Here is a 139,697-nt window from a genome sequence, read left to right on the forward strand (position 1 = left end):
TTGATTTGATTAACAAATATTTGAAAAATGTCATTGTTTAACTGATGATTTGACTAAATAAAGTAAAAATTAAAAATAAAATTGATGCGCTTTTTTGTAATTAAAATTCTGTTGAAGAGTTTAACATAATAGCGTCAATATGGCAGTTTATTATTTATTGTGGACATTTATATAAATTTTTATGGTTTTTCCATTGTTTTGTTGTATTCTTTAAATTTTACTTTTTAATAATTTAATACACTTGTTAAATTATATATTTTGTTTTAATTGAATTATTTACTATTGTAATTTTTAAAAATGTATTAAAAAGTTATTATTTAACACTCGCCCTGTGTGCATTAACAGGGCCCTTTTTTTAGCAAGCGAATTATAGATTCGGACAGGCCCTCAATGGGGGGTGAAAAGGGAATGAGGCTCTCACTTTTCGGGAAATTCTTGGAGTTTTTCGACTCGTTCGGACTTGATGCCGGATTCCTCAGATCAATGGGCCACCACCTTAATCACTCGGCCATCCCGCTGTCTATAAAAATTTAGAGTTAGAAAGCGTAAAACTTTCCTGAAAATCTCATAGAAAATCTGTTTTAGTTTTAAAAGAAAGAAAAAAAAAGTAATTTTCTAAACAAAATTTTAGTTTATAATTTACATTATTTTGCTTTTAACCTTATAATCCTGTTTCTCAAATTAGAAAAAAAAATTGTACTGTAGTACTGTATATACCTAAGTTATTTTTTTTAACTAGTTTTGTAATCATATTTTATTTGAGTTTTTAATTTATTTTTCTTTCCAATATAAGAATTGTAAACACAATTAGCTGTTGAGAGGGTTCCCAGAGGGAATAAAGGGAGAAGAAGCAGAATATAAAGAATATTTTACAGTTTTCCCTGTAAGAGATGTCGAGACCTCTCGTACAGATCATACTCTATTACTTAGGAAACTTAATTTTAAAATTTATTTCCGGATAACATTGAGATCTCTAAGTACACTAAAAGGAAGATTATCATTTTAAAAAAAGGAGGACAATATTAATGAAAAAAATTTTTTTTCTCTATTAACTACAAAATTTAGGAAACTGTGCGAATATTTCTGCTATTTTCTCTCTTTAGGGGGCCATTCATATTAATATTCGCTTTACATAATAAAAATTCTATAAAACATATTTAAAATTTTAAATATTTAAATTTTACCAATCGGATCAAAAGTTTATGTGACGCGTTTTTTTCGTTATGACGTCAAACGTTAACAGAATTTTGAAAATGGATGATAATCTACAGTTTTCTCATTTAAATTTTAATATATATATATATATTAAATAAAACTTAAACGTGATGCCAATTTAAAAGGCGAAATTAAGTACGCATAATAAATGATAATAATCACTACTAAAAATTATTATATTAAAATCTTTAAAATTATATTCTTTAAAAATTATATTCAATAGTAAAGAAGCGAATTTATTAAATTTTAGATGAAATTACTCGCTTTAAATCAAAAATTTAAATACTTTGTTTTTTATCGCTTAATATTTCAATTTTAATCTTTATTAAACTTGCTCTTGCAAGTATAAATAGTGTTTTCTGTTGAAAATTATATTTATTATTATTATTATTATTTTAAATTAATGCAAAATGTTAAGTTTTCTACTTAAATATTTTAAAATATATTTTGTTTTATTCTTTTAATTAAATAATAATTTTTTAAAAATTTTCTTGTTTGTACTTTCGCCACCAGATGTCGTTATATTCTTTTTTTCGTATTTCCCATTTGTGCTTATTCTTATTGTTTTCAAATGTTTTTTTTTTCGTAATTAAATACTTTATTATGTGTTTAAAAATGCTTTAAAAGTAATTAATGATCGATAATACTTAAAATTTAATTAGCGTTGTTTCTCTCCGCTAGCTTTTTACATCACGACGTAACGGAATAAATACGTCACACGCGTGTTTCACCTAATTGGCCGAATTTAAATATTTGAATTTTTAAATGCATTTTGTGAAAATTTTTCTGTGAAACGATGCGGATCTTGATACGAATGACCTCAAGTCTTTGTTTAGCCACTTGTCAACAATATTTTAAACCTTTTTTTTAGGGTCAACGAGGCTGTTATATCTCATTATTCACTGCTTTAAATCAAGGTTTTCGATTCGAACACGAACCCGGATCCTACGATAGTCAATTAACAGTGATCGATAGATTAAATTACGAAAATAACGAAAATTTTAAGAAATTTATTTTGATGTTTAATTAATTAATTCCCGTCTTAGATACTCATCATTAAGTATCTTCCTTTTCCTTGCTATGATTAAAGTAATTAAAGTTTAAATTTCATTAACGGAAAATGTTACGGAAAAAACATTGAAATATTTTTAAATTACTTATTTTTTTTCTTCTAAATTAGTCTGTTCGCTCGTTATCAAAATTCAAAAATTTAAACTGGCCAATAAGAAATATATATCGACGAGTGTGACAAACTATGCGTCACATTACTACACAATCTATTAATTAGTGTGTTTTAAAATGACGTATTTCCACGTCATTAAAATTTATTTAGTTAACCGAACTTCAGATATTTAGATGTAATTGTAGGTTAGAAAAACACGACGAAGGTTAATAATTGAGAATTGTTTTTATAGGACTTTTTCACATGTGTCCTTGTCAATCAATACTACATAAAGAAAGAATGCATCTGTTACATTCCTCAATCAATAATTTAGAAGGGGGAAGTAAAAATGTATATGACAGATGAATAATTTATACATGAAGGAACACAACAATATCTAATTTTTTTCTGTTTTCAGTCTTTTCTGTCATAAAAATGGAGCAAATAAGGCAAAATGTACCAAGAAACTCGATGGAAATTGTCTTGATTAAGAATAAAAATGTCCTTGCTTGTTAATAATCAATAGGAATTAGTTAAATTAATGCTTTTTGTACAATAGATATTTTAGTGTATTAATTTTTAAATGCGTACGAAGTACAATAAACTCAGTTTTATGTTTGGTAATAAATAAATATTTTGTATAGCAAATAATAAAACTTTTCAATATTGTCCAGATGTTTTAAATTGAAAAATCTCTCTTCCAGGATGCACTTTATATGGGTCAATGAAACGTTTTCAATGATAAGAATCTGATCATATCTGTGGTGACATCTAGTAAGAAAATATAGAACGATTTTTTTTCAAGTTAATAAAGGTAAATATTTCTTATATTTTCAGTTTTAACACTGGTTCCAAACCAATAAACGAGTTACTAATTACGTACACGAATATTTACATGTACAGTACACAATAACAGCTTCACGTACACACAAAATTTCAAAATGAGGATGTGAATCATTCTGTATTCATTATCAAACACTAACCTTTCTAGTTCCTATCAGAATAATTTGCTTGAAATATATCAGATACATAAAGAGATACAAGCTAGGCTATAAATTGATACTTCGATTCTATTGTTAGCTTCAATTAAGAAAAAAAATTGATAATGTTTGTATAAAAATAGCATGTTTCTTATCATAATTAACTATCCTTGTGTGTTTAATCTACATTATTTTTTGAGTTAATTCAATTCGTAAAACTGGAACACGGCTCCTGCGAGTTTTAAAGGGTGAGGCTGTTGTAAGATTATCAATAAATCATCTATTGATAAGAAAATGCTGAATTAAACAGTGTAAACCATTACATAACAGTTTGTAAGATTGTGAAACGTAGCTTAAATTGGCAATTATCTTGTTTACAAAAAATTCTAAATATAATTAATTTAATAAAATCCCTCATCTCATCATCACCATCATCATTACTATTGCTTCATCAGTTTTTTATCCCCCTTCCCTGTTACTGGCTGGCTTCCAGTTTTAATAAAGTATTTTTATGGGAAAATATGAAAATGTCCTCCAGTTTGGAATAATTATTCCAGGTTTTAATGAATATGATCTTTTTATAATGAGCTCGGAATTGCATAAATTAATACACTACTTCCTCCCGTAAAATAATTTTAAACGTTAAAATGGAAGAAAAAAACATTTATTATGTAATTTAAAATTATCATTTTATTAGTTATTAATGAATTGTCAGGTTTATGAATGCTTTAAAATGAGTTGTGCAAGATTCTTAAAGACCACAGTTTATTATTATTGTTGCCATAAATCTAAAGAAGTTAGGTCAAAGAATGGATGCTTTACTACGATTGAACGTTTGATATTAAACTTATTAAATTATAAATTAAAATTATATGATTATTAATTTAAAAACATGAGGTTCCTGTAGGGATTTTTATACGCTTCTACTGTAAAAAATAAGTAGAAACGATGCTTTTGGCTGAAACCACTTAGAGCAGACGGGAAGTTCAATCAAAGTTAGTTTTTCTCATGATGCAGCGGATTTTTGAAAATCACTTCCTGAAATAAATTTGGGTGAAGTTTTTTTTTCTTTTCTTGTAACTTTATTGAAGACGTTAAATTTTTTTCTTTAACTGGAAAGTTTTTTCGGTTCTTTCCCCCCCTCTAGGAAAGCCTCATGCAAACAGTAAGACTGAGCATATTGGGCGATAAATTTTAANCTAGGAATTGAATTCGTGAAGAAACACTGACGTTCAAATAAAATAGATTTTGCAATTTTACCAGAAATCGGTTGCAGTTTTCACTCTAGATTCATAGATATTGTGGAATTGTTCGATACAAACGGTTCTAACTAGAGAGAGGCCTTCAACAGTTGTGATAGCTGTGTAATGATGCTATTGTTAGGGACTATGATTAGAATTCAACCATCTCATGGATGGATTGATCCAGGGTCAGCTCAAATGCTGGTGAACTATGTCCATTGCACGGGGTAGCAAAAAACTTGTTTAATATACTGGTTTTTAAAATTTCAAACATTAATTTGAGGTTGGGCTGGAGATGCCAAGTAAGTATTGCACGGATAGGCAAAATTCCTTGGATTGACCCAGATTATGTTGAGCTTCCATTGTGGACCTGGCTGAAACCATAATACATACGATTAAAGGCTCTCCTTGTGCCAAAAAAGATATACAGTCGAAAGTCAACAAGGTTATTTGGCCCGTGTCCAGGATATAGAGAAATCCCAAAATTTAGTCTTTTGTGCAAAGAAAAGCGTAGTAAAATAATTTTTTTTAATTGTTGTTTTTATTCATACATTTTTTAAAAATAGATTTCAGAGAGGAGATTGGTAACTGGCCTCGATTCCCATTTCTCATTTCTTAATCCCTGATTATAAGTGTACCGGAATGAAATTATGTTCAAGTTATCGCGATACACAACAAACTGGCAGTTCCTTAATTTTTTTTATGCAAAAATTTAAAAATTTAAAACAAGTTGAACGAGGAATGCGGATCACATTTACATTTTACCAATTTTTGTATTATAAAAAGTTTTTTTCAGTTTTTAATAACTAAATAAATTTTGATAGCCTATTGTTCTATTTTTAATGAATAAATTGAGGTTGCTTACATTTAAAATAAGAACATCTTTACGTTTAATTACGTCTGAAAAAATTAATTAATATGTATTAAATTTTTTTACCATATTTAATCAAACAAGTTAATAAAAGATATAAAAACAAGTTATATGATAACATCATAAAAGCAGTTTATCACATTAAATAAGTTGTGTTTACAAAAAAAAATAGCTGCTGTAAAATAGTAAGATCTGTCTATAACGGAACCTGAATAAAATGGAAACTTGCCTAAACGACAAAAGTCTTCGGAACAAAGCGATTTTCTACGTTAAAAAAACTGCCTAACCGGAAAAATATTCGGTATGATGCGATTCTGGTTTACACAGGTTTTAGTATATTCAATAATTTTAACTAATTATTCTCTGATAAATTTTGTAAAGGATAAAATCTAAAAATGAATATTTTAATTTGCTTCATTTTTAAATATTTCTAAAAAAAATTAATGTTCCTGTCGATGAGTTAATCGAAAAATAAAATCATTTATTTAAAAAATTGTTCGACTGATTGGGAGATAAATTAACGAAGTTCTTTTGTTAATTTAACAAAAGGTTTTTGAAATCCTTTCTTTTCAATGCTTAAATAATAAACAGAATAATTAATTGGCAAAATCTCGCTTAAGATTTCTTGTAAAGTGTTGGAAAAAATAATATATTTTTATTATTATTATATCTTCGGTAGTCGAGATAATATTTGAAAAATGTCATTGTTTAACTGATGATTTGACTAAATAAAGTAAAAATTAAAAATAAAATTGATGCGCTTTTTTGTAATTAAAATTCTGTTGAAGAGTTTAACATAATAGCGTCAATATGGCAGTTTATTATTTATTGTGGACATTTATATAAATTTTTATGGTTTTTCCATTGTTTTGTTGTATTCTTTAAATTTTACTTTTTAATAATTTAATACACTTGTTAAATTATATATTTTGTTTTAATTGAATTATTTACTATTGTAATTTTTAAAAATGTATTAAAAAGTTATTATTTAACACTCGCCCTGTGTGCATTAACAGGGCCCTTTTTTTAGCAAGCGAATTATAGATTCGGACAGGCCCTCAATGGGGGGTGAAAAGGGAATGAGGCTCTCACTTTTCGGGAAATTCTTGGAGTTTTTCGACTCGTTCGGACTTGATGCCGGATTCCTCAGATCAATGGGCCACCACCTTAATCACTCGGCCATCCCGCTGTCTATAAAAATTTAGAGTTAGAAAGCGTAAAACTTTCCTGAAAATCTCATAGAAAATCTGTTTTAGTTTTAAAAGAAAGAAAAAAAAAGTAATTTTCTAAACAAAATTTTAGTTTATAATTTACATTATTTTGCTTTTAACCTTATAATCCTGTTTCTCAAATTAGAAAAAAAAATTGTACTGTATATACCTAAGTTATTTTTTTAACTAGTTTTGTAATCATATTTTATTTGAGTTTTTAATTTATTTTTCTTTCCAATATAAGAATTGTAAACACAATTAGCTGTTGAGAGGGTTCCCAGAGGGAATAAAGGGAGAAGAAGCAGAATATAAAGAATATTTTACAGTTTTCCCTGTAAGAGATGTCGAGACCTCTCGTACAGATCATACTCTATTACTTAGGAAACTTAATTTTAAAATTTATTTCCGGATAACATTGAGATCTCTAAGTACACTAAAAGGAAGATTATCATTTTAAAAAAAGGAGGACAATATTAATGAAAAAAATTTTTTTTCTCTATTAACTACAAAATTTAGGAAACTGTGCGAATATTTCTGCTATTTTCTCTCTTTAGGGGGCCATTCATATTAATATTCGCTTTACATAATAAAAATTCTATAAAACATATTTAAAATTTTAAATATTTAAATTTTACCAATCGGATCAAAAGTTTATGTGACGCGTTTTTTTCGTTATGACGTCAAACGTTAACAGAATTTTGAAAATGGATGATAATCTACAGTTTTCTCATTTAAATTTTAATATATATATATATATTAAATAAAACTTAAACGTGATGCCAATTTAAAAGGCGAAATTAAGTACGCATAATAAATGATAATAATCACTACTAAAAATTATTATATTAAAATCTTTAAAATTATATTCTTTAAAAATTATATTCAATAGTAAAGAAGCGAATTTATTAAATTTTAGATGAAATTACTCGCTTTAAATCAAAAATTTAAATACTTTGTTTTTTATCGCTTAATATTTCAATTTTAATCTTTATTAAACTTGCTCTTGCAAGTATAAATAGTGTTTTCTGTTGAAAATTATATTTATTATTATTATTATTATTTTAAATTAATGCAAAATGTTAAGTTTTCTACTTAAATATTTTAAAATATATTTTGTTTTATTCTTTTAATTAAATAATAATTTTTTAAAAATTTTCTTGTTTGTACTTTCGCCACCAGATGTCGTTATATTCTTTTTTTCGTATTTCCCATTTGTGCTTATTCTTATTGTTTTCAAATGTTTTTTTTTTCGTAATTAAATACTTTATTATGTGTTTAAAAATGCTTTAAAAGTAATTAATGATCGATAATACTTAAAATTTAATTAGCGTTGTTTCTCTCCGCTAGCTTTTTACATCACGACGTAACGGAATAAATACGTCACACGCGTGTTTCACCTAATTGGCCGAATTTAAATATTTGAATTTTTAAATGCATTTTGTGAAAATTTTTCTGTGAAACGATGCGGATCTTGATACGAATGACCTCAAGTCTTTGTTTAGCCACTTGTCAACAATATTTTAAACCTTTTTTTTAGGGTCAACGAGGCTGTTATATCTCATTATTCACTGCTTTAAATCAAGGTTTTCGATTCGAACACGAACCCGGATCCTACGATAGTCAATTAACAGTGATCGATAGATTAAATTACGAAAATAACGAAAATTTTAAGAAATTTATTTTGATGTTTAATTAATTAATTCCCGTCTTAGATACTCATCATTAAGTATCTTCCTTTTCCTTGCTATGATTAAAGTAATTAAAGTTTAAATTTCATTAACGGAAAATGTTACGGAAAAAACATTGAAATATTTTTAAATTACTTATTTTTTTTCTTCTAAATTAGTCTGTTCGCTCGTTATCAAAATTCAAAAATTTAAACTGGCCAATAAGAAATATATATCGACGAGTGTGACAAACTATGCGTCACATTACTACACAATCTATTAATTAGTGTGTTTTAAAATGACGTATTTCCACGTCATTAAAATTTATTTAGTTAACCGAACTTCAGATATTTAGATGTAATTGTAGGTTAGAAAAACACGACGAAGGTTAATAATTGAGAATTGTTTTTATAGGACTTTTTCACATGTGTCCTTGTCAATCAATACTACATAAAGAAAGAATGCATCTGTTACATTCCTCAATCAATAATTTAGAAGGGGGAAGTAAAAATGTATATGACAGATGAATAATTTATACATGAAGGAACACAACAATATCTAATTTTTTTCTGTTTTCAGTCTTTTCTGTCATAAAAATGGAGCAAATAAGGCAAAATGTACCAAGAAACTCGATGGAAATTGTCTTGATTAAGAATAAAAATGTCCTCGCTTGTTAATAATCAATAGGAATTAGTTAAATTAATGCTTTTTGTACAATAGATATTTTAGTGTATTAATTTTTAAATGCGTACGAAGTACAATAAACTCAGTTTTATGTTTGGTAATAAATAAATATTTTGTACAGCAAATAATAAAACTTTTCAATATTGTCCAGATGTTTTAAATTGAAAAATCTCTCTTCCAGGATGCACTTTATATGGGTCAATGAAACGTTTTCAATGATAAGAATCTGATCATATCTGTGGTGACATCTAGTAAGAAAATATAGAACGATTTTTTTTCAAGTTAATAAAGGTAAATATTTCTTATATTTTCAGTTTTAACACTGGTTCCAAACCAATAAACGAGTTACTAATTACGTACACGAATATTTACATGTACAGTACACAATAACAGCTTCACGTACACACAAAATTTCAAAATGAGGATGTGAATCATTCTGTATTCATTATCAAACACTAACCTTTCTAGTTCCTATCAGAATAATTTGCTTGAAATATATCAGATACATAAAGAGATACAAGCTAGGCTATAAATTGATACTTCGATTCTATTGTTAGCTTCAATTAAGAAAAAAAATTGATAATGTTTGTATAAAAATAGCATGTTTCTTATCATAATTAACTATCCTTGTGTGTTTAATCTACATTATTTTTTGAGTTAATTCAATTCGTAAAACTGGAACACGGCTCCTGCGAGTTTTAAAGGGTGAGGCTGTTGTAAGATTATCAATAAATCATCTATTGATAAGAAAATGCTGAATTAAACAGTGTAAACCATTACATAACAGTTTGTAAGATTGTGAAACGTAGCTTAAATTGGCAATTATCTTGTTTACAAAAAATTCTAAATATAATTAATTTAATAAAATCCCTCATCTCATCATCACCATCATCATTACTATTGCTTCATCAGTTTTTTATCCCCCTTCCCTGTTACTGGCTGGCTTCCAGTTTTAATAAAGTATTTTTATGGGAAAATATGAAAATGTCCTCCAGTTTGGAATAATTATTCCAGGTTTTAATGAATATGATCTTTTTATAATGAGCTCGGAATTGCATAAATTAATACACTACTTCCTCCCGTAAAATAATTTTAAACGTTAAAATGGAAGAAAAAAACATTTATTATGTAATTTAAAATTATCATTTTATTAGTTATTAATGAATTGTCAGGTTTATGAATGCTTTAAAATGAGTTGTGCAAGATTCTTAAAGACCACAGTTTATTATTATTGTTGCCATAAATCTAAAGAAGTTAGGTCAAAGAATGGATGCTTTACTACGATTGAACGTTTGATATTAAACTTATTAAATTATAAATTAAAATTATATGATTATTAATTTAAAAACATGAGGTTCCTGTAGGGATTTTTATACGCTTCTACTGTAAAAAATAAGTAGAAACGATGCTTTTGGCTGAAACCACTTAGAGCAGACGGGAAGTTCAATCAAAGTTAGTTTTTCTCATGATGCAGCGGATTTTTGAAAATCACTTCCTGAAATAAATTTGGGTGAAGTTTTTTTTTCTTTTCTTGTAACTTTATTGAAGACGTTAAATTTTTTTCTTTAACTGGAAAGTTTTTTCGGTTCTTTCCCCCCTCTAGGAAAGCCTCATGCAAACAGTAAGACAGCATATTGGGCGATAAATTTTAATGTTTTTGTATCATCTCCCACCAGTTTTATTGTATAGTTATTATATATATATATATAGTTTTTTTTAACTGAATATAACGCAGGATGCGGAAGTACTGTACATTCGAGGAAGTTACCCTCTATTGCGAACTATAGATACGATTTCCCGTTATAGCTTATTGCACCATTTAGAATAAGCGACATAACACGAAATTCCGAATTGGACCGTATTAAATAATCGAAATTTTAAAATATAACCGGCATTTTTAAAAAATAAGCAGGTTGAAAGTTTGCTTAATTTTGGAGATTTATTGTAATTTTCTTGGATATTTTTAACTGTTTGTAAACATTACGTTTCCTTTATGGTTTTAAACGTTTCCTTCCTTCTAGAGACTTCATATTTTAATAAACAAGCTTCATATTGGCTTCTAGAACTAGGACGCCCGTGTCTAGCACTACACACCCCTCGGGCATCTGTCACAATCTTTGCTTTCCTGTCATCTCCCATAGTAATATGGCTTAGAGGAGAAACAGATCAGTCAAATCTCTTAAGTGGTTAACGAAACAAAAGAAAAAAAAAAGGACGTATATATATGTTTTTTTTTTTTCTTCTATCAGTAATCTTCTCACGTGTAATTGAATAAAAATGTAATAAAGTAATACACAGATCTACTATTTATTTGTTTATTATAGGGTATATATTGAGGTCAATATAAAACTTATGACTGAAGGCGAATGTAGCATATTATTAAGTTCTAATTACTCGATACGTTATGCTTTATTTTCTCATCGGGTTATGATAAGCAGGTTAGGATGTTACGGCGGAAAAAAGGCGACGTTAATCCTTTTTAGAATTATAGAACAACGAACTTTATGTTTTCATCTTTCGCCCTCGTCTACTTTAACTCTACTTGATACTTCGTACGACCCAATATAAGCGTATCATCCGATATAAGGCAATTATCCAATTATGCAATTAGTATCTAACCGCCACTAACTAATAGAATTATTCCCTTTTAAATTGATGTATTCGTAATTTGAAGTTTTTGTCATACGTTAAGTTACTTTATCAACGGCGGTTATACATTAATATTACTTAACGTAAACGAGATTTTGTGCTTTAGCTTTCACAAAATGCGTAGGAGAACCCGTCCTTATGGGGTTTGACACGTTAACCTTTAGAAATCAGTGGAAAAAACCTACTCACTTTTGGTTTTTTTTCTGTAAAAAAAAAAATAGGCCTGTTAATAGAAGTTAACGGATTGCAGGTGTTAAATTGGGAAGTGTAAGGCACACGAATGGTGTAAGTCAGTGACTAACAGTTTTCGTTTTGTAATTAGATACAATAATGAAGTTAGTTTTTTTTTCTTCTTCTTTTTGGTCTAGTAGAGTGAAAGAGAAAGGGAGGTACCATCTAACCTCAATTTTTTTCGAGTAGTAAGAGTGTTGGTTATTAAAAGTTTTTTCTAAAAAGAAATAATTCTCTTATTTGCAACTACAATTGCCCATTGTTGGGAAGATTAAGCAAGAAAACGGAACACGAATAACGCTTTAACCTCCTTTGGAACGACAATTAAAATAGATTATTAATATACTTTTGTACAGCTTTTTCTTTTCTTTTTTTACACGGATTATGCCTTCTAATTAAGGTATAAATGACATTTAAAAATAAACTAAGCCCGTCACGGTTACTCAGAAGGAGAATTTACTATGCTTAAAAGGATGATGATGGTGTTTTGTTAGATGCTAAGGGGTCAAGGACCTTAACGAATATCGAATCAAGTTTAACGTAAAACTTCTAATCTTTCTGTCTGTCAAAGTAGTTTCGAGAAAATTTGGCACCAAGGTTATCGAGGTCAAGGATTTCTAGTCTAATTTCGGGTAGACAAACAGATTTTTCGTTATTTTTAAACTTTTATAAATATATTAGCGACTGGATTATGTTATTATTGTACACTTAATGAACGATCGAACGGAAATCTTAAGGGGCCCATCTCATAGATTCCATCAGTAATTCATTATTAAGAGCAACGAGAGCCATTGTTCGGATACAAAGACGTTAAAAATATCTTCAGGTCAACTAATGCCCTTCTTAATGAACTTAAATATAGACAAATAAAAGCCACAATAAAAATTCCCACAACCACAAGTCCTTTATTTTATTATTTTTTATTTTTTTAAATTTAATATTAAAAGAGTGCTTCGTCCTCTAATATATCCTTGACAAGTTTGCTCTGAGTCATAGGAAGTTAACAGGGTAGGCTGTACTTTTAACATAACAAAAGGCTTTCCATAACGTTCGACTTGACTCAGAATTATTGATTTTATATAAAAATTGAACGGCTGATAAATTAATTTTTTAATGTGGTATTGGAAATTTTGGAGAGTTTTTTCTTTCCTCCCGCTTCTCTACAAATTAAATTTAGTTTGTTATTGAAAAATACTGTGTATATTGCTTCCTTTCAATACCCTGCGTCCACATTTACGTGTTCCTTCCAACGCGGACACGTCAGTCAGGTATTTTCAATTGGGCTAGACACAATCATTAATAAGTTAAGTGTTGCTTACGATGACAAATCGAGCGTGTGGATTAGTTTAAAGTCAGTATTTGTAACTGTTAGGGTCGATAGTAATAAATCACACAACAGAAAGTCCAGACATTCCATTTTTCTTCTTAACAAAACAAAGTGCTGAGTAAGAGGCTCACAATTCTTACTACAAGAAAGTAACATTTACTTTTATACTCGATATAATCAACATTTATTAACTTTCGACAGTGAGTAGCTTTTCGTGTTAATCCTTATTTTATAACCCCTCATAGATTTGTGATAAGTGATGAAACATCAATGATTATATGTGTTTTTCTTAAAAATAAATCCAACCTTACTCTGTTCTTTTATAAATCCGTGTTAGAAATGAAACTTAGTCCCGAGTTTCATTATCAGAAGTCGGAATTATTAAGTTTGTGAGTCACTTTTCTGCTTAATTTTAGAATCGTTGAAGGGTTTTAAGTCTATTTTATAAAATATCTGTGCAGATTTTAGTGAGAATACTGCTTTACACAGTATTTTTATATTTAAAAAAAGTTTTGCAGCGTTGTTTTCTTGCAAACGAACTAAATTACTTCTATAAAAAAACGTTCTGTAAAAACAAACAAAAAATTAACAGATAAAGTTACTGTTATAAACACTGCAGTAGAAGTAACTTTAGATGCTAATTTTTTTGTTTATTTACTCTATAAACTTTGAAAGTTTAAGGTAGCCTGACTTAATTGATAAAGTAAACTTCCATTAACCGTTCTAAAAACGTTTACTTTTACGAAGAAAGACAGAACTGTAGCCGTTTTGTACACGTACATCGACGTTTGAAGGTAAAAATGTTTGTTTTTTTTAACGTTTTACAAATTGTTTTTATATTGTTTTAGTACATATTTCTATACAAAAAAAAACAATATATCGGTATGAGATTGTTCTTATGGAAGTATATACATCACTCTGGTTTTTAGTTACTGTCTTAAGATCAAAGTCAAAATACTTTTCTTTACTATTATATTTTAAACTAGAGCCATGTACAGGGAAACTTTCCTTCTCTACAGTCCCCTAAACTTCCTCTATACATACACATAAGACCCCCAAAATTTAATTTTTTATGTGAAAACAAAAAAAAAAAGATAAGAATGATATAAGTTACTTTCTTTTGATAAGTAATAAAAAGAAGTTTGTTTATTTTATTGATTTTATTATAGTTTTATGGCTTTCCGGGTGGTGGGACCACGTTTATTACTGGTCAGGAACTCACATCACCTCTTTAGGCTTATTTTTAATCTTCTTTTAGTTAATAACACTTTTTTGCTTACAGAAATGATTATTAAATTACTTTTATATATTTTAATGGTGATTATTAATTTATAAATTATTACACATTCATCATTTTAGGCTCTTAACTTCTATGAAAATTTAGTTTAATCCAAATTAACTTTTAAAATTCTGCTCTAAGTTAAATAATAAATAACAATTTTTTATGTTAAAAAATTGTATAAATATTAAACATTATTATTTATTTATTATTATTATTATTAAAGGTAAATTCTAAGAAAGATTTTACAGCATTAAGGATAATTTTCCCAATTTTTATCAAGTAAAATGTATAATAACTCAATTAAATTAATCTGCCTGATTTTAAATGCTAAATAAGGTAAACAAGGTTAAATAAACTTGAGACAAAAGTTATCTTTCTGTTTATGTCAGTTAAAAGTAAAAAATAAAGAAAATAAATGAAATGTTTAAACAAACAGTGTATAAATATTTATAAATTATTCTGTCTACTGATACAAAAATCTCCTTTTTTTTTTTTTTTTCTTTCTTTGCAAAGTAAAAGCTTTCATAAGTGAATTAATTCTGACTCTTTTTATTTTATTTTAAATATTCTTTCTTAAAATCTGGACCACGTACAGTCGTTTCAATGAGTCAGCATAAAGAGAATAAAGGAAAAGGAGAAAAAAATACAGTATTTTACTTTATCTCGATATCGTTTTTACTTGCACGATTTCTTGCGTTATTCTCGCATAATGCGATTCATTCAGTAAACGTTATTTGCTCTACTAATCCTCAATTAACCCTCCCTTTAAAAAAATATATATATATTGAAAAATGTGTGTACATATACATACCCCATAGAGAGGGGTACTTGCAGGATCATTTTATTTGGAGCTCGAACACGGAGACTCCAAAATTTAACTTTTTTTTTAATGTAAAAAAGGAGTGCTTTTGCTTGTTTTGTTGATTTTTATTCATCAATTTTTTATCTTTGTTTTAATGTTTGTTAATAAAATGTATATGGTTAATGTAATTTATTTGTTGGGCCCTTAATTCTTGGCTAGACCACTAGATGGGGAGCTAAATTTGTGAATGGCTCTTTCCATCCCACCTCTACCAAGCCTCGAATGGCTCTTTCCATCCCACTTCCACAAAGCCTTGAATGGCTCTTGCCCCGTCCCACCTCCATCGAGACCCTAACATATAAACGTATAGAAAATGGAAAGAACACGTAGAAAATTGCATTATTATAAACATTCACCAGATGTGTTGGCATCTTCGCGTATTGTCCTATTAAACAGGATGCATTCACATATTTTCCCTTTGTAATGTTTCTTTAAAACCTCTTCTTTCTTCGCCAAATAAAAGATGTCAAACACCTTTCGACGCGAAATTAAGTAATGCTCTAATTAAATATCAGGAAATGCTATAGTAATTACTAATTTATATACTTTCCTAATATTTTAAAGCACTCATTAAAATTAACTAGAAATACTTTCCTTTAATTAACGACGAATGCTTTTATTTATTTATTTTTTTATTTTTTTACCTCCTCGTCCAATTAAATTCGGAAAAAAAGGAACGAAACACCGAAAAATAATTTGCACTTACACCGTATAATAATAATTGAATATAAAGTGGACGTTAATATACCATTATTATAAACTCTAGCCCTAAGGGGTTAAAGCACAATTGAACTAGACCCGGTCTCCGAACGTTTTTGAACTTTGTTCTTCTAGTGTACTCCAGTGTGTTGACCCAGAGAACGAAGCACCCCGGTTGGTCACGTGACACGGGAAATGACACCAGATACACGCGCTTTTGTCCGGCGGTTTTTGAGGAGAATACAGAGTCCAACAGGTACCCCCCTTTTAAAAATTTTTAAATATCGTAAAAATCCGTTAGTAAAATCTGTAACCGTGACTAATGTTTAAACAATGACGTATCCGTGCATCACCCCCATAGAAAAAGCATTGGAGTGAGACTCGCTGGGGATTTTTTCTTTCTGGTGTTTCTAAGTATAGAGAGATTATACGTTAGGGTCTATTTTTGAGTTATAATTTGGAATTTTCGAGCATTTCCTTACGACAATTCGTCGTTTTCGTCGTTAGTAAGAAAGAAACCAATCAATTTCGACTTTTCTATTGTTCGATATAGACAAGAGGTGGAGCACGTGTTTTTTTTCTCTCTACATTGTTATTGTAACAGAGGAGTTTCTCTCCGTCATTTTTTCTTGTTATTTTAATTTATTTTAATAGGGTAGGTTGCGCCGTGGTGCAGGATATTTCCAAGGACGGATGGAGGGGAAAATCCCCCAGTGGCGCGAAACAGCCGTTAGAGGGCCGAACGTCGCCGTTGCTAGGAAACAGTGCCAGCTGGGAAGCCATGACAAGAAAGTTGGACGGTCGAACAACAGAGTGATGCCGACTCTGAAGGAAAAAGTCGTCGGTTTACTGAGACAGTTATCGACTGGGAACGAAACCAAGTGCGATGGGAAGGCACAGTGCATATCTGCACCCGTTCCACCGCCCAAATCCTTCATAGAAAAGTACCTTAATGGGTGAGTCTGCTTATCTTTTGTGTTTATTTTGATTTATTTACTTGTTCAGGAAGTCTAAATATGCTTGTGTGTGTGTATATGTGTACAGAACACTGATAGCTGGGATTTATCACTAGTTTAACTTTTAACCCCTTTCAATCGACACAGGCAAAACACATACACATATTATATATATATATATATAAACATAAAAAAACTGTATTAAAAAAATAAAGGTGTGAGTCCCATTCCGCTCTACCTGAGCTCGATACGCTGCAGCACCTGCTCCGTTGCACTCGGTTTCTGTCCGTAATTTGTGAAATGCAAATTTGATAATGACGTATTTTAAAATTTTGAAAAGTAATCAAGTTAAATCTAATTTTGTTTTTTCGGTAGTTGACCCGCTTAACTCACTATCTTGGTTACTAATTGCCTGAGGGTTGGGTAGTTTTTACCCCCCTCTAAAAATAGTCGCTGAGAAAAAAATAATGTTATTCTAACGGTCCGTGAGTCTGCAGATTCGAAAAGGGTTTAACGGTTTCCGTGCCGTGGATTCAAAAAAGGAATGTTGGACGCGCTGTCGATTTACTCCCGGCAGTTACGACTTGTGACCTTAATAGTAGTATACATACATTATGTTTAGTAGCATGTATGAGTGGAACTTAACAGTTTCCTAGTTCATACTAATGAGGTAGAAAGAAAAAAAGACACGACTGTGACTTATTGTAATACTAAAATAGATTGTCTCCTATTTTATTTTAAAAATATAATCAAAATTGTGCAGTTTTTAAGTCTTCCAGCAATCATTCATGTTTAAAAATTTAAATCTGCTGGCTTTCTTTAATTTCTTTTCTTTTTCTTTCTTCTTATTAAATTTTAAATGACTCTTTTGCACCTATACATGTAAGATTTTATTCTTTTTACATATATATTTATATCATTATTATTAAAATATAATTTCTTAATTCTTGTAATTTAGAAGATAATATTTTTTATGCCTGCTTAACAACATAGAATTTGAAAATACATATACAGTTATTAACACTTGTTATTGATGTTTATGAAAAAATTGCTTATCATCTACTGCAATATCTTATTGTAATCACTTGTGCAACGTATCATCGTTAGCCAGTCAAACTAGAAAATTGAACCGAAGAACATACAATTGACAAAATGAAAATTTTATGTCTTTCTTTCTTTTAATTTTATTCATTTACTTTGATCGGACGTGCCCGTAATTTATAAAATGTATTCTACGTACATTAATTACTCTTTTTTTAACAAGGACGTAGTATTCAACAGATGGAAGAAATTCTGGTTCCACACGTCTGAAAGAACAGTGTCCTTGATTTTTCTCTACCTGACCTGAAGCTCCTTGAAGTGAGAAGCTAACGTGTGACCTTGATGTTCAACTACCTCACAATAGCAGTATCAGTAAAATTACTTCAACTTTCTCCATTCAATGGACGGCCTATTACATATGTAACAGTTACTTGCTCACAAAAGAATTTTTCTGACTAATTTAGAAAGAAAAAATATACCTATGTGTTGTATATTTCCTGGGTTTGGCAGTTCAAATCAGCATTTATCCGTTATTCATTCATTACAAAACTTCTGTGAATAACAGTAAATACATTGCCAATTTTTACCTCAATTTATTAAACTATTGTTAAATTTTTGTTTGTTTTACAAGATTATTGTATTTTTATGGCCTTAGGAAATGACTTTCCTAGAAAAATAATGTTTAAAAATAAATTAAATAGTGTAATTTCAGGGGGGAAAAGTTTACTTTTCAAGTAGTTAATTGTAAAGTTTTAATTTATTTTGGATGTTGATCTGATAATCTATTAATTACAGCCATAAAGACATGAAAGAATAAGATAATACTTTAGTTAATGATTGTGGCATTACTCTCACAGGATTAAAAATCAAATTAGCTTGGTTATGGTGTGGATTCGCAAGAAACAGGAGACACGTAAATGTCTAAAGTTTGTCATAGTTCAGCAAAGATTACGCATTGGCGTATGGCTTGATATATCTAGACAATAACCCCTATTTATATACTAAAATAAGTAAACTTTCGACAGCGTTTGAACTTTTGGCATCGAAGCAAAATAAAAGATATCGTATTCATACTTAATGTCTTACAATTATGAAATACTATAAAATTTTATGAAACATAAACCAGATGTTGAAACTTCATTTATTGTTATATACAGATGTAAGTTTGGATTGCTAAGTTAGATAATTATTATTAAAACCTTTCGTTCTCTTAAAAATTGTTCTAATAAGATTAAAGTTGTCTGCATTTCATTTTTTCTTGGCAATACATACTTTAATTTTATACATTTTTTCAGCAATTTTTTCATTTAATTACATATAACATACCGGTAGTTAATCTAAGTTTAAAAAATAATACAGCAATATTTTCTGCTGTTTAAGAGTAGAAAATTTTGCTGTATTATTTTTAAAACTTTTTTTTTCTGCATTTCATTTTTTCTTGAATTTAAACTTTTTAATTTTATACATTTTTTCAGCAATTTTTTCATTTAATTACATATAACATACCGGTAGTTAATCTAAGGCACGTCATTCCAAACTGCGTCTTGTCCACTTTTATAAAATTCCTTCGGCTAATTATATCACATTTTATTAATTCTACATGCTGGTTTATGCAAGTAAATCAATATAAACTACGTCAAATTCCTAGGTTATAAAATATTTTATCGAATACTGAAAATTAAGCGAAAGTGGATAAAACGCACTTTGGAATGACGCGCCTCATATGCTATGATTATTAGAGTGGTATCTTATCGCTCTGGGAGACCCGTGTCGAAAAACTATATGACTTTTCGAGAAGTGATTCGTCCGGATATGTCGGTCCCCATCCTCACACCCGGCTGCCCTATATGGATCTGGCCGAACCCATAATGGACTTGCTATAAGAGACCCTCTTAGTGCCCACAGTGCGGAAAAAGCAAAAAGAGAATAACAAAAAAAAACCCGGTCGATCCCATTCAGAGCCTGGCCGAACTCATAATGGGCTTGCTAAAAAAAGGCCCTCTTAGTGCCCACAAGAAGAAGAGAGTTTAAAAACAAAATAATTTTTGATTTTTCTATATAAAGAGTATAATATAAAACATATACAGTATTAAAAATAATTTTATTCAATTTACTAGTATTTTCATTCACTAAACCGCACGGCCATTCGCCCGTCATAAAAGAAACCATCATCGTATAGTTCAATCACACATTAATGATAAATGATTATCCAACGTGAAATTAAATATTTAACAATGTAAATTAATGATTAAAAATTGTTACTGAAGCAAAACTGACAAATTCTGAACTGACATTTGAGAAATTTCATATTTCTCTCCCATTTTTGTCACTTTTTAAATTAAATTAATATTTTTATTTATTAAATATCAATTACTAAATATAAAACACAGATAATATATATATATATATATATTATTTGGAAAGATGTCAATTACGAATTTAATAAAGATAAAAAATATAGAATCATATGACTTTGACAAATTTTCCCGTAAGAGGTCGTTGTAAAGTTCACTTACAGCTGGCGTGGAATAAGAGAAGTTTAAGAAAATATGCAGAGTGTAATAAATAGTGTTAAGGGTACAGCTTTAGGAGTGGCAGAGTTTCTTACTCCTGTTTTAAAGGTAAGACAAACTGTTATTCGATAATTGTTGCTGTAAGGCAAAATATCTGCGTTACATCACAGAATTAGATTTACCAACTTGCTGAATGAGTTTTTAAAAGAATGAATAAAAATATAACAGCAGCTTATTTGCTTAATGAATGCAGGATGATATTCAGATTTCATATGTGTTATCATCATTATCTAATGTATTTAAATTAGATTCTGGATCATTCTGTTAATTGTGTGTGTATATATCTATATATATATATGCTTAAAAAAATTGTGAATTTTTTTTTGATTGACCACTAAAATATGAAACTTTAAAATTAGTTTTATCATTTGAAATACTGATTAAATTTGATACATTTGCTTTACATATATATATATATATAATGTGTAATCATTTTATTTACAAAAAGTGATATGATTATATTCTAAATAAAGAACTTTTATTTTATCATCAGAGATTACTCATTTATAATTTTTGTTTTATCTTTTGATTGATCNAATTTATATTAAATAATTTAAAGTTTCAAAAAGTTTAATTGATATTCAAAATTGATGATTGCTGGACATTTTGTTTTAAGTACATTATAACCATTAAATACATAAATGTAACATTTCCTCTCTACAATTTCTCCAAGTACAATGGCTGAAATGTTAAACAAAAGATTGAAATGAATTATAACACATAAATTGTTATGGTTGTCCCATTTCTTAAAATACAATTGTATATTGTGTGAATTTGTTATTTTTAGCCAATAATTATCAGTTTATTATCTTGTGCATTTTGCAAATAAATAAAAAATCAGACAAATTTCTACATATACATATAATCTGCATGTAAAAATTTTAAAAGATCCATATCAGTTTACAAAGAAAGTAATTTCAGTTTTAATTTTGCATGCAATTTATCATGAATTATATTTTATCAACAATCAAATAACAAATTTTAATACTTGTTTTGTACATTAATCTTTTTAATGAGTTAAAACTTACAAAGAATCATTCATTTACCACTATTATTATTATTATTTTTATTTATTTATTTTTTTTAAAGTCAATAAACATTCCTTAAAATATAAATTTAATTTAAGGAATTTTTATCATATAAATCATAAATAAATAAAAAAAAGAGGATATTTAATCATATTTTAGAGTAAATTTTAAAAAAAAATTCATTCATGAAGATTAACAATGAAATTAAAGCAATCTCTGTTGATTTTCCCTTGCAAATACATTTTTGTTATATAAATTTAAAAGTTGCACTTAAAAATACAGAAAACAGATGGCTGAATGGCCAATACATTTAAGGTGTATTTGTGCAGCAATGCCAGAAAGTTTTTATGGGTATCTGTCCCAGATATGTTGTACCTCATCCCTCATTACCCAATCCCCATAATGGGATTGGGTAAAATCATGATGAATATGATTTAAAGGACCTCTTGGTGCCCACAAAGTAGAAAGAGTCAAAAATTAAAATATTGTAAAAAATACAGAAAACCTATTTATACATAAAATATATTTACTGTAGGAAAATTATTTTCTAATATGTAAGTAGAAAAATGATAGGTAAATTGAGCACTAAAAATTAAAATATATAGTATTTACTTGCATATAAGATGAGGTTTTTATTAATTTTTCACTGCTTAAAAAACCTAGGTTGTTCTATATATGCAAGCGAAGGGTTCTTTGTGCTTTTGCAATAATTTTTGTGAACCGTGTACTTGTATTTTTTACCAGATGCTCATTCTGTGGTGTTTAAAAACAAAAGTATTTTATCTGGGTTGTTTGAATCATTCTTGTGTATTGTTAGGAATAAAGATGAATAGCAATAGGAAAAGGAAAGCTTTTGAATTGAATTCCAGATTTAAATTCCAAAATCACATGGGAGCGCAATATGAGTTTTAATCCATTCCCATGTGAAAACAGATTATTATTTGGAGAAACTCATAAATGTAATCAAAGGAGAGTGGATTCGACCGTTAAGAATTGGCAGAAAAGGTTCCTGATTGTCCAGCTGTACATGAATAAATTATGTTGTCAATTTTACAAGATTTTTCCTTGAAGTTTATAATGCCAGTAATTTTTGCAGGACAATATGTGCCTTTATGTGCATTTGATATTTTATCTGTGATTAAACAAAATAAAATTAGAATTTAGATATAGAATCCATTAAATGGTAAAATACTTAAGATATGTAATATTGAATTGTAAAGTAATTTGATTTTTAATTAACTAAAATCAAAAGTAATTATGAAGATAACACAAAAAAACGTAATTTTGACAATCTTTCTTACATTTTTATATTTAATTCTGATAATTTGCAAACACATAAATGCATATAGAGATAACGGAAGACAATTAATGTACTTATATTAAAATAAATTAAATTTTTGTAAGGAAATTTAATAAATTAATTTGATTATATTATATATTGGAGTAAGACTATACCTTGAACTAAAAACAAAATTTCTGGAGTAATTAAAGCATTAAAATTAATTAATAATCATAGTAATTTACAGAAATCAATTAATTATTAACTATTTTCATAATTATCTACAGCAGGGTTCCTTGTACTGTAGTTCACAAATACAGTACTAGGGACTTGTGAATGTTCTCCAGATACCCACTAATTCTGTTTACAAATTTATTTTATTTTAAATTAATAAATAATTATAACAATTATGTGAAGTAACAAAAATACTTCCATAAATTAATTCTATTTACTTATTCTTGCTTAATGTTTGAAATAAAATTATTCATATCAGACAAAGCAGCTGCATCCGTCACCTTAAAATATTTTAATTAGTTTTGTTGTTGTTAGCATTTAATAATTTATGTATTTAATTAAAATTTGTATTTGATTGAAAAATTTTTAAAATATTTCTAATTATTATTATTGATGCATTCAAAAACTTTATATGGATGAATATATCTTATTTGAGTCATAATAAATGTAGAGGTATGAAAAATTTTATTCTCTTTTCTTAACAACAGTCCTTAAGTTATTCAAATTTAAAAAACAATGGTCTAATGTTAATATAAACAGCCATTATTCTTATCTTACCGCATATTTATCCTTCAATTAATCACTCCACTATTCAGATTGTGAAATTAGATATATAAAACTATCAGAAAAGATCTTTGATTTGCCAAATTGTTTTATTTATGCTCATTTGCTGTTTGGATAAAATGTAAAAAGAACCATAGCTCAAATCTCTAGCATTAAAATTCACTTAATGTTTCATCTTTAAAAGACACACAGCTAGAGCATTATTGTATGAATGGTCTTTACACAGTTAAGTTTATTGACTCGCAGAAGTTAGATTTGAATGAATATGTAAATGAATAAGGAAAAAAACAACAGATAAAGCATATTTTTCTTATATTATTTGCCTTTTACCTAGATCTAGATATAGTTGCATTATATATGATCCAGTTGTATGATTATGTCATATAATAAGGCACTTTTAGAAATTTTAGGGATACAATTTTTGAAATGTAAAGTATTTGACCCATAATTTGAATTTTTGATCATGTGGCCTTATTCTTTCCACTTATTACATCTAACATTTTACTCAGCAGAGAGGCAGTTATGTATTATTATTTTTTTCTTTCGTTGTTTGAACAGAAAATGATTAACATATTACTCAAGCATTTTTGTTAGTACTGTATTCTTTGATAGATTTTCATTAATGTTTTATATTTAAAAGTTAGTTTCAGTTATCCAGCAATCAATTGTATCATTAACAATAACAGAAGACTCCTATCAGATGTTAACAAATACATATGAATTAGTAGATTGTTAAAACAAGTTCTTATTTCAAAATATGAGCTTGTTTTTTGACATTTATCAGATAGTCAATTACAAATAAACAGGGGCTTAGTCAAGAGAGAACAGAGGGGGGCATATGCTTCTTAACTAAGAATGTACCTCTCTGTTGTTGTTATTTGTATGTATAAAACTTTGGTTATGCATCAAATTACATTTTGCAGGTAACACATTCCTCTTAAAATGATACCTGCAAATAAATTAATATGATTATAATTTTTAAAAATAACATACATATAAAGTATATTCAGGCATTGCATAATAAAATAAAAATAAAATTTACATTATTATTTGCTAACAAGTAAAATTTACTGTATCTTATAATTTCTAAAACTTTCCAAATAACTAACAGAATTATAATATGGTATGGAAATCTTTCTCATGTTTAATTAGTTTTAAATATCTTTTTTATCTTAAAGGATGTCATATTATGGCATTTAAATTGCCCATTATAAATTCAGATTATAGTTAATGTTTAGGATAAGCTAATGTTTTAATTAGATTTAGATATCCTAGAACATTTATGATATAGTAAGTAAATGAACATTGTGTGTATTGCTCTGAGTATAATAAATATTTGATCATTTTAGTACAATTTAGGTTATTAGTCACTTGATGTTTAACTTTGAAATGATATAAATAATTTAGTATGAATAATGAGAGCTTTTACAGATATTAATAGTTTAAAGGGCATTAAATGAAATTAAATTTAGTTACAGATTATGAGAAATGGTTCAGACTACTTATAATTAGTATTAGATGAAGACATTACAAAAGCACACAATATACTGTATTTATTCTAATAAATAGATTTTTCAGCTTGTGACTCTACTGTTTATTAGAGGGCAACTATTAATGGAATAAATCTGATAATTTTTTCACTTTATTATTATTTGAATGAAGACTCAACACTCAACACACTTGTGCTTCATTTTGACATACTGTAAGAGAGAGAATGCTGAGTAGACGGTGCTGTTTTTCAGTTTACAATATAATAAGCCTTATCTTCCTCTTTGTAGAGTGTGCCGTCTGTAACCTTCTTTGTCATGCAGCTGTGCCATTTATTAGAACAATTTTTAAGACAGCAGATAGTCATATGTATTCAGGACTACTTTTATGAATATTTTTATTTAGATAACTTCAAAAAATATACATAAAGTAGAATAGAAAATAATTAAATTTGCCAGTTTAAATGAAAGTTAAAATTTCCAGTAGAAAAATGATACCTTTGTTATTGCTCTAGAGTATTAAGTCACAATAACATTTCAAAGTCTGTTAATATACAAATCTTGAATTACAATAATGTAATATGATTAGTGAATGGGCTTGGAATAAAAATATAATATAATATTACTACATTTAGAAAATGTTTCTTCACTACTAAACATTGTTGCAATACATTTTAAGATTTATTTATTACCTTTACATAAATGATTTAAAATATAATAAATGTTTTTTTAATTCTAGGACATATTTGTGTGCTTATTGAGATCCTTTCATGCTGCCCATAATTTGATTTTAAAAGAAAAAGCTATGCATACCACACTCTGTGCTGCCGTAGTCTGTCCAATAAAAAACAGTGAAAAATTTGCCGTCTGTACTTGCAACGTAGGAGACAGCTTTGCTTACGTTTACAGTAAACGATATGGTGTTCGAGAAATCACTCAAGGTAAACTTAATACAAATATTTAGAGGCTTTTCTATATAAGGGGTGTTCCAATCTAATGTCTCTAGTTTTGTGGATTAATTTTGGGAAAAGAAATGTGAACACAGTGCTGTGGACAACAGTAATAGAAAGTGCATCTGAAAAAGTTAGTTACTACATTAAATCTGTACATTTCCATGGTTGCTCTTGATGTGTTGTGACTTCTAACATGCTACTATATTAGGATGCATGCTGAATCCTAATGTAGCAACATGTTAGGAGTCACAACCATTCAACCTAGTGGCATTTGTGAATCTTGTACATGAGACACTTATGTTTGGCAGTTTTGTAACATACACAAGATGCTTGACATGCCTGTAAAGAAACAAGTTCAGAGATGATGTGAGGTGATCAGGAGGACCAGGAAATGGACCTGTGATGTAAAATGGACAGCAGTAGAGGTCTAGATTGCACCATGAAGCAGCAGCCTTTTGGGTGTATGCACACAAAACTTGGAATATTGACCAACATTCTCCAACACATTTTATTCACATATCTAAACAAATGGATTTTATAGACTTGTTTAAAACTGGGGACATTTGAGGGAACACCCTGTATTTTCATCTAGAATTACATATATTGAATTTAAAATATTTTGTCATTTGTAGGCTCTCACGACATTTATTCCAACCGTGATATGAGGGATGCTCTCGGTGCTCTAGGTCCTGTAGACGGGCAAAATCCAGAACTCAATAATCTAACACTTTCCATGACTCTTGCAGATCCAGGAGATGTAGTATTTTTAACCAGTGATGGCATTTCTGATAATTTTGATCCTGTAGTAGGAAAGTTTGCCCTTATCAAAAATTCCAAAATTTTAATCAGATCTGCAAGTCAGAGAAAAGAGGAACCATTAAAGACAAAACCTTTGAGAAGAGTAAACAGCCAACTAACTAAAAGTCCCACGATCAGCGAGAAACCATATCTTCCAAAGGTCGAAGCTCACCAACGATATGAGTTGACCCTTCTCAGAATGGAAGACCTGCTTAAGCAAAAAGATGACAAAGAAGTGAGTGCTAAATATATCTGCGAAGAATTGATTGAATTTGTTAAAAAACTTACTAGAGCCAAGAGAAAAATTCTAGAAGATCCAGAGTTATATTTAAATAGTGCTCTGCCTGATACCCAAGAAGAGCAAAGATTGAGAAGGAAACAAGCCGGTTCGAAATTAATGTGCGTTCCCGGTAAACTGGATCACGCATCCATTGTTGCATACAAAGTAGATAACTACGAATTGGATTCATCAGACAATGACAAAATAAGCCTGCCAGATCTCTCCAGAAAGAACGAAGATTTAGAAAATGTCTTTTCAGAAGAAAAGAATCTTAAAAAGTCAGATAGCATAAATTTTCAGCATTTCGAATCAAGTATTTAGATTTTTAAATCCATCCAAACAGTAAAAAGTTTATAGTTTTAGCAAGTTAATAGAATTTTCTATCAAAATTATCTTCTAATCTTTAAACAAAATTGTATGTGTTTTTTTTTCTTTTTTCAAAATTATAAAAACATTCTCTAAATCGACAGTTATTACTACATAACTTTCAGTTAGGAAGACATCATACTTCCAAGAATTGCAGTAATTTAATGCAATTGATTTCTATACTGCCTTATTTATAGTGCTTTTAACATAATTCAAAAGCATGAATGACGAACAAGTATCCATCTTGCAGATGCGACAGTAGACGGTGTATATACCTTGTATATGCCATAGTATTTTTGCTCGAAAGACAAGTTATATTGTTAGAAAGTTTAATAAGGTTAGAGATTGAACAAGAGAAAGTCTAAAGTAAACGTTGAATTATGGTGCATTTTATTCAAAATATATGCATTTATATAAATATATATATAATATACAAAATGTTTTATATATTTTTAAAAACCTTGTGCTCATTTATGTTGCTCAGAAAGCTTTTGTCTTTTCCTTAATTTTGCGTGCAATTTTTTTTTTCCTATAAATATTGCGCAGGAAATATTTAAGAGAAATCACATTATTCTTTGTTTTTTAAGTGCATTAAATGAGTGTTTAATCAAATTTTATGCAACACATTCCTATTTTATGGTGCAAAGATAAGTAAGTTTAATTTTGATTTTGTAAACAGTTCGGTTTTTCTTCCGAAGCTCAATTTTTAAATTCATCTCTAACAAATTTCTGTAATGAACATACGATGACCCAATTAGATTTTAGAAATTTTAGATAAATATGGCATACGAAGCATTCCATCCCGTGTCATACCAAAGATGGTACAAACCTAGTCATTTTTTGTAGATCAGGCAATTTATATTTATGTCAAATTTCGTAAAAATGATAACCGATAATCCTGTTTGATTATTTGAACATTCTGAGACTTAAAAGTCACATAGAGGAGAGTGTAATTTGTCTTTATACTGTACCATCTAAATCTTCATTTCTTGTACCGTTTTAAATAAAAACACTTCATAAAGTATTGTGAATCTCACTTTTTTTATATAAAAGGCAATTGAAATATATATATATATAGATATATATAATATATATATCATGATGAATTATTTATTCCACAAGCAAAAATTAACATACACAATCTATAGTAGATACCGCACCAAAATTAACCACACCTTTGGTCTGACAGCATAAAACATGACTAGCCACAATGGCTGCGAACAATGTGACAATACACTTTACAAAAATTGGCAGTCCAACCGGAAAAAAATTTACAGTTTACCACAAGCAATCAATAACAACACAATGATATATAAAAATGGAAAATGTTACAATCAACACAATATGAGAACACTGATATAAAATATTTTGGTTTCTTTTTTTTTTTGTTTTGATCTTAGGTTTGTTGTTTTTTTTAGTGTTAATATTTTTATTGTCGTCATTCTTATGTATACAGCTGAACCATATCTAAATTTAAAATGGATTAAAAGTGATCTAGAATGCTATTTCTGGAGAAAAAAGTTTCCGTAAACTAAAGGCACAGAGGTTGAGCTGTACATTTTGCAAACAATAAAACCAGAAACCTTTCAATAAAATAGTACTCGGGCTAAGAACGAAATGAACCGAGTTATTCTCATTATGATCCGAGTCGAAGCAGCGGCACGCCGCATGATATGGTCCATGACGGTCATTATATACATTCGATTAATTGTCAGACACACACTGGTAAAAAGGAAAGGTGTGATTTGTGCAGGGATCATCGGTGATTGCAAAGAAATTAACTGAAAACAGTTTCACAGGATTTTGTGCAACTTCATTTACGTTTAAACATTCATTTCTTTCATACTTTTGAAATCTTACCATCTGTTATGTGATATGGTGGGATTAACGATGATTGGACCTGTCTCACTACGGGCGTACCAGGTCTGTTGCCAGTTATTAATGTTAACTGATCTCCGGTAGGAATGTTTGTTCCCACATTATGATTCATCTTGAACTGACTAGGCGAAGCACCAATCGATGATTGCTGGAATGCTGCCAGAGGCAGAACTGTGGGTGTGGCAGTACTCAAATTGGTAGATCCAGTATTGTTACTAGGACCTGTGCTACTATGCTGGCTGCCATTATGAGTACTGACCGACTGGCTCAGGCTAAGGGTTCTCACATGCATTGCCTGCCATGAACACAGTCGGGCATGCAACTCTTTGAAACTTGGCCTGCGAGAAGGTATCTCATGCCAGCATTCCACCATCATTGCATAAATATGTGCTGGACAGTCATCGGGACAAGGCAGTAGTTGACGTGAACGTATCATGTCAATTACTTCCTGATTATTGTAGCCATAATATGGCTGTAGTCCATAACTAAATATTTCCCAAAGAACGACTCCAAATGACCACACATCACTTTCGGTTGTAAATTTCCCATACAAGATTGATTCTGGCGGCATCCAGCGAACGGGAAGAAGTGACTTAGACTGAACTCTGTAGTAGTCGGAAGAATAGATATCACGAGAAAGTCCAAAATCTGATATTTTGACTGTTAAGATATCTCCTACTAAACAATTTCGTGCTGCAAGATCTCTGTGTACATAATGATGACTTGCTAAATACTCCATACCAGCAGCAATCTGTTTAGCAATATGCAGAAAATCTGGCAAATCCAAGATCTGTGGTGTTCCGTCTTCACTACTGGCAGAAACATCAGATCGTGGAGAATGCATTATTAAATATTCATGAAGATCTCCTTGAGACATGTATTCAAATAGCATGCACATGGGTTCTTCTTTAGTACACACACCTAATAGGCAAACAATATTTGGATGCTGTAAATCAGACATTAATTCTGCTTCACGTTGAAAATCTTGTTGCGTCTTCAAAGTAGCATTTTCCTTGAGTGTCTTAATGGCTACAGGTGTGATGCTACCATTACCATGAGCACCCAGTAACTCACCACAGTAGACTTTACCAAAAGCACCCTCACCTAATTCTTGTAGAAATCTTACAGATGTTAAGGGAATTTCTGGTACTCTCAATTGTGTGCGTGGTATTAAAGCTTTCATTTCCATCTGTTGGTGTTGTCCCTGTTGGCTCAGTGGTCGAGATGGTAATTTGGCACTTTTAGCTGGAGGGGGAGACGGCTTGTTTCTCTGACGAACGCACCACAATCCCAGGACCAATCCGATAAACGCCACCGATGCGATACTTGGAAGCAGGATGTACAGCCATAAATAATCAACTGAAAAAATAATAATTATTATTGCAGACAATAATTATATGAAAGGTATCTTATTACTGAATTATAACTTATACATTCCTGTAAAAACATATTTTAAAAAATAAAAAACGATCAATGTTGCATACATTTTCAGCTTAATTATCTCTCTTCAGACTGATATGGGGTAGTCTAAAAGTCAGTTGACCAAAATTATTTCTGATTCAGTCACTTCCAATTAAGCAGCTGAATCATGAATAATAACATGCAGGTGTTTCCAAACCAGTTTTAGCTGTTCTTTAAAATGTATCTTCATCAACTAACTACTGTACATTAAAATCTTAAAATTTAGTATTTATTGTATGCTTACTAAATAAATTTCATTTAGTATGGCTTGTATACAATATATAGAAATTTCCTAAAAAAAAAAAAATTAAATGNTTATTATAGTTTTGCAAATATGATTTTTTTTATATATTATTAACAGTCACAAAGTTTCCTATAGCAAAGTAAATAGACCATATTATACAAATGTATTCAGAACAAAAAATTAGAGCATAAATACAATTTAATCCAGGTGAAAAATTATTGTAATATATTAAAATTCAGCTATAATAATGCTTATAAAAATAATATTGCACATGTGTTTTGTTGTAAAAATTTATTAATTATGTCAAACTTTTACAGTGAAGTTCGTAAAACTCAACCCGACATCTTCTGTGCCAAATCAAGCGATGATCTTCCAGTGAAAGAACTTGCCATATTTTCAAATGATATTATTGCTTCCCATACCGGACCATCTGGTGGTCTCACAAGAGTCAATAACAGGTCCAAACCATTTGAAAGAATTGATCTTGACGTCGATTTTATCGATGAAGACTTCGTCAGCAGTTGCGATAATATTTCAACTTTGCTAAAAGATGAGGAGAGATTCGGTGAAGAACCAAAAAAATTAGCAGAACAAAGAAGAGATTCGGGAACTTCAAGTAAGTTGAATAGATTGAATTAATTGATTAATTACAGGATATATTAGTCATTGAAGTTTGAAACAATGAGTAGTCAAATCATCTACATATTTGAATATCATTAATATTAATGTATAATTAATATAGTTGTTTGTGAATTTCAAAGGATAATTAATTCAAAATTGTTGAGGGAAATTTTTTTGGAGATAAAATTTTAAAGATATTCATTATACAATTTGAATTTTGCAGGTGATGACGACGAAATTGCGGGAATTAAAGATTGGAACATGCCCAATGAGAATGCATTTGGCATTTCCACAACATTATATGAATTTAATCCAATTACAAAAGCAAATGCAGGTAAGCAGATAAGAATTTTCATGGTTCTCTTTTGTATTCGGTCATAAATACTTTAATGCTTAGTCATCGTGGCTCTACCTGTCGTGACTAACATATTATAAAACAGCATTATCATTACTTTCTACATTGTTTTTCTATTGTTAAAACTTATATATTATTATACTTATAGGTGATCCCATTGCAGATTGTTTTGGTATCTGCATGAGACAAAACAATGCCATAATTGCTTTGGCTGATGGCGTTAACTGGGGAGAAAAATCGAGTTTAGCAGCTCGCTGTGCAGTGCATGGATGTATGGAATATTTAAATAATGCATTCTTTTGTGGAGGAGCCAAAATTTCCAATACATCAGTAAGTTAACACAAAACTCATAAGTATAAAATAGTTTCCAAATCATAAAATAAAACTACAGACTCATCGTCAATTACTTTCGATTTAGCAATAATGAAATAATTAGTGTTTATAAGTGTCCCTTGATAATTTTTAAATTGTTTTTAACAGGCATAAATATAAGAGAAACTTAATTTTGAAATTTCAGTTATAAATTGTCTCTTATAAATTAAGTTTTTCCTTAATTAATATTATTAAATTATTTTTTTTTGGTTTTATTTTATTATTAATTTACTGCATTATTATTTTTATTTTATGTAAAATTAATTGTTGGACAAATTCAAATAATATTAAACTCATAATGCAATATCCTTTAATTGTTTGGAGCAAAAGACATGTAATAATAGATTATTGTTGGGGTTTTTGTGTCCTACAATTTTTCAACTGGAAACAACAAAAATCTATGCTGTCAAATGCTAAAGAATTATATGTGCCTCAAAAGATGCACGTTGAAATTTCCAGATGATAATCAATTTCCCTCCATGCATTCTCCAGCACTTGCAGTGTAGCTTTGTCTATTGTGGCCAAAATTCTGAGCTTCAGTTCATCGAGGAAGTACAGGAGTCTTTTAAACTGTGCTTTACTTATCCCACAGGAAGAAAGCAAGTGATGTAATATCAGGTGAGTGTGGAGACCAGAAAATTTATCCATCATACCTAACCCACTGCCCAGGAAAACACAACACTGCTTTAACCAACATCAGCATTATCCAAAGGTGGATATTTTCTTTGTTTTCATGATAATGGACTTTGTTTTGAAAAACAAAATATGCATATTAGTTAAACCAGCGGTTCCCAAAGTGTGTGCTGCAGCTTCCTCACAGGGACTCCATGAAATGTTAAAATTTTTATAATGTTAGAATTTAATGTACTTGTTGGAATTTGACATAGGGCACCTTGGGAAAATTTGCATTTAGCAAGGGAACCTAAAATCAAAAAAGTTTGGGAACCACTGAGTTAAACAGTTGCCATGTTGAAGTACGATGACATATCTCAAGGACATCAATTCAACAGGTATAGTGCGGCTAAATAAAACATTCTGAGTTACACTTTTATATCTTCTATGCAGTTTCATTTTGTTGTTTCTAGTTTGAAAATTATAATCCATGGCATGAAACCCCCAGAATAATTTAGAATCTCCTGTATTAATTTTCAAAGGGCATATTTCATAGCTTTTCTTAGGATTATTCAAAAATTTAAACATAGTTTTTATATAATGACTATTCTTACTCAAACTTCAAGATATTAAAATTCAAAATACTATTTTGTGAGATCAATAAGTGGAAGAATCTGAAATTTAGATGTTTCTTTATAAACAAAGCCAACCATTTTGTATTTTAATTGCTATTTTTCATATAACTGAGCTAAATACACTTTAATTTTATAATAATAAGAATATTCAAATACTTGACAGTTGGACATTCAACTTAAAGCTATCCACCAACTATCTTTAATTGTATAAATATTGAATATTTATACAATTAAATTGTATATTTATTTAATATCTGATATTTTTATAAATAAACATACATGTATTTTGTAAATCCAAGCATATAAATTAGAATGATATACTGGACTATTAAACAGTTTAGTTCAGTATTAAACTTATACTGAACATCTAATGTAAATTCACTCACAACACCAAAACCACCAACAAACTCCAATAACTTTACTCATAGAAACATTTTCATCCATTTGAAACATTCATCATCAGATAAATTTACTTAGAATGCAGAATCAAACAAAATTTGTAAATTAGAACAGACTCAATTCAAAAGATTCTAGTAGTAAGAAGCCTTGCACATTCATACAATATAATCTCCAACTTTGCACATGGATACAAAATTATATCATTAAAACAAAAGGGAGGGGATTAACAGATGGGTTGATTGGAGTTTGTTGTTGGTTTTGGTGTCTATGAGCATCTTTATTACATAGAACATTTGCCATACAAAAACTGGTTTTAACATAAATTCCCTTGGTATATCTGTCAAGAAGTGTTTTACATTTCAAGTTCAAAACCTAAATGGTTTTGAACTTGAAATGTAAAACACTTCTTGACAGATCAAAACTTTAATCAATCAAAGAAGAAATATTTTTCATTCATAATGGTAAACCAAGTCTTTTTTAAAAGAAGATTTTAATGAAAATGTATCAATATCAGATTTGAATATATAATGGAAAAAATACATACTCAAGTTTTTATATTAATGAATGGGCATGAATTTCCTTAATTGATTAGTTTAACTTAGGCTAATCTAAGCAAGAACATGGAAATATGCTTAAATAAAAACTCCTCATGAATTTTATAATGGTGTATGAGAGAGCATTTTAAAAATTTAAACAATGCACCCCTAAATTTTTAAAACGCACTCTCATACCCCAGAGAAGGTCAAGAACCATTGTTTAAAACAATCGTTTTGTTCTGTAAGAATCATTATTCCTTTAGAACATGGATGTGTTATTACGGATGAACCATTCTCTTTTAATTTTAAAGCATTCTTTGTTGAATATGGTATTTTAGAAGGATAGAATTTTCTATAGTTTATAGTTGTTTTATAAATAAAACATTAGTACTTTTAAATTGCTAATACATTTGATTTTTAGTAAATTTTATATAAAGAAAAGGACCAATGGACAAAGAAAATACAACAGCATTCAATATAAAACTACGCCTTCTCAGCTTTTACAAAATAATAGATAATAATACCAGTAATAGCTGCTTATTTTAGCCTTAGTTTATTACTTGACTGACTATAGACATCTTTATAGCTTCAACTTGATTCTTTAAAAGATATTTTAACCTATATGCCTTACATTATCAATATCTTCATCCTGCCAATACTAATAGATTGATTTTTCAAGCTCATTATAGTTTCACTCAAACCCACAACAATGCTAAGTGGCACAGAACATTCTTACATCTGGAACTACCTTGAAAATTTGAGAGTTTGTCTGGCTTGAATCCTCATTCTCAAAGCAGCAGGATGATGGCTTTATCACTTTGATTATCCATCTGTCAACGTTATTTCATGAAAAAAATGTTGTTTATTCAAATGCTTATCATAACATCAGTTGCATGCAAAGTTAACATCAATATTATTGTCATTGATCATGTACATATTGTATGTATCAATTTTGCACTTCAAAAGAGCAACAGCATGCTAAAAATAGATGTTATCTCCAATTTACTATCAGATGTAATGTTTTAACATTTGAAGAATATATAAACGAATGCTTACGTGAAGAAAACTGTAGCAAACATCAACAGATTTAATATTAAGATCATTTTTTAATCAATTTATCAAGTCTTCGAATCAACTTTTTATGTATTTTTTTATCATTAATGTCTGTAAATAATTAAGAAATGGAAAGGTTAATCAATCAAAAATTTTAAATTATTATTATTTCTTCATTATTAGACAGTGTAATTTTTGTTTTGGTGATTGTTATCATTTGCCAGTACCTTTTTATGATGTTTTATTAGTCACTCATTTGTATAAATGGAAAAAAGTACATTATACTTAAAAATAATTGGTTGTTATTATATAAAGGAAGAAATGTAATGAGTTATGCATATTAAGATTCATTTGAATAAACTGCTTCAGGAAAATAAATGCCAGAGAAGAACCAAAGAAATATATAATAGAGTAAGTTCAGAACTAAGAAAAAATATATATATTATTTACATAATTTAAATTTACTTAATTAACATTTTAAGATAAGACTGCAGATAAGTTTTATTTTCCTTTGCGTCCAATTATTTTTTCTTTTATTTATTTTAATGAATTTAAATGCACACTATTTTAATTTTTAGTTAATAAAAACTTCATTCTAAATAACTAACCACATTGGGGAATATTGCAGATCTCTTTTCTAATTTCGGGGTCGGTAGTAAAACACCAGGGCTGCGACTCCATTCCGCCAGGATTACGACAGTAATTATGACCGCCTACTAGTTCTGGATAATCGGCGGTGCGGAAGAAAATCTGATGACTCCAGTGCTGGCACTTAAGACCCGAAGCGGTCTGAGACATAGTTCCTCGATAATGCTCTCCATTTCCTTCATAACAGGTATGTTCTGGAAGTATTTATGATTTAATAATAGAACTCTAAATAGTACGGTAGCGTTGGAAAGAATATAAATTATACCATTTACCTCGATTTACTTGTATTGCACTAGGAACACCCAAACGCATACATTTTTCACTCTCCTTTGATCCAACCGGCGCCAGCTCTTCGCAGACTGGCAAAATTTTCTTCTGGCCGAGCAGTGGGTGCCTCTTTGCAATGGAATATTCCATTCTGCAGATGATACTTTCTAATACTTCGCACTCATCTCTACAGACTTGTCTAGGCATGGGGTGCTGAACATTTTCATCACACAGAGGAAAGGCAAAGAAACACAGAGAAGGGATGGCATATTTATTACATTCGTCGGACACATCATGCGAGGTAGCAATGACCGTAAACGCCGCAGTCAGCTTCTCTTCCATCTTGCTCAGACTATAGAGCGAATTGACATAAACAGTTTTGTTACCTATAAATTGAGAGCAAGTCACACCTCGATAGAGCTGACAAAATCCTTCCACGCCATTCTCTTTCACTTCTGGTAAGCTATAAAAAGAAAATACAATACATTTATTATAATATAAACATGCAGATTAAGGGAAAATTCTGTAATTTGTTATTCGGATATCATTTGAAATTTTTTTTAATCATCACTATAATAGATAAGATCACATGTAGTGCCTTATTTACTCCAAAAAAGAGGGACAAATTATCTAAAATAGAAAAAAAATTATATTCATCAATCACCGGTAGATCAATAAACAAGGTAGAGAAGATGCTACATCAATAATAAACAAGCTTATCTGATGTAGGGATCTGTAACAGGAAAAACAAGCTAAATCAAGTGATAGAAGACTTAAAATATAAACAATGAATGAATGAGCCTCTTTATCTGACAGGAAACCCAGATAAGTCATTCATATCAACCTCATTCAACACATGCCCATCAATAACACGGGACGCCCTTTCTTCTTTTATTAAATTTACATTTCTATCGAGAGCTTACGTCACGTGACCACGCCCAAGGATCCCGTAAAACCTCAAGGAATAAATAACGGGAACTGTTTTAAAACACACAAAACGTACCTGTCGTCTACTAGAACTGATGTCGATCTTATCGCAGAGACCAAGAAAGACGTAAACAGAATCAACTTTACAAAGACAGCCATGATGGTGGAAGCACCGCTGTCAGTGTACATAGGGTCTTGGCACAAGGCACCCTTCTATACGATGCCGCCATCTGGTCATCACTCCGCTCACCAATGAGGTGAACGAACACATGTCGCCAACTATGACCTCACTGGTCGTTATTTTTTGTGTGTTCTTCCTTTGTTTTTTGTTATTTTTTTTTACCTATTCCCTCCCCTCATTAATATCCTTTTTATTGTGTGTGTGTCTTTTCCCCTCTTTTTTTGGTTCTATTTTGCTGCTTACAAACATGTGACAAAATTACACTTATATCGATTCTCACACTTGCAATTATTCTGTGTTATTACACATTGCCTTATGTTATTTTCCCAGTTATTGTGACGTTTCAAATAAGTTTGCTTTGTTTAAATAATTCAATTTCCAAAATTTCTAGCGCATTTTTCGAATAATTATTCCTTTTATTCGCGATTAATCATTAAATATATAATAATAAAATTATTATTCTTCGCTACTGTGACCTCATACTTGGGGTAATAGAGTTTGTTATGACGTCATGACTGTGGGATAACGTAATTATGTTACGATATCCACGTATTATTAAATATCATAATGCTATTAATGGAGTCGTTACGTCATAATATATTTTTTAACAACCGTCACAATTGCAAAAATTCGATTTATTATTATGAAAAACGTTATTACGTCACAGTATTCGACATTTAAAAAAATTTTATTGATTACAGTAATTAATTTGAAAATAATTTAAATAATAATTCATTTTTTATTTTTGATATTATTATGACGTTTATACTAGAGATTTACACAGGTATACTAGACGTATATACCTGTGTAAATCGGAACACATAATATTTTTCCGTTTTGGCAGGATTCTGTTTTAAATAGGTTTATTTTACATATAAAAGCGCTCCGTGTGGCAGGTTTTCATTTTATTCAGGTTTCGTTTTGGACAGATTTTACTGTATATTATGACATACAGTAAAACCTGTCCAAAGCACAACCTTAATAAAACGGAAACCCGCCTAAATGGAGCGATTTTCAGTGTTTAAAAAACCTGTTTAAAACGGAAACCTGCAAATTGGAAATAATATTCGATACTGTAAGAGTCCGGTTTACACAGGTCTCACCGTCTATATAATGATATCATTATATTTAAATAAATAAAAAATATAATTTAAAAAATTAGTTTTTTAATTTAAAATAAAAAACAAAATTTATCGTAGTCTTTGAAGATTTATTACGTCATAATATTTATTAAAAATTTAAAAAACGTTACAGTAACAAACACGACATACAATTGGTTTATCAAAGTAACGAAAATTAATTTTTTTAAAGAAAATTAATGAGAAAATATAACAAACGACTTAATATCTATTTAACAATTTATTTTTACTTATAAATTATACGTTAAAATATCAAAATAACACTCACGATATTCTCGTCACATAATACACATTATTATATCACAGTAAAAATGAATTTATCATATTATTGCAGCGATTATTACGTCATAATATTTAAAAAACGTCACAGTAACAAAAGAAGTTTCTATCGACCGACTAACCAATATGAAAAATCAACAAGTAATTTAAAAAAAAAAAAACTAAAATTAATTATTCCGTTTCTCATTTTTCCCATTTTATTATTTGTTTATTTAAATATAAATAAATATAATAGCACCAAACATATTTTAATTGTTCGTTATTTATGCTCTCTTGTACTTTTAACACATACACGACATTATTACGTCATAAAATCACAACAGAAATATTATCGAAACTATTATTACGTCATAATATTTAAAAAATTTAAAGAAAAACGGTTACAATAGCAAAAGTGAATTTTCCATTGGTTTATTTGACCAACCACTAGCAAAAATTAATGCGTATTTTTTTAAAATGAAAATTAATGACTTCTAATTCCTAAACAGGAAGATAAAAAAAACGCGATTAATTTTTCATTTTATTGTTTTTCTTTTCATTAATTTCGTTTCAGATATAAACTCCTCCGTTTTTTTCCGCTCCGTGTTTTCATTTTAGTCTCTTCTCTCTAATTTTTGAAGATTTAAATTTTGTTCGCATGACTTCCTAGATGATTGATGTTGCATAATTGAAGGTAATTAAATATTTATTTATTTTTTTTAATTTTAATATATATATATATATTTTTTTTAGAATTTCGGTTCGAAGTAACGAAACGAATGGGTGTGTTTCCTTTTTATATTATAGGAGGAAGGAGATTTTTCAATAATATGAAGTTTCGATCGATTAGAATGAATAATGTGCGCCCTCTCAAATTATTATTAATCCTTTTGTATGACGTCACGCATCTTACCGGATGATACAATTACCACACATCGATTTAGACGGTGATTACGCGTAAGGTATTATATTTTAATTTTTTTAATTTTAATTTTAGCAATAAATATAACGATAGATGGCACTATATGCCATTGGTAATTAATGTACAGTACATACCAGGCGACAGATGTTAAGTCTCTACGTCTCGCTCCTCCCAATCGTTAATGTGTTGCCGTAACGCTTCCACTAACTAACAAATTTTTGGAGGTTACAGCGGGTTAAATGAATGGAGAACATGCTTGCAGATAACCTCGGTTTAACCTTTCAACTCTGGCCAAAATTTGCTTAATGTAATGACCGCTCTGAGCTCCCATTAAATTGATTATCGGTACGGAATTGGCGTGCAGTTTTTACTAGTTAAAATCTTTAAATATGTTTTAATATTTTTAAAATAATGGATTTTTAATTAAAACCAAGAGAAAAGAAGTGAGAATTATCTTAAAATTCTTCGATTCGTGGGCTCTTCTGCGTATATAAAGAGATAATGTAGCTTGCAATCAGGAGTACCATTTCTGATGGGATTAATAAAATTTTCCGTATTATCGAATCGTATAATTCCAAGAGCATTAAGTAGCGATCCCAGTACACTTTTAAGTACCCTAAAGCCAAAAATCATTTAGAATATCGGACCTTTGACGTCATGAAAGCGCTACCCAACATCCGATGATATCATTTGCTGCATTTAAATTATTCGGGGCTCTCTCGTTTAGAAAATATTCGCTTAATGATGATTATAATTAAGATCCAGTGGTATATTCCTACTTAGTTCTGAAATCCTCAACTTACGATTTCATTTTAAATAAAGATGACGTGAGATTTTCTGTTCTAACACCTGCGATTTTCGGCTCGAGTAGTTACGGAATATTGACAGAATTTAGAAAGTTAGAACGCATTGCAATCTCTCTAGAATTTTCAATAACTAAATCGGAATATTTCGAATTCTTAATTAAAGTTTGGTTTTTAAACAGTCAAATCTTGACATCAGCTTAATTTTGAAGAATGGTGATGTAATGTTATCCTCAAAGCGCACCGCTCTTTGCTGTATAGAATATTGAATTCCCGAATAACCTGTGTCTGGCATTTTCCAATTCATTTTCCGTTGCTGTTAGAAATGACCTGTTGCTTTAAAAATTAACTTAAATCCACGTAATGGTGAAAAGTATTTTTAATTTATGCATCGGTTCATTTAACTTTTGAATTTTGCCACGGATTGCATTGACATCAAAGATCCCTCTTGAGTTAACTTGCTCACTTGCAGCACTTTGTTATCGGAAATTTGTATGTTCCTGAAGAGCTTTATCAGCTAAGGATTTGTATTAAAGACACTTGAATTTTGGGCGGTGTCGATCACTCAAGTATGAATTAAGTATATAATTTCAAAGGAGACAAACATATACCCACATCTCAACCAGATGTTGATCGAATGGACTCCACCAAAAATTCGCTGATGCATTTATTATAAGTGAACGATTGATAGAGAACTCCACCTAAAATTTGTTACAGTTAGTTTCAGTATGTCGAAATTTCTCTAGGAACGAACGATAAATCTATCTCCGTTCGAAATTCATTTATGTTGCTCATAACAAGAGATGTATGAAAAAAAAATCCCTCGAAAACCATTAACACACCTCGCTAGAAGCATTTCAATAGGATAGATGCTAACTTGTTAACCGAAAATCGTTCTGACAGAATCGAGATAAAATCGACAGTTGCCGAATTCATTAGAGGAAAAAGAAGAAACAATAAATCAAATCTGTAACAAGCAAATGATTCGACATCAACCATGCCATTAATTAAAACTGAATAATAAGCATTAACGACCCACGACTTATAACCAAAATACTTGAAGAAAAAACGAACAAAATCACAATCAACAATCATTATAATAATGATACCATTCGAACATTAAGACAAATGGAACTCGAAGGTATAGTTTTTTTTTTTTTTTAACTTCTTTGACTAAAGACAGAAAGTATAGATAAATTATATAAGAACATTAAACGACTTCTAATATGTAAATGGAGCGAATTAATTGAGGAGAAACTCATCTTCAATATAATCTAGGGAGATTAGTTCTACTCAAGATGAAAGAATAAGAAAAATAGTTATCGAAGCAGATGTTCCGATTGACTCCACTCCACTCTTTTTTTTTTAAAAAAAAAGAAGATAATAAGTTTGTGAATAAATCGATAACCTCTTAAATATCTCCAGATAATAATGTGTATAATGCGATAAAGAATTAAATGCCAAATTTATTTTGCCTTTATGAGAGCAATAACGCGCGTCACGAAGGGAAATAATAATATTAATTGTGATGGACAGTTGCCATTTTTCGCGTGGGTGTGGAGAATACGTAGCATTTGTTCGCATAATTTCTGCTTTAAATAATGGAGACGTTAAAATATCGTTAAACTTTATAAGAGTACGAGTTAATTGGTTAAAATATACTTTTTGTTTTTCTTTCTCCTTTAAAGAAAAATGCTAATAACCGGGAATTTATGTCGGTATTAATGTTTTAATTTGGTTTTAAGGTTGCAATACTCTTGAGGAATATAAGGGATATTTTTATGCGACTAGCCTTTGACACGAACAAACGAATGTACGAGTTATTCAACATTAATCATCTTTCTACAAGCGTAATTATTTTTAATTATGTCACTTTTCTATCGTCGAATAGACGTCTGCTACAGAAAGATAGCCCTTGGTATATTATTGATGACTTTGCTTTTGAAACAACTCTGTTCTGCTTTTATTATTTTCCTAAAGAATAATTTCCATCCTTTTGTAATGTTAAAATTTTCTCCTTTTTTGACGAATATTAAATATAAAATTTTAAAAAATTATATCAGAACTCATTAATTTTAACAGATTCGGAAATTGGCAACACTTAAACTTATATTTGAATTTAAAATAAGCTTTCAGTTAATATTGGTTGAAACGTTTGTGACGAAATTTAAATTTTTGAAATATTGATCGTTAATTGGTTGAAATTTTAAAATTTTATTTTAAATGATTGATTTAAATTTAAAATATTTTAAATTATATGTAAAGCTAAATATTTAATAATTTATAGAATTTTTTTAAATAAATATTTTTATGGTTAGAATTTATGATTGATTTTTGAATCTAATTCCAGTGATTCAATTGTTTTCTTTTTTATTGATGAAAATTTTAACCAATGAGAGATTGGGTTAAAGAATAAAAAGAAGTAATGATAAAAGAGGCGTTATTGTTGATATGTCTCCCAGGAAACGACAATCGCAACAAAACATTTGTTTGTAGACTTTATATATCGAAACATCACAAAAGAAAATGAGTTGACATAATACTAGTTTCTAATAAAAAGAATAAAGTTTCGTACAAATGATAGCATTTCTCCTTTTTTTTAATTTTAGTTTCTATTTTTAAAATAAATATTGATACAGTTGCACAATTTTCGTTTCTGTTGGTTCAAAGACAGAACTTTTCAAACAATGGCAGCAATCTCAAGAGCATAGAAAATCCTTACAGCGCGATTAAAACTAGATTTTATTTCTTAAGTCTTCTGTATATTATTTCCAAATGGATCCGAATTTTTGCCTAATTTTAATTTAAGTAATAATTACAACAATAATTTTAGTACAATACGTAAACTCATCTGGCTCAGACGTCGGATTTTCAGGCCTCAATCCGAAGCCTGCGCTTCCAAATTTCTAAGAAAATTTCATCCAAAAATAAAAATTTTAGAAAATATTTTGGACCCCACTAATAACTGTTTTCCGAGACCTCTCATATAATAGTACAGTTTGTACTAGTATAGTTTACTAGAATATAATACACGAACTGTATTAATACTAGTGTTTTAGTATTTAAAAAATTTATATTTATTTCAGAAAGAGGAACGTTAGATTTTTAAATTCATGTCAAAATTATATAAATCTTAAGTTTTCTTTCTAAATTCTATAAAGTTGTAGGCTGTAAGGGGTGGTCTTCTTTCGCGTGCCCATCACGAATTCTTTCAGACCAGCAAAGGGCGCGGGTGCTGAGAGAAGAAAGTCAATATATCCGGTCATATCTTTCACGAAAATTTCAAAGGAACTAACTAGGGACTCAAAACTGAATACCCCAGAGCAGCAGGCACGCATTTAACCGCTTCGTTCATCCAACCATATCGAATTTAAGGGTTCGAAAAAAAAAGACTTCAGAATTTATGAAGTATTATATTATTGCTTTATTCATTATTGTTAGAACGTTAAAAATGTAATAAAATTTTATTGTTTAAATTACTTTTCCAACCTATTTGTAGTCAACTCTCATCTTTTTAGCTTATTGGAAAACAGTGATATTATGCAGAGAAATATTGTTCGTGACTGCGAGGAGAAATATTATTTTAAGGATTTAAATTCTCAATAACCCCTAATGCCTTTTAACTTTTTCACATTTTTAAAATTTAGATTAGAATTTAAAATTTAAAATTTCTTTTCAAACTTATTGCATTTTCGCCATTCGTAGATTGAAAACTTTGAAAGTGAAGAGATTTAATAATTCTCCTTGGAAAAATATACAGAAGAAAAACTATTTTGTAAAAGTCTGTATAACACATTACATGGCTGTATTTTTTCTTTCTTCCTCTTACAAATTTATATAAATAGTTGAAGAAGATATTATTGGAGTATTTTTCTTACTCAAGAATAATGGATGAGAGGAAATTTTGTTGTTCCTATTCTATTACAATATCGTAACCAAGCTATTATCTAAAACTCGGAATTCTTACAGAAAATTAACCACTAGTGGACCATTTGGTTGGGAAGATCACTGAGGGGGTAACAGCACGCAACATCTAAACATCAGATCATCTCCTGGATGGGTTGCCATAGAAACGTGCAGTCTTTTAGCGAAAGAGCAACCCAGACGAAGCAACCGGTGAAGAAAGAATGGGGGGAGGAATTTCAGTATCCTGTAAAGTGGAATGGGGGACAGAAATAACTCCTAGTAGAAATAAAATAGAAAAGCTTGTCCATCTAACTACCAGTCTATAACTTCCATCAAAAGATAACGTGTCTAACACACAATAACCATACAATCTGGCAACTATTGGTTTCAACGAAACCCTTTCAACCCCTTTCTTGTTAATAATGAGAAAAAAAGCATGGCTATTAATAACATTCCGTAAGTGTTGATACATTTATCTATAATTCAGGCAAAAGGGGTTTTATGTAGTAACACGCGATGGAGGTAGCTTAGTAGGATTCTTGTTGGGTTGCAATGAGAAACACCAGGTGTTGGAATAAGAGCAACCTCTAGGGACGGCCATGTTCCTGTGCGTCATCTTTGTTATCAAGAGAGCGAACTGTGCCATATGTTGACTGAAGGGAACTCAGAAATAACAAAGTTATCTTCGTCGATAATTGTTCAAGTTGTCGTAAACTTTAAAGTTTTACATCCAACCGGCGGATTTTATCGGTTTTTTAAAAGTTTTAGTTTTATCTTTTGTTATTCTCTGAAATCACTACGCTAACATCTTTCATAATTACATAGAGATGGATGAGATGTGATCTTTAATTAATTTAAAGTATCTCATGGATATTTTCAATATTTTCACGAGATTTTCTTAAATAAAATTAAATATTACGGTATTAAATCTCATTTTAAAAATTTTTATTCTTGTTCGCAGAATTTTTTTACATTTTTATACTTAATTTCCGCAAATCAAATGCATTTTTACATAAAGATTTTTTAAAATTATTATTAAATTTAAAATAAATAAGATTTCTAATTGGTTAAACATTATTTTATTTATTTTAAATAGATTTTCATTAGTTTAAAATGTTTAATTCATTTTTTAAAAAATTTCGAAATTTGATACGCGATTGGTTAAAATTTGAATTTTTGAAATTTAAATTATCCAATTAGCTTCGGAGTTTTATTTATTTTTAAATTCTGATTTCAATAATTTAAATTTCCGAAGCCAATTCTGTAAGATGCATTTGTTGTCATGTATATATAGGCGTATATATATATTACGTTTTCAGATAGATTTTTTTACAAGAAAATGGAGGAGGAAAAATAATAGAAATTTTTGTTTCCTGAATAACAAAGCAGAAACCGTTGGTCGGTACATCAATAATTTGGTGGTCTAAGAGGGAGAGAGAGAGGGAGACATTGCCAATTTACTGAACGTGCCATACGTATGAGAAACGTAACAATAGGGAAAACTACAACACAACGGGGAATAGTTTTTTGATTGGTTGTCAATTATCATAACTCCTTAGCGCCACGTGGTGAACGAAAATTACACTAATTTCTTTCCTTACTCGTTAAAATAAATTGTTCTTTCCTGTTTCAAAAACGATTCAATTAATATCTAAGAGGGATTCTTTTATTATCGAGGTTGGAATTTATAAATATTTCTTGTATACCAATTAAAATTTTTTTTAAAATTTGTTAATAATAATTTAAAATATGAAAAATTTCAAATACATTTCACATTTAGAGCATAAAAAATACACTAATTTAGTTTAAACCTTACTTAAAATTATCAAAATCAATGTTTTTGAGGGAGTCTTCTGCGGGGACAGTTACAGTAGGGCCTCACTGTACTATGATACAGTAACGCATTAAACTACTTGGTGAGGATGGAAGGCCTCTTTATGTGTTAGAATATAAGTTTAGATCTGACTCTAGTAGTGAAATATTTTTTTTACAAAAAGGCTCTTCCTGGAATATTTTATCTTCCCAAAAATATTGATTTCTATAGTTTTATGCACCAAAAAATATGAATTTTGTATGGAAAAAAGGGACCGTGATTCATCTGCTTTAGTTTGATATATATTTAATTTAAAATCATTGGTTTAAAGCGTAATTTATTTAAATCATATCGTGCATTTCTCATGTTTTTGAATATGGCAAGTGCATAGACATATATTAAAAAAAATAGATATCGTAAAGTATTCCTTTTCAATATGAAATATATATATATATATTTTTCCCCTCCCTTTCTTCTTGAAAGACTGAAGGGTCTTTTTTCCTCTCCATCACTAACACAGGTGGAGTCAACATGAAGAGAAGGAGGGATAGGGGGAGAGCGAGAGAGAAAATAAACTAAGGAAACGGTTTTCTATTGAAAAACCAAAATTCAATTTTTGCCAAAAGAAATCTTTGATACGATAAAGAAAAAATGGATATATATATGTGTGTGTGTGTGTGTGTGTGTGTTTTAAAAAAAATACACAACTTCGCGTGCTTTTTTACATTAGAAAACATAATTAAGAAAGGATTTTATATAGATAATTATTAAAATTAAGTACTCCGCCTCCGAAAATGTTACTTTTTTATGCCTTTTTAAAAATTTTTTTCTTGTTTTTTTCGGAGGGGGAGATTTATGTCGTGTTTACAATCTGTTTCTTGGGAGTATCAATTGATTGTGGGATTTTCCGAGCTTGTAACGTCTGGGATCAAAATTATATATATCTATACGTGCACACAACAGTTTTTCATCTACAATTATTTAGTAGAATCTCCTTTTTTTCCTTACAGTTTTTAGTATTTTTGTAGTAAGAAATGATCTTGGTATCTTCAATGTTCTTTGCCCCCTCAAAAATGCATCAAGAAATTTATTTTTTCGCTTTATGATCCACGTCTGACACGTATTGCAGCTTTTATCTTTAAATACACAAGTTGAAGAACAGAAAAAAACCTCACAATAAATTATTTAACCGTTAAAATATTTTAAATTTAATAATTTATAACGGTTTTCCAACGGTATAATTAGAGTTTTACACCGTGTAATCAACATATATTGAAATTAGAGGTTGCTTAATTTAATTTAACACTAATAACCATTGATTAATATTAAGTTTATATTAAATTCTATATAAATTTAACTTAGTTTAATGCTTAGAAGTTTAGTTAATTCACTTAGAAATCACTTATTTGAGATGCCATTTAGAATATTCTTCACCTCGGCATCTTTATCGATCTCACTTTTTCGTGGGATAAATTAAATTTTTTCAGAAATTTGTCACATAGAAACACTGAAAAAAAGGTCCCTGTTCTTTTGATAAAGTTAAGAGAAAAAAAAGAGCTGTGTAATAAAGTGTTTTATGCATTTTATACAGTCAGGAGTGTGAAGCTGTCAGGTACAACGGTTAACGTGTCCTCACAATTTATTTCATGAATGGCTAACACAGTCTTCCCGAACGTTATCAGCTCTCCTATTTAAACACAAACATCTGCCTTGGTCTATTGTTAAAGCCGAACTCTCTTCAATTCAGCAAACTTTGCATTTTATGGCCACCCAACTTTTTAGAATGGTTTATAACCTCCTAATGTTTACTTTTGGGATTTTCCTATATTTGTTGAGGTCCCAGTTGACGGGTAATAATATATATATTTTTTTCTTCTTCTTCTTTAGAGGTGACGAATATCCGTTAATCCTGGTTTTATCGTTGATAGGAAACCTTTAATCTATCATGATAGCCATTTGATTTTCTACTTTTCTAAAGATTTAACACGAGCATAAGCCATGTGGTAATTTAGTTTAAGGGTTATAAATCTTTAGAACTTCATTATAAATGGAATGGGTGACTAACTGGGCACGTGTTGCTCTGAGAGGCCTTTTGTATCATTCACTATAAGGCCTCGTAAAATAAGTTTAAAAACAATAAATATACAGTGCAATTTTGAAGATGGGATGAAACGTATTTGGAATTGGATTCTAGAGGATATAAATCTTTCTCTATTGATGTGGAGAGGGATGCTGGAAAATATGGATTATAAAAGGAACAATCATAGATATGAACTCAAATTTAAAGTAATTTAAGTAAAACGATTCGTTACGCGTAAGATTGAATCATGTTATGAGTTTGTTACGAGTTACTTTCATATATATATTTTTAAGAATAAATCTTCTTTATCACTAACTATCCACATTACGAAATAAAATAGGAAAAAACATCTGGAAGAAAATATTTATACCATTCATCTACACATTTATAGCAAATTTTAGGCCGTAACACAGCTGTACAGCTGTAATTTTACACTTAAAAATATTCCTTTTAGTCAGCTTTTAACTCTACATAAAATAGCAGGAAACTGTTACTTTCATTATTGTGATAAGAATCAGAAAAGGAACATTTGGCTCCACTTTTGGCTAAAGATCTAAATATTTATCCTGCCTGTGGCATTAGAGCCTGTGCTATTTGTACAGGACAAGCAATTTCGGTCGAGTTACATAAATAAAGTTGGTAAAGCCTTCCCTTTTATCTGCCTAACTCTTGAATTATACACCCAAAAGAAAAAAAACATTAAGCGTGACCATTTCGATTCATAAACATAATGAGCGGGCTCATCACTAACTTCCATTTACACGGCAGAATATAATAAAGATAAAAAGAAATCATCTGGATGAGTATCTGCATTAACCCTTTAACGATATAAGTTACATAAAAATGGCTATTAAATTACTATGAGGAAATCTATACTCTGTAATGGATGTTAAAAGATTGAGATGGAAAACCGCCTCCTGATCTAGATGAGGTGAAAGAAAGTTAATTATTAAAGAAAGATTAAAGATCTTGTCAAAATATTCACGCCCAGAATGGAATGCTTTTCTTCTTTTCTTTGACAAGGTATCGGTTAAGATATCAAGAGATATTGTATTCTTTTATTCAAAACTCGAGAAAATCGATACGATAACTTTGTAGAAATATATCAAAAATAATGTTTTAATGGAGGAAAATAAATATTAAATACGAGAAAAGGTAAAATTTATCAGCTTTTCGAAGTTTATTTTACATTCAAACCTCTGAAGAATGGACACTGTACAGGCACGTAAATAAATGGCCGTTGTTTGGAAGTTATTTGTATGCTGTTTTGTTCGAAAAGTTTACTGAGAAAATGACCACTGTGTAGAAGTGGCTGTTATTGGGAGGTGGCTATTATATATTTATTGGTTGATCATAAATGCTGAAAGTTGCATATAGTACTGTGCATACGTAACTTTCAATACAACATGTGGTCTTTTGAGATCTCTTACAATGGTCTTCTTATTAAAGAAACGTTCCTCACTTCTTCATACTAAATCTTGTATACTCGAACCGCCTTTTTTAGGTCTTATTTTTGTACAAAAATATATACAAAATGAACTCAAAACAACAATCGCCTAGAACATTGGCCACTTTTTATGTCCGCGTCAGTGGCCATTATTTAGAGGTCCGTATAGATTAAGATAAATTTTCATTTAAAAAATATTTTTCTTCTTTTGATAAACTTATAATTTTTTTTATATAAAATATTGAAATTACGGAAATATTTTCTTTCCATTGTAATTTAATATCTCTTAATCGAATGGATTTGAACAATTTTATTAATAATAAAAATCATTTTGAAACAATTGAAAACAAATATTGCATCCAGGAATTTTAAAATGAATTTTAAATTCTTATCTATGCGAAAGGCAATTTTAGTTGTTTTTTCTTTTTTTATAAAATCATGCATTATAAAAAAACAAATAATATAACTATGTTTATATTTAAATTNGTTAAATTTAGAATGAATACATCTAAATGAAAGCCCTTTAAACTAATCGTAAAAGTTAGAAATAATATTTATTAATCTTAAGCAAACTTTACGAAAACAGAAGCACTCCTTACGCTACATTGAATCTCTACTGAGAAAGGGGCGGAATAAAAAAAACACACACACACACAAATATGAACTAGGCATGAATGGGCGCAACTGTTACCCCAGTTGAATTACAACATCCGTTCGTCATGCAGGCAGATGGCTTTACTAATTCATTACTAGTTAATAAATGTACTCTGCTGGAGGGAAGAGATAAACTCGACTTTTCTCACGTGTTTTCAATGTGGTGACGACATACGAGGGGGATCACGATAAAGCTCACACGTGTAATAACTTCTTGATTAAAAAAAAACAAGTGCAGTACTTACTTTCCACCCAAGGCAGGAAAATGAGGGAACACTGGAGCAAAGTTGGGGATTGTAGCAGCAGGTTTCACTCGACCTGCAAAAAAAAAAAGACGAGACTTTAAAAAATGTAATTATGGCAGATAAATATGTGATAAGAAAACCATTTTACGATCATATAATCGCGGTTTTACGGCTTGAAATTTCATTGCTCGATCCCGAATCAACGCTAACCCCTTACTAACGACACTCAACGTAATTACAACCGGACTAGTTTCTCACTAATCCAATTTTATAAGTTCTTTAACTCCCTGGACTCATCAACAACTCGAGACATGTACAGTAACTCGAGTATTGTTAAATATTTAAGTTGGTGCGTGTGTGTGTGCGCGCGCGCGCGAGTATCGCGTATGTGGAATTGTTTCTAATTTAGACAATTGAATTACTAAACTAACAAAGAAGTCGAAAACAAAATTTATCTTACCGGCTTTCACGATTAAAATTCCAGAACTCTCCACTCTGTGTTGATCAATGGAAGCCTCACATTTGTAATAGCCAGTGTCGTGTGTATCGAGGTCCACTATCCTCAAACGTGACCCGTAATGACCGGATTCTGAAGAGTACTTTCTAACTTCCAATTTTCCCTTCTCGGCCTCTAGAGGTGCCTCGTTTTTGTACCAGACTATATGAGGCTCCACGCTCGAACGTATTTCGCACCTCATCTTGATGCTCTCGCCAGTTTCCTTGGTAACGTTGATCAAGGATCGAATCATCTGTAGTTGAGCTGTAAAAGATGAAAAAAAAATTTGGATAAAAATGATTTTTAAGAAGTAATATATCATCTTCTTCTTCCTCCTCCTCCTCTTGCGCCTCCTCCCTCTTTCTCTCCCACGTAAAAACTATGCCATTATCTCTTCATTGCCATCATCAATTTACTTTGTGTGCTAATAAACTTCAAAAGAGGGACATTAAAAGAGATAGGTGATTACATTATGTAAGTTCGGGGCGCGTTAGATTACAAAGAATGCCATGTAATGTGCCACAAAGTCGAGTATCTGTCATTTGCTGCGCGACCCGAGTTAACAAACAACATTGGCTTTGCTACTAGATAATACCAGTCCGGGGGGTCAGTTTAGATTACTAGTAAGGAAGAAGAATGGGATGTGTATGTATGTATGTATGTGTGTACAGTACTTATGTGCGCGAGGGGATGGGAATAAATGATGAATATTTCATAACTCGTCACGTGTCTGGGCGTGTTGCGGCTTCTTGTCAGATAGAAACCTCTCCATCAGATGCACTTAGTCGAGTGCTTCGAAATTAAAAATCGGTTTAGCTACTTGGTTAAAATGTCAAATGGACCCATCTACGATTTTTTACTTATTTTTTTGTTAAACCTTTCGCTCTTCGTCATGTAAAAGTCGATTTATTGACAGAGTAATAAGGAATGTTTCCTTAAGCTAAATGCATTAACTTCTTTCTATAGAGGGACAGAATTATAGGAAACGAAAGATGATAACTGCCTCGTCGTACGGTCTTTACGCGAGGCAAAAAAAAGATGAGGGGAAAAAATCGTTTGTTCCATGTTTTGGATGATGTATGTTTGTTTTTATTTATATATTTTTTTCAGTTTTTCTTCTTCCCTTCCTCCCTGTTAGTTGCTTGGTGATTACTTGTTTGTAACGAGATACATTTATGCATTTGTTTGTATGTTTTTTTATCTACGACCCGTGTTTACTAAGCTATACTTTTAAAAGTTTTATAGTACGCTAGTCCTTATGAAAGAATAAATAAACCAATAGTAAAAATAGATTTTGGGTAACCCGAGTAATCAATATTCATCTTTAATCAAATGTTATGTAGCTTGAGGGTTAAGCTTCCTGATAGCTTAGTCTATTGAATTTCGGTTTGCTTTCTATTTCTGTCCTCTACTTTTTCTGTTTCATATACGCTTCCTCCCTCCTTTTTTCATATTTTATATATCTCTTGTTTACTATGCTCCTTTTTTTCTCCTATACGTTTCTTAAGCCCCTTCTTTTGTTCTTATTTTTCCATTTTTCTATCTCGACCTCTTTTTCTGCGAACCTTTCTATAGTAATATGAGTTCTTGTACCTCCTATTGTACCTTTGAAACGTAAACTTTTCGACATGTGTACACTTTAAACTCGTATCCAAAGCTAGAAAACTGATATCTCGAGAATTTATTTGAGAAAAACAAATAATAATAATAATAATTTTTTTCTAAATTAATTTCTTCGGTGATTTATTAGTTAATGGTTTAAATCGATAGGTTATCGATTGAACTCGACGATGGACGAAATTATATTTATTGTTAAATCATTGATTTTTGTCCGAACGTCTTCCAAAATCTCTATATCTGTCGACCTCATCGTAACAATATTTGAAGGTTGCTGATAAAAACGTCCTTCTGGCGCCGTTTTTTTTAAACTTATCGATAAAAGTTTAGTCTAAACGACGAGTTTAAACGTTTAATTTGTTTATTATATATATAAATTTCCTAAATTTAAGGCCATTTACCCGTAGAGTCCAACTCTCCACTGCTTCCAAAGGTTGCTTTCTCTGAATCGCCTGGAATTCTGTAAAAAAAAAAAAATACACACATATATATATATAATATTTAANCATCCATCAAGAGCATCGAACAATTTGCGACTCTCTAACTCTACTGCGTGACTGACAGACCACACTGCACAAGGCCAGATGGTGCTGCAAGTTGATCCCCTGTCCTCCCCATATTTGTGGTTTGAGATTTATGTTATAGCTCATAAATTTAAATATATATTTAATTTATTTACAGTATAAATTGTTCATAATCAAACTTATATCTGTATACGCCTGTAAACTATATACTGTTTCGAATTTTAAAGAGAGGTCAAGGATGTAAATCACGTAAAAAAATCACGAGATAAAAGGGAGTAAGAAACAAAAACGGAGTAAATTACTTAGAAAATGACAAATATTTTAAGAAAAGAAAGTCGTAAATTATAGTAAAAATACGAGAGATGAAAAATGCATTGTTTAGAAAAAAAGAAGCGAAAAAAATGGCAGTTAAAAAAAACAAACATTCACGTGTTTAAAAATACACAAGAAAGACACGAGAAAAGCACGACAAAGGAAAAGTACACGAGATAAATTTGTCAGTTTCTATTTTCTTTTTTAAATAAAATCGACAAGAGGAGTGGTTTGTAACACAGAAATGAACACAAGTATAACAAGAGAAATGAACAGTTCTATGTGATTGTGTTCTTTGTATAAATTGAGTTTCATTTCTATGTTCATTTCACGTATACGCGTGTAAATTATGTTCATATATCTTATATGCTCGACATTTAAAACAGAATTGAACATAATTTAAGGGCTTACAAATAAATGAAAAGCATTGTATTCATTTCTGTGTTTATTTCTCTTTTGTAATACAAAACTAGAGAGTAAGAAACAGAAATGAGTACAATTTGTGTTCATTTAAAAGAGAATTGAACATAATTTAAGTGCATACACGCATACTGAGCATAGAAATAAGTGTTATTTGTGGATATTTAAAGAAAAATGAACATTAAATTAGCATAATCCATGGATAATTTATGAAGTATGAGGCCGACAAACAAAAAACAAGGAATGGAGCTTGTAAAAGAGTGAAAGCGGAACAAATCGAGACTAAAATAAGTACAAAAAATAAAATAAAATAAATTATTATAAAATTAGAAAATAAATTCACAAGAAGATGGGAAAAAGTCAATAGTAATATCCGGATAAAATTATAATTTATTTAGGGAAAAATCTGGAAACGAATGTCAACTCTTTGACAGATTCCTTTTGAATTTTACCCTCTTCCGTCAACTAAAAATACCCAACGGTTGATACATTCTCCCTGGAGTTAATCAACTGCGACAATTCGTTCGCCAAAGGGGGACAAGTGTCCCTTTGTCAGAGCGAACGCCTACCGAGTCGTTAGGAGGACCAATGAAGGGGGATTCTTCCCTCAATTTGCACATCCTTTCCCTGGGGCTAGCTATGCAACGTAAGTCAAGCTTACACACCAAACCGAATCGGTTTAGTGGAGCAGAATCCGTCAAGTTTACATAGAAGAAGAGCCCTGATTGGTTGATTTAAATTTAAAAAAAAAGAAAAAAAGAAAAAATATAGACAAATAGAAGATCTTTTTAGAAATATTTTAATTGTGATATTTCTCCTGTTATTTCCGGTAGCCAACGTTAATTACACAGCATTAGTGTAATACTCCAAATGAACCTAATCCTACCCTAGACGAATAATGAATATTTCTTAATAACTCTTAATGAAGTCCGTTTAATAAACGAAGAATTTCAATTCATTATTGAAAATTTAACCTTAATAAAGTTTAATTTTCTCCAAAAGTATCGTTTCTAAAACAAAAATCCAATTAAAGCATTGATTATAATATTTACACGAGGCTAATTAAAGCTAATCTCTTGGAAAATTACAACTAGCAAAAGAATAGGAATGATGCTCTTCCCCCCTCTATTTTTTCCCCTTAAAGTAAACATAGTTTTATAATATTGGATTGTGTAAATCCTCCTATTGAATAAAAGAACACTTAAAATGAGTCACTGAACCTTGTTTAACCTTCTAAATTTATCATCACCACTTCAATAGATGCGGAGCCTGATCAACGATGCACCCGCAATACCAATAATGGATATTTTTAAGGGGCTTCTAGAACTGAACTAACATAGGTCACGTGTTTAAAATTGACTTGGTTCCCTGTTCCGATCCATTCTACGAGCTTCTTTTTTGCGCTTAAATTTTCGTTTCAGAAGTGCCAATTCCTCGAACAGGATGCTGCAAAAATGCCCAATCTCTTCCAGATGCTGTAAAAATTTGCTAGACCCTTCACAGAAGGGACCTCTAACCCCTCGCTTCTGTTGCGAAACTTATAGTTTAATCCCTTAGACGCATGAAACCCCTCTATAATCCACTCCAGACGTCCTGACAGGCCCTCTAGATATCTAGAAATAGAACATAAAGTCGGATGTCACTTAGCAACAATCAGCCATTTTTGGGGGAAGATCGAGCATGAAGTGGGCCCGTAATTTTTATTAAATTTTCTTTAAAATAAAGTCATGCTTTAACTTAAAAAAGGGGGGTGAAGAGGAAGAAAAAGGAGGAGGAGGAAGAAGAGGAGGAGAAGGCGAGGGTGTAGATAGAATCGCATAAGAATCGAATGAATGATGACTATGCGCGAAATTCGAGTGACACGCTGGAGAACTTCTTTGAATGCTTTTATTGTCTAGTAATTGTACAGCATTCTTTAGTACAAAGAGGGTGTGGCGTCTTTGAAGGACGAGTGAGTAAACTGACACTTCAATACTGTGCTTGAAGAGAGTTGGCTTGTCAAAGTGTAGCGAGTTTCCCCCCTTACAGATTCCAAACATTACAAACTCTCGTGTTTAATAATCGGAGTAATTACACATTTTGCATAAGTTCTTGATAAATTTATAATTTAAAATGATGTAATTATAACATAAATGATACTCTAAATACATTATATAAACACAGCGGCGAATGCTTTGAATAGCTACTTCTGTAGGGTAATAAATTATTTAACATCAGATTAGCATCGATTTGAGTAAAACATCGATCCTAAAGTGGTAATTAATTAAAAACAAACGAGAGAATATATTGAATTTGCATTTTTTTTCCTTTTTAAGTAATAGGATGTGGCAAGTCTCCACGTTAGCATCAGCTAGAGTAGTGGAGTGACATAGTAAATAATAGTAACCATAATACCTTATTTCAATTCAGGAATTGTACAAATGACCGTAATTCAGACGAAGGAAAAACTGTCCTCTTCGTAAATTTTGACCTTCCCAAAGGTGAAGATCCTTAATGTAGGGGTGTGGTTTAGATTTAAGGGGGGAAGAATCGTGTTTAGAATTGTTGATACGCCTGAGGGATGGTGGTTTAGGGGAAAGGAAGTAAAAAATAATAATGATAATAATAATAATTTAGGGAAAATGGTGGGCAGAATCTTACTTTTTCCTCCTATGTAAAGGAAGAATATCGAAACTTGTAAATGGATAAGGCACGAGGTATGACGAAGGTCGAATTGTAGATGGAAAAGTTATATGCTGTTAGAAATGAATGAGGTATTCACACAGTTCATTTTCTTGGCTAATTATAACTACCGAACAGATGGCTTTCAGTTCGTGACTTATGACTTTTATGTATTTGTGGGTCGTGCAATATTTACGGTTAGAGCAGGGATTTCAATCATTCGTCTAAGCTTTTCGAATGTTAGAAAGAATTTCCTCCTTCTCCTCTTTTTTTTTGTAGTGGTTATTTGTCGGATTGATAAAAGTTTTAGACGAGGAACCTACCTGTTCTCTCTTTTAAACAGATGATTTTTTTCTAAAGCAATCGAAGTTTTTTCAAGTGTCTTAGAAGTTATATACGAGAGCCTTCGAGCGGCTTTGAAGGACGACGATAAAGAAAAAAACAGTTATAAGTCTTTTAATTAAAAGAAAAAGGCAAAGTTTTCGGACTTTAAAAGAAGACGAGAGCTTTAAGAAAAGAATTTTTTACTTTATTTCTTTAAAAATTCTAAAAAATAACCTCTTAAAAGCCTTTTTTTTTATTGGTCCAAACGTCTCTCGTTTATAACAGATCGAGCCATAATTAATTTTACAACCACTCGATAAAGATTATAAAAATAAAAAATGAAATCAGAAAACGTCATCTTCCTCTTGACATGTTCAAGATTGCACAAAAGTGTGCTTCTACATCGAAACGAGGGTCATTTTACCGCGTCACGTGACCCGAGCGGCGCCGACGTGTCCTTCCAAGATTCCCCCAAATCGCGTAGTTCGCCAGTTTGCGCGCGCTCGTATCCTAAGGTCAATTTCCCCGAACCCCAGCCCTTAAGGGGGTTGCTGGGAAGAGAAAGTTGGCGTTAAAGAACAGTTTATACACGTCATAAACCCCCAATTACTAGAAAAGTAATGAGGGCCCTCCTTAACTACGTAAATAAACACTTTATTATTAAGGATACCGAGAATAAGGGAGACTTTTTCGAGCTCGACAATACAGTAATACACCTCCAGAGTCTGAAAAAATAGGGTGAATAACCTTATTCTTCTGTAAGGTTTCTAGATAATAGAAAAATTGTAGGTGTGGATGTGGGCGAACCACCTGCGAGACGGAGCAAAGTAAACTACTTTCAACCCACTCCTTAGCCTTTTAATATCTTGGGCTTGGATCGAGTTGCCAGTATGGGTCGATGGATGTATATCAGCAAGGATGCTCTTATCTCCCTAATGAACTGTATTTTCTAACCTTAATCGTTGTTTAAAATTAGAAAAAAGGGGGAGACACTCGAGAGAATCGCTTTAAATTAGAAAATTCTATTCATTGAAGACGTCCTAAACCCTTTAAAATTCCTCTAAGAGGGAGTAATTGAACACGTAGAAAAATAAAAAAAAAATACCTTGTTTAAAATGCTGTATCCAGTAAAAAATAATAACTTTTATTCCCTGCTAAAGTAATAAAAATAATGTAAACAAAGTTATCAATTTTTAGTTTTTGATCGATGGAGCGCTGTAGAGTTTTTTTCTTTTTTAATTTTTATTTACATTACAATTTTCCAGTGTTTTTCGAGAGAATTTCTAAATTTTTCGGGGTTTTGGGAAGCAATTATACGCATTTTTAAGACGTTAAAATTAATAAAAACAGCAGGGGAAAAGCGTTTATATAAAGAGAATTCGCTGATTTAAAGTTGTGAAAATGAACTAAAATGTTTACATTTTTTAAAATTTTTAATTATTTAATTTATTTAAATTTTATACAGATTTTAGTATAATTATATAAATTTTTACAATGTTTAAATTTAAAATAATAATAATAATAATAATTTTGCCTCTCTCTCGGGAAGGTTTTGGGGAATTTCTGGGATTTTTTGGTAGTTTTTACGGAGTTTTTGGGGATATTTAAACATTTTTAGGGAGTTTTAGAGAATTTTTCTGGCGTTTTGGGAGATTTTTATGAAGTAGAAAATTATTAACTTAAACTTGTAAAAGTCAATAAAATTGTAATATTCTTTAAAGTTTTATTACAATTTAAATTGTATTTAATCATATTTAAATTTTATAAATTGTATTTTAATATATTTAATTACAGATAATGATAAATGTCATTTATTTATTTATTTATTATCTAACATTAAATTTATTTAATTATTACGTCTATTGTAATTAATTACTTTAATTTGTCATCTTCATTTATTGTAAATTCTATTTATAGTAACAATATTCTATTTTCAGAAGAAGAAAAATCGTCGATTACAACAATAAGATTTATTGAAATTAACAAATTTAATTTAACATTATAATTAATTATTATTAATTACAATCAAACGTTTAAATTTTGTTCATTTCAGTAAACAGAAATATTTCTTTTATTGTAATTAACAAATTTAATATTCTGGAAAAATAAAATTTTAATTTCACTTTAATTTTTTTATTTTTTAAATTAACATTAATAAACAAAATTTATCTTATTGATTGCAATTTAATTTCTTAAATTGTTATTTATTTATCTATTAAATTTATTATAAGTTTTCTAATTTTTTTTAATTAAGTTATTTTTAATTCAATGAAAATAAGGAAATAATTTTTTTTATATAAAATAAGCGTCATTTATACACTAAAACAACGGTGTATAGATGCATACATAGACGGAGCTATATCGAGGTATAGAGCGTTATTTGACTGTACGCGTATACGCGTATTAATTGCATAATTTCTACATAAAATAAGCGTCATTTAGCCGAATTTCTAGGGAAAAAAGGGAACCATTTTTACTTAAAAAGATAACCATTGAGAGTAAAATGACTCAAAGCTGGAAGATGCGTGGCTGATTAGATACAACCATTCATTGTCAAGCTACGAGACACACACAATGAGTAGGAAAGAGTCGTTAAGTCGCGGGTGACTTCCTGTCATTTAAAGAGATCGAATTATATTCCCTCCCTCCCCCCGTTTTTTTCGAATCTCTACCGATAATAAAAGTAGAGACGAGAGACGTGTTAGAGAAGATCTACGCGCGTATGTATTTTGTATGAGCATCCTCCCCCCAAATTTGAAATATGGAGGAAGATGCGTGGAGTTTTCCCTTCTCTCTTTCCCCCCGCCTTCTAAATTCATTAATGAAATTGGTATTAAGTATAATAAAATGAAGTTAAATGATCCCATTGATAAAATGGGAAGTGAAATTATAATTATGTTAGATAATAAAGTGGTACTTACGGGGTTATAACAACTGCATTGTCTTCGAAATCCTCTGACGGTTCAACAGTTTCGCCTTCTCTTATCTCTGATATGAAGGATTTGCTTGACATTCGTAGTTTCTTACGTAATTCTGAGTCGAAATATAAATAAATTTCCATTAAAATATTATAAAATTTGTTTGTTTTTTTCACTTAGAAAATAAAGTTTGGTATTTATGTAAATAAGGATTTATTACTTAATTTATCTATTTTGAAGGACTTTAATTGTTAGACAGATTTTTATAGAGAGTTTTTTATTATGGATTCGGGAGGTTTTAGTACTGCTTTGGAGGATTTCCAACTGTTTTAGAGGATTTTTTATTACGAAATTCGAAGATTTTACCGCTGTTTCGGAAGATTAAATGTGCATAATTTTCAACTGTTTTAGAAGATTTCCATTAAATTTTGGTAATTTCCAATTATTTTACAAAATTTCTATTAATAAAAATATTCTCTATATCTAGTATTTTAGAGGATTTCCGCTATTAAATTCGAACAATTTCTAATCATTTTAGAGGATTTTCGATTCCCTGTATGGAATCCCTTTTTTATTTTATTTCAGAGCTTTTCTATTATTTTGAATAATCAATTAAATATTGTTTTTATATTTAAATATTAAATTGGTTTTTAAGGACATTCTAAGTTCGTTCGTGCTTTTATTCTACATTTTTAGTAAGAAAATAATTTAAACAGTTGTTAACAATTACGAATTTAAGTTGAATTTAAAATTTTGCTTAAAAAATTCGAAGCGGAATTCACATTTGGCCCTTTAAATAAGCTGCAAATTTACTGCTTTATTTGTTGCTCTTCAGGCTTTCATAGGCATCAACATATACATTGCGTGTAAGGGGAAAACAATTTTTTTCTTATAAAATACCATATGTATACATAATTTATTTTCCCCCATATAAATATATTTATGTGTATGTTAACAGATAAAACATTTTTATCTCAGATTTACTCGTGTTAGAGAAGGAAACCTAACACATAAATAACTTCAACCCAACATAGTTCCTCACAAACCCATTTTCCTATAACCTCAACATAGTTATTGGAGTATAGTCAAGTTTTAACAGATATTTTTATTATTTATTATGTTTTAAATCTGTTTAAACTGCAAAAGAATCTCCCAACATCGCAGATTCGTGATCAAGATGCTGGAAAATGTTGAAAGATGCAGCAAGATGCTGGGAGATGCTGTAAGATAAAGAGCAAATTTCGTAATTTTCTATATAAAATTACGCACTTAAAGCTTAATTCTACTTTTATATAAAAAATTTAGGGCCTTATTCCATCATTTTAATCAAATTTTAAGCTGTTTTTACGTACTTCTTAGCCCGTAAATAATCTTTTAGAAGCTCATCTAGCGATTAAGATGCTAGAAGATGAGGAGTAGAATTTTAAAATATTCGATGTTTTTACTGTTTATTGTTGTTAGGTGTAGAATTAAAACTCAAATTTTACTTTCAAATATAAAAATTTCTCCATTATTTTAATTAGATTTTAGGCTAAATTCACATACTGCTTAACTTGTAACTCTATCTTCATAGGCTTTGATGCTGCGAAATTAAAGATGCTAGATGACGAAGAGTAAAAACTAAAAACTAACTTTTACTTTCTAACAGGAATTTAAATATATTTTAGTCCCATTTAAATAGCTTTTAGCCCATAAGTTTTATTTGGGAGGCTCATGAGCTCTAAACTCCACTTTCTCTTAAATTTTGCTCCTCATCCTATATCATCCTAGAGGATGTTAGAGGATGAAGATCAAATATTAAAATTCATTCGAATTTAAATAAATTAACATCACAGGATACGAAATTAAAACTTAATTTTACTTTTAATTAAAAGTTTCGACCTTATACCAGATTACAGGAGCATGAACACACTCCTTAGCTCCATAAACTAGTTTCTTTGAGAGGACCAGCAGGCATTTTTTACGATAAAAATCCTCAAAAAAATCGAAATTTCTAACTCATTTCTTACGAAAATCCACGAAAATATAAGCGATAAAGATCTATTTGCATATATAATAGTTTGTAGATAATTTAGAAAGATAAAGGAGGACCAAATCTTTGACAAAGTTAATCACTAGAGAATTTTAATGATGCGGATCAAACCCCTTTACTACATGTTTGGAAAATTTACAGTCGACAAGTCATTTCTCCTTCTCGACCGTAAAATTTACAGTTATGCCATGTCGATAATGCCACTGTAAATTTCTCTGCTGACTTAACATTAGCGTGTGTCTGTGTGTCTGTGTGTGTGTGTTCAAGAAAGGAAACTTACAGCAGCTGTTTGCCTTTTTGATTTATAATTTTCTAAGATGGAGGCCCACTAAATACACGTATTTATATATACGTTTTCCCCTGTTTATTTTTAATATCGGAATTTGCCATAATACATTCGTTTTTTAAAATGATTTTTACAGTGAAACCATTCATTTTAATGCAAGATTTATGTTAGGAAATAGCATCAGATGTTGGAATAATAAAGATTTTCTTGAATAAGTAACGTTCTCTCACTAGAAAGTTGCAGATATTATTGGAAATTCTGGAAATTCCATCGAATGTTTGGAAGTATTTATGGAATTTCTTTGCCAGGAGCTTGCTTTGCTTAAAATTTTAAGTAAAATCTACAATAAAAGCTCTTTACAAAAGCTGATTTTTTTCGTGGTATGCTGATAAGAAACGTTTCCAAAAATGTGTTTCTCCTGATGAAAATGTGATTAAAAAATACGCCCTGTGCAGAAATTATCTTAATGCACGTAAATATTAACCAGAAATTTAGAAAATCCCGCTGAATCCTTTGTGATTTGAATCATTTTTCAGCATTCCAAACGAGGATTCACATTAATTAAAGGCAAAAATCTTAAAACCTTGCTGAATTTAAGCCATTTTTTAGCATTCTAATCATAATTTTCATATATTAAACAGTAACCACACTGATTTTAAACAGAAAATCCTTAAAATCCTGATGAATTCATCATATTTTTCAAGCTTTATAAGCATTATTTTAAGAAGATCCCTGCTTAGTAAGGGCGTTGATAACACTAAGCAGCGATCTTAAAATCTGACGAATTTCTGGAAATTTAAACCACTTTTAAGGACCCCCCAAAAAAGTCAGAAAATTAAATAAAACAATCAGCAATCGGGCAAGGGCACTATAAGACTCAATGGCGCAGTGTGGAAGCAAGAAAGTATCATCGTCATCATAGAAAAATCCCTGCAATCCTTATCTGAGTATGGCAGACATCTTAGGAGATTTGCTGGCAATTTAAGCAAGATAATAAATATTGGTAGAGAGAAAGAGGAAGATAAAGTAAAGAAAAATCCACGAAACTTTGCCATAAATGAGGGCAAGGATATTACTAACCGGCAACATTCAGTCATGTGACGTGAAGGATGCAGTTTGTAAAATGGTGGATCAATTGATGGAGAGGCTGTCTTCCGTAAAACCGAATCCATCCATCAAGAGCATCGAACAATTTGCGACTCTCTAACTCTACTGCGTGACTGACAGACCACACTGCACAAGGCCAGATGGTGCTGCAAGTTGATCCCCTGTCCTCCCCATATTTGTGGTTCGGGTTTCCTTAATTGTTCCACACCATTTTATGCCGCCAAACATCCGAAAATTGTCCTCTTAAATCGTTATCGCTTATCCATTCCTACCCCCAAATGAATGAGACGTCCGATCTGACGTGAAAGCAAAGAATCGAACGAAAATCCTCCCTCATAACGTCTTCGATTAAGTAATCCCCTGAAAAACCTACCAGATACCACTAGCAAATCCTCCGAAACTATAAGTGTTGCCGCCTTTTTAACCTCTGATATCGTAAAAAAAAGCGCGTCCGAAATTATTTAATAAATCGATTTTAACGCTGTAATAAATATTTTAGTGGGCTGTTCTTCGAAAGTAGAGGATTTCCACTTCTTAAATTTGGAGGATTTCCAACTATTTTGGAGATTCTTGATATTATTAAATTTACAGATGTTCTAACTCTCTCGAAGAATTCTTATTAAATTTTAAGGATTTTCGACTATTTTAGAGATTCTTACTATTAAATTTTGAGGATTTCTACCGACAAATTTGCAGAATTTTAACGGCTTTGATAGGATTCTACTAACAAATTTAGAGGATTTTAATTGTTTGGTATGATCCTACTATGCAATTTAGAAGATCTCTAACAACCTTGAAGGACTCTAATTAAATTTAAAAGATTTCTAGCTACTTAGGAGATTTATAATAATCGACTTTAGAGTTTTTTCCCCAATTATTTCGAAATTTAGTACTATTAAATTCAGAGGGTTTCGCATCTTTTGCAGGTTCTACACTACTAAATACGAAGGACTCGACTATTTTGGAGGTTTTCGCTATTAAATTTGAGGATTTTCCAACTAATTTTTAAATTGTTATTAGTAAATATTTTTAAAAAAATCATCCTTAAACATTTAATTTAAAAAATGCTACTAGAAACGAGTAAATTTCAAATATTTTCCCTTTCCCTTGGCTTTTAAACTGTGATTTGCATATTAAAGAGAAATTTAGTGAGAAATTCAGATTTAGTGGTTTGGTTAGTAGTTTTTTCATAAGATTTTTTCTGATAAATTATGACTTTACAAGGTATTTTAGCAATTTATCCAGCATAAATTTATAGCAGCAATAGATACATAACCTGTCAGTAGATTATTATAAAAACAAAATACTCTAAATTGAACAAAATCCCTCTAGATTTTTAAGTTATATACCACTAAATCCTCTAAAATATTTCGTAATATCCTACTTTCATTCTTTCTAGATTAAATTTAACAAATATTTTAGTTTGAGAAAAATCTGTATTTTCAACTAAAAGGTGTTAAATACTCTGGAAAAAACCTCTATTTTTCGACTAAGACGTTAAATACTATTAAAAAAAAACCCTCTGTTTTGATAGAATTTAGGTACCTAAAACCCAAAATTTGAATTTCTGTATAAGATTTTTGCATTATTTTAACTCTTTATATAATTTATAAATTATTTTCTAAAAATAAATCATATTAATACTTTTATTTTAAGATAATTTTACAGAGTTTAAATTAAAAACATTGGATGACAAATCCCCTCAAAGAATATAAATAATTATCCTCTAAAAACAACTAGATGTTTAGTACCTTTCGGGGGTCTGTCTGTTATAAAAAATCCTTCGAGTTAGTCGGAATTCCTTTAAATTTAAATAGCATAAACCTCCGAATTAGTTGTGAATCTATCAAATATTTAAATTTGGAAATTGAAAACCTCAAAGAAACTTAATGAGGTAATCCTCCAAAACTACTATATATGTAGTAGTTTTGGAGGATTGTTTAGTTAAATATAGAGATGAGAATTCTTTTAATATGCAAATGAGACGAATTTTAAATCTAAATTCAAACTTTTTCTTTTTTGAATTGTCGAAAGCTTAAAAATCCCACTAAGAAAAAACCACTAGGAGTTCTGTTAGTGGGTTTTCGCATGCCGTTTCCTACTGCGAAAATTTCATAAATTTACACAATGATTTAAAGGAGAGAATGGTGCAGAAATCGAGATTCGGGGGGTGTTAGCTGCGGGGAGGGAGTTTTTGTTAGTGGATTTACCTCTAGACACTTCTCACAAAAGGAAACTATTCGAAAAATTTCGTCCGTTCATATGGCTTACACAGCTTAAATTCTGGCAACATTTTCGCATAAAGGGAGCCAACTTATCCCCTTTCGATCCCCCGAAAATTCATTTTGTACGCTTTTCAAGGGTGACGTTATCCTCCCCCCTTCCCACGTCAAAAATATCTCCTCCATCGTCGGTCCTCGGAGAATTTTTGGGTGTATTATAGTTAAAAACCGTCTCGCGCTCCTCACTCTCCCTTACCCCCTACCCCTACCCCTACCCCTACCCCTATCCCCTCCCTCCATTCAACGCGACTCCATTGTATAACGTTTCTCACCCCTCGAAAGCGTTTCGGGGGGAGTGGCCAAGTCGAAAACTTTAGTTAATAACTCGCGCGCAACAACCCCGAAAAGGGATACGTCATAATACAAATATTTAAAAAGGTGTTAAAGGGGGTAAAGTGCAGTCACGTGATAGATTTATCGAGGTTTCGCATCCGGGGCATCCCAGTATGCTTTTACTACACGGAAACTCACTTATCCATCTCAGCAGCGCCGAGTGAAGAAGAGAAGTGGAAGGAGGAAGAGGAGGAGGGGGGCAAAAAAATGCCGCCAATGGATGCACTCCCACATTAGACACTGCGAGATGATTAATGACAAATGGTGGACCCTTGACAGATCGTCACTCGTTCTCAGTTTGCAGGACCTCCGACAAAATACTTCTATTAGTGAGCCTTGAGAGCGCGTGGGAGTTAGCCTTGAATGCTTCTTATCTCCTGTTTTGCATATCTGCGCGTGTTAAACGAACCACGTACACGGGGGGTGGCCCACTTTTTTTTTTTTTTTGGTAGAAAGTTAAGATTTATATCTGAACTTGACCACTGGGGTGTGTTTTTTTTTTACTTTTTTTGTCTAAAGTTCTGCTTTGAAACACCTTCAGAGACGTCCTGTTAAGAAGAGAAATGTAGAAATGGTGGAGGGGATTTTTTTTGGTTCTTTACCCCTCGTTTTTTTTTTTGCTTTTGGTTTTGGATTAAAGCCAGTTGATTGAAAAATTATGAAGAGGAATGACTCACTTAAATCTTCGTTTGTCTTTTTTTTTTTGGTAGGGGTGTGAGGAATAAGTGATGTGAAATATTGCTAAGAAATTCCAATATAAATTTCTTATAATTAGACGTGTCATATAGTTGACGTTCTGGAAATAATATTGGAACAAGCAAATCTTAATGAGAAGTGAGTAAAATTTCGTATAGTAACATTAACTAGCAAATTTTAACGTTAAATCGTGCAAAATTCCTTATCGAAGCAAACAAAACCTTTGTTAATAATGTTGAAACATTGGAAATTTCGCGTAATAACGTCGAAACGCAGGAACCAATCAGCATTATCGATGTATACGTTCAATTGAATTGCTTCAACACTTGAATTATACGAGTTAAAGCTTTTAAAGGGAGCCATTTTGTTTCATTATAGTCAAATGAAACACTTACATTGCCTCTACAGATTACTTGATGTCGATACTTTGTTCCAGATTTTCACAAAGCTCTGGAACAATGTAAGGAACGTAATTTATTCAAAAAAAATCATTTCTATTAATTTAGTTTTTATAAAGAATAAGGTTACTTAAAGGCAATAAACTTCACTTTTTTCGTCTGTTGAGTTGTCTGTATATAATGTACTGTACATGCAGTCAAACCTCTGTACAACGACCACTGACGGGAATATTAAAAAATAACCATTGTGTTTGGAGGTGTTTATTCAAAAATAGTTCATAAAATAGCGTCGTTTACAGGTGGCCGCTGTTAGGAGGTTATTTTTATTTTGTAATGTAATTTTGTTCGAAAAAATGTTACCAAGAAATGGGAGCTTTTTAGGTGTCCGTTGTTCGCAGGTTACCGTTATTTAGAGGTTATTTTGTATGCATTTAAAAAAAGAAAAAAACAAGTTTTTGAAGAAATGTCCGTTGTTTACAAGGAGACGAAAGGATCATATTAATATTTCGTCTTCCAAATATAGCCTATATAGGCCTATATATATAGGCTAAATTTTTATTCGTCTGTATGCCTGTCCGTATATATTAATTTTAACTAATTTAGCACGCACAGGACAAGCCGACGGACGTATAAAAAGCTCGAATTCTTAGAGATTTCCAGATTCTTCTATCAAAAAGCGACTAAAAGCAAAAAAAAAAAAAAACCGGAAACTAGATAACCATCTCAATAGAAAAATATCAATTGTTATTTAAAAAATAAATTTAAAAAAAGACGAATTTTTCGAGTCATAAAATCCTTCTTTAAGAGGTCCTATTCAGGTTCTTCCATGATTAATATCTCAAAGTTAACGTTATTAATATTCAGTTTCGGGATAAGGATGGCAGGTTCAACCCTTCTACTTGTTAGAAAAGTAAAAAAAAAAAAATTTGGAGGGGGTCTTTAATGCCTAACAAGACTTTTTCCAGTTACAGGACAACCCATCATTACACGACATTGCTCGAATGCCAATTAGTGGATCAAAAAGTGATTCAGTCACGCAAACTAATGGATATATAGATGCGGGGGGAGGAAAAATTTGGGTGGGGGTAAAAGGGGGTAACCCGAAAAATCCGTCACACGTACAAGACCACTTCTGTATGCTAATGTAAATATTTAAATTGGATCGATTGGTATCGGCCACGTCACACTTGGCACACCAGGTGTTACTATAGAAGCCGACTATCCTTCTCCAATTACACGTCCCGTTTAGGATAAGTATCTTGGACTGGGACTCCATCCCATTGAGCATTTTCTACAGCCATCTATGGAACAATAACACGTCGCTACCTGCTGTGCCCATAGAAAATTTATGAGTTTTGTACAAAAGGATACGAAATCGCTCGATCAAAAAGGACAATACTCCGGCTTCTATTCATCCCCCGCTACCGGGCTTAACATTCTTTTCCAACATAATTACCATATATACTCCTTTGATACACATCAATCCTTTAAATGTATCAATTTCTAATAATTTTCTTATATTTTTAAGTATTTTTTATTATTATTATTTATCCTTTGTCGAAGGATCTTTAGAAGACTGTGGATCTTTCGAAGTTTTCTTCAAAGGCGCTACTCCATGCAAAAAGAAAAAAAAACCTTCATTCTATGCTCTTCTCCTTGCAAGAAACCTTTATTGTATGCTCTACTTCTTAGTAGAGTTTCTCTCTATGCTCAGAGCCTAGAAAGATCCTTTGTAAGGAGTAGACTGGAATGAAGGTTCTTTTACATGGTAGAACATAGAAAGAAGGTCCTTTGTAAGGAGTAGAGACTAAAATGTAGATTCTTTTGCATGAAGTACTATTCTATTACTCTATGCAAAAAAATCTACATTCTAGTCTCTACTCCTTACAAAGGATCTTCTTTCCATGCACTACACCATGCAAAGGATCCTCCAAAGCGCTTCGCAAAAGTCTCTGTTATCTAGACTTTAAAGGCTCTTCTTTACAAAAAAAAACGCATTTAAATCCCAGAAAGAGTCCATAAAAAGGCACTCTCTTTAGAAGAAGCTTTGGTCTTTGAAAATCCTTCACAGAAGAGAAAGGACACGTCCTCAAAGTCTGGTGCACACTTTTTACACCGCTTTAACTGTTAAAAATATATTTAAAAAATAATTTCTCTTATCTTCCTTCTTGTAAAATTCTTCATTTTACAAGTTTTTGGTATGCAACTTTGATGGATTTTCAACTGTTTGAAGTTTTAAAATCGATCGTTTTTTTCTTTCAGATCGCAAACGTCGGTTACTTTAAATGTGTTTTCTGCAAAGTTTTTTTCTTTTGATGTGAAGATCGGTTTGCCACTTTCTCTTCTTTTTTTGCTGATTTTTGCTGATTTTGCAGATGTAAAATGCTTTATCTTAAGTATTCTATGCCCTTAGACTTTAATCGTTTCTTCTTTATTTTTTATTTAGAAATCTAGGATAGTTTTTCTTTAAAGATACGCTCGAGTTAACATCCTCCTTCTTCTTGAAGCTAGTTTCAATGAGAATCTTTTGACCTTTCAAAGGTCATTTTTTTAAAGGAACCATTTGTCTAAAGATCAAATTCGTTGGATCGCCTGATAAAGGTCGAACTCGTTGGAAATTTTTTTTAAAGAGTGTCCTTCTAAAGGCCGAATTTAAATGGCATTGCGCGGATATAAGGCTTGAAAGGTCTTTTTATAGAGAAGAATATAATAAAAAGAATAAGGCCTTTGATGACAATTTATGAAAGAGAAGAAGGCCTTTAAGGATTATTTATGAGAGAATAACCCTTTTAAGGCAATTTATAAAAGAGAATAAGGCTTTTAAAGAGCCAATTTATGAGAGAGAAAAGGCCTTTTCAAGGAAACGGGAATTAAGCTAGATGTTTTGAAGAATGAATTTCTTTAAGGTCAAACTGGTTTACCATTGATTGAAATTCCTAAAGGGCCAAATCGATTATTTTTTCAAAGGCCAAAGCCATTTGATGCCTTCCTGGAGGTCGAAATCGTTGCTTAATGCTTAAAATATGCATTAATCTGATATACAGAATCATTTATACTTTTCTAAGCAAGATATTTGTCTCGTTTGATATCTACGATTGTGGAGAAGCATAATAAATATTAATTCGTAAGGCTAGAATGCCTTTCAAATTCGTTTTAAAGGGAGAATTTAAGGATCAGAGGCCTTTCATTAGCGAGAACTTTTAAAAGACCCCTTTCGAGACAAGAATTAGGCTTTAAGGCTCTTTAACAGAGAGAATATAGTTTTTGTTAAAAGAATAAGGGTCTTTATAGGCAATTTATGAAAGAGAATAAGGCTGTTAGGGGCCCTTTTAAGGAAAAAGAACGAATTTCTAAAGGCCAAACTGATTAAAAATTCATTTACAGACTCATTAGACGATTTTCTAAAGGCCAAACCCCAATTTCTAAGGTTATTAAACATTCTTCTAAAGCTCACACTCGATAAACAATGCATCGAAATTTAATTACATTTAACATCCCCATTAAAAAACACACTTAAACTTAATTAAATTGTTAAAGTTTTTTAGAATCAAATCAAACCGCAAGAACCTTTATGGGTTATTTCATCTACACATGACCCAAATCAGGTGTCACGCGTGACGTAAACCAAGGCGTCACTCAAAACAAACAAGGGAGTGTGGGATACGGAAGGGTGTAATTTCCAGTAAGTGCAGGCATTTACACAGAGTTTAATCTGTTAAAGGACCCTCTAAATAGATAGAGGATGAATAATCGAGTAAGAAGGGGGAAGAGACTTTTATTAATTTCTTAAGATGTGCTTTAGGATGATTAAAGTGAAACCGAATAGGGAGAAGAACCACGAGAATTTACCAATGGTTGTCAGTGTAAAGAACAAGGAGGGGGTTCTCTGGCTGTTCAACAAGACAATAAATAGAAGTTCAGATAATATAACAACATCCTTCACACGCCCTGGACAACTTTCGGGTGGAGAGAAACAGCTTGGGTAGGAACAGGGGATCCCTTCACCCTAGGAGTCAGGGGGTCATTCATGCGTCTGTCACAAATTGTTGGCACAGACATTGGGGTAAGAGCAGTCGGAGGCGGTGAAGCAAATCAGATTTTCTCCTTGCCAGTCCTGAAAACAACTCGGGTAAGCACGTAAAAGAAGACGACGAGGTGGGGGAGGGAGCACGTGAGGGTATACAATGACTAAACTCCAATTATCGTGGCTCCTTTAAACATTCGCTCTTGGTCTTTTTTTTTATGTTGAATTCCTTACAAAATTTATTCTCCCTTCGTTAAATTTGAGCCGGTTGCGTGATCTCACTCGGACAGAACACAAAAAATAAAAAAATTGGATGAAGAAATGATGGCCAAAATCCGAAATCCCTCCCCATCCGTGTCCAAGATCCATATATGATATTTGAGGATCTCTTAATCTTTAAGGTTCAGCTACTCTCCATAGATCGAATAATGCGATACTCCGCGATTAAAATCGCTAGAAGGTCATCTAAATGGGGTCTAATTTCCTAAAAGAAGCCTTCGGGGTGGTCACGCGATGGTCTAATCCAAACAAAAAAAACCTCAAATTTTAAGGGATTTTTAACGAGAAGACTCTTTCGAAAACGTTAAGCGGTAGGTGGTCCACATAAAGAGCCATTTAAAACGTTTTATTGTGTAAAGATTCGAACTGGCTCCACCTCATCCCCCATAAAACCGAGTCTTAAGAGGAGAGAATGGAGTAGGAGCACGAAGCGCAAACAATCTTCGTGCTGTTAAAAATTCGTAAAGCTCTAATAAATGCTATCGTAACATCAAGAAACTTCATAATTATTCATCAAAAAATCCAGATCAAAAACAATTCCGCTTCGGCCATGATGAGACGGAGGGGGGAATCGAAAACCAACCCCCTCCGAAGTAACCAAAAGAAAAAAAAACTATGAGAAAATGAAGAATCGTCACGCAATCTTCGTTAGAATATGTCAACCTTAATGAGAAAAGGCTTCGTAGAACCTTAAGACAATCAACTTTTTAAGTCAATGTACTGAGAGAATCCCTCTTATTTTTATAAATTTACACCCTTTTTTCCGTTAAAAGAACAGGTAAAAAAATTATACGTTTGTCTCCCTCGTATTTTTGACCTTTCTTTGTTAAGCTGTATACGCTTTAAACATCGTAACATAAAGACATGATTCACGGGACGAGTTACATGGCATCAGATTTATTCATCTGATTAAAAATTCATGTGACTAACGTGCAATTTATTTTCTTAAACAGAACGAGTACAGACTGATAAGTCTGTCGCCCCCCTCTTTAGAAGGCATCATTTTATATTTTTTCCAAAATATAATCTGATAAGTTATCTTTTAACTCAAACACATAGGATAATATATATATATACATGCGTATATGAGGATGATGAAGTAGATATCATCGTCATTTTTAATGCGGTAGTTAGTGGTAAAGATGATGAAAGTGATGCGGATGATGAGCAAGAGTGTATCCATGGTTACAGGATGTTGCTCTTAACTCTTATATTATATATTTGATTTTTTTATATTTGTATTGTATTAATTATTTTTATTTTCAAACTTAAAAAGAAATTTATTTTATATACAAAATTTTAATTAATTTTTATTTTAATTATTGTATCTTATCATCATCATCATGTTTAATATCCTGTTTCTAATATGTATCTATATTAAAATTCAGGATTTAAAAAGAAGATATTTTTTTTTTTTAAAGAAAATTTAATACAGTTGAACCTCCAACAACGGCCAACTTCTAAACGGCGGCCATTTTTTTAAAGGGACGTCTCGTTTAGAATGCATACAAAATAAACGGCCATTTTTTATATTCCTATCATGGTCGTTGTTTAAAGTTTGATTGTCGAACCTGTAAACGGCGGCCATCTTTTTAGGAACATCTCTTTATAGAATTCATATAAAATAACCTCCGAACAACGGCACCTTTTTATATTCCTGTCAATGGCCGTTGTTCAGAAGTTTGACTGTATTTTAATCACGAACACAATACAGTCGAACTTTTAATAACGGCCACCTCTAAACGGCGGTCATTTTCTCAGAAAAGTTTCGTTTTGAAATTTATACAAAATAACCTCCAAACAACGGTCATACTTTAAGGTTTCATGTATTTTAATTATTAATTTCCATGGATTTTAATGGCTGATTTAGTGATAAAACATAAATTAAAATATATTAATTTTATTCTATATTTTGGTTTAATTGTAATTTAAAATTAATTAATTAATCATATGTATTTATTTATAAATTTAATTCATAAATTAATTAAATTGCAGTTATTTCAATTTTTATAATGATTTTTAATTAATTATATTAAATTGCAATTAATTAATTTTGTTTGTTGATATTTATTTGTAAGTTTAAATGATTATTTAATTGGAATTAATTTTAAATTTTAATTAAAAATTTTTATTAATTAAGGGACAAAAATACAGTCAAACCTCTGAAGAACGACCACTGACCGCAACATAAAAAAATAATAATAATAATAGACGTTGTTGGAAATGGCCGTTGTTTGGAGGTTAATTTGTATGCACTTTTGTTTAAGGTTCGTAAAAACTGGTCGCCGTTTAGAGGTGGCCGTTATTCAGAGGTTCGACTTTATTATCATTTAATCGTAGCAGTTTGAGTTAAAGGTTTATACAGTAAACCCTTCGAACGACGACCACTGATGGGAACATAAAAATGGCCGCTGTTCGGAGATTATAACGTATACATTTTCGTTCGAAAAAGTTCATGAAAAAAAATGGCCGCCGTTTAGAGGTGGTCGCTGTCGAGAAGTGGCCGTTATCGGAGGTTCGACGTAAATATATATATTTAATATTATTTATTTTTTTTTAAACTTCTAATTACTCAATTTATCAAAGAAGCCATGTGAAACAAAATTCGCATGACGTGGAAAAAGTAAGTTCGTGTTTAAAGTTCTCAACATTTGCTTTCAACGAGATGTTATCACGTTCGTTAAAAGGCCTCATAAGCAGTAGAAGGCTCTCATTAACGTGTAGATACAGCTTAAATTCTATATATACATGTTTATTGATCGTAAAGAAACCACGAAAACAAATTCCCAGAGAAAATAATTAGATATTCATGAAGTAGATTAAAATACATGAATTTAACATCAATAATGTTGAAGTTTATTCATCACTTTATGCCCCCTTTTCTTCTTCTTCTTACACAACATTTGTAAAGTTTATTCATCACTTTATGCCCCTTCTTCTTCTTCCTCCTCCTTAACATTTGTAAAGTGTGTAGCAGCAACATCTTTTCTGCTATCACTTGTCGTGATTTACAAACATGATTCACTCGTAATGTTTCGTTGTTTTAGATTTATTTAAGCGATTATATCGTCTTTTGACTAATGTGCAATTTATTTTCTTAAAAGCAACTTTATTATACACATATAATTTCTCCATCTTTCGAATTTTATCGAGCATCTCAAACTAAAAGAGGGTGATGGGTTATCAACCATCTTCCCCCCTCTTCTCGTGTTTATTCGAATCTATTTATGTTATTTCTTCAAAAAAATAATAATAATATACATTCCTCTTCTTAAAATTTGCATTTATTTTATACGAAATCGCTTCTTTAATTAGCTGCTTTTATATAAAGATGAGTTGATCCTCCTCTATCTCCATCTTTGGTCCACTTGCATAATGATAATAATAATAATAATAATAAAAGAAAAATGTATGAAAGATTATCATCTCCCATACAAAAATTTGACAGTGTCTATGATATAATGTGATTGGAATAATAAAATTCTGCCATTTTGGCCCGCAGCTGATTTCTTTAAATCTTCCATCCATCAAAACGCTGTGCTTCCACCAATACTATCGTTCCTTGGAGAGTTGTTAGAAATTTGAATAGTTGTTTCCTCTTTTTTTTTTTTTTTTTTTTTTTTTTTTTTTTTTNTAATCAATCTCTACTTGTCATCTTCCCCTACTTCGGAAGGATAAGCAAAGATTTTCTTCAACTATTTTGTTAAGATCTGTTTTAAAATATTTCTAATGAAATTTTTTAAGCATCTACAGCTTTGAGTTTATCTCCTTATCAAATAAGAATTATTTACACTTTTATTTTATAATTTTTACTATTTTTAATGGATTTTATTTGATTTTTTAATGTAATAAATCAAATCGTAAAAAATGAATTTCTTTGATTTAATAGTTGTTTTTATTTATGATTTTGTGTTTTTAATTAAAATAGCTGTTTATTTAATCAAAAAATATCTTCGATTTTATATAAATAACATTCAAATGCTAAAATTCCAAGTTATATACTTGAATTCTTATGATATAAACCATGTTCTCTAGTATTTATCTAACACCAGGATTCAGAGCCAAATTTGCTCTTAAGCTACAACTAGGGCCTCGGTTATTGGTCTATAGCTTCGGGCTTCGCATTTTTACAAGTACGATTACTTGGCGAAAAGAAAGGGCCTGTTATATCTTATAGCTTAAGGCCAAGTCCAACCCTGCTGGGGTGACTGACTATACGCTTTGGAAACAAACTGTACAATTCCCCTTAAGAAATTTATATACAATCATCATCATCCCAATCATCTGAGATAATTTTAAAAGTTATAGACAAATTATTATTATTATTATAAAATTAAAATTCGAGCGCTTACAAAAATCATTGTAACTATTCTGAAGGTCCCTGTACAGAGCAGGCCTTCGGTGATACCCCATTTAATTTATCTTATTTTTTTGATAATTATCTACTACTTAACACATTTAGCAACGAGTTAGTAACAGAATTAATCAAATTAAAGCGAACAAATCGAAATTCTCGCATTCCTAAACTCCAGTTCATTTCGTTATGTATACAAGCTATACAATTGGACTGGGGCCAACTGATACCTTCAATTTGCTTAGAAGATGGTGTTGACGTCTTCAGTTAGAAAGAAATAAGCTTGACTGATAAAAGAGAGCATTTGTCAGACTAAAATAACTCTGTTATAACCAAAATCTCTTTATCTCTTATAACACAATGAGTGCTTTTGTCATTTATATTTAGCACTCTACACCCTTTTCATTCGAAGAATTAATGATTTTGTTAACGTGGGAGGACACTTTACACACTCGCTTTTGTATTAATTTAAACTGAAGAAAATTAAATCGCGAAGGAAGTGATGAAAAACACGTTAAAACGTTACAAACTTCGGTTTAACATGCATAGAACGTTTACCATTCCCCTACTTAATCATTAAATTAAGTATTTACGAATGCGTTACGTAGGTAACAGTATAGTGTAACAGTAAATTAAATTTAAATTGGAGTGAGTCTTGGTATAAATAAGGCCGTTTCCAATCTTTTTAAGGAAAGTACAAGGTGGTTCGACCACTATAAATCTTTTTAAAAAATGACAATTTCCTGTTACATCATTTCCTGCTTTGTAAGGACAGTAAAATCAATAAAAATTATCTTTGTATACATGTACAAGTATAAGGATCCTTATCGATAAATTCTCGGAGATTTCCTACTAAAAAAAACCGAGATTTCCTAACTTTTTGAAGGTAGGATCCACCAATATCAATTGGTTAAATGCTGTTAGTGGTTTATTGTCCTTGCACTAAAACAATATCCTTTTTTCCGCTTGGAAGAAAACTTTGCTTTGGTTTGTTGATTCTCTTATTCTGTGGTTAACTTTTCGCTTCGCTTGATGGATTAATACTGTAAAAGTTAATTAGACATCTATAAAAATAAAAGTTGCAATGGAAAAAATGCGGTGGCGATGACGGACGAGACAATTGCTGTAACGATTTTTATATATATATTATTAAGGTAAAACGAAAGAGTGAATGGTTAATCTTAATGATCGAGTTTTTCTGTGCAATGTTAATTTATAAATAGAGAATTGGGGAGTGGAAGTTAATTGAATATAAGTTGCGTAAAACAAACTTCTTTTTCAGTTTTTTCAAAGATTTTTCCGCATATTTTGTCCATTCTCCGCTGATTTTTCCGTGCCTAATCTCCTTAATTGTCTCACTTTAACTGGAAAATCAATGAGCGAAAAATATTAAAACAAATAAAATTATCTTTTGCAGCATCCAAGGAAACCCAGCTGTTTGCAAAGTGAAGAAAAGCAGAAGCAAGAAAAGGGCGCGCGCGCGCGCGCATCATCACTAACGAGAAAATAAATTTCAAGAAAACTTTTTCCGAAGAAGAAGGATTCGGAAAAACACGGGGAAAGAAAAAAACTAAACCAGAATTGCGTCTTTTTGTGCTACTGGCAGATTTAAATAAAGCATAGAATAACCCGTCTGTAGCTAACCTCGGAACGAGCCCTGACAGTTCAGTCCCTTGGGGCTTTAGAAAACAGGGTCCGTGACCTGTGAGGGAAACAATTAAAGTGCCCTGTGACTCAGTGCTAGATAAACACGACGGGGCAAAGACTGGTTTGGGTTCTGAATGCGATACTCCCACTCATTTCCATATAGACTGCCATGACCGGGGGCACCGCTTCTGTGCCCACACTGGGAAAAATCTTATTAGGGGGAGGACCCGCTACGAAAATAATAACTGCGTGTGTTTTCTTAATCTGTAGGGAGGTTGGAGGCCCCCGAAACGGTTCCTAAACTCATTCTTTTGCAGCTCGAACCTTTCCTTCCTATGCAAATTTCCAGTCGCTTTGCAATCGTTTAGAAAGATTGTGCAGAGTTACTGGCGCGTATTGCCGAGTTAATTTTAATGCCTTTCTTTTGTTATCTACGCCGTAAGATGAGATAAAAGTTGCTTAAGGATGGCCCGAGAATTTTTTCAAGCGTTAAGGATTGCCATTGGTGAATTGGAAGGATTCTTTTACCATTGCTTCTGGCATTCATCTGCCTTCGTAACGAGTTGATTGCAGATAAATCATAATTCTTTCCATCGATTATCTAACTCTCTCTTTTCTTCTATTGTTCTATCAACCCGGGACGATAATCCTTTACTGTTTAGCATTAAAACTAGGCATTAAACACGCTCCTACACAAAGAAAGTCGCGTTCGGAGCGACCATGAGCAAAGAACTCCATGCGCTCCTTACATTAATTATATGTTTAATTTTTCTCACTTACCTTCTGGTGTTTTCGAAGTTTGTGCACTTTTTAATAAATCCTGTCCGGTGACGCTACATGTTAACAGTGCTAAAATAAAGATGGCATGAGGAGACATCTTTTTTCTTGTGTCACCTTTCCATTTGTCTAACCAAACACACCTGAACGTGCAATAAAGGCTAAGTTGTCGGTTCCCGTCGTGGCTCCTCCACTCATCGCTTCGGCAACTGGCGACTAGTCGGTACGAGTTGTCTAGCAACCGTCGGATCGTTCCATTCTCCGCGCGGGGGTGAACGGAGCCAGGAAAGGACGAGAGAGAGAGAGAGAGCGACCCCTCTCTCCGCTTGGTGTATGGGAAAATGTGTGACGCTTTTGTCACCTCCGCTCATTGTCAGGGGAAAATGGACCAAAATAGCTTCGGGACTGGGATAATAGTCCTATTCTCTCTGGCTCCAGCTCAACTGTCATAATGTTGATTGAAAAGACGTCCTCCTTCGAATCTTGGTGATTGAAGGGGGTGCATGCGGCACGGATTTTGCTACCAGTTTCCAAAATGACACGTGATTTTTACTCTCAAAACGGCTCCCGTTACTCGAAAAACTCGCTTCACTAATTTACTACTTATCTCCCTTCTTCTACTTTCTTGCCGATTAACTCAAGCTGCACCTTTTTATTCGTAACTGGTAATCCAGGAAACTATTTTTTTTTGTCATGTAAATGAATCGCTAATTCCGTTTAGCTTCTTTGCCTCATCACGTGATCTCACCCCGGCTGCCATTTTTAAAATGTTTTCGGCCAGTCACGTGTATCGGGTTGAAACCCAATAACATCACCGACTCTGCTTGTAATTGATTCGCTCTTTGAACCCGCGATCCGAACGGACTTTGATGACGTTTAAGCTCTTTGCAACCGTTCTTCAACTTTGAACTCCGTCGTTTCCTGGTTCGTGACGTGATTTGAGCACGTTTCGTGATCTGTCACTCTTCTTTCCAACAGTTTGCGAGTTTGTAATTGTGGAATTTAATATTCACAGGTAGATATATTCTGTAAAATATGTGAAGATACCATCCTTTGCTATCGAATTACAACTGGCTCCTTCCTAAATTATTCGATTGAAATTGCTCCGCCCCGAAAATGTTTATCAGTTCGCGACGTGATTTTACACGTTTCGTGAAGTATCACGCTTCCGTCGAGCACTCACAAGTATCTAATCGCATAATTTAAAATAAATTCCGAAAAGCCATGAAGATACCATCCTTTGCTATCTAACTGCATCTGGCTCCTTCCCAAACTATTTGGGCCAATCGATAGAAATGGCTCCGTCCAATCCATAAATAGTAAATCTGAAGAACTTATAATAGCATTTCTTTCTGCCACCGGAGCACCTTCATCACTCTACGAATTACCGAATCGTTTCGTTTGGTGACAGGATGGCAATTTCGTTAATGAACTGTGACAAAACGCGATTGACATACGAACAAATTTGAATTCCTTTCGCTATTACATGACGTCAGATGAAAGACACAAAACAATTCAACTCAACCGTTCGGTCACGTGACTCGAAGAATCTCTTTACTCCGAAGAAAAGAAGGAGGAGGAGGGAGGGAAGGGAAGGGAAGAGAAGGAAGGGGGAAAAAACAAACTACGAATCAATTGGAAGATTTGTCGAGAAGAATTTTGTGGTTCACGTGCTTTTTTCCGGATTGCTAGTCACTACATTCGAAATTCTTTACCCAAGACAATAATGGCGAGATCATTTAAACGTTTTTTAAAAGTTAAAATATACAAAAGATTATTAGATTTACTTTCCTTTTATCCTGTAAAAAAAAAATTGCATCTATTGCAATAAATTGAAGGGTTTCTCTTAAAATTTTACGTAAATAAATTTAGTAATTTGCCGGGGTGATTGACCTTCAACCTTAACGAATCTCGGAGATTTTTTGTTTCCGGGAAAACTCGAGGACAGACAAGCGAACAGACGGACGAAATGAGTACAAATTTTAATACTCAATCGTATAATTGCAATAAATACGGTACTGTCGAAAATCTCGATGTAGCATCTCCTCCTATATAGCGCCACCCCCCGTAGATTAGAAATGAAAACTCATCATACTCGTTTGTAGGCCTCATTGTTTTACATAATTCTTACTATTTGAGGCTCTTCGGTTTAGCGCCAGTTTCGGAGACGCTATATCGAGGTTCGACTGGAATTCAATGAATAAATAATAAAAATGTATTTTTTAAATTGTTGATAGAATCTTTAAGTAAAATACGTGTGAATTTTTAGCTTTATTATTTACTTTATTAAAAAAATTTAAGGTCTAAGAAGGGAAAATGATCGTGAATAAAATCCGAACCACTAAAGCGAGATGAGTTTAATTATACAAGTATTACTGTATAATAGAACTCTTTGTGGTAGGCCCACTAAAAGATGTGGGTTCGGAGCAGGAGTTATTTAAATTGTGGGCCTAAACTGTAACAATAAGAAGCCTTTCCTCCTCCGTCAAATAATAGCAACTAAATTTTATTTTTATTTTTGACTTTTCTGCCTGTGAAAAATAAGAGGATAAATAATAAATTTAAAAACATGATATCCTAACTGTAACCTTGTAGTTTGGGGCCCTAAACTATAACAATAAGAGGCCTTTTTTCTTCCATCAAGTGTAATAAATTTAAAAGCATGAGGCCCTCAGCAGTAAACTCGTATCTTCAGGCCGTACTAAAGTGTAGCGTGTTAAGCTTATATATGATCTTGTATATACTAAACCAAGATCTAATTTATCTATGATAAATTAGATCTTGGTTTGCTCAGTAAGCCAAACATATTTGGTTCACTTAGGATTCGAACCCACGGTTTTTGGTGGCTTTTTTTTAAATTTTGGTCCTGATTTCGGTTTCTTGAATGAATAAAGTACGCATTAAAACTTACATTTTGGATATTATTTATTAACGGAATTAATGAAACGTCTTCAAAGCTCTCCTATCGATTAAAATCACCCCTAGTGAATTAGCGTAAACATCATACATTTGGTTTGTTAACACCAATAAAGGTTTATTTTGCAAATTTAATTGGTAATTATCTTCCCGCAAATCCAAAATGATTGAGAACGATACAAAATAACTCGATAAGTAATTTATTTCAATAAATGTCCTTCAATCAGAGCAGCGTGAAGCACCCTCTTCATTAATAAAAACACCAGAGAGCACCTCGTTTCAATATGGCAACTGTTAGACGCTTTGAATTTGAATCCCCTTTCACCGAATCTCAATGGGGAAATGAAATTTGCAAAGGGAAGTGCAAAAATTCTGAAAAAAAATCACTAAGTATGGCAGCTATTAAACGCTTCCGGATTTGAATCCACTCTACTGGATCCTCAGTGTGGGGTTCGGAATTTGAAAAGGGGGCAGCGAGAGAGCAAAAGTCTGCAAAAATCATTCCAGGTACACGGATGCGTGACCGGGGAGAATTTAACAATTTAATGAATCATAAGGCGGCTTCTCCGTTTCCATTTAATCATTTGTGTCATCAATTAAACTGGAAGAACTTGTTGCATCATCGATTGAACCATTGCAAAGAAGAAGAAGAAGAAGAAGGCAGGAAAGAAAAAAGAAAAAAAAAGTAGTAGTAGAGAAAGTGGACATGCGACAAGACGACGTAATTAGAAAACCGCAGGAAGACAAGAAGAAGGGGAAAGTGTTAAAAAAGAAAAAGAAAAAAGGGTGGGTATAAGTGATTGGACAAGTCATTTGTTACTTCAGACACCGACTTTTTGTGTTCAGCTTCTGTAATTTGCTATGATGTATGGCACTTTCCATGTCTTCTTTTACCATTACCGATGCTATACGCTACCATGAATTTTACTCTTCGTTCTTTTCCAGTCACTTTGAATCACCTTTTCGATCAACGACCAGAAGAAAACAAGAAAAAAAAAGAAAGAGGGGGAAAAAATTGATTCTTGTAGTAACCCGGGATTACGTGACCTGTATAGGGAGGTCTATGTTATAGATTCTAAATAATCTATAGAACTGAAATCTCACGAGTTTTTCGACCCCATATTACAATTTTTATTGTATGGATTTTACGTGCGAAATGATGACCGCGATGTCACAAAAATTGTAGATTTTTTTTGTGTGTGTTACGTGACACGGGGATGATTTTATACGTTTTGATCACGTGTACAATGAAGGAGGAAGTGTGTTTGGAGAATCACGTGATTTGCATAATGGCTGACCGGAAATAGTTTCTTTTTTTGTAAGGTATACATCTTAATTATGCGAATTTTGAGCCTAAGTATCCGCTTTTAAGCTCAAAGAAAAAGGTATTTCGAATCTATATCTTGGCCTGAAAATCCGCTCGTGATTCAAAGTATCAAGACTTTTAAGCCCTAAATTTGCCTTTTAAATCGAAAAATTTCATAAAATTTTACTATGTGGGAGGGGGTGAAAATATGAATCTCGAACTCCTCATTGGGTAAAAAAACACGCATAAAACACTACTCAGTTCGTGTCATCACACACAACACATGACTACACGTTCGAATCGCCAAGTTGTAAAATAAATTGGGCAAAGGAAAAGTATGGCCTTTTTAAAAATTTAATAATAATAATAATCTTTCAACTTTGCTCGATACCGTGTCATAACAGAGTTTACGTAATTAGAACAGACACACAGACGGGAGGAATCGATCCAGTTTCCTTCCCGGAATTATTCTCTTTGGAATCGAGTATATGAAAAGAAAACAAAAGGTCATTAGCAAGAATTACGTGGTCAAGTTGCAAAGTCCGCATACGTGAGTCTAGCGTAACTCGGCCCCCGTCACACGTGACCAACTTTCTATTCTCACCTTGACTGTAATTATTGTTTCTGTTTTGGACCACCAAGAATGTTACCATCACGCAACGTTGGTGTTTTTAATGAAGGAAAAAAATATATGTACACTGTATCAGTATCGATCAAGTGTCTGCTTCAAGACGTAGAACATATACATTATTCTTAACGTAACGTTACGTGAAAGCTTGGCGTAACTGCCCAAAAGTTGGTAGCGTGACGACTAAGATTCAATATTTGGATGGACATGTACATCGATATCGCCGCTAGATACTGATATGGTGCGATAGGATATGACCAGAAAGCATTTGTCTTCTATCACGTCACCGTGACGCCACCACATCACGTACCGTTACAGCTTCGTTAATTATTCGAGTGGTAGCAAATTCCTGCATGAATTATTACGTAAAAAAGAAGAGAATAATATATAATAATAATAAAGAACTACTATCAAGAAGTTAAGGGAATTTTATTAATGAAGGGGTAGAAGTTTTCTGACGTCACACGCGTTGCCGCCTTATGCCTTAAGCAGTTTCTTTCAATTAAAAACGCAGTTTTCCCGAGAAGAATTTAATTGAGATGGTTTTGCGCTAGGAATTTCGGGTAAAAAGAAGGACGAATTGATCGAAGGAGAGGAGGAGTGGATGTCGGATGCACACTCACGTGGAGACACACGGCGGGGCATCTCGCAATTAATGAGACTCGCTAAGTTGGATGAAACGTACTACGTCATCGGAACAACCTCCCTTCTCTTCAAAATTCTTGTTTCCTGTTATGTGAACGGTGCTTTGAAACTTTTGACACCAGCAAAGCTTCGAGTGACGAAGGGGGAGACACCTCTTCATCAGCTTCCTTCTTGAAGCCGAACAATGATGGTGAAAGGCCATCAGCAGACAGGTAGAAAAAAGCCTGACGGAAGAGAATTGGAGCTGATAAATGATGATGAAGGAGAGAAGATGATTTAAGCAACGTCTCGATTCTAGCAAAGCAAAAAAAAATGACTTGATGAAGGAACTAGAAAAACCAAGAATTGGATGGGTGAGGGAGAGAGTCCATAAGAATTAGAGCTAATGAATAATGATGGGCACCAAGATGATGTAAAGAATTTAGGAAGAAAGATGGTTTTTACATTAAAAAAACCAGAGAAAATCTAAGGAAAGATTGGATTGGTGAATAATGATGAGGGGTCGAAGATGATGCCAACTTGATACAGTGTTGAAGAAAGATGTCTGAGGCAAGATAAAAGATAATATAAGATGAGGGACGATGATGATAGGAATCTAGATCAAAAGATGCTAGAAAGTTTCGTAAAGAAACACATGATCTTGAATCAGATTAGACAAATTGCAATGGAAGAAAACCTATAAACCTCAACCGGTTTGTCTAATTATAGATTTAATTTTATACAGAAAGTGTCTTTGTGTAACACGTTCTTGTCTTTTATTGCATTTTCCTGTTATCATTCAGCTTTAATTTGTATCTAACACAATTGAGTCTCACTCGATTGATTGTTATAGCTCCTCCGATCTCTACTGGAATAAAAGTGATGCAGTTGTCTATTGTTCATTCTCTAATGAGGAAATGCGTCTCGGGAGGATTTACTCCCTTCTGATTATCGATACCCATACAAGAAGTGCTGAAAGGTTTGTTTAAATATAAAATAGATTCACCCCTAAGTTCTGTGTAGTTAAAATTTATTGGGCTTGTTCCTAGAAAGCCATTAAATAAATGACCACTAATAATTAAAGTGCTTTTTTTTAAAAACATATTCTTCTCATTGGTTTAATTTAAAATTAATTTTTTAAAAGTACCAATCAGCTCTCTCCACTTTTATGACTTAAACGCCTAAAGTTTAAAAAAAAAAACGATTTTTTCTCCAATTGGATGATCAAATATTTAAATCGTCCAATTAAAGAGTTTTATGTGTTTCTCTTTATGACGTAATTTGAATTTTTAAATTATTAACCAATTAGAATGATTCTAATCTGATTAAAAGTTAATTATAAGCATTAAAAATGTATTGTAATTAACTTTACTCAATTCGTTTCGATTTAAATACCGTTTTCGCAGCTGATTGGTCAATTTTGAAAATTTAAATGACGAAAAAACGTTTGTTTAGAAATCCTCGATCTTGAATGGTTCGATTCGATTTAAATTGACCAATTACAGCGAATCACTGTAATTTTAAAAGTTATTGTGGATTTTTGCGTATTAATAATGAAAATAAATTGCTGACGTTTTAAAATATTGCTTGCTAAAGGCTTTTTAATGTTTTCGTACGCAGTTTTGTAAATTATAGGCCTCTAAACGTATTTAAAAAGAGAAAAGGACAATTCTAAATCTAAACGTACGAAGTTAAGTACAGGAGGGGGATGATTTCTTTCGGTAATTTGAACTAAAATAATCACATGTCAAGCCAACAGAAACTTTCTGTGTCAGCAGATTGGTCGTTGATGACTTGGAATAAGACCCAACAAACAATACCATGGAAGAAATCATTGTTAACTGCAGCTAGCTAAGCTAAAAAAGAAAACTTTCCAACTAAACCTAGGATGAACAGGGCAATTAAAGAATTAATATGTTTATGTTTATACCCTATCCATTAAATCTCCTCACAGAATTTACTATGTAAATCACAGACTTAAACTATCTGGTTATGGGTTTATTCAATACTGTATTTTCTTAATAAATCCAAGGATTTTTACGTGCATCATAGTTATTTTTAGATAATCTTTGTCAATTCTCACCATTTTTAGTAGCTTTAATTATGTTAGTGTTCTTGAAAATTTGATAGTTTGATAGTGTTTAATAGACGGAGGAGGTCCTAACAGGGCTCCTTGACCTTGCTCCAAATAGAAAAGGGGCCCCAAATTTAGTCTTTTGTGTAAAAGTATGAAACGAATATGTTACAAATTAAAGTTTTTTCTTGATAAATGATGGAAAAATTTATTTTATTCATGTATATTTATGAGATCATTTACGTATTATTTATATATCATTTCTTTCGCAGATTTCATCGACATTTTCATGTCTGATGCCATACGGGACATTTATGTATCCATGGATATAAATATTTCAATAGCTTGGCTCGTAAACATAATTTTAAAAATAGAATTTTTAGTTGGATTATTCTTTCTGAGAAGAATGAAGCATTGTGACTGGGCTTGGGCCCCGTCTATGTCAGCCCTATATTTTTTATTCAAGGCTTGGCAGAATGGCTGAGTGGATAAAACCACCGGGCATGGTGATTGGTAGCAAGTTAGCATCCGATTAACTGGGGTTTTCCTGATTTTCTTCACTTATCTAACACCTAAATAGGGGTCAGTTTTCCATAGAAAGTCCCCGAGAGACAAGTTGCCCATGTGTTATGTTTCCATATCCCATCAAACCAATCAACCAATGCATCGTTTTACGCATTTTTGAGTCCCCTGGTCCCATTTCTTTAGAGACATTGTACAGACAGAGATCGAGAAAGAAGTATTAGTAATGAGCAGCGTGATGAGACTAGTAAAAAAGCCATGGCTGGGCATGCCCGTGTCACAATGAGGCCTTGGTATATCCATTTTCAGCTGATAAACATTATGTTAGCGCCTATTTTTTTTATTGTTTTATTCAATTTTTTTTATTGTATATTTGTTTTGTACGTAATGCCAACAATTTTGCTTATGTTTTTCTCATTTTCTAGAAGATATTTTTAAATATTTTTAGCCAATTTTTCAATATTTAATACTTCACATTCAGCTAGCAGTGCTCATGATAATTGACAATTCGTCGCGTGGTCTTCATCCTCTATTCCTCGACATCCACGCCTCTAAATACAAGAATAACCAAAGAAAAAACAATTTTCAGATAGAAAAAATCGCCGTAAAAGTGAGTTTGTAGTTATTTCTAGTAGATTATAACGTAATTTGTATGCAGAATGTATAACCATAACATTGTACAGAATTTCAAATATCCCTATGAAACCTCCTTACTTTTTATGTTATAGTTTATGACTGTTCCTACAGCAATATGGATGGAAGATTGTACTTTTTTTAGAGGGACCCACTAAGGAAATAAGACAATAACTCGTTTACTGCTTTCTCATTACCATTTTTCTATATTAATTAATCATAAATGTTTCATATACGAGGCGGTGATATAAGTTTAAACAAACTCTTGCACGACTAAAATTTAGTATTTAAATCAATCAAAATTTTATATCTCACGCAATAATATGGTTATTCTACATACAAAATCAATTTTAAATATACTAGAAGCCGTTATTTTTGAAGAATTTTACTTACTTTTTACACTACACAAGCCTGCGATAGGCGATGTGGGCCCAGATTAACCATAAATATAGAGCTTAAACCCTCTCTGAAACTGTAAATTAATTTTATATCACGTGTTTTATGCTAAATTTGGAGCCCTTCTACGTCTGGAAGTGTCCAAACGCTCTTAATATCCCTTCTATCCGTACGTATTCAAATTTCAAGACTACCTTTTCACCGTAAACTCTAGCATTTGTATGCACAATTTTATGCAAATTATAGCATACTTTACGTACATTTTTTAAAAATAACTCGAAGTTTCTGTTATGTAGTTTCATATGCCAGTATCCTATTGTTACACGAACAATACACAACGTATGACAGTTCAAGAGCTGTGCTGATTCTAAAGCTCCACTGTATAACAATTGATTATTAACCAAGGTTATAAATTAGTTAATACTCATTAAATAATTAATGAATGAAGCTTAAATGCTAATTTTTTTAATTGATGCTAAAGTATTTTTGTAATATCAACGCATTAAAAGTTGATGGATCCCTTTATATAAAAGAATATGTAATCAGGGCCTTAGGAAAAAGTTATTAGTGGGGCCTCAAAATATAAGTGCGGGGCCCTTCTAAGAGGTCTGAGGCCCGAAAAACTGACATCTGAGCCGGCCCTGTGCAATCACTAGTAACATACAGCATAAGCATACAAACGTGTAAGAGTGTGCCTATCGATTTCATAAGTTTGTAAGCAATATTTATGATTTATCTATACATTTTTAATGTGCAAAATTTATATATTTATACAAACATATAATACAGAATATTTTATATAGTTTTGTGTACCTAAATCACTCTTCTGTATAGGATAATTAAGACTTTTTGGGCATAAATAATTTCGCAAAAAATCTAGAAGATTTACAAGAATTCTGCACAATAGTGCATTTATCTCGACAAAGTAAGCTTATTATTAAATAAAAAATTAAAATATTTATTGATATTTTCGATATTTTNTTTTTAAACTTCTAATTACTCAATTTATCAAAGAAGCCATGTGAAACAAAATTCGCATGACGTGGAAAAAGTAAGTTCGTGTTTAAAGTTCTCAACATTTGCTTTCAACGAGATGTTATCACGTTCGTTAAAAGGCCTCATAAGCAGTAGAAGGCTCTCATTAACGTGTAGATACAGCTTAAATTCTATATATACATGTTTATTGATCGTAAAGAAACCACGAAAACAAATTCCCAGAGAAAATAATTAGATATTCATGAAGTAGATTAAAATACATGAATTTAACATCAATAATGTTGAAGTTTATTCATCACTTTATGCCCCCTTTTCTTCTTCTTCTTACACAACATTTGTAAAGTTTATTCATCACTTTATGCCCCTTCTTCTTCTTCCTCCTCCTTAACATTTGTAAAGTGTGTAGCAGCAACATCTTTTCTGCTATCACTTGTCGTGATTTACAAACATGATTCACTCGTAATGTTTCGTTGTTTTAGATTTATTTAAGCGATTATATCGTCTTTTGACTAATGTGCAATTTATTTTCTTAAAAGCAACTTTATTATACACATATAATTTCTCCATCTTTCGAATTTTATCGAGCATCTCAAGCTAAAAGAGGGTGATGGGTTATCAACCATCTTCCCCCCTCTTCTCGTGTTTATTCGAATCTATTTATGTTATTTCTTCAAAAAAATAATAATAATATACATTCCTCTTCTTAAAATTTGCATTTATTTTATACGAAATCGCTTCTTTAATTAGCTGCTTTTATATAAAGATGAGTTGATCCTCCTCTATCTCCATCTTTGGTCCACTTGCATAATGATAATAATAATAATAATAATAAAAGAAAAATGTATGAAAGATTATCATCTCCCATACAAAAATTTGACAGTGTCTATGATATAATGTGATTGGAATAATAAAATTCTGCCATTTTGGCCCGCAGCTGATTTCTTTAAATCTTCCATCCATCAAAACGCTGTGCTTCCACCAATACTATCGTTCCTTGGAGAGTTGTTAGAAATTTGAATAGTTGTTTCCTCTTTTTTTTTTTTTTGTTTCTTTTTAGCTATGATTCGTCCCTGGCCCGAAGCTATATTGGCGATTAGGAGGACATCTTTTTTATTGCAGCATTAATCAATCTCTACTTGTCATCTTCCCCTACTTCGGAAGGATAAGCAAAGATTTTCTTCAACTATTTTGTTAAGATCTGTTTTAAAATATTTCTAATGAAATTTTTTAAGCATCTACAGCTTTGAGTTTATCTCCTTATCAAATAAGAATTATTTACACTTTTATTTTATAATTTTTACTATTTTTAATGGATTTTATTTGATTTTTTAATGTAATAAATCAAATCGTAAAAAATGAATTTCTTTGATTTAATAGTTGTTTTTATTTATGATTTTGTGTTTTTAATTAAAATAGCTGTTTATTTAATCAAAAAATATCTTCGATTTTATATAAATAACATTCAAATGCTAAAATTCCAAGTTATATACTTGAATTCTTATGATATAAGCCATGTTCTCTAGTATTTATCTAACACCAGGATTCAGAGCCAAATTTGCTCTTAAGCTACAACTAGGGCCTCGGTTATTGGTCTATAGCTTCGGGCTTCGCATTTTTACAAGTACGATTACTTGGCGAAAAGAAAGGGCCTGTTATATCTTATAGCTTAAGGCCAAGTCCAACCCTGCTGGGGTGACTGACTATACGCTTTGGAAACAAACTGTACAATTCCCCTTAAGAAATTTATATACAATCATCATCATCCCAATCATCTGAGATAATTTTAAAAGTTATAGACAAATTATTATTATTATTATAAAATTAAAATTCGAGCGCTTACAAAAATCATTGTAACTATTCTGAAGGTCCCTGTACAGNGGCACTTTAACGATTATTTAAATAATTAATCAAACGTTGCCAGATTGTTTGTTTATAGACATCGTAACATTTTTTTTTTTTTTTTTTCAAATTAACGAGAACGAAAAATATTCTAAGTATAAAAATATTCGTCATCTTTTGTCATTTTAATCTGTTGATATTCAGCCTGACACGACTGGGCTCGGTGCCAGTTCTGCCTGCACAAGATAAGTGATTTTGTCAGCAAAGGAAGAACCGAGGTCGCATAAAAGGTCATTCACCATCGCACACGCGCTCCATTGTGTCGCTTTTAATCAAAGTACAAATACAAAGAATCTTAAAAGAACTTTCTACACTCCCATCTCTTACCTGTCAACAATTAATATTATAAATATTTTAAAAGATCTTACGCTCTTAAAAATTCTACTTTAAAACATATTTTAAATCCATTCGAGAGAAATTTTACAAATAAATTAAATCATACTTTTTCGCGGTAATAAAAATTGATGCAAGTAAAATGATTGGATATTATTTTTACATCCTTTCGACCATGTTTACGTGGATTTTCAAGCGTGTATTTTTGTACCAAAGCCCGATTTTCGACTGATTTAATCTTCATTAAAAAATCTTATTGTGTTTGGAAGAGTTTAAATTTAAATAACATTTAATGTTAATTTTAAAACCTTAATTTAAAAAATCATAGAAAAACTGCCGAAACATTAAAATTTCCCAATTTCTCCGAGTGAAATTTTAAAGTTTTCATTATAAAGTCTTTGTGTAACTTTAAACTTTAATAACTTTCGATATATACATGATAAAAATACACTGTAAACTGTGTATAAAAGCTTAATTCTTAAACTTTTACCGCACCTCACAGCTGTTGTAAACGTCAACTCTACGAGCCATAAAACACAATTAAACGTTTCTTACCCCATTGTCACCATTTTCAATCAGTTAAAAATAAATTACAATAAATTATTAAGAAGTTGAGAAACATAAATACATAAAAACTATACAAAATAAGCTTTTATATGGCATTTACTTTATATTTTTATCATGTATACATCCAAAGTTATTAAAGTTTAAAGTTGCACAAGGCCTTTATAATAACCCTTTATTTAATTATATTTTAAAAAATTATATAAATAAATAGAATATTTTTATACGGTTTAAACATTAAACTTTTATATTTTATGTAAGAAAAACACGATTAAAAAAATTGATACAAATTGGGCAATTTATTATCATAAAAAATAATATTACAATATGATGTCGAAAGGAAATTATTATTGAGAACGAAACACACCCAAATCGAGGAAGCTGACTTTTATTTTTATATATATATTTTTCCCCTCCCTTCTTCGTTTTTTTCTGTGAATTTATTCAGAAATATAAGTTTTTTTAACCTTGTGCAAATTTCTGAAGAGGTTAATGTGTCTAGATTCAAGTTTAACAACTTTCTAACCGCTTGTATCTCGAAACGAGATACAAAATAGTTTATTTTTAGTAACTTAGATGTGTAAATGTAAGTTGTTTCATCCATAAAAATTCCTTTAATTGGCGTAAAGGTGATGGAAAGATTGAAAATAGTGTACAGCTAATAAGGGGTAGAAGAGACTGGATTAAGTTGGAGTAAAATTAAACGGCGTTAAAGGTTATAAAAATAAAATGGAGAAGCGTAAAAGAATTTTAGTTTTTTAAAATATAAGCTTAGAATTCTTGTAAGAAAATTTATAATTTGATTTTTTGACATCTCTTCATCTCTCTCTTCCCTTATAAATGATACAATTTGTTATCCAATAAAATTATGTATTTAATATATTTTTATACGTTTACATAAAATATAATATATATATATATTAATGGATAAAATTTTAATTATAAATTATAAAAAAACTTACAAAATTCTGCTCTTACTTGATAACAAATTCAAGAGTAAATATGTTATAAATGTATAAAATATACATTAATATATTGATAAGGTTANTTATGAAGCAATTGTGCTAATATCTGTAATAATACCTTTAAAAAATTAACATAGTTTAATTAGCAATTTAATCTAAATTATTTCAATTAATAGATTAGAAAAAATAGCTTAATTAAGAAGCTGATAAATGGTTTATAATATTAAAAAAATAATATTATTTATTTAATGATAATTAAATGCAATTTCTCTTTACAAGCATTAGAAGATCTCCTGTTAGAAATTGCATTTGTCCCCATAATTTTTTTTTTAAATATTATAATAAATACTTTAGTAGATACCACGAAAAATTCAAAATGAGGTCTTAAAGAACTTATCAAAATGATAAATGTGCATTTTAAGATTGTCTAGAATTTCTTTCAAGACCTGAAAATTAGTTTACTTTATCACACAGCTGTATAAATATGTATACTTTTATTTTTTATGTATATATAATTTAAGTTTAAAGGGGGTTGTTTAATGGACATCAATAAAGGAATACTTTGAATGATTATGATAAATTCTATTATATATTTTTGTAGAGGGACGATAAATAGAATAAAATTGTTTTGCTATTCTTTATGTAAGCATTAAACAGGTTATAAAAATTTTGAATATTTTTCTTTCTTCTATTTTCTTCATCTCTTAAGCGCTTTTTCCATGAAAATATCATCTTTTTTCCAAAAAAAATGCATCAACAATGTACAGTTTAAGTAAAGAAAAAGAAAGGCAAAATATTAAAGGAGAAAAACAAGAATAAAATATCTAAAAATCAATTATTTTAATACATTTCTATATGTTTTAATTATAATTAAATAAATTAACTTTATATGGAAGAAAAAAATCATTTAAAAAATATTCTCTTCATAATTATCACATTAAAAATTAATTGGACCATAAAATCCGTGGCTCCATCTGTTGAGTATTTAAAATATAATAAAGTCAAAAAATTCTAAATAAATTGATTTAATATTAAATCTTACATAATTATCCTTTATATTTATTTATTTAAATGATCCTCTAATCTCTATATAGTTAAATAAGTGCATAAGCTTATTATTAATATTTTAATTTCTTTAAATTTTGAATATTAACTTATAGGTATAAAATTTTTACTTTAAACAAGATTTTTATTATTTTAATTGTTGTATAAAGTATTTCAACTAATGGTTTCTGGTAGGTAATGGCTTTAAGGAGATTTGCAAGTATGAATGCTGGATAGCAACAGCAATGAGACATGCTGAATTTTAATCAACTGTCATAGTTATGAGCAGAATACAAATGGTCAAGATATTGTCTCATTTATTTGTTTAATTCAGATATTATATAATTTAATAATTATATTTTTATAATTATTTTCAATTAAATATTATATATATTTTTATTTATTTTTTAATGTTACGTGTTTTTCTATTGAAAAATGAAATATAGTCATATCGAAATATTTTAAAATAAAAAACATTTAATTATATTTTTTATTTATTAATCTTTAAATTACAGGATATAAATCAACCGTNTATATTTATTTATTTTTATTAATTATTTTCTCTTTTATTTTCTAGTAACTCAATTAATTAATTAAATTATTTATTTAGTTTTAACTTTTATAAAACTTTTTAATATTTTAAAATATAATTAGTTTAAAATGTTTACAAGTTTGTTCATATATTAATTACTTTAAAATTTGTGTATATATATATATTTCTTTTTTAATTTTTTAATGAAAATAATGTAGTTAATTCTCTATGGGGTTAACAATAAAAAAAATTCAAAAATTAAATGTTGTTATGAAAATTTATTTTATTTTTTAAATTTAATGTAATAAAAACAAATTATATTTTAAAATATTTTAATGAAAGTAACTTTAAAAAATTATTCCAATAGAGAAAAATATGTTTTTTTATGGAAAAATTAGCTAAATGTAATGTTGGCTTCACTGCCTTACTACTATCAATGTAAGGAAGAGAGCTTTACAGGCGTTTTTCGTATTTTAATTAATAACCGGAGCGCGAATACAGTTATAACATTAATAACTCTTTAGGGTTTTTTAAACGCATTTCTTTCCATCAGAGGGAGCATGCGAGCCCTTAGTCCAGCTTGGTACAATCTCTCTACCAAGACCATCTCCGCCCCATATTTTATTGATCCTAGATGCGGCACTGATTCGATTTTTTACTTCTAATACTTTCACGGTATCGACTTGTCACAGATAAGACGTTTACGGCAGCAGAAATTAATTATACTTAACCTATCACAATAGCAATTATTTTATTAATAACGGATAAAACTAAAAACGTTATCAGTAGTGTACTAAACGCTCGTTACTGTGATGAAATTTTGCTTATAAATCGGTCTAGACTAGGAAGAGGATGTGTAGCAATTAGTGAGGGAATGAGGAAGAGTAAATAGTGTGTAAGGGATTAAAAAGGGAAGCTTTCTCGTAACAGTTGGGATAAAACATGACATGGGTGCTAGGTTATTGGCCTCTATCAGCCTTTAGCTGACTTCGGTGTTAAGAAAATCGATGAACGTATGCTTGTCGTATCTCAGCCCCCAGCCAATGTCCACCGATCAGATTTATCTTCAACGTCTCCGACTAAAGTGCTAAAGAAATTATCGAAAGTTTCCCTCCTTAACCTATTTTAATATAGAGAAATCGGTTTATACTGTAGGCTACACGTGTCGAAACGTTTTAAAATTATACAAATGAATGGTATTGAAATTAGTCGGAATGTCCCCAAAAATCCGTTTTTAATTTGTCCATCTCGCCCCGGCTTCCACACACACTCACTCTCTCTCACATACACACACAAATATATTTTACAAGTTATTCTCTCTCGTCCTCCGCGATACACTGACATCACAGCGATCGATAAGTGGTGATTCCATTACTACAGAAGGTGGGTTGGATTATGTAGAGGGTAGAGGGCAAGCTGTAGGTGGGATTTTTTTTCTCCTTCACTTTTCCTAGTGTGTGTGTGTGTGTGTGTCTTTGTGTCTTAACGTGGGTGTGTGTCCGGGTTAAAGACGTCCGAGTGAGGAAGTAATTTAAACGGCTCAGTTTATATTCCTCCGCTCTATCTGACGAAAACGAATGCCCGATTTTCGTACAAGGAATTAATGCAACCGATTGTACGAGGCAGTAGAAGAAAATACTTAGCAGATGACGTAGCGTGGGTGTACGCTCCGCGGAGAAGAGTAGCAGACAACGGAGTGACTGCCATGTCACAGACGTAGGTTTCTCTCATGTTTGGACCTGCCTGATATTCTAATGCTTCCCTTGACGCTGGCAAATGGTTTAGTAAATGAAACGCACAACATTCACAGAGTGGCCTTATACTGCCTTTTTGGGTGGTGATTGATGGTAGTAAAGTCGAGAGAGCGAGCAAGCATATGAGTAAAGATGAAAACTAATTCATGTTGGTTATCCGGCATGTGTGGATACTATCCACACTTTAGGTGAGTAACTATTCGTTTTTTTTACCTATACGCTAGCTCCAATTGGATGATATATAGAGTAATAAGTGGTCGAGTTATCGCGATGTCTCCTCTTCCCAATAAACGCTGTATCGTGAGCAAAGTTCATATAAGCCAACCGCACCACGGAATATGCTGGTAAAACACGCGACGATGTTATTTTTCAGATTGCAGCATATCTATATGGTTTTCTGTGTCTAGACTGCTGCAGTCCCCGGTTATACTGTAACTAGGTCACTCCAAACAGCATAGTCTTCGCGTACGTACGGAGACATCAATATTATTAGACGGTGCTGTATTCATACCTGCTGCATCGCAATTGTTTTTTGTATTTTATTTAAATTCTCTTTTACTTTATATTATTTTTCGACAGCTTTCTATATTTTAGATGCATTACTTTTCCCTGTTTTCACCTTTTCAACATACACCCTTTTTTTCAATTTTCTTTGCACACCGTTTTCTATCTTTTGCGTGCTTTCCTCCTCATCTTGTATGCATTTCACCTTTTCAAAATTTTATTCTCAATTTTCTTGCTCTCCTGTGCATAATTTCGCTTCTGTAGAATCTCCTTCATACTATTTACCTGTTTATTCCCATTTTTTGCATAATTTTAGCCTCTTTCTTGCATATTTTTCGTCATTACTTAGCATACTTTTTGCCTTTTCCCTCCACTAAACTTTCAGCCTTTTACATAGCCTTATTTTAACAAGATCTTTGTTACCTCTCTGCATATTTTCTTGTCAAATCATTGCACGATTTCATTTCTTCCCCATTTGCAAACCATTTCTGCATCTTCTTTCATCTCTCTCTGTGATTCTTTTGCATCTTCTCATATTCCCGCTTCGCATAGAGATTTTAATTTTTTAACCACTGGAAGAAAAAAAAAATTATATTAAATATAAAAAGAAAGAAAGAAGGGACCGAATTTATTTTAAAAAACCTGTGCATTTTCATCTTANGGAATTTTTATCGTAAAAAAATTACTTCGATTTTTCCTCCAGGTTGTAGATTTTAATAGAAATATTATCGCAAAGTTCTCTTTAAATAAATTACTATCGATATAAACATTCAAATGGTTCTTATCGTATAAAAAAAGGGGAAGGAAAAAAACAGGAAAAATTCTCCCTAAAAATCCCCTAAAGAAAAATTCTAAAAAAACAAACAAACAAACAAATAAAATGGAACATTCTGTAGCAAAATGCATAATTTTAATTACATTTTATATTAATTATAATTATAATTCACTTTATTCGCCAAGCAAACTTAGTTATATATAGTAGACAGGTGACAGAATTCAACCGCATAAGGCGAAATTCGATGTTCAAACATCAGCTTACATATCCGTTGCCAATGGCAACTCGGATCACCTGACATCGACTGGAGTAGATCTGCATTAGGGAGGGGAATTAGGGATCCATGCAACAGGAGAACCATTCATTCGCCCGAGCAATCAATATTTAAGTGTAGCAAATATTTCTACTCTTAATGAATCGATTTAAGTTTTCATAAGCATGCAAATTTTCTTGTAAAACTTTAGGAAAATTTTAATGATTTTACAAACCGTGTATATCTTTATGTTAATTAAACGTTAATACCCGATTATATAAAGGATAAACTACAAAGATATACAATTTGCGCGCTGCGCGTTATACACGGTTAAGCAGGATTAAGCTGTTATAATAGTTATAATTGTTATCGATGTTAACAGATGATTGTATAAAATATTTATACATAACGTTTAGTTCGTACAGGTGTACAAATTTATTGATTGAAGTTAATGCTTCTCTGTCTCTTTCCTTCTCTCTCAGTTGGAGAATTTTCTCTACGCTTTCGTCTCACTTGAAACATTAACTGTGATTTGCAAACTGGGGGAAGGAACATTTCAGATAAATTATAGCCTTTGGTTATGTGTTAATTAAGACGGATGCTGTTAAAAGTTTAGATTTTCTCATTCATTCGATGCATAGTTTTCGATTATATTACAGTTGAAACGTTAAATTATTAATGTGCATATTTGTAAATTTTACTCTTGTAATGTAATCAAGATATTTTTGTTTAGGCATGGTAAGCATGGTTAAATTTTTAGAAAAAGTCAAACAGGAAAATGATATATTTAGAAGGTACAGGAAAGTGTCTAGTGTGCCTGTATTTTAACTTAATATGATCGCATTTAATGCTAGGGTAGCTCCAGACAGCCCAGACAAAATTGTCTACGAGTTAAAATTTAACGTTGTTTTGTCTTAATTTATTGTAAACTGAATAAGCAAATTTACATAAATTATGAAGTGTTTTTATAGATTAAATTTTATTTTTTTAAAGTAATAATAGGCCCTTGAAAGCCAAACAAGTGCTATAATTTGTGTACGGTTTTAAGAATATATATATATTTTTTTGATTATCTGAAGTAAATTAGGGAATTTGTATGAATTTCGCTGATAGGAGGAAGAATACTTTCGCTGATATATCCTCCTTACAGTAAAACTGTCTTTCCTGTTCTCGTAATTTAAGTATTTATAAAATTCTCATCCTGTGCTGGGTAACAGATATGCCGTTTCGCATTTTTATCCGATTATACGGTTTTGACTTAAATAAAAATAAGATAAAAGAATTTATTCGCTTTTTTTCCGATATGGCAACACTTAATGAAATATTTAAATTATATATTTAATTACGCCCTCTTACGTTTGAAATTATCAAGACAATTTCGAAATTTTGAATTTGAAAACGTTTCGAATATGCTCACGCTCATTTTCATTTNGCGAAATTGTAAAAAATATATTGTATAATTTCAAGAGAATGCTTTCTTATTTTTTAATCCCATGTCACGTAGACAGATTAAATCGTTTGCGCTTGCCTCGAAAAAATCTTTGATAATCGGCATACAGAAGACGGAAGAAATGGTTATTAAAGAATCCTAAAATTAATATTTTAATTTCTTAAATAATTTTTTATTGTCAATAATATTATTACTTGTTAAATTCTAATAAATTATTTTATATTATTATTTAAAAAAATAAAATAGTAATAAATAAATTTAAGTTAATATGCTTGAAATTAAGAGGGCGCCACCTTCTCGAGCGAGAAGGCATGGTTAGCGATCAGTAATGGACGGCAATGTTGTTATTCCGGGTGATGTTTTGTTCGACGTATCCGAAAATGACGAGTTAAGAAACACGATTCTTGGTCCGGGATTAAGAAGAGAATCGGATAAAGTAATTGTTACTAAATGCGGTATCGTAAGGCACAGGAAACCGAATGTATATTGGATCGATGCTCATCATAAAAAGGTAAGGGCGACGAACACGTGGTTGACGTTTTGTTTGATGGAAGATTCGGTGTCTGACGTCATGTTAAACGGAACATGGGTCGAGAATTGAACCCTTTAAGCCACCTATAAAATGTTTTACTTGTGAGTAACATTGGTTTTATAATATTTCAAGCAAATAACCAGATTTTTGGGGTAATGAAGAGTTTGATATATGAATTATGTTTTACTGAAAATAATCACAGTTCGTGAAAAGTAAAATCACAACTCGCTGCAACAACAGCGCCCACGTTTTAGTAAATTGATTTACTTAAAGAAAAAAAAACAAAAATAAATAAATAATGTTAATACAGTAAAACCTGTGAATAACAGATACTGACGGGAATTTAAAAAATGGTCGTTATCGAGAGGTTATTTTGTATGCAATTTTGTTAAATGTCCTGGAAAAAATGGCCGCCGTTTAGAGATGGTCGTGTTATGGGGGTGACTGTATTAAAGTATTAAAAAAATTTATTCGGTAAACAGCTATCAAATTTTAACAGAATGAATAATGTAAAATATAATATAAAAATTGCGGTTTAAAAAAAAGAATGCCAAAATATATATATAAGATTAAATAATTAAAGAAAAATGATATTAAAAAATTTTTCTTTTATATTTTATGATTTATTAAAAGGTTATTTATTTTGGGGAGAAAAATAAAAAAAAATAAAAAAAATTATATTTAAGTAATGACTAGTTATAGATGCAACTGTTATCGACAGAATTTCTTCATTTTTGTTACTTATTAAATTGAACCAATCTGGTCTTCCTTTTCATTTTCTATCGTTCTTGACTCACCCCCTCCCCAATTTTTTTCTTTCTTTTTTTTATTTTATTTTTTTGTAAAGGAAAGGTTTTGGCTTAGAGCCAAAATATCGTCAGTTAGTCATTTCCCAAAAGAAAGAAAGCTCTAGAATAGAAATTCACACCTGTAGTTTAGAAAGAACCCTTCATTTTTCAAGATGGCTTCATTTCTCGATTTTTCGATTTTTCCGTTTAGTTCTAAGAGAAAGAGAAAAGGGGGAACAAGAAAAAAGAAAAAAAAAAAGAAAAGAAGAGAAGAAATAAATTTACTGTTTCGTCTTTTTAACTTCATTAACTTAAGACTTTTCTCTTTCTCAATACTCCTCTTCCGAAACATGTCAGCCATTTTAGAATTCGTAATTTATTATACTCAACTATCCTTCTAAATATATTTAATATATATATACAGTATATACATATACATATACATATACACATATATACNTTTTAAAAAACCTGTGCATTTTCATCTTAAAAATAATATATTATTAATAAATTTTCTCGGGTTATTTTTAATATTTGATGTATGGTCGATCGTGCAACGTTTTGATCAATGTTTGAGAGCGGTCAGTCTATGTTTCATCAGTCATCCTTACATAATTCTTCTTCAGCATAGTTTTACTTCATTTACATATTCAGGTGACCTATCTGATGTAAAACAGACGCCATAATTCTGCACACATGACCTCGCTTGCCCAACCACCGCGTCTGCCAAAAAAGGTGAAGCACATAATTAATTCTACCATGCTTTGCTGTGGGCGCAAAAAGGTAAAATAAATTTCTGTTTCATAATTTATATAGATATTAGTTTAAAAACTATTATGTTCGCAAAATTATGTACACTCTTTCTTTAAAAAAATAATAATTATTATAATAATAAAAAATATATCAAAAATTGACATCATAACGTAGCTACGATTTTAATGAGATGTAAGAGAAATGATGTAGAATCTTAAAGTTTATTGTGCCTTTATAAGAAATTTTTAAGTATGAATGTTCTTGCATTTTATAAGATTTTAAATTGGCTCATATGCTGTTTTATTAAACTAGGATGATACCAGAATGTTACTGTAGCATGGTGTTTTCTTTAAGAAATTTATTGAAATTTTCGATAAATTTGCTGGAAAAAGTAAATGAATGGTATATTAAATATATATAATTTAATATTGCTTTATTTTATGTTGTGTTTGGTCAAAAATTAAAAGTATTTATTGAAAAATTTGAAAATTTTCTAGTAATTTTGAAATTTATCTGATGCTCCAATGGAAAATTTATCGAATGATCTCTAGGAAAATTACAAAAAATAATATATTTCAATGTTGTTAAAATTCACTTCTTATGATATTTTATATGAAGCAATTTTAAAAAATTGTTTCATATAAAATATTCTCATATAAATACATATAAAAGTTTCAAAGGACCTCAGGCTCTCGAGTTGAGATCCTTAGTGAAATTCTTTATTCTAAGCTTAAAAAGTTTCTTAAAAAGGCAACTTGAACAAAATTCAAGTTATTTTACATGTAAATGAACATTGAAAGTTTATTTTTTGTAATGTTTTTACTTTAGGAATCAAGGGAAGCCGTGGAATCTCAGGCATTTGCTGAAGGGAGCGCAAGAAGAGCAGGACCCTCTCGTAGTCGAATTGCACATGGTCATATGCCAGAGATGGTGATTCAGAGTGATTTTCGTAAAGTTAGCGGTATTTCGAATGAAATCTTTCGTCAGATAGAGGCTGTGGAGAATGACTTTGATGCTACAACGGCTGCTCACTTGGAAGCTGTTGAGAAGCGAGGTGAAATGATCATAAGACTTCTCGACCCATGCACACTGGGTCGAGCAGGAGCTGAAGCTTGTAAAAAGTATCTATGTGCAGCCGATAGCACACACATAGTACAGTTTGTTGAGATAATCAAAAGACCAGGACAGACCCTTGGTTTATATATACGAGAAGGTGATGGTATCCGTTGTAACGAAGGAGTATTCATATCACGCATTGCACTGGAAAGTGCCGTTTATAATAGTGGATTATTAAAAGTGGGTGATGAAATCTTAGCTGTTAATCTCGTTGATGTTAGAAGAATGAGTTTAGACGATGTGGTAATCATCATGTCGATACCTAGAAGGCTAGTATTGACCATACGTTCGAGAATCTGTGGCAAAGCATCCGCCGCTGCTGCTGCTCGCAAAAGTGCTTTGGAAGTGAGACCTCCCATAGTGGTTATGAAGAAAGAAGTCCAGGAAGATATCATGGACGACATGAACAGTAATAGTGAAAACGGTGCACTAATCAGGGCACGCACTAAAGGACTTCCGGCCGACATCCCAGCTGTGGCTGTTTCGCTGGTCGGTACAGAACCTCATCCGGTGTGCCACGAGGACCTTTATTATAATTCACAACCACGTGGTCATCGCATAGCTAAACTGCCAGAAACCCGTTTGGATGAACAAATGTGGACAAGAAGGATGGGAAAAATCCATCCACCGCCCTCAGTGGTAACAGCGCAACCCAAAACGCATCCACGCTATCCAAAGACGCTCGAGAGCCTAGCCGAACAGGTGCACACATTTTACGGTCCCCCGACTCGGCACCCATCCACCGAAGCCAGAAGGACCAGGTACCCGTCGCACTCCCTTATATACCAGAGACCAGAACGCAGCACCACTGCCAGACATCGTTACTGGGACGAATACAGTTCATCTCTTAGAAGATCCCGTCTGCTACGCACGGAAAGCGAGCAGAGAATACCCAGCCTGGGGGATGAAACTTACGATAGGTATACGTCTCGCACTCTCCGACCCACTTTTAGGGGCCCTTTATCTATGCAACACCGTGGGAGGGTAAGGCGATACGAAGATGTTCCTCAACACGTTGGCATCCTTCGTCGCCGATCGGTAATCGAAAGCGCTTCCGATACCGAAGTGCAATCGGGTGGTGCCAAAGACTACTTCCTGACGAGACAGAGAAGTCTCGGTAGGGCTGCACCACCCAGGAGATATAGTCACGGTCGGAGCAACTCACTGCCACGTGCTTCTGTTCAGGATCGTAGACATAGGCAGTCAGTCAGGTTCGAGAAGACGACCCTGCCTTACGATTCGCAAGAAGATAGTGATGGTGCCGTATCCGCTCCAGAGCTTCCATTATCTAAATCTGTTAGAAGAGGAGGAGGTGAGTGTTTATGCTTTAATTTCCAGCATAATATATGGATGTATTTATTTATATTTATATATAGTAAGCTGGAATATATATACGTATGATGCTACACATAATGTTCCTAGCAGATACACTAAAGTAAGGTCATTCTTTAGCCAATTTACTTGATGGCAGATTTTTTGGCAACGTGCCAAAATTCGTTCCTATTAGAAAACTGATAGAATTCGTTACTTTTCAGAGTTATTTTTACATATTTAGCAAGAATTAATGGCGATTTCCTTATTCAAACCCCCTAAACGACTTTTTTCCTTCTTATGAAACGTTTTTTTATATTCCATTCAGGTCTACACGGCACATCACCAAATGTATTTACTTCGATGGAATATCGTTCCTGGTTGAGCCGAACACCTTCTACATCAGCAATATACGATCGTGTAAGAAGAGGGAAGGGAATTCGGCACCTTCCTCGTATTGCCCACAGCGCCGAAAGTTTGTTGGACACGCTGAGAAAGGTGAGAGGTTCACACAATAGCATAGATTTGCTATGAGTTGTTTTAATCATTAACAGGAATTTGTTACAAGCAAATGCCCGAATTTAAGGGATTAATTGTTTTATTCTTTTACTGGGATTAATTTCGAAAATGAAGTAATCTCTCTTGAATATTCATTCGTTTTCGAGTGAGTGGATTAAGTTTTGGAAGGAGGAAAAAATGTTTTTTGGAAATTCTCCATTAATCTATTAAACATTAATTGAAACAATAAACTTTTGATGCGGTTGTGTCATCAAACCCTTAACAATTTACTAAATTTGTTTAAAAAGTTATACTTAACTTGATCTCCTTGCTGTTAAACATGTATTTCTAACTTATTTAGTTATTATGGAATAGTGTAAAGTTCATGTTTGACACCATCTAAACATAATTATGATAAGAAGAGATCCGATTTTGTTTAAAAGATGTTTGTTCCTAGAAAATTAAAGTCGGTTAAATATTCACAATTTTAATCTTAGCAAATCCGGATCGAAAGAATGTTCTAATTAAGTCAGCAATCGATTTTGATTCCATATTTAGCTATTTTTATGTTATAATAGCTTAGAGTACATTCACTCAAAATTGATTTTTCTAATCTCTTTTACAGGAGGAACAACGCTCAGCATACACGACAGATTTTCTTCCACGCAGATCTCTTCTAAGAATTCCTACAGACCCTCTAACCCACTCTTACCCCTTGGAATTCTGGAGGCAAGTTCCACATCCCACCCCGTTGGCACCGGAAGACAGACTTCATCTACTAACTTTAAATCCTAGAGAGTTTTTTAAATATAAACCCGAGAAAGATAGCGAAGCCGTACTTCGAACAGACGGTTTTAGTGGTCTTCTATGGGTTCATCTTTTAGGGGGACGAGGACTCCGGCCTACGAGTCACAGCGACCATTTTCGAGATTTATATTGTGTGATCGAATGCGATCGAGTACATAAAGCCAGGACAGGTGTTAGACCTGGCGAACACAGCTTCGATTGGGACGAAATGTTCGAATTGGATTTAGTAGACAACAGTGAAATAGCATTTTTGTTGTACAGCTGGGATCCACAATATAGACACAAACTGTGCTATAAAGGCACAATTCATCTTCTAACACTTTTAAGAGAATCTCCAGTACACAGTTTAGCGCTGAGACTCGAACCCCGTGGTACTCTCTACCTCAAGTTACGTTATCGTGATCCACGACAGACATTTCAACGTATACCGCCTTTAACTGATACAGGTGTATTTGGCATCGATTTAGAAACGATAATATTAAGAGAAAATTCGGGTTTTGGTGTACCACTCATTATCAAGCGATGTGTAGAAGAAGTGGAAAAAAGGGGGCTCGATATCGTCGGTATATATCGACTGTGTGGATCTGCTGTCAGGAAGAAGATTCTACGTGATGGCTTCGAACGGAATGCAGTTTTGGTTGACCTTTCTGCCGAACACGTTCCCGATATTAACGTCGTGACCAGTAAGTTACTATTAAACATTCATCGGAATCGTGTGTGCCAAACACCCGCGCCCTTTAATATATATAAATATAGTTTTAAAATGAAATAAAATCGAAAACCACAGAACCGATATACTTCAAAATTTCCACGATTATTTATCAGTAAATTTATTACCTTGCTACAAATTTTCATCATTATGCAATTTGTAATTCCTTAATGCAAGAGTTTTTTCGATAGGGAATTCATATAATAAGCGAAATCTTATTGATACTATAACGTAGGGAAAAAAACGCCAGAAAAGAAATAAATCGACATAAAATATCGCTTATCATCATCATCATGAAAGATTAATACCAGTAAAAATTCATTTTAATATTTTCTAGAGCGAAAAAATTCTGATATATTTTTGAGAAAAAGAAGAAACTTAACGTTAACAGTTCATTAAACCCGAAGAACAGGAATAACTCGAAAAGCGAATAATACGAAATTTCTAAAGGATAATCAATTATACTTGAAAGAAAAAAATCCCTAAGATTTTAAACCAGACACGTATTTAGCTCAAAGATTACTCCTTAAACCCTAAAAATAGTATTTTATTGGTTTACTTTTCTTTAATATTTTATTTTATGGCCTTAAAAATAGTTTTATTAGACTCTTTTATAATGAAAAAAAATAAACATTATTGTAAAAAATTAACACAGGGAAACACTTCTCTTTCCGGTAGGCGGTTTTATATATATATATACACACACACACACACACATAAGAAAAGTAAAAATAAAGGAAAAAAATCGCGGCTGCTTCAGGTTACCACTCGTCCCGTCACGTGACCAAATCAATGTCTGGCAACTTTCCAAAATTTCCGTACCCCTAGCGGACGGAATCAAAAACTGAATCATTACATAATTGAATCGTTTTTCGAAAAATTTTAAATAAAGTTAAATCAATTGTTTCTTATATTTAAAAAATATATTTATAATTAAAATTTAATACGAATTATTACATTTTTTTATATTTATTTAAATTTTTTATTTTTCTCTCTACTTCTTTTTTTCAGGTTTATTAAAAGATTATCTTCGCGAATTGCCAGAACCCCTTTTTACCAAAGGTTTATTTGACATGTTAGTCGATGGTTTATCCGTCTGTTTACCAGACGATCCTGAAGGCAATGCCAAATTAATGTTCAGTATCCTCGACTGTTTGCCCAAAGTAAATCGGGTAAGCCTGATTGAAATTATATTTAATATCGAAAATTCTCTTTTTGTTTATTAATAAACTTCATTTTTTTATTGGTCAAACTTTTTCATAAAGTTGCGCAAAAAACATTTATAGTTTTCCCGGGAAATAATCTCAATTTTTCTTGTTTTTAAATATTGTTTAACGTATAAAACAATTTAAAATATTTATAAACCGTGTCCATCGCATGAAAAACTCGTCTTTATAACTTTGTTCAATTTTTTAAAATATTTTAAATTTTAATGATTTTTCTTAAAATTTTTCTATAAAATTCTCCTGTGCATCAATGCAGAATTGTTTTGCATATTTAGAAATTTGTATAATATCTAAACGAAAGCTAATTTATGGCCTTTTGTAAATTCTGTAAAATTTTCTTCGCTTCGAAAATTATTCCATGTTAAAATGTAAATATTATTTATCATAATAATAACAATATATAATCACTATGAGCCATAACACAGCAAAATCTATCTATAATATTTTATATTATTAGTAATTTCACTGGCATATTTATATATTGCATAGAGATTATTTTTATTTTTTGAATTTGGAAAATATATAAATTATTTTTCGTAAAATTTTCAATATTCAAGATCATAAATATATCCGTTATTCATGTTTAAGCTAAAGAGAATTTTGAAAATCTTAAAATATTCCAAAGCTAATTTAAGTTATTAGAATAACAATGGATAGTTTAGTAGCCTTAGAGGTAAATTCCCGAGCTTATCAGGGTGTGAAAATGGAAAATAATTAAAATTATTTACAATAGAAAAGATTCTTAATTAATAAATTACTACAATATGAAATTTAAATGCATTTTATAGAAAAAAAGTATGGTATGTATGTATGTATATTACAGCAAAACGAGAAATTAATTTATTAAGAAGAATATGTACAATTTTTTTGATTTTGTAGTGCACGGTGCTCTTTCTGATGGATCATTTGAAACTAGTGACAACCCACAGCGATCGAAATAAGATGAATCCTCAAAATCTGTCACAATGTTTCGGACCTGTCGTTATGTGTCATACCGAGACGGGTGCTCCAGTTATAAATCTTCGAAAGACCATTGAAGTCTTCGCTTTTCTGTTAGAAATTTGGCCAGCCAAAAGAGGTAAGTTACTTGTTAGATATGTAAACAAGTATATATTTTTAATATGTTATCAAAAGAATTATTTATAAAGAAAGGGTCAAAAAAATATTGATATAAAATTCGATTATTCGGTTTATTCATCGTTTTAGTTAAGCGAAACGCAAAATACGATATTCCCAAGTTGTATTTTATAATAAGGATTACCAGGAGTAGAAGATGATATCGATATTTTTATAATAGGACCATAAATTAAAAGAAAATTAATCGAAATCCGATACTTGAAACGAGAATAAACTAAGTGCTAATGGGAATTAACTTTGTCTGCTTTACGAGTATCGAACTGCCTTTTAATTTTGAATATTTGTACAACTTTGAGTACAGTTGGAAGAAAATAATAAACAAAAGTATTGTCTATAATCTAATCATTCTAATTGATTAGCTTAGAAAACTCTCGAGGTTTAAAGCAAATTAATAGAGTCAGATATAGTATCGAAAAATTTAAAGAGAAATAAATGTTTATGAAAATATTTCGATACATCGAGGAAATTTAATTTATACTAATTTCTAGCACAGATTTTTCCATGATTATTCCTTGAAATATGATATAAAACTGCACACTGTCCTATTTATGGATCACATATAGCGCTTGCAAACATGCCCGAAAATTGGAACATATGAAATCTTGGGAATCTAGCACATATAAATTATTAGTAACTTGTCATAAACAATTCAAAGTAATCAAGAACATGAAAAGTTTCAGATCTAGTTCCACCCATTTACTCTAACTCTTTAAGATAATAAAAATGGTTAAGACAATTAATAGTAAAATAATGTGATATATCCCTCTATTTCAGTCGCCCTCGGGAGTGGCAGCAGCGAATCAAGTGGCAATGAGCCTCCTGATCAATCAATGGGTCAAGATACACTTAAGAAATCGGTGACATGGGTTGGCCAACGTATTCTTCCAGAATCATCCTGTTAATGTTTCATGTGCCATATAGTTTGTGAGGCCACAACTTCTCCTTAATAAACCCATTTCCCCATCCTAACACATACCAATCCCTTCAGCCCCCTTCAGAACACAGCATCGCGTTTGTTAGTATGTTTTAATCTTCACAGTCCAGTGGTGAATGTTGATTTTTTCAGTCAGAGAAGAAAAAAAAATCGTTATTTCCAATTGTTATCTCATGTATTCTCCTAGCAGGGAGTGTTTGATATGAGATACTTTAAGTACCAGTCCTGTTATAATGGTATTGTACGTTTTTTGACAAGTGTACAAATAAAAACAAAAAATCTGGTGATCAACTGTTTAATAATTCTGGTATTTATTTGATTTTTCCTATTTTTATTAAAGAATTACACGTCCCATATGGCGTAAACCCCGTCCTATAATTGAAATACCGATATTATAATCTCTATTGGTTGATTTAAATTCGAAAAAAAACGTCTCAATAACGCCTGATTTAGATGATCATCGTTAATTGGTTGATTTGAATTCAAAAAATGTCGCATTAACCAATCTGTTAAATTAATATATATATATTTTAATTTAAATCATTTTAAAATTATTCATTATTTATTAACTAATCACCAACAGTTTATTATCTATAATCGTGATAAATTATAATTTAAATAGATTAATTAAATTACGTTTATAATTCAATTGTATATTTCAAATTTATATTAACTAGTGATTGGTTAATAAAAAGTTTAAATATTTAAAAAAATTAAGTTTAAAAAGTTTACATTAAATAAATTTTATAAAATCTTTCAAATATTTTAAGTAAATTTAAGTACAGTAATTTATTAACCAATTACCATTTTCATTTATATTCCGTAATGGATAATACCATGCCTCAATAAATTAAGATCATTTGATTGGATCTATAAATTCAAACATTTTAAAAAATAATTAATTTAAATATAAATTTATAAAAAAAAATGAACGTGTAATTCATTACAGGTAAAGAAATGTTGCATATTTATATTTGAAACGACCAATCACAACTCGCTGCAACAACAGCGCCCACGTTTTAGTAAATTGATTTACTTAAAGAAAAAAAAACAAAAATAAATAAATAATGTTAATACAGTAAAACCTGTGAATAACAGATACTGACGGGAATTTAAAAAATGGTCGTTATCGAGAGGTTATTTTGTATGCAATTTTGTTAAATGTCCTGGAAAAAATGGCCGCCGTTTAGAGATGGTCGTGTTATGGGGGTGACTGTATTAAAGTATTAAAAAAATTTATTCGGTAAACAGCTATCAAATTTTAACAGAATGAATAATGTAAAATATAATATAAAAATTGCGGTTTAAAAAAAAGAATGCCAAAATATATATATAAGATTAAATAATTAAAGAAAAATGATATTAAAAAAATTTTTCTTTTATATTTTATGATTTATTAAAAGGTTATTTATTTTGGGGAGAAAAATAAAAAAAAATAAAAAAAATTATATTTAAGTAATGACTAGTTATAGATGCAACTGTTATCGACAGAATTTCTTCATTTTTGTTACTTATTAAATTGAACCAATCTGGTCTTCCTTTTCATTTTCTATCGTTCTTGACTCACCCCCTCCCCAATTTTTTTCTTTCTTTTTTTTATTTTATTTTTTTGTAAAGGAAAGGTTTTGGCTTAGAGCCAAAATATCGTCAGTTAGTCATTTCCCAAAAGAAAGAAAGCTCTAGAATAGAAATTCACACCTGTAGTTTAGAAAGAACCCTTCATTTTTCAAGATGGCTTCATTTCTCGATTTTTCGATTTTTCCGTTTAGTTCTAAGAGAAAGAGAAAAGGGGGAACAAGAAAAAAGAAAAAAAAGAAAAGAAGAGAAGAAATAAATTTACTGTTTCGTCTTTTTAACTTCATTAACTTAAGACTTTTCTCTTTCTCAATACTCCTCTTCCGAAACATGTCAGCCATTTTAGAATTCGTAATTTATTATACTCAACTATCCTTCTAAATATATTTAATATATATATACAGTATATACATATACATATACATATACATATATATATATATATTTATATTCATGTATATAATTAATTTAATTGTTTTAATATCAATTTAAGAGTTAAATGCAGGTAAAAATCGATTATTCAGGTGAGTAATTTATCGTTGTTTTTATTTTTTCTCCCTCTTTTGGATAAGTCATTTAAGTTGATAAAAAGATGGATAACTTCAATACCTTTTGTAGTAACATAGATTGTTACTTTGATTTTACCAGAGTATCATCTTTTTTAATTTTCAACCCTTAATTTTTTTATTTTCTTCTTTCTTCAAGAAAATAATTAATAGGATGATTAGTCTGTTTTTTATATACTTTTACTGTGTTTTTTTAAAATCTAAGATCTAATATACTCTAGCTAGATTGACGTAAATAATTAGAACTGATTTATCTCCAAATGCTGTAATTATAAAAAGGAAAAATGACTAGAACTTTAGTTTAAAATGTAAACAGAAAAAAAAGAAATTTTTATTTTTATTCTGTAATTTAAAATTGGGAGCGACGACATGAAATAGGTTTTAAGTTGTTAAACAATTGCGAAATTTTGATTTTCGCGTGATAATGATTCAAAGAAATGTTTTTTATTTTAGTGAAATTAGATCTGATTCTGATTAGACTTAAATATTATAAAATATATGAATTGAGGACATTTTTAGCTTTTAAATTATTCATTTGAAAAAAATTTAATTGAGGTTTTAAGTATCATTAGTTACTCTCTGGCTTAAAATGATGCATATTTTAAGAAAAATATTTAAAATATATCTGATCAGCTTAATTCAAAACAGTATTTTAAAAGCGAAATTGTAAAAAATATATTGTATAATTTCAAGAGAATGCTTTCTTATTTTTTAATCCCATGTCACGTAGACAGATTAAATCGTTTGCGCTTGCCTCGAAAAAATCTTTGATAATCGGCATACAGAAGACGGAAGAAATGGTTATTAAAGAATCCTAAAATTAATATTTTAATTTCTTAAATAATTTTTTATTGTCAATAATATTATTACTTGTTAAATTCTAATAAATTATTTTATATTATTATTTAAAAAAATAAAATAGTAATAAATAAATTTAAGTTAATATGCTTGAAATTAAGAGGGCGCCACCTTCTCGAGCGAGAAGGCATGGTTAGCGATCAGTAATGGACGGCAATGTTGTTATTCCGGGTGATGTTTTGTTCGACGTATCCGAAAATGACGAGTTAAGAAACACGATTCTTGGTCCGGGATTAAGAAGAGAATCGGATAAAGTAATTGTTACTAAATGCGGTATCGTAAGGCACAGGAAACCGAATGTATATTGGATCGATGCTCATCATAAAAAGGTAAGGGCGACGAACACGTGGTTGACGTTTTGTTTGATGGAAGATTCGGTGTCTGACGTCATGTTAAACGGAACATGGGTCGAGAATTGAACCCTTTAAGCCACCTATAAAATGTTTTACTTGTGAGTAACATTGGTTTTATAATATTTCAAGCAAATAACCAGATTTTTGGGGTAATGAAGAGTTTGATATATGAATTATGTTTTACTGAAAATAATCACAGTTCGTGAAAAGTAATGGCCATAATTTTTAAATATCATATTCTGTAGTTGAATTTAACTGAGGCAACTAAATATATAAATGAAATTGATTAAATTAAATATAATGTAACATTTTTTATGATATACAACTATAAAAATATGTTATTAAATTCTGAAATTTATCTTAACGTATAACATTTTGGTGTCTGAGTGATGACACATATATATTTTGATTTATAGAGATTTGAAAATATAAAATGATAATTTTTAATTATTTGATTGTTATTGTATGGGTGAACTTTTAAGGAGTAAGCTTGGCAATGCCAGCAAGGTGTTAGAAATGCTATCCTTTGAGTTTGTAGTAGAAAGATGAACATTTGTTTCTTGCAATGCATAGTGGGTAGCTGGCTCATAACATTGTCAAATACTACTACTATCAAGTAATCTTTTCATTTGATCATCCATTAATTTAATTTAAGTTTTAGTAAAAAACTATATATTAATAAAAAATATTTTTTGATATTTTGAACTAGCATTTGTTTTCTCATTATATACAAACACACACATACACAATGAGAGAATAAATGCTTAGTTCAGGTTACTAAAAGAGATTTTTCTATTTAGAAAATGTTTCGACTCTACTCTGAGAATAGCATCAGCTGAAATTTGGAAAAATAATGTTGATTGTTACTAGACTGCATCAGACCAAAAAGCTTTACACAATTATAGATTCTAATACATTTGAAATGCAGAAATGTACAAAATTTAAGCATATTAATAACTTACATGAAAATCAGATACAGTACAATGGGGTTTTATTGTAAAAGCACACTTCTAAGGACTAGATTGGTCAATAAGTTGATGGAATTTGTAAATAACCTATTTACCAGAGAGGAGATATCACAGGTGTTTGAGGGCAGACTACCTTATGTACAAAGTTAATGCATATTGGGTATTAATTATATTAAGAGACCATGACAGGTTTGTATATAATATTGTTCTATTAACCTGATGGAACCTGCTTCTAACAATTTCTTAAGGATTAATGAATTGTTCTAGTTGACTAGGATTTCCCTATTTAAGGTCCATACCACTTAATACTGGGTGTGCTTGTTTATCCCTATAAACAGAATTGTAATGCTCTAGGAAATAGCAGAACCTCACTCCTCCACAATGCTAAAGACCGACTCAACAAGTATCATCTGCCAGGCATCTACAGTATCCTCATCATTGGTTATCATATTCTTTCCAACAATTGGGATCACGTCCTTATATATAAAAATTCAGGGTGTATACAATTTCCTTAAGACACTCATCAAGCAAGCAAATAACATACTATGTGGGAGATACAATTAGAATGCTCAGAACTTGAAGGAACATAAAGCATCCATTGACCACAAGCCAGACTTAACTCTTCTTGAGCATTATATACCTGGCTAGGATGATGTAAACATTTGCTCTTCACTAAAAACAAGTATAAAATTTTTTATGAGAATCCTGTTTTATTCATCAACTGTAAACAAAAACATTAATTTTAAATTTTTTTTGAAGACCAGCACTAATCAAACCATTATACAAATTAAAATGATTCTCTTAGATCAGTGTTTTTCAACCTGTGGGTCGCGACCCCAGGGGGGTCGCAAAGCCTTACATGGGGGTTGCGCGTGAAAGAAAAAGACAAGTGTTTGTAGGTCCTACACTAAAATAAAAAAAAAACTAGAATTTCAGTGGGAAGGCTGTGCCTGTTTATTTTACAGTACAATTGGTTTTTCGATCAATATTTAAAGAAAGAAGATTAAATATGTAGTTTTTAAAATCACTGATATAGTTTTAATATGGCCCTGGGGGGGTCGCCAGAATTTTTTAACTTGTAAAGGGGTTGCATATTCAAGAAGGTTGAAAAACACTGTCTTAGATTGTTTTGTAAGTGACAGCACCACTATGTTAGATATCACAACTGCTATACTGAAGGATATGAACCCCAAGGAGACTTGGCAGAGATTCTTGGATCTTTGTGTAAAAGTCCTGACACTTTCATGCTGATAAATAGCTCTGGAAGACATGACGTTATAGGAAATACAATTAGCTGTGGAATATTGTCAATATATTGGTATAGTATCAGAAAATCTTCCATACATCTCTCCTAGTATTGCTACAAGGTACTCTATTTTTTAACATATGACAGTAAATGTTATTATATTTAACTACAGTAGAAATTCATTTATAGTGGTTTCAGATTTTCAAAAATCCTGATTTCAGAAGTTTTTCCACAAAATTTGATGAATTTTATGAATTATATTGCAGACATTACTGTACATTTTATAATAGTCCATTTTGTATCTTTTGATTTGCTTATACATATGTAACAGGTCTGGCAATGATACAGTGCATGACTATAATGCATTAAGACTGAAAAACTTGAAATGTTAATGAACAAGTTGCACAAAATCAACATTCACGATGATTTAATGCATATAATTATTTTTCAGAAATTTCCTTCATACATTCTATTCAAAAAGCTATACATGCTCAAGAGTATGAAAAACTTGATTCTATGTGCACCAGATGTTGATGTGTATTTGATTAAGTGATTATAATTAAATAGTTCTTTTAATAAAGAAATAAAAATAAATGAAGCTAGTTTCAAAGATGTTTCAATAAAAAGATATGAAACAACATTAAAAAATTAATCCTTAAATTTATTTGCATTGTTTTATACTAGTTAAAATAAATGTGCAAAGATTAACTATAAAAAGAGATTTGTATGCTATAATTTGATATAAATGAAAAAATTAAAACTTAAAACAGGGAAATAAGATAAAACTTCAAAGTTATTTATTGTTTTTATTGTGATTTAAGTTACAAATGTTTTTGGCCCTCTTGATGGGCTTTTAGGTATATTGTTGTATTAGAACCTTTTCCAAAGTTCAAATGCAGGATTGTTCTAGATGTATTTACAGTAGACCCCCTATAACACGAGTTCCTATAATTATGATTCCTATAAGACGGCGAAAAAATTGCAACAGTATCTGTACAAACCTGGTAAAAAAACTCCTATAATTTGGTAAAATGTCATCGGGCAGCTGAACTACTCTCCGCCATCCAGCGCCACGCTACGGAAAGTTTACGCGAGTAAGTTGTTTACTATCGTCTGTACAGTATGTAAATTAGGTACCGTAAGTCTAATATAGTACTGTACTTTTATACATTTCTTGTGAAAGAAACATTTCTTATTCAATGGCCATAAAAATTATTTATATTAATGATGTCTCCAAATTTCAACGAAGTTTTCGCAGAAAAATAACTTATCAGAAATCATGGCCGCGGTTTGGTTCGTTGCTCCGCAACGAAAACAAGCTTGAGCAATGGCGATGTCGAGTGGTGCACACTTGGTAAGTAATCCTACAATTTTTTGTTTATAGCGTAGTTTATACGGATTATTCCTTAAAAAAATATACGTATTTTGGAAATGTTGAGTCAAATTAGTCTAGAATCGATTAATTTTATGGAAGAAAACCTCTCAAACAGCTGTAGTCCGTAAACTTCACACGTGTTGGGCTGTGATTGGCAAGGACTCGTAAGAAATCGATTCATAAAGAATGGAACATATCTACCATGTTATAGGGGGGTCGACTGTATCTTATACGCAATATATTATGGCAAGAATGTGTACATTTTTTATTGGTTACTTGTCATCTGTTCTTAATGTTTTGAATTCCATTTGATAATTTTGAATTTAGAACAACTCTGCATTCAAACTTTGGTTTTTGAAAAGGTTCTGATATACCTGAAGACAGTCCATCAACAGAGCTGAAAACCTTTGTAAGTTAGATCAAAAAGTGTTGGGAAAAAGAAAAGATGTAAAACTTTGAAATTTGGAAAAAATTCTTTCAACACTAGTATGATTTATTTTATTAAATTAAATTTAATTTATCAAATTATAGTGTCAAGTTTTGCTATTTACTCATTAAATTTAACTGAAGTATCTTGTTAATGAAGTGCTATTGCTGCAAAATTGCAAATGAAATTAAAAATTTAACTCAATACATATTAAATATTATAAACATTTCTTTTCTTTAATATAAATATGTCAACAAAGAATATAAGAAATATTTAGTTACTATTTGGTCAAAAATACAAATACAGTGCATCAAAGTTGTGTAAATCAGAGTTTTGGAATTTACTTTCCCATTTGGGAAAAATTAAAAAATTAAATTAAAAAAATACATAATAAACCTGTAAGTTATATTGTAAAAATTAACCAAAAAAAATTATTGTGACATTGTCACAATGCAGGACTGCAATTTTTAAAATATATGCTATCAATCTCAGATTAGTAGTGTCTTGCTGCTGTACATCATACTTTTCCTGATAATAATAGTGTCATGCTGGTCATTTATGTTACTCTGTTCTGGGGAAGTTTTTGAATTGAAATCACCTGACCTCCAGTCTAGACCAGAAGTTCTTGTATAATTACTCAGGGCCTCCTCTCCTAAGCTTTTTGTATCTGGTCTCAACTTTTGTCTATCTAATATCGTTCTCAAGATGAAGGAAGGACAGACAGGCAGAATGGATGACAGTGGAAATTTTTAGGTCTACAATTTTTCAAATTGTAGCCCAATAAGCTACTAACTTTTGTAAAGCCTAAAGCCTGCCTTTCTGTTTTTTCTTTTTGAAGTTTTATTTTTATAAGTTAATACTGTGTAGGGGAAAAAATTGAAAAATGATATAGTTATGACATGATTTTTTATTTCATTAAATATTCACATATATATATATATATATATATAAAGGAAAATAAAATAATTATTATTATTACTACAATTTGAGAAAGCATTTTTTAAACTCCACCCTTTTCATCCTCTTGTGCATGGGACTGCACAACATTCTTGCTAATTTGATTAATTATTACTTGAGATTGTTCAGATTATTGAAAGTTTTGGATTAATTGGAATATATATCTATAAGGGATGATCAAAAAGTTTTTCATTTAACAGCAATGCAGTCACATGTATGACATGTAATCCTACAAAATGTCAATGATCAAATCATCTGATTAGTAAGATATTTGTTGCATTCAGAATTGCATGTGGAACATGTAGTATACATACTGATGGTATCATTACTACCAAATTCATCCAAATGAGTTCAATATGCTATTGTCCTGTTTTTGGCTGCATGGTGGAAATTCACTGTAGAATGATGATAATATATGGGATTGCATGCTTATCCAAAACCATCATAGTATGTGAAGGTTGCACTCTTATGTTAACAATGTCTTCTTAAATGTGAGCTCCCTGGAACACTTGCTTGGAACATTTTTAAAAAGTCCAGATCTCTCACAGAGAACCAAAGGTTTGATTTTCACAACTTTGGTTCTCTCAAATAGTCTTTGATAGGATGATGGTTCAGTCATATTATTATGTGAAGAGTACTGTGTTGGACTTTATTAAGCACTATGTTGTAACTGCTAGGATTGGTTTAAATTGTTAATTACTTTAATTGTTAAACTAGAAATCTTACAAAAACATAACTTTGATATGTTTTTTTTTTCAAGAAAGGTTTGATATTCTATATTCTATTTAGTATATAATTCAAAATTGTATAAAATTAACTTAGTGAAATTAACAAGAGATTAGTGAGAGTATACCGTAATGAATTTTGCTGGTTGTTGTTTTGGTTTTTAGTTCATTTTGTTTAAACAAAACTTTAAATTTTAAAGTAAATTTGAGAAAATTCAAGGATTAGGAAATATTAATTGTTGTACTAATGTATGCATGAATTTAATTCATGAATGCATTCTATTTCTACTTAAACTTCAAAGTTACTGTTTTTAACTTTGGATAAGTTCTGGGATGGATTTATTTAAATCAATATATATCTTCCTAGACGCCCATAAGGCTTCTGTTAATTTTAGATTGGGAGAGGCATTGCACTCATTTTATATTTTCACTTTTAAGTATTCATCTATATCATGTTGTCGTTGTGTTTTTGTATTATCTTCTTCAAAGTTAAATTAGATTGATTAAATCTATAAAAATACATACATAATTATCCAAAATTTTTATGCATATATCATTGCATTGAGCAGTCAGATTCCAGTTATCAATAATATAGATCAGAGGTGGCCAACTTTTGTGTACATAAGATCTACTTTTTATCTAAAAATGTGTCATGATCAACTTGTTGTCTTAGGCATAGTCTAAGTGGTGAGGGGGAGGTGTGAAATATATACTGTGTTTAGATAGGTAATTGGCCTGCAAAACTGCCAAAGCAAGCTATGATGAATTTGCATTTTATTAAAATCAGTCTTAATATGGTCTGATAATCCGGTAGGTCACTTAACTTTAAAAAAAAACCTGCTTCTATTTCACCAACTGTTTTTTACTCCCCTTTAAAATCTAGTGTTTATGAAAACTCATCTATTTTTTCATTCAACAAATTATCTCAAGCCATTACAAGCATTTCTGAGTCCTGATGAAATCCCATCAATTTTTTATAAAAACTTAACATCAATCTCAGTTACCATCTTATCATGAATATTTTCACTTGTTCTCGAAAACAGTTTTATTCAGCATAAACAATGACCTTTGATTATAAACTTGCAAAACATTTGTTAATATATGCAATGAAAAACAAAACACTTAGGGAGAAGCCCTGTTTTATACTACAAAGAGGAGTAAAATCACTAAAGAAAAATCACCAACTTTAATGTGGAAAGCATGAAACAATTCATACCTCAGCCATGAAATGAAAGCTAGATCAAGATCAAATTCAGTGTTAAAGATATCAAAGAGGGTGCTCAGAAGATCTGAATCAAAAGTATGTTTTAAGTCCAATATATAGTGAAATCCAGCTGTTTAAGCTCTATATGTTTCAAAATTGTAGCATGTGTGAGATCACTTAGAAGAAGTAGAATGAAAAGAGACAGAAGTGTTGTAAAGGATTTAGTTTAGTAGTAGCAGAATGTATCTGTTAAATTAAGCATACAAGATTCAAATAACTTATAGATACAAATTCACTGAGTTCAGCGTTAATAAGCTCAGTGAATTTGTATCTATAAGTTATACAACATTGGCGTGAGTTTTTAAATTTATTCTTACTTAAAGATTCAAATAGTTTTAACATTACTGAAGAAATGGTGATTTGTCTAAATACCAGATTTTCTAGTTATCTAGTTAGAAAATCCGGTAACGGGAAATATTACAAGATACATAGGAGCAACAACAAGAATGCTCACCTCCCACCTTGCTGAGCATCAGAATGACATAGCCAAAGGAAGATGTTCTACAGAGCTAGTTAAAAAAGTTCTCGAGCAAGGATACAACCTGTTATGGCCCAGAATGGAAATAATCAAATGCTGCAACAATCGAAGGCTTGTGTTTATCTGGGAAGCGCTTCTCATGGCTACTTCAGAAGCGTGCAATGTTCCCATCCTCGATCTACCCGGGGTGTGGATTGCCTTATATCGGCGCCTAAAAAACAAAACGCACCTAACATCGTATCACCAACGCCGTAGCATTTCCACGCATGCACCGCTAGCATCGTAAAATATAAAGTTTCGAACATATCAAAAATTATTTCACGTTCTTAATGGAATTTCTGGACGCCTGTTTGAATTTTGAATATTCTGTTCCTTTGGAACATCCTGCACGTTGTCTTGTTAAAATTTGTTCTTTTCACCTGAAGATGACGATTATACATTCATCGAAAGAGCTTGTGTTAATACTAAAGGAACTTTATTAATGCTGAACTCAGTGAATTTGTATCCATAAGTTGTAGTCTCTTTATTACTGATATTGGGAAATATCAAAATTTACAGAGTTATGGCAATTATTGACCCAGTGCTAATGAAATCTGAAATAGTCAATAAATTTCACTTGTTTGTAATTTAAATTTTAAGTTTCATTCCAGTAATACAGGGTGGGGTATAATGGAGTCCCACATTTACAAGGTGCATTTAAAAATAAAAGGTACAAGAATATGGAAAAAGCTCTTTATTTATTCAAAGTACATGTAATAAGGTTTTTTTTGGTTAGGTTTTAAAAATGATGATGTTCAAATATTGGCCTTCATGGGTGATGCACATTTGGAGCCGTTCCTTGAAGTTTTCTTCATCTCTCACCAGCATATTTGGAGGAATGTTGGCAATTTCCTCATGAATGGTCTCCTTGAGTTCTTGTAGGGTTCAAGGGCAATGTTTAAAAACCTCTCTTGAAAGATCCCCCCCCATAAGAAAAAGTCACAGGAGCTCAAATCGGGAGTGAGAGGGTCATTCAAATGCTTCTGGTTGACTGGGGAACATCTTTGTCAAAATGGTGCGAGAATGACGGGTCGGATGGGCTGTGGCTCCATTCTGTTGAAACCAAAAGCCACTTGTGTCATATTCTTCCATTTTGGAGTGTAAAAAATTCTCCAGCATGTTGCAGTATCAGTTGTAATCACAGTAACAGTGACACCATTCTCTTAAAAAAAAAAAGGGGGCCTACAGAGGACAAAGCACACCAAACAGTGACTTTTGGGCTGTGAAGAGGCTGTTGGTGAAGTTTTCGGGGGTTTCCAGCAGCTCCCCAAGCATGTTGACTACTGAAAACTTTATTGTTCACTCCACCTAGCGGGACCAACCGTCTCCCATTGGATGACATCATTTTTAAAACCTAACCGAAATAAACCTTATTACATGTACTTACTCAAAAAAGTTTTCTCCATATTCTTGTACTGGTTTTTTAAAATTCAACTCATAAATGTGGGACTCCATTATGCCCCACCCTGTATATAGAAGCACATTGACTTCCAGCAATAAGTTTAATATGATAAAAATGATTTTGACCTTTTCATAGTTCTTCCTCAGTTAGAATCTACTGAAATGGAACAAACTAACAAATTGAATACAAAAATAGCATTTTAAAATTAAAAGAGAACAAAGCACTATTTACAAATTTGAAAGTTATAAATTTAAACAAACACAATATAAAATTTAAATTTAAAAATAAAAATTTGATTATCAACATTTAAATTTTAAAATTAACAAAAAAAAACTAATAAAAATGTTAAAGTTCAAGTTTCAAAAATACAATTCCATGTGGAAATGTATATGATTTGTTCAAAAATCATGCAGTTAGAATTCAATCAGCAATTCTGCCTTGTTGATATGTTTATTCTGACGTGTGGTGCGCGACCTGTCAACCCTTTTTTTTTTAAGCTTACTTACATTACTCCTACACAAGTCCCTAGTCCCTAACTGTAACTGATTTAGAACCGGCATGCACGTTATTCTTCGCATTGTAAAATGACAGTGCACATGCATCAGGAACTTCTGTTTGAAAAAACCTGGCCTGCTGTTTGGTCAGCGATTTTGAAAAGGTGGCCTGGGTGTGTTTTTAGTCACATGACCAACTTAGTGCTGTGTAGAGTCTCTTGTGTTGTGTTTTTTGCTACATGTACTGTACATTTAAATTTTGAAAGGTTAATTTCAGTTAAAAGAAAAGAAGTAACGAAGTTTTTTCAGCAGTTTTGTTTTAGAAAATTCGTTGTTTTACTTATATAAGATTATAACATTATATAATATCTTAGTGAGTATTCTTTTTAAATTTATGATTAGTAATGTTTGTAGTTAGGCCTAAATGTTAATAACTTGATTGTATTTTAGTTTTGATCTTTTTTAATCAAAATATCAAGTAATAATAGTCATTTTAGTCATTTCCTATTTCTTTTGAATTTTACTAGTTTAGTAATTTTTAAATATTTGGTTTAAAACTTATTAAAAGTAAAGTAAAAGTTAATTATTTTAATGTATATATGTGCATCATATATTTAAAAGTAAATTTAATTATAAAGTAATAATATTTGGATATATACTGTTTTACAGAATTTTTCATAATGCCAAGATATAGTGTTAGTGGCTGTAAAACAAATTATAGAAGTAAAAAGGAAACTTTTTCTACCTTTTCTTTACCAAAAGAGCTACTGAGAAACATTTGGCTTCAAAAAATTCCCACTGATTTGACAAGATTAAAAAACCCTGTAATATATATAAAATATTTTGATGAGTCAAACATTATTAGAACTGACCTATAATAATACCTATAATAACAATCATGGCCGCTTTATTACTTAAATAGATTTTCCCTGAATCACAACCACCTCTGTTCAATCTGCAACAAACTTGATAGCAGTTTACATTATATTTTTGACTGGATACAAACAGAATTTGAAAGGAACCAACTCTGGACATTACTACTCAGCAAAAATCACTGCTGGCCCTGTGACGCAGATTTGGTGCATCACAGGGCCGCTATGTTTCTCCATCTTGTAGACACTTTAAAGCCACAACTATAAAATAGCCTTAAGCAATAAGAAACAACAGGCAAAGCCAAATGTTAACTTCTTGTAACTCATGTACAGGTAACCCCCGTATAACACGGTAGTTACGTTCCAAAAAATTGCCGTGTTATGCGAATCCGTGTTATACGAAACAAAGAACTAATACGAAAAGGAGAGTTAGGTTCCAAAAATTAAAAAACATGCTAGTATATTTTCATAATTAAGATAAATATCTTCATTAAAATTTTTTTAAGTGATACATATTAATATAAATTAAACAATGTTTTCTCCATCATCACTAAAAACACTATTAACCGAGAGCGTTTTATTTTTGGCAAGTTATCCTTATTTACTGAGCATTTTTCTGCATTATCTTCAGATCCATGCTTTACCTTTTGCAAAATGTATGTAATTTTAGATTGCCTGCTTCTAGTTAAAAGGTCTTTATAAATTTCTTTATATGGTGCTAAGCACTTATGAAGAATAAAGCAAGTATGAAATAAAGGGAAAACATTCGGCAACATCAAAAGCAGAAGCGTCACGATCTGGCAACATTGAAACAAGTTTCGAGAAGGACCACGTGTATCGACAGAAGGCGAGAAGAGAAAATTTACATACTTAAGTACTAATAGTTCACGAAAATAATAATTTTCGTGAACTATTATTACTTAAGTATGTAAAAATTTATTACATTTCCTGTTGTACGAGGGTTTTACCCAATTCTCGAACCGTGTCAGAGTGAATCCGTGCTATAAAAGTACCGTGTTATACGGGGGATGGTACCAATTCTCGAACCGTGTTAGAGCGAATCCGTGCTATAGAAGTGCCGTGTTATACGGGGGTCACCTGTATATAGTTCTTATTACTCTAGTTTAGTCCATCTATACTGTAAAAACTCAAGCAACAGCCTCAATATATTTCTGTATTCTGTTTTCTAATACTGTGATTCACGCACAAGTTGTGCTTTCACTCTACTTTTATTCGGTGTGTCAGCCTCACATCTACTCACTACTACTAGTATTTTAAATGTATTCTAAACCTGTTCATGCTCAGCAATATCAAGTGAAGTAATTACAATTATGTAAATAAATGCTAATGAATAGGGAAAAAAAATGAATGAATGGTCAGCTAAAAGAATTTCCCAGAAAAATTCCAAAATTAAAAAGAAGGAGCCATTCTAACCATTTTTTCCAAATTTATCTAAATATTTAAGTAGTACAAAGAATAAATGTAAAAGACTTGCAGTTGGAGAAGAGAAATCTTCAAGACGCAAAAAACAAGATCTTTTGGAATATAAAAAATACAAATAAGATAGGACAATTACAAATCTCCAAGACATTGTAGCTCATTACAAAATAAGGATTTAGGAAAAAAGTAATTGGTCATTATTATAAAATGAACAAAAATTAGTGTTGTGTTTTATTAGCATTTCTGTTGATTCACCATATATTTTAGCCACTCTTACTATTGATAACAGTTTAAATTTTTATATTTATGTTAACAGTTATAAACTAAGTCCAAGTAAGCTTCCAAAAGATCTGTTAATGTTAAATTCAAAAAATGTTTTAGATAATTTAATTTTTATTGAAAACAATGTTGTTAATAATGTTGATGACAATGAATCGAAACTTGATCATGTAATCAAATTAATACAGTCAATTTCTTTTGATAACACAGATTCCAGAATATCATTTATTGGAATATATCTTCATTCCAGTGAGACTGGAATGCATCTTACTACTAAAAACTTCAATCCACATGCTAAAACACATTCCATTTTACATTGACCAGAGGAAGATCTCCCCTAGATTGAAAACGTTTGTCTTTAAACATTGTTTTATTAAACAGTACTGGATAAAAAAGGCTCTAAGTAGATTAAGGTTTTTAGTATCATTTATTTGTGAACAGTTAGAATTAGCTAAAACAAAAAACATGTAATAATCTATATCTATACAGTACTAATATATAAAGAGGTAATGTTTGTATGTATGTAAGTTTCGTTGCAGCAGGTAATCTCCGAAACTACTTATCCGATTTCAAAAATTCTTTTACCAATATTTAAAATGGAACCTCAGGGTGGACATAGGCTGTATATTATTCCATTAAACATTCATATAAATTAAAATATATAATCTAGGTTAAGGCTTTTATGTCCAACAGATGGCGCTACGAGTACGACGCCCTAAGCTTGCTTTTCTGCGAGGCATTACACTTTTCTGTGAAAATGAACTAAAGTGGATCATCTTCTATCTATTTATATAAATAAAAATGTAATGTTTGTTTGTTCCTACCAATTCCTTTTAAATTTTTACACAACGCTGCATTCGAATGCGCACGTGTTTTTATATCATATACGTGTCGAAATTTCCCGCACTGGGGGAGATGGACAGGATTAAGGCTTACAGTAAAGAACTCTGCTTCTATTTATACTATTTAAGATGCGGTTTTTTGCGTTTTTGATTGCGTTTTAATAGGGTACGTCAACAGAATGTACACTAAGAAGGAATTTTTTGATATTCCCCCACAGGGAGAGGGACAGAATTAAGGCTTACCGTGAAGAACTTGACTTCTATTATATTATTTTAGATGTGGGTTTTTGCGTGTTTGATTGCGTTTAATAGGGTACGTCAAGAGAATGTACACTAAGAAGAAATTTTTTGTAAAATTCCCCTCTGACAGGGGAAGTGTTATACATTTATAATAGATACATTTTGAGCCACAACAACGCGTGGCGGGGTCTGCTAGTAGGAGATATTATGGAAACACATTTACATTTCCTGCTATAAGTTACATTCATTCATCTTCTGCATATAATGCTATGTATTACTTTGTATAAAGTACAGTGGAACCTCGGTATACGACCTTAATCCGTTCCCGATGTTTGGACTTATACCGAATTGGACGTATACCAAACCAACCTTTCCCATAAGAAGTAATGTAAAAATGATTAATCCGTTCTCGTGTAAAAAAAATGGCTGGCTTTAAACACCTCGCTTTCCTGGCTAGTTCCTGCTTGATTTTTTGTGAGATCAGCGTGTATCTTTTTAGCTCTCTCGCAAATAATTGCTTCCAATACGCTGTCTCCAGCACTGTTTTTCAGTTATCCAAAGCAAAAGCAATTTCTCGACATGATCTAATGTCTTCGATCTCTGTTTAGAAATTGATTTAACCCCTTTCGCAATGTTAGCAGATTTAATAATATCTTTATTTTTCGCAATTGTTCATATCGTCGTTCTCGGAATACGGTAAACAACAGTTAAAATCTCGAACACGCGTGCCACCTTCGTATTTCTCAACAATCTCTTTCATCAGTTCCATTGTAATTCTAGTCATTTTTTTTAGTTTTCTGTCACTTTTCATTTGCCTTTTTGCGATTCGTGATTAATAAAAATAATAAAATTTTACTTACGAATTAAAATCAGAAGAAATTTAATGAAGTTATAAACCGATGCACCCCGAACGTCTAGTTTGGTCTAGTACACCGATAGTGCTACTTGTTCATTGATGGCGCGTGTAATTGAATTATGTCGTATACCGAACAAAAGTCGTATACCGAGCAAAATTTGTTTCGTCCAAACAGGACGTATTCCGAATTGGACGTATTCTAAAGCAGACGTATACCGAGGTACCACTGTAAATGTTTATATCTTCCCACCCAAGGAATATAAGAAAACTAGCTGTTACCCGCGACTTCGTCTGCGGAGGTTTTGCAAGCAAACCCCATTTACATTCAGTATTTCAATAACCATAGTAATTGTTATATAACACCTACCGCTGAGAATGATGAGAATTGCCGAGAATCAAACAAACCATTTTCAAATTGATCAATTTTCTGGAACGTTTACAATCATTCTATAATCGACCCAATATGCAATAACAAATTTGAATCTAAAACGGTTCAAACATTTTTAAAATCGAAATAGATAAAAATATTTATAACAATGTCTGAAATGTTATTAATTTAATACACCTAAGTACTTGATGAAGACTAAGTGCTCTCCCTCTCTCCCCACGGGGGAATTTCGAAAAATCCCTTCTTAGCGTGCATTGCCATGGCATACCCTACCACAACGCAGATAAAAACAAAAAATCGCATCTAAAATAGTACAGTAGAAGCTGTTGTTCCAGTTAAGCCTTAATCCTCTCCCTCTTCCCCCTCGAGGAATTTTGAAAAATCCCTTCTTATTGTGCATTACCATGGCATACCCTACTAAAACGCAGATAAAAACAAAAAATTGCATCTAAAACAGTGCAGTAGAAGCCGTTTTTCCAGTTAAACCTTAATCCTCTCCCTACGCGGGGGAATTTTGAAAAATTCCTTCTTAGTGTGCGTTTCCATGACGTACCCTAACTGTCTACCAAATTTCACCTCCTTAGGTTAAGTGGTCTGCTCTGGGCGATGATGAATCAGTGAGTGAGTCAGTCAGTCAGGACAAGCAATTTTATATATTTAGATTGATGTGTAAATTTAGTGTTATAGATAATATTGAAAGTAGCTTAGAATATTTAAAAGATAAAATGAAGTATTAAAAAGTCATGAATTATTGTAAATTTATTATTTGATGGAATGTATATTGAGCAGCAATTAAATTTTAAAAGTGATACTATGTTTGGATGTAGTGAAAATGAATCATCAAAACTTGCAAAAACAGCATAGGTATATTTATGATATCTAGCACTGTATCTAAATATAAAGATGTTATTAGTATAATGCCAATATATAATTTAACTGCTGAAAATTTACAAAATGGATTTTAAAGTTCTAGAAGAATTGAAAAAAATAGGTTTTAAAGTTATTTCTTTAATAGCAGATAACATTATTGTTAATTGTAAAGCTTTTGAATTATTTTCAGTTAATAAAATTTTACAGTAATCCGTTAGGTAGTTTGAGACAGTTATTTTTTATTTTTGACTCTGTTCTTATTATTAATTTTGATGACCAAGACAAAACCTTTCTCACTTGTTTCTAGCCGTTTATAGACGAGTACGAACATTTTCGGCCTTCTTAATAGGCCTTCTTCGGGTACACTGTGGTCTGTTAGAGCATCGGTTGGTAGAAATTTAAATGGTGTCAATGTTTACATAGGTATTGTCTTACTAGTGATGTCATCGATGATAAAGTATAGACGATACTAAGGGCGTTAAAGTTTTTCTTTCGGTAAAAATGAAAGGTGTGCAGATAGTTCATGATGGGATAATAGCTAAAGTTGGGAAATAAAACTGGAAAATAACTGTGCAACGTAAAGAAGATGCACTATCACGATAGGGGGTTAATGGGGAGTTGATAATGGAGCATAGACGATGCTGATGTCGTTAAATAACTTATGATATAATAAGAAAAGGCATGCGAACGACCATAGATGGGAAAGGTGCTATGCTTGGAAAGCAGAATTGGAAAAATAAACGCGACAAGTAAAAAAGCGCTAATGGTTGCACCAGGTGAGAGTGGGTTGGTCTATTTAGTTTAAGGGGTTATTGAAGAGTGATTTCCATGCGGAGGAGAGTGAGTCTGCATCTCTGCTGTTGATACAACTATCTTTGAGGTATTGCTTAAATATTTCAATGGTTTCAACTGCTGTAAGCTTGCTATTGTCATACGTAGGAATAATAATCTTCGCCTCTTCCCATTTGGTCGTTATACTAGGTTCGCTTGCAAACTGGACTAGGATGGAAGTGAACTTTTTGTTGTATGCGTCGTATTTGTGTTCAGCTATCCTCTTTTTAAGTGGTCTATTGGTTGAGCCAATGTATGTTAGTTTTTTGCACGGGTTAGATCTGCTGTCCTCTAGTGGGACCGTATAGACTCCTGGTCTCCTGGCTTCACTGCAATTGTCCTTGGTATTAACCAGAAGTTTATAAATCATATGCATTTGTATGCGAGAGTAGCATTGACCATTTTTGCTATGAATTTAAAGGCTTGGCTCATTCTAGGGTTGAAATTGACGGTAATGCGCTTACTTTGTTGCTTTAGAGGTTTGGAATTGACATCTTCAGTTGTTAAGCATCTATGAATTTTTTGCGCAAGCCTATCAATAAATTTGCAGTTGTAACCGTGGGCTGTGGCAAGGCGCTTGATGCGTTGGATTTCTCGTAGCACATCTTTGATGTTAGAGCAATAGTGAAATATGGGCATTTACTTTCAATTAAAGTATTATATCTATTTAATATTCAAAAACAAAATATTAAATTAGCATTGCAAATATTTTATGAAAAAATGTTTCTGGTTTGAGATGTATTGCAAGCACTAATCCCAGTATGTTTCCAGGATATGAAGATACATGCACTTTTTTGCATATATTTATAACTTGGTGGAAAATTGTAAATGTTTGTCATACTTTTGAAGGTCAAAGATTTAATGATAAATTTAGAGAACCAATAAAAAAAAAAAAATATTTTACAAATTGAATTTCTTAATCAGATGATTTTATGGCTAAAAAAGTGGAAATTAACTTTGTCTGTATCAGACACATTAACATCTCAAACATTTCAGGTATGAATTATAACAAATGAGTCCCTTGTAAAACTAATTTCATATATGTTTGCTAATTACAATTTAGACTATCTTCTGTTATCAAAGTTTCAGAATGATAACATAGAGGAACGATTTGGATGTTACAGGCAGTTAAGTGGGTCTAATTATTACATGCAGTTATTATAAAGTGAAAAAAAAATTAAGATTTAAAAGCTTTTTAATTTTATAATATAAAGATTGTTATATTCAATTAAAAAGAGTATTACCTTGCAAAGAAAACTTTAAAAATTCTGTTAATATAGACCAATTTATACAATATGTCAGAATGAATTTTCCTTCCAAAATGTACTTGAATCTGTTACCAATTTTAACCTATATTGCAGGCTATACAGTGAAAAAAGAATTAATGAAAAAGAAATGTATCATTTGTCAGAATTGGCTTGAATCAAATAAGTAGCAGTTCAATTTCCTAATGAGTTGATATTTCATGTTGATAGAGAAAAATTAACTATGCCTACTGAATGTGCTATTGCTGTTTATTGGTTCACATTGCAAACAATAATTAATAAATTTCAGGACACATTTTTAAGTACAAAACATCAGTTACATTCTGCATAAGATTAGTAATATTCAACTTAATCAATATTTATCTCTATCATCATATAATCTTTTTGATGACTGTCTTTGCAAAATTACTTTGCAAATTCAACTAAAAAACATAAACTTTACAGTTTGTAAAATTATGCTGAATAATCTTGTTAAAATGATAAGTGATTTCCAATCTCAGAAAACATCCTCAAGCTGTAAAATTAAAAAATTAGAATCAAATTAACATTATATTTGAAATTATTAAAGTTAACATTAATTTTATCTTAAAAGCATAGTGTATTAAATGTTTGTTTATTGTACAATGCAATTAAATATAATTATTTTATGTAATGTATGTATTTAAATATTGATTAATGCAATGTTAAAAAACCATGTTTATTTATATCGAGTTGTAAATTTCCTTGATTTTGAAATGATATGTATTTTTATATATGGAGTATTATATTTTATTTCACTTTTTTTAACTACAGTATATTAAAGCAAATACTTAACTTTGCTTGTATTATTATATAAACTCGAAAAAAAGTAAAACTTTAAAATGTGTGAAGTTTAAGCGAAACACAAAATATGTTCGTAATATAAATATATGAGATATTTTTGTGTAAGTAGTTAATTACTGTTTCATAAAAATCGCGCGTCGTCTATCCCATTAAAGTATTTAAAAGCTGTTTTTTCTATCGAAAGCAACGCTAATGACGACAATCTTTCCTCTAACCGAGTGTTCCTTGCCAATGTATCAATTCGCTGCATGGTTGAAAAACTGCACTCAATAGACGCACTGGTAGATGGTACCGTGAAAATTAATAATATTAACTCATATAATTCTTTTAGTGCATCTTTGTACAGATCGTCATTAATTAGGGGAGATCGGGGCAAGATCGGCATGTTAAGCTTTACTTAAATTTTGTGTAATAAATACTGCTGTAAACTGAAAAAAAAGCTTTGCATATTNTAAAAATACTTTGCTTGTATTATTATATAAACTCAAAAAAAAAAGTAAAATTTTATTCTATTTTACTTTATTATAAGTTTAAACGAAATGAAAAATATGTTTGTAATATAAATATGATATGAGATATTCTTGTATATGTAATTTTTGTAGAATATTTACTGTAACACCACAGTATACTGCTAGATAGATCTGACTAGTAGCACTTAGTTGGTCATGTGATTTATCAATGTTTTGACTGCATCCAAGCCTGTTTTTCTTGTTAGCTTCAATAAGACTAAAATCAAATATTTATGAGAATAAACATTTAGCAAATCAATAAACTCCTTGATCTAATTTCTTGGGCTTCTGTTGTTATATATTTCAAAGAATTATGAGAGAATTTTTTTTAATCTCTTGAATATAAAAATTATTTTTTTGGATTCAGATCTCATCATTGTATTTCAGTAAATAGTTTGTGATGATCCAACTTTATATAATAATACTAATAATAATAATAATTCATAAATGCTTTTTCTTTAAGAATAAATTATTACTTGCTATAAAAAATCAACAATATCTGTATATCATCAGTTGGTGAGTAAAACCTTATAACTTCTTTGAACATATTTTTCAGGAGAAACATTAAACTAACTTCAGAAGTTTGTTATTATGCAATGTTGATGATTATTTACTTCAATACATTATTTAAAAAATAATAAAGTTTTGCTGGTAGATTATTGGTAGATTAGATGGTAAATTCAAAATGGAGATACAAGTTCTTGTAAAAATTTTGCAGACAATATAAAGAAAAAGTTAGGTTTATCATGAAAACTTTTTGTACTAGTCTTGAAAATGGATTGGTTATATTTAAATTTGTAAATATTGGAAAGAAAAATAATTTTCAGTGTAAAGATTACTATGATTTATGATGAAAGTGGACAACTGATAAAATTTACAGAAGAAATTCATGTAATAAAATAACACTAATTATATATTTATATTTTTTATCTTTTGATACATGTTGTAATAGCTAAGATTACTTAATGGTAGTTTGCATCAGATTTTTGCTGAACTTCTATATAAGAGGAATGACCAGGTAGGACCTGATTTTCAGGGACACACTGTATTTTTGCCAATTTTTAATATTTGATCGTAGAATCAATCTTTGAATAGAACAATTTTATTAATGTGATAATATAATATCACCAATTTATAGATAAGTAAATTTTAAAAGATAATTAAAGTTCAATCAGTTTTAGATCCCTTTTTCACTGTTCTGAAATGTGTCCCCAATTGGATTGTAAATGGATACTATTTTTTAGTAATAGACTGGAAAATGTTGCCTAAAATTCAAACTAGTGTTGGTGGGGCAGTTAAATAGAATAGCACGTTGTATAATAGTATAAAACACCAGTGGGACATATATCCCATGAGTCAACTCTAACTCCTGAACATATGTAATCTGGTCAGTGATTGGGATTACATATGGTTTTCAAAACATATGTAATAAACAGCCTACAGAATAATATATAATTATGTAATTAGATTTATTGAAACTTTTTATTATACAGTAGAGTCTCAGAAACTTGACTCTTGATAACTCTACACTCTGTAATGCAGTCTGTTCAAAGCCTTAAAAAACTCAAAATTTACTCTGATTCAAATTATTGTGGCATTTCATTGATTTTTATGTAAAACGATTATTTATAAACACAAACCATCAGCAAAAGGTGGTAATTTGTCATAGTGCTGTACTTCCCTTAAATCTATGTTTGTTTTGTGCAATTTTGGAAAAAATATAACATTATGGATGCTATAGGCAATATTGACTTCACTTGGCAAGGATTAACTGATAAATGTATGAACAAAGGGTGAAAGAAGTTATGGCTGAAGGTATCCAAGAATTCTCAATGAGAAGAACCTATCACTATATCGTTAAATTGACTAAATTGTCAACCTTATTGATACAGCGGTTCTAGGACATGTAGATGAGCAGGATATTGAGGAGTTACTGTATGTTTCTGGTGACAGCCTTACCAATGATGACATTCAAAAACTGGCAGAACAATGAATTCATGTAGAATCAGAAAATGATTCTGAAAACAAAGAACCCAAAGAATTTCTCTACAGAATTCCTTAATAAAAGTTTGGCAAGATAACCAAAATTGTTGATCAAAAATTGTTGTAGCAAATGATCCAGATTTTGAAAGGAGTGCAAAAGCTAGACGAGGCATTTTGGATGTGATCTCCTGCTATCAACATTTGCTTAACAAAAGAAAAAGAAAGTAACAAATCAAACTACACAACTTTATAGCAATAAACAAGAATTTCAGAAAAGTCAGGACCTTCATCACAAAAAATGACTTTACATTTCTGTGTGCATATGTTTGTGTTATTTAACATATATTATTATACAAATTAATATAAAAATAACTTAAAATTAAAGTAAAATCTGTTTATTTTTGGTCGCATGCTTCCTTTTCTCTATTTACTCTATGTTAAAATGACCTCATTTAACACTGTTTTGTTTAGCACTTTGTCATCTAGGAGTGCATCCCCTGCATTAAGCAGGTCTTACTGTATATATATAATCTAATTTTTACCTCTATAATTTAACATTAGGATCAAATCAGTTATTATTCTTCACTGGTTACACTTGATAATAACATCAATAAGGTACTGTACCATTTCAAAACACCACCATGCAAATATCACTAACTCAAAAGTAGCCATTGAATAGCCAATAGTTTTTTTAAATTAAAATTTAACTACAAATAGAAATTGTTACTATTGGTACATAGTTAATATGTATATGAATTGCCTATTCCTTTATGAAAATTCCACTATTTAAACTAACATCATTGTCATGCCATAAAACTTGTCATACAAAATGCAAAAAACTTTGTAGAAAACTCAAGAAAGTAATTAAAATTGGATTTATATTTAAGGAACTTCAAAACCTCTTAGAGAACCTTCTTAAATAAATCTCCAGTAACCTATCATTTTTATAATGACCAACATTTTCAATCCTCCATCTGGATCTTCATCAGATCAATTGTTCTAGAATTGGAATTCACTTGGAACAACATCGCTAATTCCATGATTTAAAAACTGTTCTGTTTATTGAATGTGTCTCCAGTTTTAAATTTGATATGCAACTTTATTTAAGAGGTTTTGAATTATAAATCCACTCCAGTCTGAGGAATTGTGAGTAGTACATTTAATGAACTTGTATAACAAGTATCTTGGTATGTTCTAAACTTTTCACGTTATCTGTAGAATAATAACATGAATAACTTGAATTCATTTAACATACGTTATATTGTTTAATATGCATACTTTCTAAATAGATAGATAGATTAGTAAGTGAAGGTTTCTTACATTCAAAAGACAACAACAAATTACTGGTTAATATCAATAAACCTAACTACTCAAATGAAAAGCAAACATTTTCATTTATTTTTAAATATTAAAACCTAAAAGACTTGGTTAGATCTGGCACTCTGGCCTACCTAGGCTCTTGTGCCACCAAAACCCCAAATCCAACCAACTAACCGTTATTAAATCGTCATTGTCAGGTTGATGTTCTAATTTGGAATTGCATGATTTTTGAATGGACATAATTTCTATCTTGCCATTACTGATTGCAGAATAGATGATTTTCTTATAGAATCCATGTCTCATCACCTGCTGTATAATGATGCAAAATTCCCAATCTCTTTACACACACAATACACATCGGTTCCAAGGCAAACAGAACAGGAATTTTGCATCATTATAAACCAGGTGGTCAGACATGGATTCATAACATCATCAGTGGGCTCATTGAACATTATATTATGCATCAGTAAAACACTTCTCCCAATCCACTATGGATACATATGAAGTAGTAATGCACAATGCAACATTAGCTCCTCTATACAGAGAAAGAGCCTGCAACTACCTTAACATGACCTTTAAAAGGTGTCCCTCCATATTTAATCTAATTAGAAATGCCAGACTTGCTGATGTAGCAACACTCCTGGGGTATATTCCACTCCCCTTACAGATCATAGATTCAACAGAGAGTTAGAGTATGTAGGAGCCACATATTAGCATTTTGCTACCCACATAATGGAATGCAGAGCAAACGTAACTAAAGGCCTATTATCTATCATTCTATCAGAATATATTGAGACAAACTTGGAACTCCATTTCACTCGGACTAAAATCCTACATAAAATAGCAAATAGATCACACATCAGCTATCTGGAGTTAATGGAAATTTACAAGTCAGCTATAAGAGAACAAGCCATCAACTATAAGGAAGATAGCACAATCTCAAATCTGTGGAAAATATATATCCATTCTACATAAATCTCACAATCTTTACAATATTATATTCACTTCATTTCCATCAATTAGCAATAGTCATCTATCCTCCAATCAGCAACGGAAACATAGAAATTATGATGTTTGAAAATTATGCAATTCCACATTAGAACACAGCCTGATGATGTCCTTCTAAAAATGGACAAAAACATTTGCTTTTCAAATGATTGGTCTTTTGCTTGTTTTTTGGTTATTGACTTAGATTTCTATCTTACATTCCCTATGAATGTTAGATGAAACATGTTGATTTGAAAGAAATTTGCTTCAAAGTCAACTTTTACTTATAAAAAAGTTACGCAGTCAAGATAATTCTTTTCTTACACATAATTGTATTCAGTTACCAGAAGAAGAGCTTCCTTTTCTTACATAGTTTACACAATTAACATTTTATACTTTTCTTTCATTTAATTTTCTTAAATATTTTAAAGATTGCTAATAATAATTGTATTAAATTAAAATATTTGTATTGAGATCAATATTATATAGCTCTTAAGAAAATTTTAAAAATTTGGTATGATAAAGTATAAATTCATTAAGTTATTAAATTCATAAAAATTGTTTTCCTATTATAAAATATATCTATTGGCAATGGAATATAAAAAGTTATATTTAGCTATTTAAAAATATTCAGATGCTAAAAATTGCTATTTTGCATCATATCATTACTAGGAAAGAATTCTGCTGATCTGATAGAATAATTTAATCAAAGCATTCATTGTTCATCAGAGTGTAAATCTAATTTCATCTCAAGCACGGATATATTAGGTTTTAAAGAAGAGACTCCCTTTATATCAAACTTAAGACCAGGCTGTTTGAACAAGTCAAAGGGCATCTGTACATTATATCTGAGCATCATTTCACATACAGTTTTTTAACTTGCACAGAAAGCTTTAAAATGACTTGATCAATCATGTAAATTAAGACTTACTATCTACTAGGAAGTATAATCTATATATAGTAAGTGTTTGACTGACCATACTACATTGTAAATTTGACTCAATTTTAGGTTGTATATCTACTCTTAATAAACTGAACTAATATAGTAAATGTCAGACATGATGTCTTTATCATGCTGACTATAAAATTTTCATGTATTAAATGACCTGTTATAAAACAAGTTTGTTACTAAAACTAGATAAATTATGAAATAAAATTAGTTTTAACCATAAGTCATTTAATTCTTATCTTTGGATAAATAGTTGACTACTGTTATCATTATCATATTAATAAGCTGCATCTAAAGTTATGATGGGTCTAGATTCTGTTTCTGTAATTATTCCTATAATTATTTGTAAAAAAGTATTGTGAAACAAATCAAACTATTGATGTGTAATAAGTACAATAAATTTATTAGTTATCTTTGTGATAATATACTTTGTGGTGGTCATTATTGATTGCACAACTGTTTTTAACAATGGAAAGAGAGAATTGGAAGTGTCTGTGGACAATAGTCTTGTATTGACCCTAGACCCAATCACTCTGTTATACGATACTGGTGAGTAATTTTTGTTCCATTCTGTGTGGACCTCACTTTGTAAATCACAATAATAAATGCTTATAAATGAACAGTTTACAACAGTAACTGTTTGTTGAATTATATTGTTGTAAGGAAGCTGATGGTAAGTCTTGAATCGTGAATTGCATTTGTTAAAACACCCATTCAGCTACTGTTACTTTTTAACGTAATGAAAATGTGACTGCAGGGTCAGCACCTCTTTAGCACCCTGTCAGGATGACACCACTGTGTCTTGTGAACAAACACAGAAAAAGAATATTGGCTGTTAATTTTCCTTTCGTGAACGGTTGCGCGTGCGGATTTTTGGTTCCAGGATGGAGGCGGAAGGAGAGAATCAGAGGAATTACACTCTACAGAATTTCTTTATATACATAATACCCATTTATTATTCTACTTTAGCTATATACAATTCATGTTGGATTACAATTAACGTAGCTATTATTTTCCCAATAACAAGTACTAATGAGAGAGAGTGTGTACATTTACTTTGCGCGAGGATAAATACCTTGATATAAGTTGTGATGGTTGGAAATTTAGTCCTTGAATCTAGAGAGGGCACACAGTTCTTTTGAATGATGAGGTTTCGTAGGCGATGGTCTTCCCGCACAGTGGTGATTAGAACAGTCACTGGCAGTGGCTAATCCACACACGTAATCCTACAGTTAACTTAACTCTGGAGACTGTCTTTGATGCATCGACCCCTCCTTTTTTATAAAGGGGCCATCATTGGGTTTTTTCCACTGCCTTATTAGGATTATTTTTTCACCACTGACCAATAGTGTTTTCTTTCTTCTTTTTGTAGATTCCGGGTGACACATTCGATGTATCATCTTCAACCAGGAAATAAGTCCGTGGAAAAAGAATTTTGTTATTCTTTAAAATGTCAGTTTGTTGTTTATCTCTCTAAACAAAAAACAAATAAAAATTTTTCCCCCAAAAAAATTTTAACAAACCATTTCACTAAGTTCAGCTCTTACAAAAATGAATGAAGAATAAATTTTAAATTTCTCTACAACTAGTGGACAATTAGTAATGAAGTTTGAGAAATGATAATATATCCCCAAGTGAAATAAATACATTATATAATATATAATAAAATCCGAAAGAATTTAGCTGTTCTGTTATAAATGATAACTAAAATTTCATACTTGGTATTACAAGTTACAAAGTTTTTACCTGAAATTTATGTTAATTAAAACTTATTATTTGATTTCCTCATTTGATGCTATATTATTGAACAGTTGTAAATTCTAACTTAAAATTTTTGTTATATCAGTTACAGAATTAGTAACATTCTTAAAATTTTGACAGAACTGTTTAAAAAAAGTAAATATTTTCGTAATATTATATTATACAAAGTGTAATTAATTAGTTTATAAATCTGTATATTAAATATAACAAAAGCTAGAAAATTTAATTCCTGAATTAACTTGGAATAAATGTCAGCTAATACATTGATTTAAAGCAGAAAGAATTGAAGAAATTAATGGACATTACTGAACAGTTTAATATACATTTAGTATTGAAGAAATTAGAAAGTAATAGGTAAAGGAAAGCATATCTAGGCACAATGAATAGCAAAAGGCTATAGAGATACAAATGAACTGAAGCAATATGCACATATGTAGAATTTTCAAATGATGAAAGTTTTTGAGGCAGTTATGAATAGAGAATGCAGTGATGATAGTTATTTAAAAGACATAATGGGGCTTTATTTACACTATTTATGAAAAATTACATAAGAAGTTTAACAATATTTTTTTATTCCTTAACAAATTTGTATAAGTTAAGGTTGGTTAAACAAATATAGTATACAGTACTCCTGATTATTCTGACTAATCATTGGTAATGCAGATACAGTTAATTTGCAAGTCTATTTTAATGAAACTAATCAATTTTTCTTTTATTTAGTTTTTAATTTCATATTAAATTTAACATAATAGTTCACATATTACGAATAAAATATACAGTATTTTGAGAATGATAATTAATTAATTAATTAATTAATTAATAAGCTTTAGATGTGATAAGAGTTATCGTATTTTATGGACTATAAGACACACTTCTTTCTTCGAAAATTTGCCTCCAAAATTCAAGTGCGTCTTATACTCAGAATTAATATAAAAATGTCCAATGTTTGATTTAAAATTCTCGCGTCCTAAAAATGGCCATATATTTGATGCCGTGGGAAACTAATCTCTATCTGGTAACATTGAATTCAACTGGCAGCAGCAATGCACTGATGCGACTGACATGAGTTGCAGGGTGTCAGGATAGAATCATCTGTGCATATGATTCCCGCGCTTTTTCTCTTTTCAAACGAGCAATGGTTGTCGCCATAGAAACTCGGATCACGAGACGACTGGTGGTTCTGAATCCACGACTGCGGATTGGCCAGTGATCATTGTGCGACCATCGTATGATCAGCGGACGTCCGATAGTGCTACTAAGCGTTGATTGGTGGATCAATCAACGCTTAGTAGCACTATCGGACGTCTGCTGATCTTACAATGGTCACTGGCCAATTTGCGGTCGTGGATTCAGAACCACCGGTTGTCTCATGATCCGAGTTTCTATGGCGACAACCGTTGTTGTTTGAAAAGAGAAAAAGCACAGGAATCGTATGTCCAGATGATTCTATCCCGACACCCCACAACTCATGTTCGTCGCATCGGTGCACTGCTGCTGCCAGTTGAATTCAATGTTGCCAGATAGAGATAGGTTTCCTGCGACATCAAATATATGGCCATTTTTAAGACATGGGAATTTTAAATCAAACACTGGACATTTTTATATTAATTTAGAGTATAAGATGCACCTGAATTTTGGAGGCAATTTTTCGAAGAAAAAAGTGTGTCTTATAGTCCGTAAAATACAGTAGTTACTTTAACTGTGGTTGTTAACACAATCTGTTAAAGGCACAATAAAGTGACTGATGCCATTTCTGTGACTATAGTAAGTGCAGAACTTACACCATCACTTCATGTTTTTACAGTCTGAAGTCAAAAAAATATTAGGATAAGTAATGTTATGAAATTGTTGTGCTGCTGTTATGAAGTCATAGATTTTCTTTGTCTTAAAGATCTGTTGAGTTAAACAAGTTAATTTTGTATATAAATAGAATTTCAATATCCATCAGGGCACAGAAGTTATGTAGTAGTAAAATAGTAATGTGCTTGGTTTATGTATTTACAAGTTAAGCAGTTATTCACTATGTTAGACTTGTTAAAATTTCAAAATTTTCAGAATATCATCAAAGAAAAAATGAAATATGGAAAAGCAAACACTTCATAACATTTTAATCTGTAGACTAGTGCCTCTCATGGACTGGAAGGAAACAACTTTTGAATTTGTTTGGAATGCTTTACTCAGGAATTTAATGCAG

General features: G+C 31.0%; 6 protein-coding genes and 1 long non-coding RNA gene across 13 annotated transcripts in view; 6 read left to right on the forward strand and 1 right to left on the reverse strand.

The window, feature by feature from the left end:
* LOC111613760 (glutamate receptor ionotropic, NMDA 3A-like) overlaps window positions 1–3,883 on the forward strand; it is a 129,625-nt gene extending 125,742 nt beyond the window's left edge. The window contains exon 10 of the mRNA XM_023355108.1: window positions 3,082–3,883. The gene's annotated coding sequence lies outside the window, so the exon portion shown is untranslated. The remainder of the gene's footprint in view (window positions 1–3,081) is intronic.
* Window positions 3,884–9,000: 5,117 nt separating this feature from the next.
* Window positions 9,001–32,582, forward strand: LOC111613816. 4 transcript variants are annotated; one of them, XM_023355169.1, is made up of 6 exons: window positions 9,001–9,128; window positions 9,213–9,322; window positions 16,736–17,037; window positions 31,541–31,839; window positions 32,068–32,178; window positions 32,348–32,582. In XM_023355169.1, the coding sequence occupies exons 3-6, from the start codon at window positions 16,775–16,777 to the stop codon at window positions 32,536–32,538; spliced, it is 864 nt and encodes a 287-aa protein (XP_023210937.1). In that variant the 5' UTR covers window positions 9,001–9,128; window positions 9,213–9,322; window positions 16,736–16,774; the 3' UTR covers window positions 32,539–32,582. The 4 variants fall into 4 exon arrangements, with proteins under 4 accessions (XP_023210937.1, XP_023210952.1, XP_023210961.1 ...); XM_023355184.1 differs by having other exon boundaries at window positions 9,006–9,128; window positions 16,741–17,037; XM_023355193.1 differs by lacking the exons at window positions 9,001–9,128; window positions 9,213–9,322 and adding an exon at window positions 13,908–14,032.
* Window positions 25,899–28,664, forward strand: LOC111613806 (PP2C-like domain-containing protein CG9801). Its single transcript, XM_023355157.1, has 2 exons — window positions 25,899–26,184; window positions 26,829–28,664. Exons 1-2 carry the CDS (start codon window positions 26,049–26,051, stop codon window positions 27,593–27,595), a joined length of 903 nt encoding a protein of 300 aa, XP_023210925.1. The 5' UTR covers window positions 25,899–26,048; the 3' UTR covers window positions 27,596–28,664.
* LOC111613785 (inactive tyrosine-protein kinase transmembrane receptor ROR1-like) lies at window positions 28,738–78,850 on the reverse strand. 3 transcript variants are annotated; one of them, XM_023355136.1, is made up of 8 exons: window positions 78,587–78,850; window positions 60,372–60,483; window positions 53,611–53,669; window positions 51,557–51,856; window positions 51,097–51,169; window positions 36,727–37,184; window positions 36,415–36,648; window positions 28,738–30,877 (listed from the first exon to the last, which is right to left on the reverse strand). In XM_023355136.1, the coding sequence occupies exons 1-8, from the start codon at window positions 78,681–78,683 to the stop codon at window positions 29,481–29,483; spliced, it is 2,730 nt and encodes a 909-aa protein (XP_023210904.1). In that variant the 5' UTR covers window positions 78,684–78,850; the 3' UTR covers window positions 28,738–29,480. The 3 variants fall into 3 exon arrangements, with proteins under 3 accessions (XP_023210904.1, XP_023210912.1, XP_023210919.1); XM_023355144.1 differs by lacking the exons at window positions 51,097–51,169; window positions 51,557–51,856; window positions 53,611–53,669; window positions 60,372–60,483; window positions 78,587–78,850 and adding an exon at window positions 37,386–37,664; XM_023355151.1 differs by lacking the exons at window positions 51,097–51,169; window positions 51,557–51,856; window positions 53,611–53,669; window positions 60,372–60,483; window positions 78,587–78,850 and adding an exon at window positions 37,725–38,440 and having other exon boundaries at window positions 28,739–30,877.
* LOC111613846 lies at window positions 39,796–43,663 on the forward strand. The gene is made up of 3 exons (XR_002754831.1): window positions 39,796–39,920; window positions 39,980–40,188; window positions 43,302–43,663. It is a non-coding gene; the product is annotated as an uncharacterized LOC111613846 (long non-coding RNA).
* Window positions 78,851–94,772: 15,922 nt separating the features above from the next.
* Window positions 94,773–109,010, forward strand: LOC111613854 (rho GTPase-activating protein 100F-like). 2 transcript variants are annotated; one of them, XM_023355208.1, is made up of 8 exons: window positions 94,773–95,957; window positions 100,726–100,854; window positions 101,653–103,252; window positions 103,580–103,749; window positions 104,375–105,239; window positions 106,277–106,437; window positions 107,371–107,569; window positions 108,403–109,010. In XM_023355208.1, exons 2-8 carry the CDS (start codon window positions 100,768–100,770, stop codon window positions 108,528–108,530), a joined length of 3,210 nt encoding a protein of 1,069 aa, XP_023210976.1. In that variant the 5' UTR covers window positions 94,773–95,957; window positions 100,726–100,767; the 3' UTR covers window positions 108,531–109,010. The 2 variants fall into 2 exon arrangements, with proteins under 2 accessions (XP_023210976.1, XP_023210982.1); XM_023355214.1 differs by lacking the exon at window positions 100,726–100,854.
* A 2,662-nt stretch (window positions 109,011–111,672) lies between these two features.
* Window positions 111,673–139,697, forward strand: part of LOC111613887 (exosome complex component RRP40-like) — a 73,149-nt gene continuing 45,124 nt past the window's right edge. The window contains exon 1 of the mRNA XM_023355245.1: window positions 111,673–111,890. Within this exon, the coding sequence (XP_023211013.1) occupies window positions 111,708–111,890 (183 nt within the window). The 5' untranslated portion in view covers window positions 111,673–111,707. The remainder of the gene's footprint in view (window positions 111,891–139,697) is intronic.

The sequence above is a fragment of the Centruroides sculpturatus genome, unplaced genomic scaffold (assembly GCF_000671375.1).
Source record: "Centruroides sculpturatus isolate CEXI.00-Female unplaced genomic scaffold, Cexi_2.0 scaffold2, whole genome shotgun sequence".
NCBI lineage: Eukaryota > Metazoa > Arthropoda > Arachnida > Scorpiones > Buthidae > Centruroides > Centruroides sculpturatus.

What these genes read in the sequence shown, in the direction of transcription:
- LOC111613854 (XM_023355208.1), top strand. Translation starts at nt 100,768, where the DNA reads ATGACCTCGCTTGCCCAACCACCGCGTCTGCCAAAAAAGGTGAAGCAC. An exon ending in ATCTGTTAGAAGAGGAGGAG is followed by an intron (nt 103,253 to 103,579) that starts GTGAGTGTTTAT and finishes TATTCCATTCAG; the next exon opens with GTCTACACGGCACATCACCA. An exon ending in GTTTGCCCAAAGTAAATCGG is followed by an intron (nt 106,438 to 107,370) that starts GTAAGCCTGATT and finishes TTGATTTTGTAG; the next exon opens with TGCACGGTGCTCTTTCTGAT.
- LOC111613785 (XM_023355136.1), bottom strand. Translation starts at nt 78,683, where the DNA reads ATGTCTCCTCATGCCATCTTTATTTTAGCACTGTTAACATGTAGCGTC. An exon ending in AATGCAGTTGTTATAACCCC is followed by an intron (nt 53,670 to 60,371) that starts GTAAGTACCACT and finishes TTTTTTTTACAG; the next exon opens with AATTCCAGGCGATTCAGAGA. An exon ending in TGGAGAGTTGGACTCTACGG is followed by an intron (nt 51,857 to 53,610) that starts GTAAATGGCCTT and finishes CATCTTTTACAG; the next exon opens with CTCAACTACAGATGATTCGA.
- LOC111613816 (XM_023355169.1), top strand. Translation starts at nt 16,775, where the DNA reads ATGGAGGGGAAAATCCCCCAGTGGCGCGAAACAGCCGTTAGAGGGCCG. An exon ending in ATAGAAAAGTACCTTAATGG is followed by an intron (nt 17,038 to 31,540) that starts GTGAGTCTGCTT and finishes AAACTTTTACAG; the next exon opens with TGAAGTTCGTAAAACTCAAC. An exon ending in AAGAGATTCGGGAACTTCAA is followed by an intron (nt 31,840 to 32,067) that starts GTAAGTTGAATA and finishes TGAATTTTGCAG; the next exon opens with GTGATGACGACGAAATTGCG.
- LOC111613806 (XM_023355157.1), top strand. Translation starts at nt 26,049, where the DNA reads ATGCATACCACACTCTGTGCTGCCGTAGTCTGTCCAATAAAAAACAGT. An exon ending in TGTTCGAGAAATCACTCAAG is followed by an intron (nt 26,185 to 26,828) that starts GTAAACTTAATA and finishes TGTCATTTGTAG; the next exon opens with GCTCTCACGACATTTATTCC.